At 45.2% G+C, this 141,821-nt stretch overlaps 3 protein-coding genes across 10 annotated transcripts; 2 read left to right on the forward strand and 1 right to left on the reverse strand.

The window, feature by feature from the left end:
- Positions 1–9,503: 9,503 nt before the first annotated feature.
- On the reverse strand, positions 9,504–29,718 carry oard1 (O-acyl-ADP-ribose deacylase 1). 5 transcript variants are annotated; one of them, XM_033020537.1, is made up of 7 exons: positions 29,606–29,709; positions 24,354–24,359; positions 22,695–22,760; positions 20,415–20,568; positions 14,710–14,768; positions 13,723–13,835; positions 9,504–10,021 (listed from the first exon to the last, which is right to left on the reverse strand). In XM_033020537.1, the coding sequence occupies exons 3-7, from the start codon at positions 22,728–22,730 to the stop codon at positions 9,919–9,921; spliced, it is 465 nt and encodes a 154-aa protein (XP_032876428.1). In that variant the 5' UTR covers positions 22,731–22,760; positions 24,354–24,359; positions 29,606–29,709; the 3' UTR covers positions 9,504–9,918. The 5 variants fall into 5 exon arrangements, with proteins under 5 accessions (XP_032876428.1, XP_032876429.1, XP_032876427.1 ...); XM_033020538.1 differs by lacking the exon at positions 24,354–24,359 and adding an exon at positions 27,551–27,557 and having other exon boundaries at positions 29,607–29,614; XM_033020536.1 differs by lacking the exon at positions 24,354–24,359 and having other exon boundaries at positions 29,607–29,718.
- Positions 29,719–29,856: 138 nt separating this feature from the next.
- zc3h6 (zinc finger CCCH-type containing 6) lies at positions 29,857–70,204 on the forward strand. 3 transcript variants are annotated; one of them, XM_033020534.1, is made up of 13 exons: positions 29,862–30,088; positions 30,217–30,372; positions 46,904–47,090; positions 48,343–48,459; positions 49,842–50,100; positions 52,347–52,474; positions 54,729–54,857; positions 55,557–55,668; positions 56,148–56,257; positions 56,986–57,326; positions 58,694–59,304; positions 59,992–60,234; positions 67,698–70,204. In XM_033020534.1, exons 2-13 carry the CDS (start codon positions 30,278–30,280, stop codon positions 69,191–69,193), a joined length of 3,828 nt encoding a protein of 1,275 aa, XP_032876425.1. In that variant the 5' UTR covers positions 29,862–30,088; positions 30,217–30,277; the 3' UTR covers positions 69,194–70,204. The 3 variants fall into 3 exon arrangements, with proteins under 3 accessions (XP_032876422.1, XP_032876425.1, XP_032876423.1); XM_033020532.1 differs by having other exon boundaries at positions 29,870–30,093; XM_033020531.1 differs by having other exon boundaries at positions 29,857–30,372; positions 67,698–70,203.
- A 21,888-nt stretch (positions 70,205–92,092) lies between these two features.
- Positions 92,093–132,652, forward strand: ttl (tubulin tyrosine ligase). 2 transcript variants are annotated; one of them, XM_033020541.1, is made up of 7 exons: positions 92,093–92,847; positions 100,957–101,035; positions 110,400–110,629; positions 117,431–117,566; positions 119,289–119,558; positions 126,792–126,935; positions 131,394–132,652. In XM_033020541.1, exons 1-7 carry the CDS (start codon positions 92,691–92,693, stop codon positions 131,512–131,514), a joined length of 1,137 nt encoding a protein of 378 aa, XP_032876432.1. In that variant the 5' UTR covers positions 92,093–92,690; the 3' UTR covers positions 131,515–132,652. The 2 variants fall into 2 exon arrangements, with proteins under 2 accessions (XP_032876432.1, XP_032876433.1); XM_033020542.1 differs by lacking the exon at positions 100,957–101,035.
- Positions 132,653–141,821: the final 9,169 nt, after the last annotated feature.

A 141,821-nucleotide genomic window follows, 5' to 3' on the forward strand; every position in this document is an offset into this window, starting at 1 on the left:
ATGCTCTGCTTTATCTTCTCTCCCGCAAATCCCTATCACCACCACACTCCACCCCAATCAACACATCATCGATGTTGCAGGGCAAGACAGTCGTGTGAGCCTTGCAACTCCTTGGAATAAGTGGGCGAAAAAAATAAAATGGCTTCCTAGGCAATGAACAAAAATAAACCCTTTGGTGTGGTTCAGTTGATGCAAGGATCAACAGGTTTATAAATGATAGAATAGAATACTAGGTGTTACGTTTAAGATGAAGCTTTACATTTCTGCTTTGTTCTCATTCTAGTAATTTAAAAACAAAGCAGAAAGGTTCCACACATGGATACAAAGAACTGTAGATGCTAGAATCTTGAGTAAAAAATATAAAGTGTTGGTTGAAAGTCAGGTACGTGGATGGGAAAGCTTTTGAGGGATATGGTCCAAACGCGGGCAGGTGGGACTAACATAGATGGGGTATCTTGGTTGGCGTGATCAAGCGGGGCTGAACGGGCTGTCTCCATGCTGTATGAATCTGTGGCACTAACCAGCATCATTAATGCAGCCTCACTGTCCCCAAGACAAAATAAAAAGCAAAAATCAACAAGTATACATTGCTGGTGCAACAAAAGATGGCACTTACGAGATTAGGAAATTCGAGATTCTATCTCTGAATAATGTACAATACTCTAGTTGCTTATTTTAATTCTGATTTAATTAGTTCTTTTTCTGGTTAGTAATTTCCACAACTATGAATACTTTCTAGATGTTTCTGCCAGATCATAACAACCAACTGCAGAAATCTCATCCTGGAAAAGATAACAGGTTGTGTAGGAAGGAACTGCGGATGCTGGTTTAAACCGAAAATAGACACAAAAAAGCTGGAGTAATTCTGGAGTCAGACTGCTTCTCTGGAGAAAAGGAATAGGTGACGTTTCGGGTTGAGACCCTTCTTCAGTCTGGAGAAGGAGGATTCAGCAATTCTAATCAGCTTATCTTTCTTCACAATTGCTACCTCACCAGCTGAGTATTTACAACATTCTCTTTTGTTTCAGATTTAGAGTATTGTTTACTTGCTTTTTGTTTCTCTTTTCCGTTCTCACACTTTCTACACCTTCTACACCACCACCGCCTCATCCTCCGCCCCAGAGTCCCGACATATTCCACCGTGGAAGATGTCTGTGACTGCAGGGAAGAAGGAGGATGTGGCAGTGGTGGAGCAGACATAGTGACGGGTGAAAGGGGAGGGAGCCCCACGGTGGCCGAGTGTGTCCTGTCGGTGGTGGCGGCCCTATGAAAGCGCTATGAAGCGGCAGGGCTACAATGTGAGCCACAACTATAATCGCTTCAACCCGTCAAGAAGGGCTCGCTGGTGCGGACCAGCGGCATCGGCGCCTAGTTTTAGGATGAAACGCCACAAAGCGTGTCGTGGTTTAGAGACTTAAAGTTGGATAAGATGACACAGACACGGAGAATTCTTCAAGAAGACGAAAGCATTTATTTGCAAACATCAGCTGGAACATTCAGAGATGACAGATCACCTGTCTGTTCTCGAACTGCTCTCCGATTCACAGAAACGAGTAGCTTTTATTTCAGTTCTTTAGCCCTATCTCTGCTTCTTTATCTTGCTTGCTGTACTCCTTTCACATCAATCTATCTTCAGTTCTAATATTTTCTGTCTCGCCACCATTAAATCCCGACCTTGGTTCAGTCTTATTAAATTTTACATTTCCCGTCCATATCTCGTCCCTCACTCGCCACCCTTAAATTAACTTCTAATGTCCCAGCTTGTCCTGCCACCATTATGTTTCAGTTAAAGCCAAGGCTACACAAGCCAAGGCTACACACACCATTTTACATTGTTACATATTGGTTTATATGTTTACACACAAAGATACAAATGTATTTATTAAGAATACAGATACACTACACAAAAGTAAAAATAAGTATTTAAGAAGGAACTGCAGATGCTGGAAAATCGAAGGTACACAAAAAAGCTGGAGAAACTCAGCGGGTGCAGCAGCATCTATGGAGCGAAGGAAATAGGCAACGTTTCGGGCCGAAACCCTTCTTGAGAATTAAAAATAAGTAACTTGTTTAGTACCTTGATTACTAGATAAATGTTGTGCTGCAAAACTAACAATCACGTGAGTCTGAGTACAATAAGCTGATTATGTAAAAATAACTAACATCTGCTGTGTATGATAGATGTCTTAATTAAGTCTTATATAACTTCCATAAGTGCTGGAGTAACTCAGCAGACTGAATCCATGTTCTCCAGATATGCTGCCTGGTCCGCTGAGTTTAAAACAAAATCAAAATAATATATGTACAACACAGGAACTGTGCAAAAATTTCTTCCAACATTCTCGGAGTCTGTGCATATATTCAATTAATCGTAACTAAGTGTTTACACAAAATACACAATTTTACCCCCAAACCCTTGCCACTCCCTGGCGTGAAATCCCTTCCCTTATTTGAGGGATGTCTCCACCACACCGTGCTCCTCAGTGTCCAGCAGTGGAAAGACCCTAGACAGTTGCCCTCCCCCACAGAGCTTTGGCGTTGGCTGCACCAAGCTTCAGTGCGTCCCCCAGCATGTACTCCTGCAGTCTACAGCGGGCCTGCTGAGTTACTCCAGCATTTTGTGTCCATTTGTATATTAACCATCATCTGCAGTTCTTTATTTCAACTGCATACATTGATAATACCGTACTCGGTTATGGCAGGCAATCGGCAATAACTGATACTATTTATTCCCCATCACTACCACCATAGTCTGCTATATCTGTATTTATCTGATTTGATTGGATAGCATGCAGAACATGTTAACTTTACCTCGATACACGTAACAACAATAAACTTAAACCCAACATAGCCACTCCCTTTGTTCTTTCCACCCCCCTGCTTTGCAATTTAGAACATAGTTGCTTTCTCAGTTTTCTGGTTCTGATGGAAAGGAATCATTCTAAAATGTGGAAGGATTGAAAAGACTACTGGAGTTTAAAAGGATGAGGGGGATCTTATAGAAACATATAAAATTACTAGACTAAGTGGGACCCGTTGGGTCCCGTGTTCACACGGGAGGGCTGGTCCCCCAACGCAATATTCCACCTCTCCATCAATTCCAATATTGGTGGCCGGTGAGTGTGTGTGTGGGGGGGACGGACTTTCTGGAGTGCTGGTATGGTGTTGTGGGCTGAAGGGACTGGTTTCCAGAGGGCTAGTATGGACATAAGTGTTGGCCAAATGGATTCTTGGGGTGGCAGCTCAGTTACTCAAGCCTGATGTGCTGGCAGCTCACTCACTAACGGCTGGTGGGCTGGCAGTTGACTCACGGCTATTCCTTGATTCCTATTTCAAGCAGGGTGCGAGGCCACCAAATTCAAGCGCAGTTTCCTACCATTTCAAGCAGGGTACAAGGCCGCCAAATGCAAGTGCAGTTTCATGCCATTTCAAGCAGGGAGCAAGACCACCAAATTCAAGTGCAGTTTCATACCATTTCAAGCAGGGTGCAAGGCCGCCAAATTCAAGTGCAGTTTCCGACTACTTCAAGCAGGGTGCAAGGCCACCAAATTCAAGTGCAGTTTCATGCCACTTCAAGCAGGGTGCAAAGCCACCAAATTCAAGTGCAGTTTCATACCACTTCAAGCAGGGTAAAAGGCCATCAAATTCAAGTGCCGTTTCATACCATTTCAAGCAGGGTGAAACCACCATAAAAACACACAAAACACCACACTCACAGTTCAGTAGACATTCAGTGTGTTCAGTTGATTCACAGCTCAGACAGTGTCGTGACCTCTCCCTCCCCCATCTTGCAGAGACTGAGCCATACCCACACTTCCGGGTTTTATGATACCTCCCCCCTCCCACCAGAAGCGGCATGGCCTTCATGGTGTGAACGACAGGAGAGAGATTCTCAAAAATGTTTAAACATTAATAACACTTTTATTTTTCATTGATGGGAAGAATCCTCTGCACCTGATAAGCGGAGTGGGACTGAGTAAGTTAGCCAAAAATCACAGTCGTAAGTGGTAGCGTTTTATCTAAAATCAATATACAGTGCAAATAAGAGGTTCTCAAGTTTAGACTTTTAATCATTTGCCATTTCAAACCAACCACCACCAACCATTTGCTGTGCTTTATTTCAAACCAACCACCACCAACCATTTGCTGTGCTTTATTTCAAACCAACCACATTTTCATTTTCAAAGCACATTAAGGGCACTCAAGGTCAGTAAAACCACACTCACCGTTTAGTAGACATGTGTTCAGTGTTATTCACACCTCCGGCTGAGAGACGTGGCCCACTCGCTCCCCCATCTTGCAGAGACTGACTGAGGGACTCAACACTTCTGGGTTTTATAGTCCCTCCGGAAGGGGCGTGGCCTTCAGGAGAGAGAATCTCAACATTTTTTAAACACTAATAACTCTTTTATTTTTCATCAATGGGAAAAATCCTCTTGTCCTGCACAGCGGAGGGGGACTCTGAGTGAGATGGCCAAAAATCACAGCCGTAAGTGGCAGCGTTTTTTCTAAAATCAATATACAGAACAGGAAGTAGTCAAGTTCATACTTTTAGTAATATACTAGACCAAGTGCAGACCAGTTGGGTCTGTTCCCCCAACGTGCGGTTGTGGGGGGGGGGGGGGGGAGGTGGCATGCAGCGTCACACACACTAACTATCCCCCCCCCCCCGCACACATGCTAATTACCCCCCTTGATATATTAATATTATTAATTTGCTCATTTTACCCCATAACCACCCTATCTACTGACGCATATCCCCCAACTTGCAGTCACATCTAGAGGGGGGGGGGGTAGAGAGTGAGGGCAGAGAGAGAAGGGGCAGAGACAGAGAGGCAGAGACAGAGGGGCAAGAGGGAGAGGGGTGTGGAGGGGAGGAGAAGAGGGAGGGTGGGTGAGGGAGGAGGGGAGAGAGGGAGGGGAGGCGAGAGAGAGGGGAGGGGAGAGAGAGGGGAGGGGAGAGGGGGTAAACGTGAGGAGGAGAGAGAGGGGGTGCTTAGAGGGGAGTGAGGGGAGGTGGGGAGCAGGGAGGGGGGAGGGTGGAGTGGAGGGGGTTTAGAGGAAGGAGGGTGGGGGAGTGGATGGAGGGGGAAAGAGGGGGGAGAGAGAGGGGGGGAGAGAGTGAGGGAAGGGGGGAGAGAGGGGGAGGGGAGGAGAGAGGGGGAGAGAGGGGGGGTGCTGAGAGGGGGTGAGGTGAGAGGGGAGAGGTGGGGAGCAGGGAGGATGGAGGGAAGGGGGTAGAGCGGTGTGGAGGGGAGGGGGGGTTTAGGGGATGGAGGGTGGGGGAAGGGATGGAGGGGAGGAGGGAGAGAGAGAGGGGGGGAAAGAGGGGGGAGGGGAGGAGAAGGGGGAGGGAGAGAGAGGGGGGGAGAGAGAGGGGGAGAGTGAGTGGGGGAGGGGGAGTAGGGAGAGAGAGGAGGGGAGAGAGAGAGAGTGCCTTTTTACTTCAACCCAAACCCCCCAAACAACCATTTGCAGGCAGTGCCTTTTTACTACAAACCAACCATATTTTCATTTTCAAACCACATTAAGGGCACTCACAGTTGAGTAGACAAGTGTTCAGTGTTATTCAGAGCTCAGAGAGACGTGACCTCCATCTTGCAGAGACTGAGTGAGGTACACCACTTCCTGGTTTTATAGTCCCACCCCCTCCCTCCAGCAGGGGCAGCAGAGAGAATGGTGAATTTTTAAAAAACATTAATATGTCTCTGATATTTCATCGATGGGAAAAATCCTCTGGTCCAGGAAGGCAGACGTGGGCTCTGAGCGAGGTGGCCAAAAATGACGGCCGTAGGTGGCGGCGTTCTCTCGGAAATCGCAGCACAGTGGGCCAAAAGCGGTCAAGATCGGACTTTTAGTAATATAGATAGATAAAAGGACTGGTCAAAGCGAGATGTAGGAAAAATTTTCCCAATGTTGGTCGAGTCCAGAACCAGGGGCCACAGTCTTAGAATAAAGGGGAAGCTATTGAAGACTGAGGTGAGAAAAAACCTTCTCACCCAGAGAGTTGTGAATTTGTGGAATTTCCTGCCACAGAGGGCAGTGGAGGCCAAGTCACTGGATGGATTTAAGAGAGAGTTAGATAGAGCTTTAGGGGCTGGTGGAATCAAGGAATATGGGGAGAAGGCAGGCACGGGTTATTGATTGGGGACGATCAGCCATGATCGCAATGAATGGCGGTGCTGGCTCAAAGGGCCGAATGGCCTCCTTCAGCACCTATTTTCTATGTTTCTATGTTAACCATTTCTTTCTTCACAGATATTGCTGGAAATGCTGAGAATTTTCAACGATTTGTCAGATTTCCAGCAGCTGTTGCTTTTTTGCTTTTAGATGTCTAATGCTTCTCTAATGTATTCTTGAAATACATGTGCTCAAATGCTTCGTTTCTAATCCATTAGCTAATCTTCCAAACATGCAGCTGCATTTTCACTTGCACCAAAAAACTCAAGGTATTTTTCCCCAACAAGTCTTGAGATATTTTATCCAACCCTTTAGAACATTTGTGAACACAATATCCTCAGTAATTTTTTTTTCATTAAGGCACTGCTAGTAGCGTCAGGAATTAGTGATGGCAAGATACCACTTTGAAGGGTCAACAGACTTTTAGAGATACATCTTGGAAACAGACCATGCAGCCCGTGCCAACCTGCAATCACCCTGTACATTAGCCTACACACTAGGGACAATTTACAGAAGCCAATTAACCTGTATAACTTCGGAATGTGGGAGGAAACCAGTTCACTCAGAGGAAACCCACGCGGTCACAGAGAGAATGTACAAATTCCATACAGACAGCACCCGTAATCAGAATCAAACCCGGGTGTCTGGTGCCGTAAAGCAGCAACTCAACTGCTCCGCCACCGTGTATTAGGCTTCTTGAACCAGTGTATTCATTCTGATGAATTTACTTTCAGTGCTGTTGAGAAGGACATTCCTACATTTAGGCAGTGATACATTTCCAAGTTAGAATGTTGTTCCCCAATATTTGGGTAAGCTGCAGGAGGTGGTTTCCATTTGCCAAAGTCACCGTGGTGGTGACAAATGTAACTGCACGGGTAATCATCATCATCATCATCATCATCACCGAAACGAGTGTGGCTGCAAGCTCCTCTCCATAGGGTCGTCTAAATGTGGGTCTGTAGATGCCGATCCGTGATCCACACACCTTGGTGCAACGTGTGCAGTGGAGACTGGCGGTGGTTGGTAGTCGTCGAGCCCCCTTCTCTCTCACTCCTTACGGTGCTGTTGCTTTGTCTCTGCAACATGGTGTAGCTCAGTTTCACAACGTGCAGCTCTTTCCTGCACAGATTTCCTCCAGGAGTGCCTGTCCAGTGCAAACTGCAGTGTATTTTGTGTGTGATAGAGAATGGGGCCATGGCGAAAGGTAACAAGCGCAGGGAACATTTCAGGCGAGACCCTTCTGAAGGATCTCGACCCAAAACGTCACCTATTCCTTCTCTCCAGAGATGCTGCCCGTCCCGCTGAGTTACTCCAGCATTTTGTGTCTACCTTTGATTTAAACCAGCATCTGCAGTTCTTCCCTACACACTCTCCAGATTGATGGTGGGAGCTAGTTCAAAATGGTGACGTTGTTGAATGCCAGGAGTAGGTAGATACAAGGAATTGCAGATGCTGGTTTACAAAGATACAAAGTGCTGGAGTAACTCAGTAAGTCAGGCAGCATCTCTGGAGAATGAATGAATGCTTTATTGTCACATGTGACAAGTCAGTGAAAGTCCTTGCCTGCATACGATGCAAATAGTCGTCACATAAATGATGCTGACAATGTTATAAAGCAATGTTCATCCCCCCTCACGGCGGTCCCCTCACGCCAGATTCTCCTTTGTTCCTCCCACCCGGCAGCATCGTCCTCACTCCCACGTGGTCCGTCCTTGTCCATCAGTCGGCGCCATCATCAACCTCTGCACCATCGCTGGTGGCTCCCGTCCTGACGCCTCCATGTTGCCGACCCAAGACACAGCCGCGGGCTCCTTCAACCCAGGGGCCTTAAGGCCGTAAGAACGTAGATAGGTGATGTTTTGGTCGAGATCCTATAAGGCGAGAGTAGGTATACATAGTCTGTCCTTTGGCGATGATCAGTTCCCAGCAATTGGGTAGAACAGATGCTATTCTTCAAATTATCAACCCAAGCTTGGATATTGTCTCAGTCTTGCTGCAAGCAGGAAAACTATATTCCCTTTCTGAGAAGCTGAACATCCTTAAATCATTGTCCCTTATGGTGTTAGGGAGCTCATTAATGAAACACATGAAGATGGCTATTTATCCAACCCTGTACAGGGAATGTGTAAGAAGGAACTGCAGATGCTGGTTTAACCCGAAGATAGACAGGGTCTCGACCCAAAACGTCACCCATTCCTTCTCTTCAGAGATGCAGCCTGTCCCACTGAGTTACTCCAGCTTTTTGTCTCTATCTCCTGTACAGGGAATGCCTATATAAACAATCCAAGGCTGATCACCACCAACCAGACATTTTTCTCTATGCAAGATGCAAGTTCAACAATTGAAATACTTGCCGCTTCATTAGTACTCACTCATTTTACAGTACTTCTACATGCATCCAGTCAAAATCACTAGGCAAGCTGTCTGCTTGAACTCATTGTTTGTCTTCACCCACTGTGTCTTTACAGCTACAGGCTGGACCTCAGAATCTGAAGAGGGAGGTATCATGATGTTAACAATCATTAAGTAGCAAACAGCATGTTCCTCTACTGGAAGAACAGAATTAAAGATGAAAGCTTATGTTAAATCTCCATAGAACCCTGCTTAGATTACAGCTGAGAATAGTGTGCGCATTTCCAATCTCCGTATTACAAAAAGGACGCAGAAAGTGCAGAAAAGGTTTGCATTGATGCTGCCAGAACCAGGGGGATACAATTATCAGACCAAGAGATCTTTATAATTATGGAGAAATATTATAGAATAGTTCCTAGAAGGCCTTGCCTTACCGTAACTTCAATGCCTTACCATGCCTTTCCTTGCCACAATGCCTTGCTTTGTCTTGCATCAATGCGTTGCCTTACTTTGCCTTCAATGTCTTAGATTGCCTTGCCTTCAATTCTTTCAATTGCCTTCCATGCCTTTCCTTGCCTTCAATGCTTGCCTTGCCTTACCTTGCCTTGTTTTGCATTGCCTTGCCTTGATGTTTCCATAGTGGAAGGAGCATAAAATATGAACAAATAAATACAAGACAGCTCCTAACAAGTCCAACAATACATTCAAGTGGAACTTCTTTATTCATTGTTGTGAATGTGGAACATGGTTGAGATGAAAAACTCCAATAATTGAACATGAAGAGAAACACAATGAAGAAAGGAACCAAAATCAATGTTGACAGGATGGAGTGAAAACATTCTTGTGTATAATGGTCTGTTTATGTCTAATAAAATTGAATGCAAATAACATTTTTTTTAAATGATTGAACATGACAATGATTCCATGACAACAGCATCGTGTCCATTTAAATGATTCCATGACAACAGCAGTTTCAACAAAAGGTTTTAATTTTTAACAATTCATACGGCAAGGACATGAGAACAGCATCATTCATGTTGTGTTTGACCCGTGCTAGATTGCTTGCCTCATTGATCGATCTCAGACTGAAATAATTCTGGAATTCTCAAAGATTTCAGACAAAATGATTCTAACAAAAATGAATTGCTTGTGTTTCTCCCAAACTGTGGGAGCATTATAGGAATTGTGGAATATGCAGCATTGAAATTAGTGATTGCAAATATGGTGATTTTGGTAGATGATTAAACACTAAGATATTCGGTCCTGCCAACAATAGGAATCAAACAGGTAACCAAAAAAAATACCTGCCAACATTTCATGCTTATCTGTACCCAGAAATATTCGTAAAGAATACTGATTAGTGTTACACATATAACAATGATATTCTCACAGAGAGTACACCGTGATTATAATATTTGTGCTTTTAAAGGCCTCTTGAATTATCGCAGAAACTTTGTCCCACTTCAGGTCGTCTAGTCCACATCCGATCCTGCAGAGAAAATAGCAATGTTTGTTGTAATTGACCCAGATACTGAGTTAGACTTCTAATGAAGTGAAAAGCAGTAAACATACAAAATAATATCTGCAGATTGACACAGAAAGGAATATCAAGCCAGATAACTGAGGAGCATTTCAAAGGATGTAATATGGGCAGCCAGGTGAAGGTGTAGGAAGAGAATTCCACCACTCAGGGCTAAGGTGACTACAATAATGACCAATAATAGAGCTACAGGTCCACCACCAATTTTCTGCCCACGTTGGTTCCAGAGCTTTGACATATTATCCATTTGGCTGAACCAACAGAGGTCACGGCTTTGGGGGAGCTGAAATCTGGCCGGCTCCAGTCGGGTTGGATTTCCAGAGCCACAGGTGCAAATTCGACCCACACATTGGCCACGTAATTCAGCTGTGGGAACGGATCTGCCGCCTCCGGCCGGTCTGGAATTCCAGAACCCTGGCCGCCGAAGTCCCAATGAGGTCGCGATCACCCGCCCCAGCCAGCTTGGGCGCCACATTTTTGGGGGACATCCGGGGGGAATTTCAAGTGCGCTTTCGTGTCCAGATTAAAGGTGGCGCCATGCGATCAGTTGCTGGAAATTCAATGGTGAACCTGCGTTAAAATCGGAACTGCACAATATCGAAGAGGGTGCAAGTAGTCTGCTTCAACCTTGGATAACTTCCTGAGTTTGGGAAGATTAAGTCTGAGGGCAGAGGTAACCTTCCCAGGTTTGATGCAGGAAATCACTAGAAAAACTGAAAGTAAATGCACAGAAAGAATAAGGACATGATATTTGGAGACACAATAACTTGCAGCTAGATGCTGGAATCTTGAAGTGCTGAAGAAACTCAGCAAGATAAGCAGCAGTTGTGGAAAGAATGGATGGGCAACATTTCAGGTCAGGATCCTTTTTCAGAGGATATAAAATGTGTTGTACAGACCACTATGAAGATTGAAAGAAGACTTAATTGAAGTATGTAGTTTATACACGATGAACTAGGACATAATGGTCAATAACTTGGAGGCGTAGATTTGTTAATTGATGGAAGAAATGGGAGGTGTTGCCATCTTCACCCAAATGGCTGAGATAGCACTGGCTGGAGAGTGGTGGAGGCAGAAATCCTCAACACTACAATACTTGAGGAATTGTAGTTTACAGGCAACAGAGTGACAGCTGGGAAGCAGAGTAACGCTATTGGCTTCATTTCTGGTAGGCATGACACCTCAAATAATGTTGCCATCAATTTTTGTGATTCTATGATGCACTTTGGAACGTTGCGTCTCAATGGAATGGAACCAGGAAGGATTTCCACAGAATCAGGCTTAAGGAGTGGGAGTCAGTGAACAGGAAGAAAAAACACCTGAAAGATTTCTTTAGCTTTCCAGCCATACAAAGGCTAAAAAAAGATAAATTATGCAAACTCAATTATGCCGGAACTCAAACATCACTCCCTTGTTGAGTTGTATGATGTTGGGATTCCGGAATGCCCACCACAACCCAAGCACTGCATAAGGATGGACAGGCAATGACTCAGATGCTAGCATATTTGCACCATCTTTCTTAGATCTGTCATTGTCCTTCAAATACGTTATTCATCATTCTCCTCTTAAAGCAGGGGTCGGCAACTTAAGGCCCCCGGGCCGAATGCAGCTCGTAACCCGAAATCATCCGGACTGCAGGCGTATTTTTTTCCCTGTAATCATCCGGCCCGCAGACTTCCATCATCTCCGGTACTTACCGGGCCCGAGGCCGCAGCGCCCAGGCCCGGTGCCGAAAGGAGGCTTGATGGCCGCAATGGCGGAGCCGCCGAGCACCGAGCAGCGCTGAACGGCAAGCGGCGAGCTCTGGCCGTACCGCATCCTGCGCCAAGCCGCCGGCACGGCCACGCACCTTCTGTGTCTAGGCTTCACTGTCGGGATCGGATTGTCAATAGGCCGGGGACGAGTGATTAACTAGGGGCCAGTGCTCCGGGTGGCGTCCTCGAAGGGGCGGGACCCATGTGTACACGAGATTTGATGCCTGCCATCCGGGGCAGGATCCATGTGTACACGTGATAGATGTGACCCGCAATCCGCTCACAGACATGTGTCCATGCCCCTATGCAGAGCAAGGTTGCTGACCCCTGTCTTAAAGCCCTCTAGTGAATGATATTATTCATGTGCTCGGCTGATATTGGAAAAGTACTGTGCTGCAGTAATAATGATAAGAATAAATTTATACAAAAATGCCAACAAATTCCTGACAATTCCCTCAGAACACAAGTCTGATTTGACAAACAACTTCATGTTGGCTTCTACTTCAAGGTGTGTCACTGCATACAATGAGGCTATCAATATATCTATAAACAGAGCTATATCTTCAGTGAAAAGAAGAAATAAGAGAACCAAAACAACTCCTGGTAATTTCATCTACTCATTTTAACATTTATTTAATCTGACTTCCTTTGAAACTACAAAACTCCCAACTAGCTGTCTAAACAACGTGCCAGCTAAAGTTCCAAAATCAGACTGAGCAGATTTCAGAGATCACTCATATCAATTGTGCTCAATCTTGATGAAAAGAGCACCTGTCAGCTCTCAACAAGCTGTGTTGTTTCAACAGTGTTATTTCAAAGCAATATAATGTCCTTGCATTCTACATTATCAACTTCCTGTGACTGGGACAACATTGCTGCTTCTGAAGACTTTTCATGCAGTCAACACTTGGTTTGTAGTGAGGGTGGTCTTTCTTCGCCATATTTGTGCTTATGCATCAATTCAGGGGCTCTCCTGTGAAATACATTTAGTTTTATTTTTAGTTTACAGGTACAGCATTGGAAACCGGCACTTGGGCCCACAGAATCCACACCAACCCCACGCAAGGTCAGGATCGAATCTGGGTCTGTGGCGCTGTGAAGCAACAGCTCTACAAGCTGCACCAGTGTGGCGCCCTCTAAACCTAATGAACATTTGTATCACTGATGCCTCTAATTTGATATGCTCAACTGTTGCAGTTCTTTCTCTACTTCTCTTACTATCTCCAGAACTATGACCAGTTCATAGAGTCAGAGTTTGGAAACAGGCCCTTCGGCCCAACTTGTCCACACCGGCCAACATGCCCCAGCTACACTAGTCCCACCTGCCTGTGTTTGGCCCATATCCCTCCAGACCTGTACTATCCATGTACCTGTCTAACTGTTCCTGAAATGTTTGGATAGTCCCTGCCTCAACTACCTCCTCTGACACCTCGTTCCATATACCCACCACCCTTGATATGAAAAGGTTACCCCTCAGATTCCTATTAAATATTTTCCCCTTCACCTTAAAACTGTCCTCTGGTCCTTGATTCCCCTACTCTGGGCAAGATATACCCGATCTATTCCTCTCATGATTTTATACACATCCCTCAACCTCCTGCACTCTAAGGAATAGAGTCCCAGCCTGCTCAACGTCTCTCTATAGCTCAGCCTCTTCTCCCCCTCCCCTTCCTCCCCCCTCCCGCCCACCCACCCACCGAGTCCTGGCAGTTCTACAACCTTGTGTTCCGCACACTGGCCTTCAAGACATCCCACTCTCCCAACGCTGTGGACGGTAGAGAACAACAAGCTGGGACAGCAGAGAACAACAAGCTGGGAGGAAGGACAGTTACCAAGGATATCTACAAATATATAAACAGTGTATTATCAATAAATAAATGCATCTATTATTTTTACTTGGGCATTGAGATCCTCAGAATTCCATTATCCACGCAGTGGTCCTTCATGGCCTTGAGGCTGTTCTGCAGATCATCATACGTAGGCTTATCTGATGCCAGCTTTTTGGTGATCTATAGAGAAATATATCATTTAATTTTGGGCATGTTCTGTTAACTGTCTAGGCTGGTAATTATGATCAAGAAGCATAACAAATAAAGATTTTCTAAGATTTATGTCCAAATGCAATGGATCATCTAGGTTCAGAACATTATCAATCAAGTACCCCCTTGCAAAATTGAAGTCGTCAAGTAAACTCTAATTGAATCATACAGAATTACTGCAGTGGTTGGTTGCTTTGTTGCTTCCCCCGCCCCAGTTAACTCCAACTAGAGGTCAGTTTCAGAATAAAAACCTGGCCATTATGCACTGCAATGAGAAGAAAATCTTCACAAAATCACCAAGTGATATTTTTTTTTGAATTCTTAACCAAGGTCTTGAAAGCTACAGACAATTAATATATTCAAGAAATAGATTTATAGATATTAAAGGAATCAAAAGATATACAGTCGATATAGGCAAGTGCCACTTAGGTAAAAGGGTTAGTCAAAATCGTATTGAATAGCAGGGCAGGCAAGAGGGTTGTGAATCACCTATTCCTTTCTATTTTTTATATAGCCTTTGAATGTCATATCCATAACTTGGTAGTTTTGCCTTTGAGGATATAAATTGAAATGTGGAATTGAATCAAGGTTAGCTTAACAGCAAGACAGTGATTTTTATGAGGCATTGTGGAGATTTCCATCTGATTAACAAATATAGTGAAAAACCATTGAAACCTGCAGGTATATTACAATCTACAAAGCAAATTGATTATCAAAAGGAACACATTACAAAAGTATTTAGATTTACAAATAACGGTATCTTTTTCCAAAATGTTTAAATAAATTAAATAAGCAAATTATGATCTAATTTCATAATTAATTATTAAAATGTCGGCTCAATTACCAAATAATAGATGTGTCTCTGATCTTTCTGAAGCACTGCAAAACTCCCAACTTCTTTTTCTGTAAAAACAAAATACCAATTAAAAATCCTTTTAGCTAACATGAAAATACAATGCCCCGATGACAAATGAATGTGAATAAGACAAAAAGCAGGAGTAACTCAGCGAGTCACGCAGCATCACTGGAGTAAAGCAATCGGTGATGTTTCGGGTCGAGACCCTTCTTCAGACTCAGCAGGAATCAGAGGGGGAGCAGCGAGAGAGGAAGCAGGATAAGAACAGCATCTGCAGTTCCGTTCTACACATTTGGTCAGCAAGCATCTGCTGTTCCTTCGTACACTTTTCGTCTGCTGGCATCTGCAGTTCCTTCCTACACATTTCATCTGCCCAACTGTGAAATCTCAAGGTAAGCCTACTTTGAAGAAGTTCTCCTCTCGCCGACGAGAGTTCTGCATCATCCTCTCTCGCTGCTCCCCCTCTGTGATTCCTCCTGCTTGAGTCGACTCAAAACATCACCTATTCCTTTTCTCCTGAGATGCTGTCTGACCCATTGAGTTACTCCAGCTTATTGTGTCTATCTTCAATGTGAATAAGTTTGTTAATAATATCAGATAATATTAAGAGATTAGTATACAAACTTAAAGCACATGGTATTGGGGGTTCAGTATTGATGTGGATAGAGAACTGGCTGGCAGACAGGAAGCAAAGAGTAGGAGTAAACGGGTCCTTTTCACAATGGCAGGTAGTGACTAGTGGGGTACCGCAAGGCTCAGTGCTGGGATCCCAGCTATTTACGATATATATTAATGATTTGGACGAGGGAATTGAATGCAACATCTCCAAGTTTGCGGATGACACGAAGCTGGGGAGGCAGTGTTAGCTGTGTGGAGGATGCTAGGAGGCTGCAAGGTGACTTGGATAGGCTGGGTGAGTGGGCAAATGCATGGCAGATGCAGTATAATGTGGATACATGTGAGGTTATCCACTTTGGTGGCAAAAACAGGAAAGTAGACTATTATCTGAATGGCTGCCGATTAGGGGGAGATGCAACAAGACCTGGGTGTCATGGTACACCAGTCATTAAAAGTAGGCATGCAGGTGCAGCAGGCAGTGAAGAAGGCGAATGGTATGTTAGCATTCATAGCAAAAGGATTTGAGTATAGGAGCAGGGAGGTTCTACTGCAGTTGTACAGGGTCTTTGTGAGACCACACCTGGAGTATTGCGTACAGTTTTGGTCTCCTAATCTGAGGAAAGACATTCTTGTCATAGAGGGAGTACAGAGAAGGTTCACCAGACTGATTCCTGGGATGGCAGGACTTACATATGAAGAAAGACTGGATAGACTCGGTTTGTACTCGCTAGAATTTAGAAGATTGAGGGGGGATCTTATAGAAACTTACAAAATTCTTAAGGGGTTGGACAGGCTAGATGCAGGAAGATTGTTCCCGATATTGAGGAAGTCCAGAGCAAGGGGTCACAGTTTAAGGATAAGGGGGAAATCTTTTAAAAAGTAAAGTAAAGTAGCCTTTATTGTCATTCAGACCTTTCGGTCTGAACGAAATTTCGTTGCCTTGCAGTCATACATATAATAAAAATAACAAAAACACACAATAAACACAAATTTAACATCCACCACAGTGAGTTCACCAGGCACCTCCTCACTGTGATGGAAGGCAAAAATCTTAAAGTCCCTGTCTCTTCCCTCTTTGTTCTCCCTCTGCTCCGAGGCGACCTGTGAGCTCCCGACGCTGTCGTCCACCGTGGCCGATCCTCCGAGGTCAGGTCGCCGCTGCCGCCGGAACGCCACAGCTCCGATGTCGGGTCGCCGCTGCCGCTGCAACGCCACAGCTCCGTTGTCAGGTCGCCGCTGCCGCTGCCACAGCTCCGTTGTCGGGTCGCCGCTGCCGCCGGAACGCCACAGCTCCGATGTTGCCGCTGGAACGCTGCCCCAGCTCCGAGGCTGCCAGCTCCGCCATTAGGCCTCGGCGCAGACGGACCGAGATGAGGAAAACATTTTTCACACAGAGAGTGGTGAATCTCTGGAATTCTCTGCCACAGAAGGTAGTTGAGGCCAGTTCATTGGCTATATTTAAGAGGGAGTTAGATGTGTTGTACTTCCGGTGGCGCTGGTGTCAGCAGCCTCCACCTACAGCCCGGTATCTTTTTGTTTTTTTGTTTATTTAGTTATGTAAAAGTGTGTTTTTTTGTGTTTTTTTTGTGTTTTTATGTGGGGGAAGAGGGTACGGTGCGGGGGATACCGTCCTTCAATCGCTTCCTGGTGAAGACGCGACTATTATTCGAGTCGCGTCCTCCCCCCCCCCAGCGGCCTACCTACTGGATTAGCGCGGCCTTTCCTGCCGGGATCGACCAGAGCTCCAGCAGCGGCGGGACAGCGCTGATACATCGCGGGGCTGGCAATGCCTTACTGGGGATCGCCGTCTGGAGCCCGGAGTGCTGGACCTGTGGCACCGACATCATGGAGCTGCGGTTTGCGGAGCTCCCAATGCGGGCGGCGCTGATGGACAGCGCGGGGTCCTGCGACTCTGCCCGGCTCGGCCTGCGGACTCGGGAGCCGCGGACTCCGGCTGCGGACTCGGGAGCTGCGGACTCCAGCTGCAGACTCGGGAGCTGCGGACTCGGGAGCTGCGGACTCGGGAGCTGCGGACTCGGGAGCTGCGGACTCGGGAGCTGCGGACTCCGGCTGCGGGAGGCGGCTGATCAGGAGGTCCGGGCCGCTGAGGAGGATGTTCACCGTCGGGGTTCGGCGTCGGCGTTCCATCAGCCCGGCGTGAGGGCCTGAACATCGGGCCACCCGGGGCGGCGACTGCGGGTGCTAGGAAGGCCTCGACCACGAGTGAACATCTGGGAAGAACGGAGGGGAGGCTGGCTGGACTATGGTGCCTTCCTCACCTTGGTGCCACTGTGTTATGTTGTGTCGTGGACTTTAAGTGTTTGTGCTTTTTTTAAAATTCTATTTTATTTTTAATATGTTTTATTATTTATTATTATTTATTTATTTTTATTTTTATGATACTGCCTGTAAGGGAAATTCATTTCGTTGTCTCTAACTGAGACAATGACAATAAATTTGAATACAATACAATGTGGCCCTTGTGGCTAAAGGGATCAGGGGGTATGGAGAGAAGGCAGGTACAGGATACCGAGTTGGATGATCAGCCATGATCATATTGAATGGCGGTGCAGGCTCGAAGGGCCGAATGGCCGAATGGCCTACTCCTGCACCTATTTTCTATGTTTCTATGTTTCTATCACATAAGCAGGTATGTTTGACTCCCATACATAATAATAATGAGGTCCATTTACAATAAGATCAGGATCTAACCCATTGGTTTACAATGATATCTAAACACGGCCACAAAGCAAATCGACATAGCATTGCACTAAAAGTTTCAAAGGTGTATTTAATGTGCAGATTAGAAATATGATTAAAGTAAACTGTGAATGCTGGAAATTTGTATTGAAATAAAAATGTTGAAACTGCTCAGATCAGGTTGTACAGCTGAATGCAGATTTAATGATTTTATCAATAATATATCATCAGAATATATGAGAAGATTTTTTCCACTAAAATGTTAATCATTGATAGTGATTGATAGGCGGTGCAGGCTCGAAGGGCCGAATGGCCTACTCCTGCACCTATTTTCTATGTTTTCTATATCCGTGTACTATATTGAAACCCCATGAGCAACCAGGGGCCTTTATAAACAAACTCACTACAGGCTTCTCACTGATGCGCTCTCACTGGCTCTCCACTCAGCTCTGGACCACTTGGACAACAAAAACTCATATGTCAGGCTGTTATTCATTGACTACAGCTCGGCATTTAATACAATCATCCCCTCCAAGCTGGTCAGAACTGGATCTCTGCACATCCCTCTGTAATTGTATCCTCAACTTCCTCATCCACAGACCACAGTCTGTCCGTATTGGTGGAAATGTATCATCCTCGATAACAATCAGCACGGGAGCACCCTAAGGCTGTGTGCTCTGCCCCCTGCTATACTCACTCTATACTCATGACTGCGTAGCCAGACATAGTGCGAACTCCATCATCAAGTTCGCCGACGACACCACTGTTGTAGGACGAATCACTGATGGGGACGTGAGATCGACCGATTGATCAAATGGTGCCAGCACAATAACCTGGCTCTCAACACCAGCAAAACTTCTACAGGTGCACAGTAGAGAGCATGCTGACTGGTTGCATCGTGGCTTGGTTCGAGCGTCCAGGAGCAGAAAAGATTGCAGAAAGCCGTGACCACTGCCCAGTCCATCATCGGCTCTGACCTCCCTACCAAGCGCCTTGAGTATTAGAAAGGCGCTATATAAATCCCATCCATTATTATTATTATTATTATTATTATCACCATCGAGGGGATCTATCGCAGTCGCTGCCTCAAAAAGGCTGCCAGCAACATCAACGACCCACACCATCCTGGCCACAGACTCATCTCTCCGCTGCCATCAGGTAGAAGGTACAGGAGCCTGAAATCTGGTACATCCAGGTTCATGAACAGCTTCTTCCCCACAGCCATCAGGCTATTAAACTCGCCATCAAACAAACTCTGGACTATAACAGCCTAATGCACTTTATCTGTTTATTTATGTGTATATATATGGTCTTTGATATATAGACACACTGATCTGTTCTATATTTATTCCTACTATATTCTGTTGTGCTGCAGCAAGCACGAATTTCATTGTCCTATCTGGGACACATGACAATAAACTCTCTTGACTTGATTTGACTATTAAATCAATCAGAGTTACATATTTAATTCATATTCAGGCAAATTCAAACAAAAATAAGTGACATTGCAATGAGAAGTGTAATTACAATGTATCTGAATTAGTCAAAGTCAAATAAAGATTTATCAATAAAATAAAAACCTATTTCTATAAACTTCATAAATGTAATCTCATGTATATGTTTGTATGGCTATGTGTTCATCCTCCTTTGTGCCAAGAGTGTTTTATTGTCGTATGTCCCAGATAAAACAATACAATTCTTCCTAGCAGCAGCACAACAGAATATATGTAAACATAGTACTCTGTAAACAATAAACGAGAAAAAAAGTTCACACACACACAGACACAGACACAGACACACACACACGCACACACACAATAATAGTGTTTGTTTGAACAAAGGATTAACTTTGAGACAATAAAAGTTAGTTTCCAAAATTCCATATATAATAGGCAAAAAGGAGATTCAGGTAAAGAAAGATTTTATGCAAATAACATTATCAATTAACGACAAGTAAAAACCATGCCAACATTTGATATACTAAAATGTTGTTTTAAAGAAAACAGGGAATAAAATAAATAATGAAACAGGAGATTAGGTTTCAAGTGGCGCACCTGAAAGAAATAACTGCTTTTGAAAGACTAAAGAATTAATTTGATTTAAGAAAATGGCAAACGCGCATCCATTCCTATAGTGGATACAAGGACCTACAGATGCTGATTTACAACCTAAAAGACACAAAGTGTAGGAGTAACTCAGTGGATCAGGCAGAATCTCTGGAGAACATGGTCTTCAGAGATGTTCTTCAGAGATGTTGCCAAACCCGCTGAGTTACTCCAGCACTATTTTTCTTTCCTATAGTGAAAGATTCATGTGGATCTAAGAAAAACATTCTTCTGGTGAAAGGTTATTTTTAATAATACCAATTTTCTTACTCTGATTCTGTAGTTCCTCGACACATCCATATTTTCTTTTGAACAAGACTGCTATTCCAGCCTCCATGTTACAATCTTCGCCGATGCAATGTGCCAGCGCATCCTTTTCTGGGCATGAAAACAGATCACCTTGCACATAACAGATCTTGAAGCTCTGTATATACCAATGATAAGACATTTTAGATGATTAGAATAATGGAAAACTTGCTGTTCGGCCTTACTTTCAGATTACTTTTTTTAAATTTTTTGACAACTCTAGTTTACAAAGCCTTTAAAATAAATAAAACCAGCAAAAGAATAGAAATAGAAAAAGGCTGTTCCGATTAATTTTAGTCTATACTAGACTAAGTGGGACCCGTTGGGTGCCAGTCACACGGGAGGCCTGGTCCCCCAACGCACCCCATTCCCCTATGCAATATTCCACCACTCACCCGTTCTTCCAACGCAACCCATCCCCAATACAATATTCCACCACTCATCCATTGCCCCTAACTGCGCAGGAGCGGCTGACGGATTCCCGTTGTGACACCCCTGATCCTCCCTCCTCCCCCCCTCACTACGCCCCTTGCCCTTCCCCCCCCCCCCTCCCCCGTCGCACTCACTCCATCCCCCCTCAACCCCCATCCACTCCTAGCGGCTCTCCGGCGGCACAGTCATACCCACCCATTGGGTTCCCATTGTGATGTAGAACAAGAAGGTATTACTGCGCAGGCGCAGCTGACGGGCACGGCAAGTGGAAAAGGATTTATTACAGCTTAAAATGTGAATAACTTAAAATATAACAACAATTTAAACGTTAAGGATGAGATTTATTCAGTCCATTCTTTCTTGTTGCGTTCTGCAGCGGGGGAGGGGGCTTCAGGCGGGGGCTGTCGAGGGCTGTCGGGGGCTGATGGGTGGCAGTGCCTACAGCTGGGAGAGGGCTACGGTTTCAGACGGGGGCTGTCGGGGGTCGGTAGGGAGGGGGGAGCGTCCTGCAGCCGGGGGACGGTGGGGAGCGCTGCCCTGGCCTACAGCGGCCTCCCCCCCCGGCCACCCGCCTAAAGCCGTCCCCAGCTCAGGGACCTGCAGCTGGGGACGGCTTCAACTAGGGAGGGGGGAGCATCCTGCAGCTGGGGACGGGGCTGCTTCAGGCGGGGGCCGGTGGGGGGGGGGGGGGGAGCGTCCTGCAGCGGAGGAGGGGGCTATCGGGGGCTGGTGGGGTTGTGTCCTACAGCTGGGGGAGGGGGATGGCTTCAGGCGGGGACTATCGGGGGCCGGTGGTGGGGGGGGGGGGAGAGGGTCCTGCAGCCGAGGGAGGGGGACGGCTTCAGGCGGGAGCTGTCGGGTGCCGGTGGGTTGGGGAGCGTCCTGCAGCCGGGGAAGGGGAGCGGCTTCAGGCAGGGGCTATCACTGCCGCTGCCTAGCGCTGCCGTGGCAGATCGCTGTCGTGGCCTACCACTGCCGTGTCCATGGCCTGTCACTGCTGTGGCCTAGCGCTACCGCTCCCCACCAGCTAGCGAGGGAGACCAGAGGGGAAGGGGCTGGAGCTGACGGTGCGATGGGAACTCACAGCGGACGCTGGTTGCTGGACGTTCTCCTCCGCCAGGATCAAAATCTCCGCTTTCCATTTGGCGACATCTCCTGCGCCGCTTACGGTCCCTCCGAAAATTGTGTGCTGTTGGAAACCTCCGCCGGCCATCCTCAGCTCCAGTGAAGACGCAATGGCGCAGGAAGAGGCGGACCGTCCACGCGGCGCTGACTGGCAGGAGAGCAGATCGATCTGCGCACGCACGATTTTTAATCCTCGCTACCTTTTACATTAGACCACCGATCTGAACTAAACTTGGTGCACTCGTAACACAGGAGAACGGTGAGTAAGCTGGCGAAAAATCGTAGCGCTATCGCGTACCGTTTTTGCGTAAATTGAAAGACAGCGCAAACCAGAAGATAACAAGATCAGAGCTTTAGTTATGTATAGATATTCTCTTCTGGGTAACTCTTACTAATTATGAGACCATTATTATTGGGCACATAGTCAAAGTATCTCAAGCAGTTGCAAAAACTTATGAGAACTTTCACAATAAAATACTTCAAAGTTCTCTTCAAATGCTCTGATAAATCAATTTTAGAATAGGAAGTTATTTCATGGCTGTGTTTTCATGTATTTCAATTCCAAGGCGCAGTATTTCTTTAGCTCAAAATAATTTTGAATGCCCAAGAGGAGATAGTTCCCGGCATTTGCAGAGACACGGCAGAAGATATTGTGAAATGCACTTGGTCACTGGGATCCATACTTACATTGCCCTCCAGTGGAGTGTCTGCAGAATTGGCCATGTTGTTTCCTTTTCTTTCCGTTAGTCCTCCCTTTATTAAACAGCAAAATAAATATTTTATTAACTCGATTATCCATTATAATTTTCTGGCACCTAGGAATAGACTGGGTGACAACCAAGAATAGTTTGGTGACTACTGGAGAGACAGTTGACGGCACGGAAAGACGGCACCCGGGACAGGCTGGGTTAGTACCCCAGTCTGTGTCTTTCGTGAGAAAGACACCCAACAAAGCTACGGATAGGCCTAATGAACCACCGTGGCCTAAAAATCCAGCTGGGTCGCCTGGGCGAGGGTGTCTGATGTTATGAGACCCGAAACACCCGATGACACCGAGTCACATCACTGAGGATGCGCCCAGCGCATCTAGAAGATGTATATTTTTCACATTCTACTGATAGTTGCAACTCTGACTGAAATAATCACAGCTGAGTATTTCAGTCAGAAGTCAAAATGATATCTGAGGGTTAAGCAATTGTGCTTAAATCTGGACTGTTATTTCAGTGTTGTACTGAGCCAACTCTGCACTTGTTGAGAAATGTTCTATCAGTTGAAATGTAGGGTCTCAGACTCTGCAACACTAATGAATTCATAGTAATTCATACAAAAACATGAATAAATTCCACAAACTTTGATGAAGAAATATACCAACTGAGAGAATTGGTGGGCCCTTGCTAAGGCAAAGGCTTCCATGGAGTAGCTATTCCATTGGGTTTCTGGAATCAACATCATCTCTTCTTTTAAGACGGCTGATAAGGTTTCAACCAACCTCTCATGTTGTGTCTTGGCCTGTTCATGGTATCCGTGGTCGCTTTTGCTTGTTGCATGAACGGCAACAAAACGAGTACGATACAGGTAAGTAATTTTTGGGAAACGATGGAGAAAAATGGATGGACGGGTGGATGAAAAGAGAAATCTTCTGATAATTCACCCAAAAGCACCTACCTCTTTGATCATCTCCCACTGACTTGCCTGTCTAGACACCCTCAGCCACAGTTTTGCTGGAGCCTGCAGTGGGGATGGCAATGGTCTGCTTCCTCTGGCTGTGCTGCTGACTGAGGAAGGCTGACTGACTGACTGTGCCTGCTGTTCTTATCGTACAGCTTAGGGTTGGCCTGATATCAATCTACCAGATCCCCCTCTTGTTCCCTGCTGAAATCATATGGCTTGGTGATCATTCTCCTCTTCTTCATCCTCTCAACTGAGGCATCAGTGTCCTCAGCAATAACAGAACCCCAATCTGCACCAGCAGCAGCATAAGAAAATGTGACCCTGAGGAGTGGGGTGGTGCTGTGGTCACGAACCACCTCCATGTTCACCTCCATGGTCTCCTCCTCCTAGATCTCAATCTGTTGGACCTGGGTCTCCTCCTGCATGTTTGGTGGGGGTGGGGGTTGTGCCTTGCTCTTTTGATGAGCCTTGCTTCTCTTTGGTGCCATTTTCTGATGGTCTCCGTTGCAAGCAAAAAAAAGTTTTGAATGTCGGCGCTTTATATACACATGTGATCACGTGGAGCAGTGCTTTTTTTTCAAATGACACACCTTGACGTATCTCGACGCAGGCACTGCCGCCGGTTGACGTATGATGATGCATGTTGTCACAAAAAGAATTTGCCAAGGTTATGACCTTGCGACATCGTACGTCACCGGGCGTCATCCTGGCGGCAACCTACGACAGCACCTACGACATGAGAAGACACGCAATGTCAAGCCCCGTGCCACGGTGAGATTTTGAACATTTCAAAATCCAGTGGCAGCAAGAAAAATGTTGTGACACTTGAGGAGACACGGCTCGTCACCAAGCGACCATGTGGCGACAGCCTTTTTTCAGGTTGTCGCCGAAAATCTCACCCAAGTGGGACAGGCCCTTTAGGGTTCATACTCTTAGGTGGTCATGCTATTTTTAAGTTAATTAAGGAGATTCTGCCTGGTCTGCTGAGTTACTCCAACCCGCAGTATATTGCTCAAGATTTAAGCATTTGCAGTTCCTTGTAACTCTGAGGTTCTATTCTATACATTGGTTACTATGGTTTACATGTTCTTTCTGACATCCTGAAATTTGTTATACAACGTGTGTAGGAAGAACTGCAGATGCTGGGTTACACCGAAGATAGACACAAATGCTGAAGTAACTCAGTGGGACAGGCAGCATTTCTGGATAGAACGAATAGGCAACATTTTGGGTCGAGACCCTTCTTCAGACCCTTCTCGACTCGAAACATCACCCATTTATTCTATCCAGAGATGTTGCCTGTCCCGCTGAGTTACTCCAGCATTTGTGTCTATCTTCGGCGTAAACCAGCATCTGCAGTTAGTTCCTTTCTACACAAGCTTGTAAATGGTTAAAAATGTTGAAGGAAAATGATCCAATGTTACAGGCAGGCATAAATAATGTTGCAATGACAAAATTACATGTTGTCATTGTTCTAATGTAATCCCCATAGGGTAGACATGACATAGTATGAATTAAAAAAAAATATCTGAATATATATGAATTTTAATAACTCCTCAACTAGTTACAATGTCAAATTTATTTCCTTCCCAATTCATTCTTTCAAAATGTGCTTAAATTGCTTAATTTATTTACCTTGCTATGCAGTCTCTGAACAGCAAGCAGCACTGTTGCTTCCATCACTTTCAACTCCCAGCCCAGTCACTGTCATCACCAGCATTTTTGTACAACTAAGCATTCACGGCTGAAGAAGGGTCTCGACCCGAAACATCACCCATTCCTTCTATCTAGAGATGCTGCCTGTCCCACTGAGTTACTCCAGCATTCGGAGCCTTTCTTCAGCATTTTTCAAATGGCACCTTACTGCCATCTATCCCTACCCTGTCCTTATTCCTACCAACAGACTCTCAGTTTACAATTTCTTCTCAATCACAACTGCAGTCCTTCTTCCTCACTATCGAACACAAAACACTCTCACCCTTTTCTGCTCTGATTTACTACCCCTGCACTTTATTTAAACTCCCTTTTACAGCAAGAATTCTTGCAGATGAGGACATTACAACACATTATCCGAACATTTACACAAGATGAAAGGGAGCTGGGTATTGGATCAGGTTTATTTTATTTATTCATCTGCCAGATGTGGATGCTGCTAGCAAAGCTGGCATTTATTGAACATCTCTAATTACCCCTAAACAGAGGAACCTGCTAAGATGGGTTTGGAATCACATTCCGCTCAGACTAGACAAATACAGCAGAATTGAATGAACCGGATAGGTTTTAATTACAATCCATGAGTTTGTGCTGAGAATAGTTATTTTATTTAGTTTTAGTATTTTTGTTCTAGAGATACAGCGTGGAAACAGGCCCTTCGGCCCACCAAGCGTGCAAACTATGATTACCCATTTACACTAGTGCTATGTGACCCCACTTTCTCATTCACTCCATTTCTACCAGGGGCAATTTAAAGAGGCTAATTATCCAACAAACTCTCACATCTTTTGGGATGTGGGAGAAAACCGGAAGAAGCCGACACAATCACATACAAACTCTACACAGACTGTACCTGAGGTCAGTGGAGCTAACCCAGGTCAATGGAGCTGTGAGGTTACAGCTCTACTAGCTGTGCCACTGTGTAATTATTTAATTATAACTTATTAATTTAAATTATCCAACTGACATGATGGGATTCAAACTTGTCACTGGATCAATAGCCCAGAATTATGGCTTCTAATCTATCAACTACTAATCTATTATTCCACATATAAGTATGGAACTGTAAACAGAAAGGAAAGCTAAACACAAGAATAAATAATTGATTTTACAGAGGAATATTAACAATCTAGAAAAGAGTTTTAAGAAAAGCAGTAACACAAAATCTTTCTTCATTCATACTACAAGCAATGATTAGGGAAATTCACTAAATATATCCTGTACTAGGGTGAAATTAAAAAATTGTAAAGATAAGGGTGAAAATAACAAAATCTTAGTATTTATGTTTATGCAAATACCTGTCCACAGCAATTGAATTGCCAAGAAGATCCCAAGCACAAGATACCTGTCAGAAAATCTTTACAAACAGCAGCTTTGCAGCTAGCTTAGCTTTCAGTATGCATATTTTATCATAATTTATAATCAACCATGCAAATTCTTTGTTTTTGCTGCTGGTTGTTACTGAAGCATTCATTCCCACAACTGGGGAGAAAAATGCAGAATGCCTTGAATCACATTGGTTGTCAGGGAGTTGCTGGGAAGTCCGAATGACACCGGGCAACATTGCACAAAGAACGTGGAGTATTTGAAGCTTGGTGGACAGCGACAACAATCATAAAGGTTTAAACCACTCTTTAATGAGTAGAAACCAGCAGAGACTGGATGGCTTTTGAATAAATACCCCTTGCTGCTATAAAAAGAGAGAAGCGACAAGAAGGATAACACAAATACCAGTGTATTTTAAAAAAAAGCACAATGAACTCTTCACTAAGAGTGTGGGAACAATTTCACATTCCCTTCAGAAGAAAAAGCAAAACTGTAGCCATGGAAATAAGTGGTATTAGCTAGATATTACGAAGATAGACACAAAAAGCTGGATATTAGTATGGTGGCACTGTATAGAGAATGCATAGAGAATAGAGGCTGCATAGAGAATGCTAAGAGATGTTTAATGTAATATACAACAGTGACTATGCTGCAAAATATTTTAGTGGATGTGAAGTCCCTTAGTACTGTACTTATTGTTTTGAGATACTACGTAAATGCAAGTTTGTCCTTTCTATCAAAGTATGACTTAAACAAATATGGTAATCCTCTCAAGACTTGTTACAAAATGTTTAATCTGTAGCTGGGTAATATTATTAGGAAAAACGTTTTACCTTTGGCCTGTTTGTGCCAGTGCAAGAAGCAATCAGGTACCAGTTTCTGAACCACCAGAGACCCGGTTTGTTTCCATCCTGACATTGGGTACTGTCTATGTGGAGTTTGCACTCTGCGACCATGTGGGTTTCCTCCCACATCCCAAAGCAAGATGGTTTGTGAGTTAATTAGCTTCTGTAAATTTCCCCTAGTGCGAACGGGTGATTGATGGTTGGCTTGGATTTGGTGGGCTGAAGTTTCCAATGTTATATCTCTAAACTAAACCACTTTTGGTTATTTTGCCAATATCTTCATTCTACACACTTTCTCCAGTTTTTACTTCCAAGTGTTCTTTATTTGTTACGCTATTCTAAATCCTAATGTTTTTGTTATGATTTCTAACATGGACTTGGTAACTGAGAAATTGTCAGATGCACATTTTAACATGCATTCTTTTTAAAGAAAACCGTTTAATAATACAATACTCATATCTATGATTGAGTTCTACCAATTAATTTGGCATTTGAAACATAATAGAATCAAAGCAGCTAAAAAGGATTTTTTCTGAGAGAACTGCAGATGCTGGAAAAATCAAAGTTAGACAAAAATGCCGGAGAAACTCAGCAGGTGAGGCAGCATCTTTGGAGCGAAGGAATAGGTGACGTTTCGGGTCGAGACCCTTCTTCAGACTGATTGGGGGGGGGGGGTGGGGGGCGGGTAAGAGACGAAGACCGTAAGCTGTGGGAGAGCTGGGAAGGGGAAGGGGAAGGAGGGAGAAAGCAAGGACTACCTGAAATTGGAGAAGTCAGTGTTCATACCGCTGGGGCGTAAACTACCCAAGCAAAATATGAGGCGCTGCTCCTCCAATTTGTGGTGGGACTCACTCTGGTAATGGTGGAGGCCCAAAACAGAAAGGTCGGATTCGGAATGGGGAGTGTAAAGAATACCGAGTACTGAGAAAATAAAGAGTATATTTTGTGTGTAGTATTATGTAATCTTACAACTGGCATTCATAAAATAAACGGGTTTTCCACAGCCAGGAATAACACAAAGAGCTACAAGACTTTTTTTCTGCTTATTGGATTAGAACAGAATGATAGCTATAAAATTAACTCAGCTAATTTTTAAATACTAATACATCGACACAAAAAGGCACCTTGGTACTCAAACAAGAATTGCATCATCAAAGGTAAATATGGTTGATGGCAGGCGGCGTCAAAAAGGTAATGCAAGAAAAAATTAAGTGATAAGCAACTGTTTATGATTTTGAGGTTTCTTGAAAGAGCCGAAAGGACTTCATGAGGCAAAGAAAGTTATAAGATAGGGGAGAAGTGAAAGAAAGTGTGTCTGACATCTTAAGGGGGGGGGGGGGGGGGAGAGGGGGGAATTAAAGTAACTGAGCAATATTTGACTTGGTTAAATTTTAACTTGGAGAAAACAAGTCATGGTTTGGCTATTTGCTCAATAGGTATAATGACAATTTGTGTAACAACGGCGAACAGTGTGCCAATTTGCTGCCCCTTCACCCTCCAAATTGTGGCCATTTGTTTCAGGGGACCGTCAAACAAGTCAATTGACGATTTTCAACCAGAAGTGACCATTGCATTTTTAAACGGAGGCAATATTCCCACTGCTTTTTCTCTGAGGAATGGGTGCCCTTTGACGTTGAGCATTGATTGAAGTGACTTTTGCGCGTTTATTTTGTCATTTTTTGCAGAAACACGACGTGAAACATGAAAATTTGTTCTGTGTCTCGAATCGAGAGATATGTAGAGACTGCTTGCATTTGGTCAAACAATTTTACACCAGTTGTTCAGAGCAAAGGCTGCAAATTAAGTCGTCGACTTCCATCTGCCTGTAGGCCGCTTCCTGCCGGCGCCATTTTGTCAGCACGACGGATGGTTTTTCGGTCAAATCTGCGTCGCAGGATTTTTAACCCTCATTCAAACCTTTAGAACTGATAACTAACGCACAACCCGGCGGTCGCCGAGAAAATACGGCGTGTAAAAAGAGAAAAGCAGAAACACCAAAGTATTAACAAGCCTTCTGAGCTTCACTAACCCCACCCACACATACCTATAATCACTCCGATCAATATCAGTCCGCGCCCGGGGGCTCTATTTTCTTTTCCAGAAGAGTCCTCCGAATCGCGCCGTCAACCGAACCTGCTAGCGGAACTGCACGTCACGGGGGGGCGGGACCGGGTGGATTGATGGCGGCTGTGGCCAATCAGACGCCGAGGTTGTGTGCGGGCAGCCAGTGGGAGCGGGCCGGAGGCGGGAGCTAGCGGCCAGCAGGTTAGGTTGCGGCTGGGCGCGGGGGGCTCATTCGTGTCCTCCGTGTAAAGTCGGTAGAGAACCCTGTCACCGTCGCTGCGCTAGACAGCATCGAGCGCCATGTTTGTGAGGAGTTAACCACAGCGTTTGAAAATTTTCCTTTTCTTTTTTTGTTGTTGCTCTCGCCAACCAATATCACCAAGAACAAAACCGACGGAAAAAGAGGGGTATCAAACTCTATAGAACCAATACGCAAACAGTTTTAACCAAATAAGAACTCGCGTAAGGTTGAACGCTCTTGTGTTTTTTTCTTTTTTGTAAAAAAGAAAAAATACTGTACTCTTCATCAAATTTGCCGTGAGATTTTTTAATTTGGTTTTATTTATTTATTTATTTTTTTAAACCAACAGTCACACCAGCAACGTCTCTTGTTGAGACCCTCTCCAGTCTTGTACTGCTTGTGTGGGGGAAATGGCTTTTGAAAGCCTTTTCTCCAACCCCCCAAACCCAGTTGACAAAAATGATGTTCTAAATATGACAGAGTCTGAGCTTGCAGGGAACGAAAGGTCGAGTAACATTCTTATATCTCAACCATTCTGAAATTATTCTTAAAAATTAAGTTTTAACATTGCCATTCTCTTTCTCTTCTCTCTCTTTTCTCTCTACCTGCTTTAATTTTTAACTTTTGTTTCCGGGGGAAAAATCAGCTCCTGGGATGTGAATACTATACAGTTTGTATTTCTCTTTCTCTTTTTACAGTTAAAAAGAAAAAATGTATGCTGGGTAGGGCTATTATTCCTGTCCTTTTTATGGAGAAAAAAATATAAACAGTTGTGCATGCTTGGCTTTAAAAAAATATCTAAAACAATATTCATTCGTCCATTTAAAAAACACCTCATTGTGGTAAGTTTTCAAAAATAAGTGAGTTTTTTCCTTAAATAAGGAGGGGAGGGGGGGAGGTGGGGAGAGATCATTTTTAATTTATTATGTAGTAACGAGATTGAATTGTTTTGTCTATTCTGGGTCGACGAAACCTCTTCTCGAAGTCGGGGTGATCCGGTTTCATGTCGTCTTCATGGGATTAGAGCCTCCATTTTGGCAGTGAAACCTTTATGTGAATCAATGGTGTGACCGACATGTTAACTTACAGCATGTTGCCACACTGATATACCCATGAGCACAGAGAAAAGAAGTCCTTCCCCTCCCCTCCCCCCTCCAAAAAAAAAACTGCCTTTCTAAAAGAAAACAAGCACTTATCTATCACATGGAATAATTTGGAAAACGATTCGAGTGTTCTCCTTTTAACCTTGAATTATTTTTAAATTGTTTACTCCCAGACTTGTTACATCAATTTGCCACAGGTCTATTTATAGCATGCCCGAAAACATTTGGTATTGTTCGTTTCTTCTTTTCCTTTGCGTATTGTAGAAGGGAAACTCTTAACAAACAAACATACCCGAGAAACAAAATCTATAACTTTTTAAAGAATCGATCTCGCGTTAAATAACGCGTGCCGCTTTGGTATATGCAGATCATTTTGCTGTTGCACCCCCTCCCCCCGTACTGTCGATAATTGACAGTTTGATACAGGTACTTGTGTTGACTCTTGTTTTTGTACTACACATTGTGGACTTCTGGGACCCCCGTAGCGTAGTCAATTAACGTGGGTTCTCAACTCACCCTTCTCACTCCCTCCCTTGTAAAAAAACAAATGAGGTTCCGTGACAACTTCTCAATTCAGACAGCGGTTTCAAATGTGAACTGTTTTCCCAATGGACTAGTGTAGTAGATAGCTTAATTTTAGTCTTGGCAAAAAGTAAATTGACTTAAACTTGAGATTCATGCAGCTTTTTTGATTATAGGCATTTATTCTGCGGAAGGATAGTTGATCTTAATGTTTGTTTTCAATTTCAAAACTACAACAAAATGCTATCATTCATCATCAACAAGTAGTCTCAGTAAACATCAGTTATTAAAATAAAAAACACAAACGGTGAGCTCAACCAGGTTGTGAGCTTGGAGATGATACTGTTGCGAGGGGCAGAATAGAATAGTAAATGTGCTTTAAATTTGATTACCCTCTGATTCAGTTCCCTCAAAAGTTGCACTCAGTAATTCAGTTCCACGATTTGCCATGGTGGGATTTAAACCTTTAACCTAAAGTCAGTTTCCTATCCTGTCAGAATGTGTTTCAGAAAATCTGATAATTGTCCAGCCGTAGAGCACAAACTGCCAGATCATTATTAAACATGCAAATGATTTACACCCAAAAGGAGAGATAATCTGTTTGGCTTTCACATGGTTCCCGTGTCACACATTAAAGATTTGAATCTTTAGATGAGCTTAGCTGAGATGACTTAACCAGCTAGTTGTTAAATGGGAAATGTAATTTGATGAAACATCCCAAAAGACATTCCCCTATTGTTCACTTTGTACTTTTTTATTTACTAAATATAACAGTTGTTCTACCAACATTTCTCTTAATGGTGGGGAAGACATGCCCATCAAATTTAATGTAATTGGTATAATTCTAGTCCCTTCTGCAAAGTTAGGTGGGAGTAATACTAATTTAGGAAATAATTTTTCCCTCAAACTTTCCTCACTTGTGGCCAAATTATTGTTGGATCTGCATAAAGTCCTTGGTTATTAGCTCATAATATTTTTAGATTAGAGATGGGGCATATTATGGAACAGAAGTTGGCCATTTCAATTAAGTCCAGAATCCCTTGCAGAAATTCCCATTTTATTTATGGTCATATCCATAGAGTTCATTTTTTAAAGATGCAAGAATTTTTAAAATATGTTTATGCTTACATTTTCAAAACATTAATATTACAATGGAATCCTGTTATTGGCAATTAGTGATGGAGTGGACATAAGACTGGTTATCACTTATACATTATAGTTACCTTTACATAATTCTCTTTGGATATCAACGAGTGCAGAGTAGTTTATTGAGAGATGAAGAGCCATGTCAGTGTGTCCATGTTGTTCAGGTCATTTAAGATGTACAAAAAATATAGGTTCCCAAAAATTTGCTGCCCTACTGAAGACTTTTTTTCTTTTCCTGGGTACTTCTCCATCTACCTCTTTGTTCATAAAGATTGCATTTTCTATGATGGTGTCCTTCATTCCAAATTGTGCCATGTTCTCCACCTTAGGTTTAAGACTTGACTGTTGATGATCTTTGTACAGAATTGTTTTTAAGTGCAACACTCTAATTATCTGAGGCAGCCTTGCATGAATGCGTGCCTCCTTAAAAAAAAAACAATTACAAAAACCAATAGGGAACAGATTTTTAACCTATTTTCTGTAATAGAATATTACCAACAGTGAGATCATCATGGCTTGGAGCAATTAGGAAATTAAAGACATTTACTTTTGCAGTTAGCACTTCAAGTAAATTTTTAATATTAAACATTATTATTATTAAACCAAGCTAGTAATGATATTATACCATCATGTGGTATACTTGAGGCCAGAAACATTTGCTTAATTCTAACCAAAAATGTGGATGTTCAGAATGATCTGGTGGATGTAGAATGTAGCAAAACACTAAAATAGGATACTTCCTTTCAGACACCATTTATAAATTTACAAATGTCCCCAATGCTTTGGTAGGAGTAGAATTTATGGGGGGGGGGGGGGTTCTAATGCTTAATGTAAAATTAAATGGCCGTGGTCGTCAGTGTGTTCATTTTTGATATTTGCAGATACGAGGCCCCTACCACTTTTCATTATAGTAAACCTTAACAATTCTGTGAAATTTAGATGTAGGTTTTAGTGCGTGACATTACACCAAATTATTTGTGTATTGTCAAAACATGCCAATGAAGTGCAGGTCCACTGATACTGAGATATTTTGTTTGTTAGTTTCCCTTCTTAATAATGTCACTCATTCCAATTTGGGCTTTTCCACTCATGTCCAAGTTACACACAAGTGAGAAATGTGTAATCTAGCAGTATTGACATTGTCTTGATTAAACTTAATACTTTACCTACCAGCCCAAAACCTGTTGCTTCTATACTCAAAGTATAACAATGAAGTAATAAGGTGGCTCCACCTGCTTTTGTATAATTTGCTGCTGGCAGTGGAATTGGCGCTAATTCCCAGGAGCACTTGCCTCCATTGCCTTGACTGCCCATGTGGAAAATAGCTGATCACAGATGTGCTTCTGTGTTTTAATTGTTGAGCAATATAGAAAGGTAATAATAGTCTTGATTTGCAAGTAAACTTTATTCAGCTTAATTCAATGCAAAATGCAAGCACAATTCAGTTGCATTCCATGTTTCCATTTGTTTTCATTAATAAATCACTTAACTAAACTGCTGAATTCAATTTCAGTGATTGTTGATTGAACTCTTTGCATGTCTTGAGCAAGTACGGTTATTCTCAGCATGGAGCAGAGTTTCTGCTTCTGATTACTGTAACCGTTATCCTCGGTAATTAGAATATTTGCACCTTCTGAGGGCAGAACTGGATTTGGTGGACTTGATAGCTGTATTGACTGATCTGTCAGTTGTTTTATGGGCAACCAGTTGAATAGATACTGGTAAGTGGCCAGTTTGGAAGTAACATGAATCTGCTTTCATGAGTGGTGGAATTTGAAATGCATGATTAAATCTGGGGAGATTTATGGGAATATAGATAGATTAGATCAGGATAAGTGTAAAAATAGATACGTGGTGGTTGATGTTGGCTCAATGGGTTGAAGGGTTAGTTCCTTGCTATATTTCAGTGAGATAAGTATATCTTACAGTGGAAAATTATGATGGGATTGCAAGAACAAAATATGCTGATTCAGATTGGCACTTCTCTTAACTCAAGTAGTTGAACTTCACGAAGACCCACTATGGTTTAAACTAATACTGCTATAAATGTTAGACTACCAAAAATGTTAAGTGAATTTTATTCATAATTTGATTTCTATAATAACAGTTACAAATTATAACGAATTTGTTGACTGGTTGAATAGAAAGGTTGACTGAACTGAGATGCAACTGATCTAGTAGCTTGTGCAATCTCCTTGTTCCCTTGATTCTTGAATTGAGTGCAAGTGAGTAATGGTATCTGGGCTATTAATAATCATTGTTTATTTTTAACCTTTCCCATTATGATTTAGCCTTCATGTGCCGCAAACATTTTTGGTCGGGGTGCACCTTTTTGTAAAAATGTAGGAATGTTGTTAGCTTGTATAGTTTTGCGGGTGTTCATTTTCCTGTGATTTGCAGCAAAATTGAAGATTTAAACTCCAAAGTAAAATTGAAAATGTTTTAGTCATTTGAATTAATAGCCTCCAGAATAGCTTATTTTTGCTGGGGTATAAAGCCATAAGTATTATTTAACATCACACCCATTTTCAGACAAAGCCTACAATGCAAAGTTCAAAGTTATTAAATGTCCTGTGTATGAATAGATTGGTACACACATTTGCATAGTCTACATTAAGCATTACAACCTATCAGTTGAAACTGAAACTTACGTGTTTCATCAATCATCTGAATCATTTGAATGTACTGTGTACACAGCGTTATAACAGTTATAAAATGCTTGGAGCTTCTTCATTGTTTTCCACTTTTTTTTGTCCACGTTGTACACTGTGTTAAATAAATAAAGTTAGTTTCCAATTATAAGTAACCAATCAAGTCACCTTATAAGAACATCTTTTTTGGATATTTGCTTCTTGAAATACTATTAGCATGAAAACTTTGGGGAAATGCTAGTTTTTTACATTTTGCAATCTTGAATTTTGAAATAAATTTGAAGAATATTTGAATAACACTAGACTTTTTTGCCCATTTATAAGTAATTTCACTTTTTTGAGAATTATCGCAGACATGAAATTGGGCTGATGTATTTTTTTAAAGATTAAGACGGTTCAATGATTTTCCATCTGACCTCATCAGTCCTTTTTACTCTAGTCAATTATTTCTTATACTTCAAATTCTCATTTTATTTATTTCATGTTTTTACTGTACGAGTATATTTCTTGAAATTTAGAAAAGTGAGGAAACCCTTTTTCAAACATGCAAGATAATGAGAAGGTTTGACAGACAGGTGTTGATATGTTTTCTCTAGTAGCAAAGTTACCAATACAGGGACATATTTATAAAATAAGGCACCTATCATTTAAAATTGATGTGAGGTGAAATTTCCTCTGATGATTGTGAATAACAGGAATTCGTTATTTCTAAGGCTGACGAAAGCCAAATCATTAAATATATTTAAGGTGGAAATTAAGGATTGAGGATTATGGGGAATAGACATAGAAAAGGAATTTAGGTCCGCATGGATCAGTCATGATTTTCTATTGAATCAGCGCAAACTTGAGCGGCACGATGGCCTACTTATGTACTGCTTTTTTGTGCTTTTCTTTTGTTATCAGGACAAATAAAATTTCTTTCCATTTTAGTTCATTTGTCTCTGCAGCCAAATAACGACATTGTTAATTTGCCCCTCAAATTTGCTTTCATATAGTTGGTAAATTGATATATTTTGGGTCATGGGCGACATCACCTATACCCAACCTACATCAAACCCAATTCGTACAATATGTTTGATCTTATTGTTCTAAACAAACATTTAAAATTCTCATTCCTCAGATTCTATGCCTACAGTTCTCTCTTCCATGCGGTTGAAGTTTTCAGTCACTTTTACAATTGGTGGTTATTTCTATTGCCACGAGCACCATTCTTTACTCTTCCATTTGACCCTCCTCAAAATCCAAGATATTGGCATTTTACATTTTTATGCTTCCATTTATTTTTATAGTTTTATATTGAACATTTTTTTACACTGCTGGTGCTAAATTCTTGATCAATCTATGTTCTATATTTATATTGACCACTCTCTTGGGTGACTGCTTAGGTTGCATTTATCAAACTTGATCATCAAATTCTGGGTCAGGATAGTGAATTTACCTCTAAATGCCCCAGATGAATGATTGATGAACAAATGTACAGAGAACTGGAAGGAAATTGAGTAGTGTGGAGGAACATTGGATGTGTTTCCATCGATACTTAAAAGTAGCAGAGGAGGTCAGTAAGATAAAGAGCTTTGGTTAATGAAATAATGCTTTCACTAGCCAAAACAGAATATAAGAGCTGGGAAAATATGCTATGACTGCACAGTCATACCACAGCTTGCATACCACTTAAAAGGAGGTAACTTAAAAACATTGAAAATAGGGCAGTAGGTGTTCATTTGAACATCGGTAAGGCATTTGACAAGGTCCAACAAAGTAGTCTGGTCCAGAAGATTAAGGTGCAAGGAATCTTTGAGGCATGTTGACAAACTGGATCCAAAATCGGTAGGAGATAGGGCTGTGCTGGAAGGATAGTTTTTTTTACTGGAGTTTGTGAATGACACAAGTTGCTGGTGTGTATAACGAGAGAGATTATCTAAGGCGACAGCAGGATATAGATCGGGAAAATTTGGTGGAATGGTGCCAAATGGGATTTTATCCCAACAAGTGAGAGACGATGGAGTTTGTAAACTTAAATATAGGTAGGACGTACATATACAATAAAATGTGCAGCGCTCGGGAATGTTGATGAATATGTGTACTTTGGGGTTCAAGACTGTAATTCCTTAAGTGGCAATACAAGAAGATAGGCTGGTGAAGAAGGCATGTGGCATCCTTGCCTTCATGAGTCAGGGCAGAGAAAACAAACTGACATCTTATAGTCATACAGCACAAAACAGGCCCTCTGGCTCAACTTCCCTGTGCTGACCAAGATGTCCCATCGGCACTAGTCCCACCTGCCTGCGTTTAACCCATATTCTTCTAAACCTTTCCTATCCATGCACCTGTCTAAATGTCTTTTAAATGTTGTTATATTACCTGTCTCAACTATCACCTGGCAGCTCATTCCAAATGCCCACTCTGTATGGAAAATGTTGTCCCTCGGGTTCATAAAAGTGACGGCATAGATTGGTGGAAGAGTTAGTGGCAACATTAGTAAAATGGTTTTATCTGGGAGTTGCCACACAAAAATGTACTTACTATTGAAATTATACATATTCAGAATACATTTTGCAATTAAATTTCTGTTGCATAATTGAATTAGTTACAAAAGGTTGCACTTTAGCAAAAGAATAACAATAACAAAAGAATAAACTTTTAGACATTTAGTTTTATTGTTATACATGATGGGAGAAAAAGTGAGAGGGCTGGACAAGTGTGCATGTTTATTAATGTAAAGTATGTGATGAGACTTGTTTTTGAGCCAGTGTAGCTTTGCTGTGTAGATTATAGTGGTCACCATAAAGTGTTCCAGTTCCTGGTGTTATGGGATCCATTTAACTCATTCAGTTTCAAAAGCAGTAAAGTAGATCTTGTAGTATGAGGTTTTTAATAATTTTGTTTAACATTAATAATTTTGTTTAATGTTTTAGATGCGAGCGTCATAGGCAAGGCTGGCATTTATTGCCTAACTCTAATTATCCTTGAAAATGATTGAGCTATTTTTGAACAGCTGAGGTCATGCTTGTGACAGTCAATACAATTGGGGATGTTATGCTAGCGATTAATACAATAATTTACGAAGGGTGATAGATTTCTCAGTAAGAATGGTGTGCCATGCACACAGTTAGCAAGTGGTGATGTTCCCTTGTTTAGGTGATACTGCTTTTGGGACAGCCTAGACTAGTAACTGCAGAACATTTGTGAATGATACATATTCTGCTGTCACGTGGAAGAATGAATATTTGCAATGGTGAGTAGGGTTCCAAGCAAGAGAAGTGCTTTGTCCTGGATGATGTTGATCTCATTGCTATACTTGATCAAGTAATTGAAGAGCATTGCATCACATAGTTGCATAAGGTGGAGTAGGAATAAGCTTTTCAAATCCTAAAGCCAATTTTGCCATTGACCTTCTACAGCCATGTTCGTTAGAGAATTTTTAAAGTTGCACTTCTCGGTGATGACACTTCTTCTCATCTGTCCTGAATGGCTGATGTTTGTTTTGAAGCTATGGCACCTAGTCCTGGATTCCTTAACCAAGGAAACAACATCCCTCCATGTTCCCTGTTGAACAATATTTCAATCATACAATTTATATTATTTTAAGCTCTAAAGCAGGGGTCTCCAAACTATGGCCCACGGGCCACATCCGGCCCACCCCGAGACTTTATCCAGCCCACAGCAAGCTCTTAACATGTTCCGTGCGGCGGGCTATTTAGCGGGTTTTGTGGTAGCACAGCTTTGGAGATACAGCGCGGAAACGGGCTCCGGCCCATTGAAGCGATGCCCTATGCACTAGCGATATCCTACACACACTTGGGACAGATTCAATTAACCTGCAAACATGAAGTGTGGGAGGAAACAGAGCACCCGGAGCAAACCCATGCAGGTACAAACTCCGTACAGTCAGAACCCGTAGTCAGGATGGAACCCGGGTCTCTGGCGCTGTGAGGCAGAGACTACCACTGTGCCGCTGCGTGTTGGTAGCGTGGGGAGTGAAGCGAGGAGGAGGAGGGGAGCTAGTTGGCGGCAGTGCTAGTTGCCCCCCCCGTGAGGGTGACCCGTGAACAGCTCCCGCTGAACAGGGTGCCACACTGACCTGGACCCTTTGACAGGGTCTCCGTTGGCGCGGCTAGGAGAATCCTCCCCTGCCCTTCCCTACCCTTCTCCCCTGCCCCCCCCCCCCCCTCTCTCTCTCTTCCTCCCTCTCTCTCACCCCATTCCCTCTCTCTCTCTCCCTCTCCCCCTCCCCTCTCTCTCCCCCTTCCCTCTCTCTCCCCCCCTTCCCTCTCTCCCTCCCTTCTCCCCCTTCCCTCTCCCTCCCCCTTCCCTCTCTCTCCCCCTTCCCTCTCTCTCCCCCCCCCTCCCTCTATCCCCCCCTCCCCTCTCTCTCCCCCTCCCCTCTCTCTCCCCCGCCCCTCTCCCTCTCCTTCTCCCCCTCCCCTCTCTCACCCCTCCACTCCTCTCTCCCCCTCCCCTCTCTCTCCCTCCCCTCCCCTCCTCCTCCCCTCCCTCTCCCCCCCCCTCCCTCTCCCCCCCGCCTCCCTCTCCCCCCCCCTCCCTCATCCTCTCCCCCCCCCTCCCTCTCCCCCTCCCCTCTCTCTCCCCCTCCCCTCTCTCTCCCTCCCTCCCCTCTCTCTCCCCCTCCCCTCCCCTCTCTCTCCCCCTCCCCTCCCCTCTCTCTCCCCCTCCCCTCCCCTCTCTCTCCCCCTCCCCTCCCCTGTCTCTCCCCCTCCCCTGTCTCTCCCCCTCCCCTTCTCTCCCCCTCCCCTTCTCTCTCCCCCCTCTCTCTCTCTCCCCCTCCCCTCTCTCTCCCCCTCCCCTCTCTCTCCCTCCCCCCCCCCCCTCCCCCCCCCCCCCTCCCCCCCCTCTCCCTCCCCTCCCCTCTCTCTCCCTTGCCCCTCCCCTCTCTCCTCCCTCCCCCACCCCTCCCTCTCTCCTCCCTCCCCCCTCTCTCCCTCCCCTCCCCCTCTCTCTCCTCCCCTCCCCTCTCTCTCCCTCCCCCCCCCCTCTCTCTCCCTCTTCCTCCCTCTCTCTCTCCCCTTCCTCTCTCCTCTCTCTCTCTCTCCCTCTCCCCCTCCCCCTCTCTCCTCTCTCCCCTCCTCCTCCTCTCTTCTCTCTCCCCCTCTCCTCTCTCTCTCTCTCCCTCCCCCTCTCTCCTTCCCCCTCTCTCTCCCCCTCCCTCCCCCTCTCTCTGTCCCTCCCTCTCTATCTCCCTCTCTCTCTCTCCCTCCTCTCCCCCCCCCCCCTCCCTTCCCTCCCCCTCTCTCTCTCTCCCCTCCCTCTCCCCCCCTCCCCCCCCTCCCCCTCTCTCCTTCTCTCTCTCTCCCCTTTCTCCCCGTGTCTCCACCTCTCCCCCTCTCTCTCCCCCCTCTCCCTCTCCCCCCCTCTCTCTCCTCTCCCTCTCCCTCTCCTCTCTCCTCTCCTCCCTCTCCTCCCCCCCCCCCTCCCCTTCTCTCCTCCCCTCTCCTCTCCTCCCCTCTCTCCTCTCTCGCTCTCCCCCTCTTTCCTCCTCTCTCCCCCTCCCTCCCCCTCTCTCTCCCCTCTCTCTCCCCCTCTCTCTCCCCCCTCTCTCTCCCTCCCCCTCTCCCCTCTCTCTCCCTCCCCCTCTCTCTCCTCCCTCCCCCCTTCTCTCTCCCTCCCCCCCCTCTCCCCCTCTCTCTCTCCCCCCCCCTCTCTCTCCCTCCCCCTCTCTCTCTCCCTCCCCCCCCTCTCTCTCCCTCCCCCCCTCTCTCCCCCTTCCCCCTCCCCTTCTCCCCCCTCCCCCCCCTCTCTCCCCCCCCCTCTCCCCCTTCGTCCCCTCTCTCACCTCTCTCTCCCTTCTCTCCCTCTCTCTCCCTTCCTCTCCTCCCCCCTCCCCCCTCTCTCCCCCCTCCCCCTCTCTACTCCCCCCCTCCTCTCTCTGACTCCTCGCTCTCCCCCTCTCTCTCTCTCCCCCTCTCTCTCTCTTCCTCTCCCCCTCCTCTCTCTCTCTCCCCGTGCTCTCTCTCCTCTCCCCCCTCTCTGCTCTCTTCCCCCTCCTCTCCTTCCTCCTCTCAGTCTCTCTCCCCCCTCCTCTCCTCTTCCCCCTCTCTCTCCCACCCCTGTCCCCCTCTCCCTCCCCTCTCTCTCCCCCCTCCCCCTCTCTCCTCCCTCCCCCTCTCTCACTCTCCCTCCCCCTCTCTCGTGTGCGTTTCTTTGTGTGTGTGTGTATCAGTGTGTGTATGTCTGTGTGTATATGTGTGTGACATTTCTTTATTTTTTCCGACGGCCCGTTAAAATGTGCCAAATATATAATGTTGCCCTCATGCTGAAAAGTTTGGAGGCCCCTCCTCTAAAATAGAGGTCAGTCTGCCAATACAGCAAATCTGCCATCAGAGGAATCAATCTAGTGAATCTTCACTACATTGTCTATATTGCGTGTATCATTTAGCTGGCTAGACATGCACAATATTTCAGATGTGCTCTCACTAAGGCTAAATATAACTGTATCAACACAGTCTACTTTTGTACTCAAATCCTCATGCAATAAAGACCAATATTCTAACTATGTACATTTTTTGACTAATACTAATTTCTGTGATCAGAAAGGGTCCAGAAAAGATTTCTGTCCCACCCACTCCTCTGACATCAGTCTGAAGAAGGGTCTTGACCCGAAATGTCACCCATTCCTTCTCTCCAGAGATGATGCCTGTCCCGCTGAGTTACTCCAGCATTTTGTGTCTACCTAATTTTGTTCACTTTACACCACTATTTTCAGGCAATTTTTTGTGTTGTGGAAACTTTATTTCCCTATTCTTAAATATTTCTCCAGCCCTGGTTTGTAATATTTCCCTTCTTACATGGTTTAGAAACTAGTTCGCTATTTGTGGTTTTTATTTGTACCTTGTAGATAGCAGAGGCTTTAGGGTGTCAGGAGATGAACTGCTCAGCATTAGATACCCACTCAACCGATAGTCACAGTATTTTTCTCATTGCGTTTTTGGTGAAAGGTGACACTTGAAGATGGTGGTGAATGATTTAACAATGGTAATTTTATTGATTTACCAAGAGTAGGAGATTTAACTCTTCGAGATGATCATGGCTAGCGCTTCTGTGGTACAAGTATCCATTGCCACTTCTCAACCACACCTACATATTGTCAAGGCACTGCTTCATTTGTAGAAGAGTTTTGAATAAGAAAAACATCCTAATTTCTGACTTTGTGTTGGAAGAAAGTTCACTAATGTGGCAGCTGAAAAGGTTTGAGCCTAGGACAACACTGAGGAGCTATTGTAGCAATCATCCAGCAGTTGGAAGTTTAACCTTCAAATGAATATCTAGCTCTCTGTGCAGACTGTAACACCAAAAATTGGAATCTGAAGAAAGGTACCGAACCAAAATGTCCCTCCGCTCCCTCCAGAGATGCTACCTGACTCATTGAGTTACTGTAGGACTTTGCATTTTACTCAAGATTGTACCATCCTGCAGTCACTTGTTTCTCCAAAGATTGTTAAACTAACATCAAGGAGAATGCCTTACTTGGACAAATAATCTTTTGGTGTTATGGGCATACGTGGAACATTCAGTTCTTTGGCCAATGTTTGGACCAAGTCTGTGATGAGGACTGAAGCTGAATATCTATACTCAATCTTAAATTGGACATTTATAAGGAGGTTCTTGATGAATAAGCGCTGCTTGGTTACACTGTCGACAAAACCTTCCAGTATAGAAGATCCCCATGTTATGCTAGTTCAGGGGTTATGGAAATTCACTCACAAAATTAGTGAGAACAAGTAAATATTTATTTTACAACTTTCATATCTTGTCGCATGTGCAGATGATAGGATTTCATGTTGCTAAAATCAGGGTATAAACAGTTTTTCCAGAATGAACTACACACCCCTGCCCCCTTCCACCACCCCATAATGCAGGGATCAACTACTTTGAAAGTAGGCTGGCTTTGTCATGATTGGCTGGAGTGTATTTGTCCTACTTTTTGGGAATGGATGTACCAGGACAATTTTCTATGTTCTTGGGTTGACGCATTGTGCAGCTGCACTGGAACAGATGAGCTGGAGGTGGGTCTAGTTTTGGAGCATAATTCGATATATTACACCTGGGATGTTATTGTCTTTGCAATATCTATCACTGCCAGCTGATTCATGACTTCATACAACATGAAGTGAATAGAATTGGCTGAAGACTGACTTTTGTCAGGAGGAATCTTGAGATGGGTTATCCCTTGGGCACCTCTGACCGAAGGTGGTTATGAGTGTTTTAGTTGTATCATTAGTATTCATGTACCAGGTTATTATTGATTTTGAGTATTTTCTTGGAGCTTGCTTCTTCCATTAGGTACTTAATCCGTGGATCATAATCAGCTGAACTTCAATTAAACCTAATTGTGGGATTTCTTAGCTCTGTCTATGGCACATTACTTTCAAGTTTAGCAGGCATGGAGTTGTGTGTGGTACATTAGATTGGCATCTCATATTAAGTATACCTAATGATATTTGTAAATGATGAAAATGTAGTGTTTAAGGGTAAAACAGGGGTACCTTTGGAACTTTGGTCATGGGTTACGGCAAGGTGACAGTGATGCTTTTGTATAAATTACTGCTTTGTTTTGGATATTAGTACTTGGGCAAGTTCATGAAAAACGAAGGAGAGGAACAGGGCTTTCTGTTGGATACTGGAGATAATAGCATTGACCGAAGAAAACCTGGCTGTTACAAGGTAGAAAGAAAATTAGAAGGTTATGCAGAAGTCTGTAACTAGGTATTCGTGTCATCAAAAATCCAGAACTAGTGTAGGGAGATTGATGATCGTCATGGACTTGATGGGCTGAAGGGTCTGTTTCCATGCTGTATCTCTAAACTAAACCAGATCATGGGTATTTATCAAAATAAATTGAATTAAATGTGTTCATTTTGTGTTTAGACCTTGGCAAATTGGCACCAACCTATCCAGCAAATCATTGAGTCAAATGCTATGGTACTATGGAACTTTATAGTGGTAGAGAAATGCTACTGTTATTTCTAAATCAGTGGGTAATTTGGGTAATAATAGTTCTAGCTCTGGGTTTCAATGATCCCTGGCAACTGGCCTATTCCCACCCCTCTCCCTGTTCTTGTGTTCATTTTGGTTAGCATTTGCTGTTAGAACTTAAGGTTTGTTTCACTGGCAAGGAAACAGATGGCAAGAGGCAGTTGAGTCTAAGACCAACATTGACATCTATGGGGGAAACACATTTTGTGGTTGAGCGAGGGAAATGGTGCTCTAAAATCAGTGTAAATCATTGACAGCAACAAGGTTGATGTTCATTTAACCTTTGTGAACTCCTTACGACACAGAACATTAATAGAAAGTGTGCTACAATTTGAGTAACAAAACAGTTAAAAGTAAGTGTATTATTCATTTGCATGCTGGCATAGCTGGCATTATTTATTGTGCATCCTTGTCCCTTGAGGTTGGCAGTAAGCAATCATTGCTCCGGCCTTTATATTAAAAAACTTCAGCAATTGCTGCAAGGCCTCCAATTATGTCCCAATGACAGTAAAGGAATAATTATATGGTTAAATTAACAAGATAGTTCCCAATTTGTGTTTGTATTCTCCGCTCTGTATAGCTGTTCTGGCTATGACACACGCAAGAGCATGTAGAGTAGTGGTAGCGATACTGTTGCATCTTCTATTTTCAAAAAGTACACATATCCCCATTATCTGCTCATTTGCCATCTATGTACTCGTATGGCCACGAACAGGGTAGGTTTATAGACAAGCTGAAACGTAAAATAAGTTATATCTGTGGATGTAACAGGTGCATTCTTAGTATCTTTATCACAATTTTTTTATTTTTGGTTATATCCATGCCCATAATCCCTTGAGAATAGCGAGGACACAATGTACTTGGGCTAGTTTACCTGAATTATCTCTTTAATCGGAAGAGTGTTCTGACTTTTTCATTTTGAGTCTTTTTGCTACTCAACATCCATATAGTAAGTTTCAGAGATGTATCCATATATCTTGACTGGTTGTTAAAAGATGCAAATAAACTTTGTTCCTGATACATTGGTAGAGTTATGATCTTTGACAACTGGCTGATATTTTGTAAGATAGACACAAAATGTTGGAGTATCTCAGCGGGTGAGGCAGCATCTCTGGAGAGAAGGAACGGGCAACATTTCGGGTCGAGACCCTTCTTCAGACTACTTGTAATGTCTTGTAAGGTTTTGTATGCATCTTTTACTGAAGCATGCTTTCATAATCAACTCCTAAATGATGAATGGAATTCCATGCTATCCCAAATTGGCTTTATGTTTTCAACACCACCACATAAATCCTAAATTAACCTAAATCCATCTCTGCTCATTTTTTTGAACGTGTTACTATGATTGCTTCAAGTATAATCAGCAGGTTCTGTTTCCAGTTGAACTTTGGTCACTGCAAATATTGTCTTAACAAATATGATGTCTAACTCCTTGACAGAACAAAATAGACTGTCTGGTTCTGTCTTCTGCTGTCAAGTGTTTCTACCAATGAGCTGCTCTGCACGTATGATGGAATTGTACTGCTTTTAATAGACCTTGGTCCATGGGTAAATAGAAAGTTACTGGGTTGCCAAAAGTGCCTCCAGTTCCGGATTGTAGAGCTGGATACATTAATTATGTGATACTTTCACGAATGCAGTTCAAATGAGGTTCACCTGGTTAATTCCAGATATGAGAGGGTTATCTGGTTGAACAAGAGAGACAGAGCAGTTTGGGTCTATATTCCTTTGTGTGTATAAGAATGAGATATAACCCTATTCAAACATTATAAAGTCTCAAGAGCCTGGCAAGGTAGATATTGAAATAACAAGGAACTGCAGATGCTGATTTACTAAAGAAAGACACAAAATGCTGGAGAAACTCAGCATTCCAGGCAGCATCTCTGGACAACATGGATAGATGACACCCACCTCCCTTCCAGCTTTCTTAAACTCCCCCCCCCCATTCAGTCTGTCTGAAGATGGACATTGAGATGTTTCACAAGTGGGAGAGTTGAATAAAGGGACATAACTACAAGTGAGAGGCTGGTGATTAAAACTGAGTTGCATAGCAATGTTTTATCAGAAGAGTGACGAATGCTGTTGCAGAAAGTGGTGGAGGCTAAGATTATTGGAAATATTTACAGTGATGGGTAAATAGTTGAAGGGACAATGAATTGGGGGTTATGGGAAACTGACACAAGAGAAATTGATGCTTGCATATATGAGCATAAACTTATGGAATAGCAGGGTGAGCTTGATGGGTCTACTAGCTTACTCTTTGCTTGTCGTCTTGTGCTGGCTATGGGCATTCTCATTAGGTAATTTGTGGATCTGGTACGGTTTGCTCTTTTTATTTTATTATATTTCTTTCATTGTAACAATTTTGTCTTGAGGCATGGTTTTGCACAATTTCTGATTGTTGTAAGACATCATTAGTCAGCATTAAACACATGTCTAGTTTAGAATTTTGTACAATGGACCATTTTCTGTGGGATTTTTTGGAAGAAAGTTCGACAGATATTTTTTTTAAAGCCAACCTTAAAACAACAAAAATAAACTACCCAGCTAAAACTTCAATGATGAATGTGTAAACTTTGAGTATGACGTGACTTTTCTATGCTGCTGATAATTGTTTCTACAGGGAGGATGGGGAACTTGAAGATGGGGAAATCGATGATGATGGAGCTGAAGGAAATGAAGTAAAGAAGGAGACAAAAGAAAATGAGAAAGAGGACAAATCGTCCCATAGAAGATCCAAGAAGAAGAGAAAACGTGAGAAAGAAAGAGAAAAGAAAAAGACAAAAAAGAGAAAGAAAGAGAAGCACAAGGTACAGTAATTGTATTACTAGTGTCTTTATTGACTGGTTTACCCAAGTAACTTGGTTACTATAAGGAATAGGAGTAGAATTAGGCCATTTGGCCCATCGTCTGCTCTGCCATTCAATCATGGCTGATCTATCTCTCCCTCCTAACCCCATTCTCCTGCCTTCTCCCCATAACCTCCGACAACCGAACCAATTAAGAATCTATTTATCTCTGCCTTAAAAAATATCCACTGACTTGGCCTCCACAGCCTTCTGTGGCAAAGAATTCCACAGATTCGCCACCCTCTGACTCAAGACATTTCTCCTCATCTCCTTCCTCAAATAACGTCCTTTAATTCTGAGGCTATGACCTCTGGTCCTAGACTCTCCCACTGGAGGAAACATCCTCTCCAAATCCACAATAACCAAGCCTTTCACTATTCTGTAAGTTTCAATGAGGTCCCCCCTCATTCTTCTAAACTCCAGCGAGTACAGGCCCAGTGCCGACAAACGCTCATCATAGGTTAACCTATTAATTCCTGGGATCATTCTTGTAAACCTCCTCTGGACCCTCTCCAGAGCAAGCACATTTTCCCTCAGATATGGTGCCCAAAATTGCTCACAATATTCCAAATGCGGCCTGACCAGCGCCTTATAGAGCCTCAGCATTACATCCCTGTTTTTGTATACAAGTCCTCTTGAAATAAATGCTAGCATTGAGTTTGCTTTCTTTGCTACCGATTCGACTTGCAGATTAACTTTTTGGGAATCCTGCACCAGCACTCCCAAGTCCCATTGCACCTCCGATTTCAGGATTCTCACCCCATTTAGAAAATAGTCTACGCCTTTATTCCTCCTATCAAAATGCATGAGTCCACACTTTGCCACACTATATTCCATTTGCCACTTCACTGCCCACTCTCCCAACCTGTCCAAGTCCTTCTGCAGAGTCCTGCTTTCTCTACACTACCTGCCCCTCCTCCAATTTTTGTATCATCCGCACACTTTTCCACAAAGCCTTCAATCCCCTCATCCAAATCATTAATATGCAATGTGAAGAGTAGCGGGCCCAGCACCGACCCTTGTGGAACTCCACTGGTCACTGGCAGCCAACCCACTTTAGAACCGAATAAGCATTCACATTTTTTATATATAGGGCCATATTGTACTGAATAAACTTTTAATTGGTCATGTGTACCATGATACAATAATAAGCAGTTTTAAGCACTTTCTTCTGCCCACACTACTTTCTTTTCAACTTTTAATTCCTTTACAGCGGCATTCTCCTTCCAGTGGTGATTCAGACTTCAGCTATGATTCTGATATTGATACTGAAAGATCATACAAGAAAGCTCCTGCACCCTACAGGGAATATGATGCTCCGTTCCCTGCGGTAGGTAACCAAAAATAGCTAAGATATTTTCAAAGCGCTCTTTTTGGTCAGTTAATATATATATATATATATATATATATATATATATATATATATATATATATATATATATATATATATATATATATATATATATATTAATGCAATACTTGATTTTTTACAACATAGTTACTTCAACTATGCTGCTGTAAGTAATTTCTGTGTAGTAGATAAAACATGCTTTGAAACTAAAGCATGAATGTGGATCTTTTTAATTTGCTGACCGGGAACTCGAATACGATGAATATTAGAGGCGTTTTTTTATTTCAAAGTACAATTTTATTTTAAAAACATAAATTATGGGAAACTGATTTGCTTTGCATGCAATTGCATAATAGCAGTTTTAAGCACTTTCTTCTGCCCACACTACTTTCTTTTCAACTACTCCCATGCCCAATGTCCTGATTGGTGATATTTACTCTGTTCCAGCACACTTGCTTGTTGTGCATAAATGACATTGTGCATGGTGTGTCCATGCAGACATACCTATAACGATGAGGATCCAACCCTATGTAAAACAGTCTGAAGAAGGGTCTCCACCCATTCCTTCTATCCAGAGATGTTGCCTGTGCTGATGAGTTACTCCAGCATCCTATGTAAAATAACATTTTTACCCACTTTCTCTTAGTGATATAATTGGGTGTATTTGTTGTTGTGCAGTACGTAGCTCCCAACTAAATAGCTTTAATAAATTGGTCAGCAATATATTCAGAAAACTATATTGTCTTTTGTGTATTCCATTTTTTGCATTCTGCCACATTTAAAGGTGAAGTTGGCAAATATAGAATTAAATGATCATGTGTACCATGATACAATAATATGTATGAGTTTATCTGCTGTGGCTTGAATGATAAAATGTGGAACACATTTAGGGCGTGGCTCAATAGCGCTGCTGGTAGAGCTGCTGCCTCACAGCATGAGGGACTTGGGATCGGTCCTGACCTTGGGCGCTGTCTGTTTGGAGTTTGCACATTATCCCTGTGATCGTATGGGTTTCCTCCAGGTGCTCTGGTTTCCTCTGACATCCCACAATGTGTGGGCCTGTAGGTTAATTGGCCTCTGTAAATTGCCCCTCATGTGAAAGGAGTGGATGAGAAAATGGGATAAAAGTAGAACTGATGTGAACGGGTGATCAGCAGCCAGCATTGACTTGGTGGGTTAAAGGACCATTTTCCATGCTGTATCTCTAAACTAAACTAAACATTTGAAGAAAGCTCCTGATGTTAAACAATCCTGGTTTGATATGTTTCTTTATAATACGTATTGATAATGTTTAAAATGTGAATCTGAAATTGATATGAAACTGTGTGTTTGGACTTAACTTAGCCTCATTTTGGTTTTAGCATGCACAAGGACCTGCAAATTACATGAAATCCCCTGCACAGAAACCGTACAATAACAACAATGCTGATAACCGTGACTATGCTGATTATAGCGACTATAGTGAGGAGAAATATGATACATATGAAGAGGAAGAGTGTGATGACTTTGCGAATGAACTGAAACAATACAAGCAGGCAAAGGAAGCCTCAAATGTTATGTCTCCAAAAGGGCCATCAATGGGACAGATGCGTAAACCTGGTATGAAGGATATCCAGATGGGTGAGTTGTGTTTGTTTCTTTAAAACTTTGTATTCCGGAAGTTTAATGGTGTATATGGCCGAACACTTACTCTCGCCTAGTCCCATCTACCTGCACTCAGACCATAACCCTCCATTCCTTTCCCATCCATATACCTATCCAATTTATTTTTAAATGCTAAAATTGAACCTGCCACCACCACTTCCACTGGAAGCTCATTCCACACAGCTACCACTCTTTGAGTAAAGAAGTTCCCCCTCATGTTACCCCTAAACTTCAGTCCCTTAATTCTCAAGTCATGTCCCCTTGTTTGAATCTTCCCCACTCTCAATGGAAAAAGCTTATCCACGTCAACTCTGTCTATCCCTCTCATAATTTTAATGACCTCTATCAAGTCCCCCCTTAACCTTCTGCGCTCCAAAGAATAAAGACCTATCTTGTTTAACCTTTCTCTGTAACTTAGGTGCTGAAACCCAGGCAACATTCTAGTAAATCTCCTCTGTACTCTCTCTATTTTGTTGACATCTTTCCTATAATTTGGCGACCAAAATTGTACACCATATTCCAGAATTGGGCTCACCAATGCCTTGTACAATTTTAACATTACATCCCAACTTCTATACTCAATGCTCTGATTTATAAAGGCCAGCACACCAAAAGCTTTCTTTACCACCCTATCTACATGAGATTCCACTTTCAGGGAACTATGCACAGTTATTCCTAGATCCCTCTGTTCAACTGCATTCCTCAATTTGCTACCAATTACGATGTACGTCCTATTTTGATTTGTCCTGCCAAGATGTAGCACCTCACACTTATCAGCATTAAACTCCATCTGCCATCTTTCAGCCCACTCTTCCAAATGGCCTAAATCTCTCTGTAGACTTTGAAAATCTACTTCATTATCCACAACACCACCTATCTTAGTATCATCTGCATACTTACTAATCCAATCATCCAGATCATTGATGTATATGACAAACAACAGTGGACCCAACACAGATCCCTGAGGCACCCCACTAGTCCCCAGCCTCCAACCTGACAAACAGCCATCCACCATTGCTCTCTATCATCTCCCATACAGCCACTGTCGAATCCATCTTGCTATTTCAGTTACATTTAAATTTAGGTGGCCATTTGTGAATGGGCTGTAAGAACTTGTATTCTATGACAGCTACAAAGTTTAAGTCCTTTTCCCCCTCAAACACATTTTAGGCTTTTTGGCCCACCGGGTCCACGCCGACCTGGGGCCCCGCACATATCCTACACACACTAGGGATAATTTACATTTATACCAAGCCAATTAACCTACAAACCTGTACGTCTTTGGACTGGGAGGAAACCGAAGATCCCATGCAAGTCACGGGGAGAACGTACAAACTCCGTACAGACCGCACCCCTAAGTCGGGATGTGACCCGGGTAACCGGCGATGTAAGGCAGCACCTCTACCGCTGTGCCCTAAATCTCTAGTGATTATATAATTTGCTCCAAGTAAGTCAACTGTTGATATGCAAGCTCCTCAATTCTTCATGACTTATTTGAAACCTCACTAAATCTCTGGATATTTTTAATAGTCTAGAAGCATAGAGTAGAACTAATTCTTAATTGAATTTGCAAATGATTCAATCAGGCATGAAACAAGACAGTCTGAGGAAGGGTCCTGACACGAAACGTCCCCTATCCATATTCTCCAGAGATATTTCCTGGTCCGCTGAGTTACTCAACCTGCATCTGCAATTCCTAGTTTTCTACAGACTTCTCTGTAGTTACGTCCATTGAATTTGTTTTTTCTCCTTCATAATCCCGATTGTATCATCTGAAGGTAGACACAAAATGTTGGAGTAACTCAGCGGGACAGGCAGCATCATCTGAAGTCCATTAGCATGCTGATTAGGCTAATTTTTTTGAAACTTTTTAATGACGCAGCAGACAGAAGAGACTTTTTCTTGGATGAATTTTAACCCAAATAAAAACACTGAACTAAGTAACTCCATAAATTAAGACTTTTTATTTGATTACTGAACTGAAACACTGTCAGGCTTGTTATTTCTCATTTCTTCCGTTACGTAAATAAGAATCTACCCAGACGTCCCCCATAAAAAGGGACACTCGAGTCTTATTTAGTTATTTAGAAGAAAACTTATTTAGTTTGACTAAATGAAAAGATTTACTATGTAAAGATTTAATGCGGGACTTTGTCTGGCAGATGCTTTTGTGATTTGAGTTTTTTTAACTGAGTAATGTAATAAGTTGTGGATTTTTCTAGGTGTCATGCAAAAGGGTAGAGGTCGAGGAATTGGCCGTGGCCGTGCTATACGAGGTCAACCAAAACAGAAACGCAAAACCTGGGGACCTGGAAGAGGATCTGATGGTATGATGGATGGCTGTGATGAGGTAAAATTTTAAGTGATTTAATACAGTTAAACCCTTGTTACAACGAACAATGGGGAGAGAATGGTTTCTTTTATTGCCGATTGTCCTCTATAACCGAGTAAGGGTTTGCCAAGTAATAGTATAATTGTATAAGCAGTAGAAACAAAGAACTGCAGACGCTTGTTAATATACAAAAGGACACAAAGTGCTGGAGAAAACTAGCAGATCAGGCAGCATCTCTGGAGAACATTGGCATATATTTGCATAAATCTTCTGCAGCCACTGCAACTCGAACATTAAACTTCTTTGTATTCAAAGGTAGACAAAAGTGCTGGAGAAACTCAGCGGGTGCAGCAGCATCTATGGAGCGAAGGGAATAGGCAACGTTTCGGGCCGAAACGTTGCCTTCTTCGGGCTGATGAAGAAGGGTTTTGGCCCGAAACGTTGCCTATTTCCTTCGCTCCTTAGATGCTGCTGCACCGGCTGAGTTTCTCCAGCACTTTTGTCTACCTTCCAATTTCCAGCATCTGCAGTTCCTTCTTAATTTCTTTGTATTCAAGTTTGGTTGTATTGGCTCTATTGCTTAATCTAAAACTGGTGCACAAATACACTGCAACCAACCAATGCCTTAAAATGCTTGGTGTTTGATGATCAATAGACAATAGACAGAAGGTGCAGGAGTAGGCCCTTCGAGCCAGCACCGCCATTCACTGTGATGGCTGATTATCCACAATCAGTACCCCTTTCCTGCCTTCTCCCCATATCCCTTGACTCGGCTATCTTTAAGAGCTCTATCTAACTCTCATGGAAGCATCCAGAGAATTGGCCTCCACTGCCTTCTGATGCAGAGAATTCCACATTTACAACTCTCTAGATGAAAAGGTTTTTTCTCATCTCTGTTCTAAATGGCCTACCCCTTATTCTTAAACTGTGGCCCCTGGTTCTGGACTCCCCCAACATCGGGAACATGTTTCCTGCCTCTAGCATGTCCAATCCAATAATCTTATACGATTCAATACGATACCCTCTCATCCTTCTAAACTCCAGTGTATACAAACCCAGTTGCTCCATTCTTTCAACATATGACAGTCCAGCCATCCTGGGAATTAACCTTGTAAACCTTTGCTGCACTCCCTCAATAGCAAGAATGTCCTTTCTCAAATTTGGAGACCATGATTGCACACAATACCCCAGGTGTGGTCTCACTAGGGCTCTGTACAACTGACCTCTTTGCTCCTATGCTCCACTTTTGTTATGAAGGCCAACATGCCATTAGCTTTCTTCACTGCCTGCTGTACCTGCTTGCTTACTTTAATTGACTGATGAACAAGGACACCTAGATCTCGTTGTACTTATCCTTTTCCTAATTTGACGCCATTCAGACAATAATCTGCGTTCCTGTTTTTGCCACCAAAGTGGATAACCTCACATTTATCCACATTAAACTGCATCTGCCATACATCTGCCCACTCACCCAACCTGTCCAAGTCACCCTGCATCCTCATAGCATCCTCCTCACAGTTCACGCTGCCACCCACCTTTGTATCATCTGTTAATTTGCTAATGTTGCTCTTAATCCCTTCATCTAGATCATTAATGTATATTGTAAATAGCTGCGGTCCCAGCACCGAGCCTTGCGACACCCCACTTTGCTACTTTTAAAAAACAATCTTAAAATTAAATTAAATTCCATCTGCTCTTTCTGATATTTTGAAATCTTGTTATTTTCATTACCAACCAAATGACACAAACTGATTCAATTTGTAAATCGTCACTACGAAGGACTAAACAGTAGTCCTTGGAACAAAGTCTCAGAATCCAAATTGTATATCATCCTTTGGTCTGATTAAACCACTGTTCTCGTCCTTTTATTTCTTCGTTTTTTTCTTTATCCACGTAACACTCCCTTTAATATATGCTTTAATTTTACTAGCAAATGCTTTGTGTGATCAAACACCTTTTGGAAATCAATTATGCTACCCTTCTAAATGTTTGAGGCGTTCAATGTACTTTTTGTTGCTGTTGGTTTTTCTGCCTATTCTTCAAGTGTTAATAAAATTATCCTAGATTGCATAGATATTTCATTGGTTTTAAGGCAAGACATTAATATCGATAATTTTTTTACTATGGTGCATATTTTCAATAGTAACAACTTTGATTCTTTGATTTTTGTAAATAGTGATTCTAATTGCCTATGAATTTGATTCCTTTGATTTGCAAGTAATAAAACAGTGTGGGGGAGAAATTGTTTTAAGCAGTTTTGTTGATATTCCAGGATGGTTATGGAGGTCCAAATTTTCCCCGAAAAAAGAAGAAAATTCAAGATTATCCATACCATGGCCCAGTTGAAAAGAATAGGAAAGGAGGCATATGCAAGTATTTTCTGGAGGGTCGCTGTACAAGGGTATGTTTCTCATAGTTTATGATATTTTTAATTGGAGATGGCTATGGTTAAAATAAATTAAAAGTATTGAGGAGCTTATTTCTCTTGACAATGTAAATGTTACTGTGGTTAGCCTTGTGTCATTACATTTTGTTTTTTCCCCCAACTCTTTGCTCGTGACAGAATTCCCACATCGTTATTAATGGGGAGCATGATTTAAAATATTCAATGGAAACACATGGCTTGCTGTACAATTAACAATATGCTGAACTGGTTAGTTAGTTTAGTTAATAGTATAAATTGCAATCTCCACTAAATGTTGCTGAAAATTCAAAACTCAACTTTATAATTCAAACTAAAATGAGGAGTTTTATACCATATAGCCTGGGCAATAATGTCCTTAGCATTTTTTTGAACTATAACTTCATGTTGGATAAGTTCATTAGTTTATATCTTAGCAGCAGTCGCAAGTCATTCAGAGCATCTTTCACTAATGGCACCACGGGCTGTAGATGTTGACTCTTACACACAATTGGGAAGGTCTGCCATAGATGATGCACAAGATACACAATAATGATTTTATCCTGCTGGAACGGATGTCTCAAATTTGCACTTTGTGCACACTTCAAGCCTATCATTTTTCTGACAGCAAAAAGACTGAAAACTTGACGCAATGATTTCCAACCATGATGTATGTTTTTATTTGATTTTGTTAAACAGGGGGACCAATGCAGATACAGTCATGACGTAGTCATACAAAAGAAGAAGGATATCTGCAAATTCTACCTTAATGGATATTGTACCAAAGGAGACAACTGCATTTTCATGCATGATATCCTTTTATCTCTTTACTGTTTGAATAACATGTAAACATTATTTTTATTTGTTCTTAAGTTCCTACTCTAATTTAAATAGCTGCTTTAAATAACCCTATAAATAAAATAAATATAGCTGATTGTCTGTTGAAACTGAATAAAGCAGATTATCATTCATCGTACAACATGTACTCACATTTTATTTGTGCACTTTTTTGCCATTTTCCAATCCATTTTGGGAATCTAAAGTTCTTTGGCTCTGAAATCCTGCTTCTCAGCAAATGTAATTACATTCAGAATGATCTCCACATCTAAAGTTGGTTACAGACTTTTTGAATACATTAAACATAAAAAAATAATTTGTATAAACTGGTTCCATAACATGAATTTCTTAGTTAGGTTTTAAATAATAAGCAAATTTATTCTTCAAGGCAAAAACCTCTAAGATGTCCTTGATCTTGTTTTTTTTTAATGTTCCTTAACGATTTTAATGTACGTGAATACCCGTGTAAATTCTATCATACAGGAGCAATGTGCTATCAAGGTGATAATTGCAAGTTCTCGCATGCTCCACTCACTGACGAAACGAGGGAATTGTTAGACAAGGTTTGTATGTCAATTAATGTGTGATTTTTTTTTTTTAAACAAAAAAATATTATTTCAGAAGTTGCTCTTTCAATGGCTATAGTGCGTAAATGCACCATCTGATATGCCATTGTGGTATAGATCACAAATTACAGTTATGTGATCTTAATCAAAATGGTAATAACAGCATTGCTAGTTTCAGCACCCTTTTTATTTCTCCGGCTGGGCATTTTCTTGAATATGAGTGATTATCTGGAATGATCAAGTATTTAAAATCACTATATTGCTTCTGTGTTTAAGTTATTAAACAAAACACATATGTACCAGTAAATTCAAATTTAATCTAATTGAAACATTTTGTTCCATTGGCAACAGTTGAATGGAACAAATCAACAATTTGCCAATGGAACAAAATGTTTCAAATAGATTTAAGATTAAATTTGAATTACTGGCACATATACGTTACCTTTAGCTGGATCTTGGAAAACTGAAAACAAATTCAATGATTCTTACTAGACAAGTGGCCATTTTTATGTTTTCATGATTGTTGATTATGTACCCAGCAAGGAATTATTATAGTACTTGAATTTTCCATTGTTGGTAGAATAATACATTTGGTTAGAAGGACATTTTTGTTAAATGTAGTTACAAGCTTTAGCTAGGTTAACTGAATGCCTGCTTTTGTAAATCTTGCAAAATTGTTTATTAAACCTATGTTTGCATGGCTAATATTAATTTCATTTCGTCAGGTGCTGAATAATGAAAATGTAAATTATGATGACAACAAAGACTACGGCAATTTCAATGACTTTGATAATTATGAATATGATTATGACTACGTGTATCATGAAGATGATGATAAACTCGAAATAGAAGATCTGAGGAGACAAGGCATAAATCCTCTCCCAAAACCGCCACCTGGGATTGGGTTATTAGCAACTCCTCCGCAACCCCCAAACTTTTCTGGTCCACCAATGGGTCCACCGAACGACCAGCCACAGTGTCCCTCTTCCCCAGGGAGGAAGATTCCTTCCATCTTTGATATTGTTGTACAACCGACAGATGTCTTTGCTCACAAGATGGGACTACGGTACGTAGATTTTATGTCTACGGTTGACTTAAAAGTCAGTGATTGGATACACGAGTTGCATCATTCAATGCAAGCTGAGTTTAGAATAGACTAAAATGTGCTCAGCAAATGATACTCAAATGTTCCATTGTTGGAACGATGCTGTATTCAATTTAAAGAACTTTCTTTAGACAGCGGGTGGTGAACCGTGGAGTCCAAGTTGATGGAGATTTTTCAGGCAGAGATTTTTGATTAGTAAATGTTTCGGGTTATGGGGAGAAGGCAGGAGAATGGGGTTGAGAGGGAAATATAGATCAGCCATGATTGCATGGTGGAGTAGACTTATAACCATATAACAATTACAGCATGGAAACAGGCCATCTCGACCCTTCTAGTCCGTGCCGAACACGTATTCTCCCCTAGTCCCATATACCTGCGCTCAGACCATAACCCTCCATTCCTTGCCCGTCCATATAACTATCCAATTTATTTTTAAATGATAAAAACGAACCTGCCTCCACCACCTTCACTGGAAGCTCATTCCACACAGCCACCACTCTCTGAGTAAAGAAGTTCCCCCTCATGTTACCCCTAAACTTCTGTCCATTAATTCTCAAGTCATGTCCCCTTGTTTGAATCTTCCCTACTCTCAGTGGTAAAAGCTTATCCACGTCAACTCTGTCTATCCCTCATCATTTTAAAGACCTCTATCAAGTCCCCCCTTAACCTTCTGCGCTCCAAAGAATAAAGCCCTAACTTGTTCAACCTTTCTCTGTAACTTAGTTGCTGAAACCCAGGCAACATTCTAGTAAATCTCCTCTGTACTCTCTATTTTGTTCACCCCATCACTTGATGGGGTGAATGGCCTAATTCTGCTCCTATAACATGAACATTAAATATACATCCTATATACATCATTGGATAGATAATGATGTGTATAAAACTGCATATTTTTCATTTACGGATGTTTATTTACTTAAAAGTATCCTAATTCTAGTAGTTCATCATACACAAGAAAACAAGTCATTTGGCACAACGTATCCATGCCAACCAAGTTGACCTGTCAAAGCTATTCCTATTTAACATAAGCATGTTATCCAGTTTATTGCCAAGATTTGATGCATTCGTGTTGAAACTGGAATTGAGTTCTAGCCAAACTTTGGAACAAAGTGGCAGGGAACCCTGTAATAATGTGCATCACTCTGTTACTTGGGAGTATATTGAGGATGATTTAATTGGCATCCATATTCAAGAATAAAAAATAGTAAAAGAAAATTAGCCTGTGTTGCTAAAAATGGTTGGCAATAATGATATTCAGCAGTAATTTGAATTGTTATTATTTGCTTCTGAGAAAAAATCGTTCCAATTGTTCAATTATTTTCTTCTAGGCCCCAGTTTTATAACAGCACATCACCCCAACATCCTCCATTTGAAGAAGACCAACCACCTCCCCCTCAGATGTTTGGATCAGGTCCTGGTCCTGATCAAAACATGATGCCTCCAGGATCCAACGGGCCTCCAGGTTCTCCTGGTGGTTTTGGTCCTCCAGGTCCTGGGGCTCCACATAATATGTCAGTTCCACAAGGCATGTCTGGGCCCATCATGCCACCAGGCTTACCGGGACAGGACCAAGCTGAAGCACCAGTTCCCCCTGGACATCTAGGTCCACCTCCCCCACCCGGATTTCCAGGTCCAATGATAAATCAAAGACCAAATGGAGCTCCAGGTCAGATGGGATTTCAAGGACCTATGATGAACATGCCCATGGATCATCAGGTACCACCGCCATCACAAAATCAAACTCGCCCACAGTTTCCACCTGATGGACCTCAAACAATGCAACAAGACGTTGCATACCAGCAAGACATGGCATACCAACAAGATATGGCATACCAACAAGACATCCCATACCAGCAGATCCAAAACCCGGTGGACTTCTACAGCTCTTACTATTCGCAGCAAGCCGTGCATAATTTGGAGCCAGAAAATCATCTGGGAGGTACGGCATGATCGTTTCTTAATTGAAGATTGGAAAATTGTATGAAATGTTTTTTTTTCCAGATGGAATTGGGAGAGCAAAATTCACCTTCGACTCTACTACAGTTGGAACAGAATTTACCACTGGAATAGCTGCTTAAGCAAGAGTTTCAAATGAGAATCGAAATATTTTTTGTTTGAAAATGCTGTCATGAAGGAGAAAAAGGAATGAAAGGTTGTGCTTAGAGGTCTAACAGTAAGAGCAAGTTCCGGTGGAGCATGAACAACTTAGATGTGTTAAGTAGCCTAGATTTTGTACTTTGTCATCTGCAGTTTGATACAGCTGTTTCAGTGGGAAGATAATACAGATTTAATTGCTTTCTAATTTGGCATTGTGGTGGTGTGCTGCACCACCATAATAGAAAAAACCCTGCTTGTAATTGTCTCGGTACCTTCACTGCCTTGCGACCCAGTATGTAGGCAAGCAATTTAACGTTTTAATGTTGCATCATATGAAGGCATGGTTAATGATTCCTCGCTGATTAACTGGGACAGGAAGATGTAGAGTAGAGATAAATCTGAACTACTTAAAGGTGCAACACAATTTAACTGGAAAAGATGAAAAATATAAATGCAGCTAGTCAGTGATCTACGGGCAATGTTTTACTGACTTATGAAGAAAGCTTTGTTTTGTTTTTTAAATATGCAGATGGAGTATCAAATTCAGCATCTGAGCAGAGAGATCATCAGTCTTTCTTGGGCACAGATGATTCAAGAGAAAGTGACACTGAATCAGATGCCAGCAGTTCAACAGGTCGTAAGCCTACTGTTAATGTTCCAGACTTCCTCCCAGCCAAACAAAAAGCCCTGTTTCTCAGAATTAAGCAGAAGCAGCAGGAAGAGGGAGGCTCTGACAGTAAACAGTCACATTTGCAACAGAGCAGAGATGAAGGTTAGTCTTAAAATATGCTGTTAATTTAAGGCTTTATGGTCACATGTCTTCATTCTGATTTACTGATGTACATAAGGGAAGAAATCCACTGCTACCCTGTCCGGCCTATGTGCGTCCAGACCGATCGAAGAGCTATTATAACCATATAACAATTACAGCACGGAAACAGGCCATCTCGGCCCTACAAGTCCGTGCCGAACAACTTTTTTCCCTTAGTCCCACCTGCCTGCACTCATACCATAACCCTCCATTCCCTTCTCATCCATATGCCTATCCAATTTATTTTTAAATGATACCAACGAACCTACCTCCACCACTTCCACTGTAAGCTCATTCCACACCGCTACCACTCTCTGAGTAAAGAAGTTCCCCCTCATGTTACCCCTAAACTTCTGTCCCTTAATTCTGAAGTCATGTCCTCTTGTTTGAATCTTCCCTATTCTCAAAGGGAAAAGCTGATCCACATCAACTCTGTCTATCCCTCTCATCATTTTAAAGACCTCTATCAAGTCCCCCCTTAACCTTCTGCGCTCCAGAGAATAAAGATCTAACTTATTCAACCTTTCTCTGTAACTTAGTTGTTGAAACCCAGGCAACATTCTAGTAAATCTCCTCTGTACTCTCTCTATTTTGTTGACATCCTTCCCATAATTGGGCGACCAAAATTGTACACCATACTCCAGATTTGGTCTCACCAATGCCTTGTACAATTTTAACATTACATCCCAGCTTCTATACTCAATGCTCTGATTTATAAAGGCTAGCATACCAAAAGCTTTCTTTACCACCCTATCTATATGAGATTCCACCTTCAAGGAACTATGCACGGTTATTCCTCAGATCCCTCTGTTCAACTGTATTCTTCAATTCCCTACCATTTACCATGTACGTCCTATTTTGATTTGTCCTGCCAATGTGTAGCACCTCACATTTATCAGCATTAAACTCCATCTGCCATCTTTCAGCCCATTATTCCAAATGGCCTAAATCACTCTGTAGACTTTGGAAATCCTCTTCATTATCCACAACACCCCCTATCTTGGTATCATCGGCATACTTACTAATCCAATTTACCACACCTTCATCCAGATCATTGATGTACATGACAAACAACAAAGGACCCAACACCGATCCCTGAGGCACCCCACTAGTCACTGCCTCCAACCCGACAAACAACCATCCACCATTACCCTCTGGCTCCTCCCATTCAGCCACTGTTGAATCCATCTTGCTACTCCTGCATTTATACCCAACAGTTGAACCTTCTTAACCAACCTTCCATGAGGAACCTTGTCAAAGGCCTTACTAAAGTACATATAGACAACATCCACTGCTTTACCCTCGTCAATTTCCCTAGTAACCTCTTCAAAAAATTCAAGAAGATTAGTCAAACATGACCTTCCAGGCACAAATCCATGCTGACTGTTCCTAATCAGACCCTGTTTATCCAGATGCTTATATATATTATCTCTAAGTATCTTTTCCATTAATTTGCCCACCACTGAAGTCAAACTAACAGGCCTATAATTGCTAGGTTTACTCTTAGAACCCTTTTTAAACAATGGTACAACATGCGCAGTACGCCAATCCTCGGGGACTATTCCCGTTTCTAATTACATTTGAAATATTTCTGTCATAGCCCCGGCTATTTCTACACTAACTTCCCTCAATGTCCTAGGGAATATCCTGTCAGGACCTGGAGACTTATCCACTTTTATATTTTTCAAAAGTGTCAGTACTTCTTTTACTTTGAAGCTCATAGTATCCATAGCTACTCTACTAGTTTCCCTTACCTCACATAATTCAATATCCTTCTCCTTGGTGAATACCGAAGAAAAGAAATTGTTCAATATCTCCCCCATCTCTTTTGGCTCTGCAGATAGCTGTCCACTCTGTCTCTCCAATAGACCAATTTTATCCCTCGTTATCCTTTTGCTATTAATATAGCTATAGAAACCCTTTGGATTTACTTTCACCTTACTTGCCAAAGCAACCTCATGATTCTTTTAGCTTTTCTAATTTCTTTCTTAAGATTCTTTTTACATTCCTTATACTCCTCAAGCACCTCATTTACTTCATGCTGCCTATAATTATTGTAGATCTCCCTCTTTTTCCGAACAAGATGTCCAATCTCCCTTGAAAACCAGGGCTCTTTCCAATTTTTACTGTTTCCTTTCAACCGAACAGGAACATAAAGATTCTGTACTCTTAAAATTTCCCCTTTAAATGTCCTCCATTTCTCTTCTACATCCTTCCCATAAAACAAAATGTCCCAGTTCACTCCTTTTAAATCATTTCGCATCTCATCAAAGTTAGCCTTTCTCCAATCAAAAATCTCAACCCTAGGTCCAGTTCTGATCCTCTCCATAATTATATTGAAACTAATGGTATTGTGATCACTGGACCCGAAGTGCTCCCCAACGCATACCTCCGCCACCTGTCCCGTCTCATTTCCTAACAGGAGGTCCAACACTGCCCCTCCTCTAGTAGGTACCTCTATGTATTGCTGCAAACAACTATCCTGCACACATTTTACAAACTCCAAACCATCCAGCCCATTTACCGAATGTGTTTCCCAGTCTATGTGTGGAAAGTTGAAATCTCCCACAATCACTACTTTGTGCTTACTACTAATATCTGCTATCTCCTTACATATTTGCTCTTCCAATTCCCAATCCTCATTTGGCGGTCTATAATACACCCCTATAAGTGTTGCTACCCCTTTCCCACTTCTCAGTTCCACCCAAATAGCCTCCCTAGATGAGCCCTCCAATCTATCTTGCCAAAGCACTGCTGTAATATCTTCCCTGACTAGCAATGCAACACCTCCACCTCTTGCCCCTCCAATTCTATCACACCTGAAGCAACGAAATCCTGGAATATTTAGTTTCCAATCACAGCCCTCCTGCAACCATGTTTCGCTGATCGCCACAACATCATACTTCCAGGTGTCTATCCAGACTCTAAGCTCATCCACCTTTCTTACAATGCTCCTAGCATTAAAATATGCACATTTAAGAAACCCCCCTCCTCTTATTCTCTGTTTATTTCCTTTTTTTTCTTTCTCCTCTTGTGCCCGAGTGCTTCCCTTTTCTGCTTCCTGCCTCCCATTCTGTCTACTAGCTTTCTCTATTTGAGTCCCTCGCCCCAACCATTCTAGTTTAAATTCTCCCCAGTAGCCTTTGCAAATTTCCCCACCAGGATATTGGTCCCCCTCGGGTTCAAGTGCAACCCATCCTTTCTGTACAGGTCCCACCTTCCCCAAAAGAAGTCCCAATGATCCAGAAACTTGAATCCCTGCCCTCTGCACCAGTCTTTCAGCCACACATTTATCCTCCACCTCGCTCCATTCCTACTCTCACTGTCGCGTGGCACAGGCAGTAATCCTGAGATTGTTACCTTTTTGGTCCTTTTCCTTAATTCTCCTCCCAACTCCCTAAATCCTCCCTTCAGGACCTCTTCCCTTTTTTTACCTATGTCATTGGTACCTATATGTACCACGACCTCAAGCTCCTCTCCCTCTGATTTCAGGATATCTTGGATGCGTTGAGACACGTCCGAGACCTTGGCACCAGGGAGGCAGACCACCATCCTGGTCTCCCGACTGCGTCCACAGAATCGCCTATCCGACCCCCTAACAATAGAGTCCCCAATTACTATTGCCCTCTTCTTTTTGTCCCTACCTTTCAGAGCAACAGGGCCGGTCTCTGTGCTGGAGGCCCGTTCGCTCTCGCTACCCCCGGGCAGGCTGTCACCCCCATCCGTACTCAAACAGGAGTACTTATTTCCAAGGTGTACCGACATTGGAGTACTCACTCGTCCCTGCCTCTGCCCCTTGCCCTTCCTTAGCGTGACCCACATGTCTCTCTCCCGTGGTTTTGGAGTGACCACCTCCCTATAACTCCCCTCTATGACCTCCTCACTCTCCCTGACCAGACAGAGGTCATCGAGCTGCTGCTCCAGGATCCTAATACGGTCCCTTAGCCCCATCTCGCTGCACCTGGTGCAGATGTTGACGTCTGGAGGGCCATCCGACACCATGACCTCCCACATCTGACATCCCGAACAGTACACTGCTCTGGCTGTCATTCTCTCGCCTTACCCTGGATCCGATACAAGTATAATACAATAGAAACTGCTGGGAGAAATCAGCAGGTATCTGACTCACAACAGCTGCTCCCTCTTGACCTTTAAACTGCACCTTTATTATATAAACAAAAAGCACTGTACCCTTAGCCCACTGTACGCTTAGCCCACTGTACCTTTACTAAAGCACTGTACCCTTAGCCCACTGTATCCTTAGCCCACTGTACCTTTACTAAAGCACTGTACCCTTAGCCCACTGTACCCTTAGCCCACTGTACCTTTACTAAAGCACTGTACCCTTAGCCCACTGTACCTTAGCCCACTGTACCCTTAGCCCACTGTACCTTTACTAAAGCACTGTACCTTTAACCAGAAAGCAGAAATGCTAACCTGAGGTTGCACCCAATCAGCTGCTTCCTCTAGTCTGCTTCCACCAATCAGCGGCTTCCACCAGAACCCTCCCTATGGAGTGTGGAACGTTACAGATTTCTGTAAAAGCCCTGACCCTCCTCCACTCGCTCCAACTGTCCCGGGCCTCTGTAAAAGCAAGCCCCGCGCTCGATTTATATACTCACAGCCCTGACCCTCCTCCACTCGCTCCAACGGTCCCGGGCCTCTGTAAAAGCAAGCCCCGCGCTCGATTTATATACTCACAGCCCTGACCCTCCTCCACTCGCTCCAACGGTCCCGGGCCTCTGTAAAAGCAAGCCCCGCGCTCGATTTATATACTCACAGCCCTGACCCTCCTCCACTCGCTCCAACGGTCCCGGGCCTCTGTAAAAGCAAGCCCCGCGCTCGATTTATATACTCACAGCCCTGACCCTCCTCCACTCGCTCCAACGGTCCCGGGCCTCTATTGACTCTTACCCCTTGAAATGACCCAGCAAGAGACTCCGCTCCATACCCATTTATGGGTGGACAATAAATGTTGGCCTTGCAAGCAACATTTACATCCTATGAATTAAATAACCATTTTATCCAAGGAATTTGTTTCATTAACTTGTATCTCCGCCTTGAACAAGGTGGAACTCTCCAGCCCTATCACAGTTTCCAAGATTCACAGCTCTGATGAAATGTCTCATTTTTCTGATATAGTGTAATTTCTAATAGCCACCTTTTCTTGCAAGTTTTATAGCCCTTGTTCTGGAATCTCAAACCAGGGGAAATTACCTCTTAGCATTTAGTCGACTGTCATTTGATTCATTGAGCGTCATATTTTGCTGTGTAGTAGAGCATATAGGTACGTCCTTAGTCTCTTCTTGTGAATCAATCCAATGTTTCTGTGAATTTATCTGTATCAGTGTTGCCTACCTTGGTTATGGAGATCATAAAGAACTGTACAATTAAACAAGAGTTCCCTCTGTTATTAGCTGTCATATTATGGGTAGTATTCTCGCTCCTGAATGGATAGTCGTCATTTTGAGGCTGGAACCCTTTGCGCAATAATCTGGGTAGACATTTGAGTGCAGTATTGTAAATGCTTTGCACTGTCAAAAGTGTTGATTTCTGGATGCTCCGTGATACCAAGATCCCAACGTGCTATTGCACAAGACAAAGACAGCTCTTTCATTTGTCCCGGCAATAATCAACTAACTACTTGCAGGCTTAACAGTTTCCTGCATTGCAACCATATCATAATTCCATGTACATTGTTGACTAGGGCATGTCAGAACATCTTGTGGCAATGGAAGATGCTGTTTAAGAGCTAGTCTTTATTTATATAGATGTAAAAACAGGATCTTGCAATGAGTGTTGGTGTATTAGTTGATTTGATTCCTTCTCCACTTGAATTTCAACTGTTTCCTGTACCAACGCACCTAAATCACTCTGCACATGGATTCATAATATCCCGCCATTTAATGTTTACCCCCATATACTTAATCTGCCTTTTTACAACTTGCTTAAAGCCTCCTACTTTCCATCTTTGTGTCATGAAGATACTTGGTTCTTAACAATATTGTTATGCTCTATACCTACCCAGGACTAAAAGTTTGCCAACCTAAAAAAATAATCTATGTATTCCATGAAGTTCAGTCTTTCAGTAAATCGTTTGTACCTTCTAATATCTTATCCCACCCCATGGAGTCTTGATTTGTGAAACAATATTCCATAGGGCACATTATTAATACTGCCAGTTATCTCTTCATCTGCTCTGCTAATTACAACATGCCAATAGAAAACTGAAACATTGCATTGTGAAGGAAAATGCTACATATTTTAACATAAAGGCCATAAAATGCAAAGAACCTTCACTACATTATTTGGTGCACTGGGTATGGTTATGATCCAGTATGACAGAAATGTGTAGAGGCATGATGGAAGGTGAATACATTTCCATCTATGTTCGTTTTCTACCAGACCAAGAGGCAAAACAACTTCAAAAAGTGACTTTGATTTTACATGAAACAGTTGAAATGTGGAAGCCGCTATCATAGAAAGTAGTTGAGGCAAGTCGCATGCTTCATGTATACAAAGGAGAGAGGAATAGAAAACTTTGGCGGTTGAATCAGATGCAAAACCTAGTTGACGGTGTGATTTGGTGTCATTTAGATTTTAAGCAAGATGGTGCGTAGGTTTGCACGCAACTTCAAAACCTGTTTTATAATGCCCCCCAGTGGCCACTGCTCACAACCACCAATTAAGTTGCTAAATTGAATCCAAAATTTAAAGACATAAATAAAAATGATCAACTGGAAGTATGATTTTGTATCATAACTATATACAGTGCTCCAAATAATGTAATTAATATTCTATGCATTTTATGGACAGATCTTGTGCATTTAATGAATACGATATAAACAGAATGCTAACAAACTCTTTATATTTTAATTATTTTGGACCTTTTTTTAAGGATGAATTTGACCTTGTGTAGAATCATTTGGATAATAGTGTGTGTACTCAGTTTAGCATCTTTTTGAAAACCAGGGGCAATCCTAATGGTAACTTCAGTGATCGGTAACACTGTCTTACATCAGCACATCATATCTGATGTGCATCTTTTGGCTCTACAGGCAGAAAAAAAAGTTCAAACATTTGGGTTAAGCTCTCAGTCACAATCAGCTTTGTGGTGTCTAATAAAATAGCTTCAGCAATAAGTTGTATTTATGTTCTGAAGTCTTGTTCAGCTGCAATTGGTTTAAGGCCATCTGAACTTGCTGTACTGGAATCTTTCATTCATTTTGATTCCATTGACATGGCGAGCATTTCTGTCCGTTCAACTGTTGCCCATTTCATGATCCCCGTGGCTATATCTAGAGCAGCATTCTCTAACGTACGGTATGTCTAGAAGTGGCAGGATTATTCCAGTTGCTACATGCTTGTATTTTACTTGGCGTGTTAATGAAAATACGTATGTTTCTTTTCCTAAATCATTTCAGATGAGACTGTTAATTGGTATTCAAGTGACGAGGAGGAAGATGGTAGCAGTGTAAAATCGATACTGAAAACACTCAAGAAACAAAGTGAGACCATGAAGAACCAGAAACTTCCTACAACAGAACAAGCATCGACCTACAACACATACACCGACCCCAGACTTGTGAAAGAGAAGTCCACTGAAAATAAGCATTCTGATCTTCGAACGAGATCTGACCTGCGTCAGGGTACAGCCGGAGAAGTCAAGAAATCTTCAGAAGTCGTCTCTGCTGATCCAAGATTAGCAAGAGATCCCAGAAAGATGAAAGCACATGAGAATCCCCCTGCAGCTCCCTCTGTCAGCGAGAGCCCTAAACTTGATACTCATCCTATATCAAATAAGCAGCAAGGACTGGATGACGATGAAGATACTGAACGAGAATTGAGGGAGAAAGCAGCCATAATACCTTTGGAGACTGTACCTGGTGCAGCTTTGCGGGATCCACGCAGTCAGTTAAAGCAGTTTAGCCACATCAAGATGGACATAACTCTTTCTAAACCCAACTTTGCAAAACTTATTGTTTGGACACCGGAAGACCTCCTTCCCTTGCCTCTGCCAAAACCAGATCCGGTGTCTTCAATAAATTTGCCTCTCCCTCCCCTAATAGCCAACCAGCGCCTGAACAGAGCTCTGAGTGTTACAAATGACATCCGTCAGATCGCTGACCCACGGCTGTCTGTGCGCTTGAAGGAGAGCAGCGCAATAAAAAGTGCAGAAAAGAACGTAGACCCAAGGGCTCCTTCTGAAAGACCTTTAGACCCACGATTGCAGAAGTCGTCGAATCCCAGGTTGCAGAAAAACAGCACTGATACTTCTACAAGGGAGTCCCATGTCACACGAGTGGATCCTCGCTTATCAAAAGCAAGTGGTGGTTCGACGCAAGTTACCGTTAAGGCAGATCAGACCGCACTTCCTCCATACGCTCCCAAACTATCTGCAAGTGGCATGGGAATTGGATCCCCGAGCACGCTGCTCAGTGGCATTAGTCTCTATGATCCACGGACCCAGACTTCTCAAAGTTTAGTGACTTCGGTTTTAACCACACAAGCCGATTCCTCCAAGGAAGGGGAGCAACTAAAAAAGCTTAGTGTACCAAAAGATCCCATCAAATTAGAAAACACACAGTGTGATTCATCAACAATGTACAAGTCTTCAGTGGCGCAGGAAAGTACAAGTGCGGAAGAGGTGAGTGATCTTGGTCCAGAGAAATCAGACGTGTACAAAGCACAGTCAAAGCCTGTTGTCCAAGCAGCTACAACGTCTGTTCCTGCTGTGCATAACCTACCAATCCAGGCTTTAGCCAGCCTAATCAGACCACAGTACAATGACCCAAGACAAACTAAACATTCTGCACCTTCCAACCAGGTGGAGGAAGACGACTTAAACAGTAAAAAGGGTAAAAAACCACTGAAAGAAATGTTCAAGACTTTTGATCCAACAGCATCACCTTTCTGTTAGCACCCATTTTGAAAGACTGATGTTCAGTGTGTATATTGTAGCTTGTCCTGGTTCTTTAACTTATTTGGCTTGTTGATAGTGTTTTATTTATTTTTTTACCATGTACAGTCTGTTTAACTGTTCAAAGAAATGCATGCAATGGCACATGCCAGACTGTGCTAATTTTCTTTTGGTCTGAGTACGTAAGAACTACATTTTGAATGAATTATTTTTTATGATATATATATGTATAGAGAGAATATACCTGTGACCACATTTAAACTTCTTCCCGGTGAAGTAACTGTTTTTCCGTGTACTGAAATTGCTTAAAACCTATTGTACAGTTCTGGCGTTCTAAGTTATTTCCTGCTTGGGTATTGTGTGATTATGTATTATAGAAGTAGTACACTGAAAAAGAACGTGTATTGTTTTTAGTACCTTAAGTAATTACTTTTTTGTTAATCTTAAAAGAGAAAAATGACTGCCACTTTTATATTGTACAGTTTCAATAGTACCACTCTGGTGATGGTATATTTAGTCAAGATCCTAACCGATTTGTGTTTCATTGTTTATTGACGCTGTAATGCACGTACTGCAGTTTTGTTTTAAATTGCTTTGAAGTTTTGTCACAATCAAGTGTGGAACCATTAAGTTACACTGTTCAGATATTGCACTGTACATCTTAAGTATTTCAATTTATTTTTGTTTAGCAAATGTAAGAGCTGATCATCTGTTTTTAAATTGGAAAATCAACCTGGATCATGTCATGATTTCCTAAAGATCAATGTAAACAATCTATAAGGCATTTATTGTGAGAACTCTTTTATTTGACCTAAAATAAGTCTGAAATTTGGTGAACAACTACTCATCCGTGCAAGGAGCTAGTGGTGGATTATTGTGTATTAATAAGTTTCTGAACTTGTTGTTTGTTATGTATGACACCGTATTTTCATATTGAGCTACTGAGAGCTTTATAAACAAAGCCTAATGTAAAAGATTTTTGTACAAATGTATTAAAACCTTTTAACGTATCGTTTGTTTGCATCAGATTTAATTAGGCAATGTCACACATTTTAAATTGCCCTGGTCATTTTAACTTGTCTGTATCCAAATACTAAGGTGTAAGAAAAATGCACAATGTACTGAAAATTATAGGAGTAGTCTCGAATGGAGAGGCTAGTCGATAAGTTTATTCTGGTTACATGCGCTGAGATGGTGAAATAGCTTAGATTTGTGTGGTGCCCCGTGAAATCTCATACCATGTGAGTACAACCAAACCATGTAGCACAAGAGAAAAAAAGATAATATCGAATGTGTTACAGATACAGAAAGTACGGATAAGCTAAGAGGTAGTTGAGAAGGCAAGCCTAGCCTTTAACTTATGTGAGACCTATTCAACAGTCTGATGTCTTTGGTGAAGGAACTTTCTGAATCTGGTGATACGTGCTTTCCAGCCTTTGTATCTTCTGCCCGATGGGCCAGCAGAGAAGTGAAAATGGTCCTTGATTATGTTGGCTGCTTTCCTGAGGCACTGTGAAGTTAATGGGGAGGGGAGGCTGGTTTTTATGATATCTGGGTTGCATTCACAATTCTCTGCTTTTTCTTGGTCTTGGTTAAAGAAGTTGCCAACTAAGTTGTGATACATCCCAATGTGATACTTTCTACAGTGCAATGTAGAAATGGGTAAGAATCACGAGAGACATGCTGAATTTCCTTTATCCACTGGGAAATGATAGGCCTTGGTGTGTTTTCTTGGGCATTGCATCAATGTAATTTGAACAGGACACAGTGATATTTATGCCTAGGAACCTGAAGCTCACTGAAATTTAGGATGATGAGAGGGGGATCTTATAGAAACATGTAAAATTCTTAAGGGATTGGGCAGGCTAGATGCAGGAAACATGTTCCCCATGTTGGGGGAGTCCAGAACCAGGGGTCATAGTTTAAGAATAAGGGGTAGACCATTTAGGACTGGGATGAGGAAAACCTTTTTCACCCAGGGACTTGTGAATCTGTGGAATTCTCTGCTACATAAGGCAGTGGAGGCTAATTCACTGGATTTTTTCAAGAGAGAGTTTGATTTGGCTCTTAGGGCTAATGGAATTAAGGGATATGGGGAAAAAGCAGGAATGGGGTACTGATTTTGGATGAACAACCATGATCATATTGAATGGCTCTAAGGGCCAGATGGCCTGCTCCACCTATTTTCTATGTTTGTAAGACATTGATTCTGACTGGCGTATGTATACCATCCCACTTCCTGAAGTCGATGACTAGCTCCTTAACTTTGCTGGCTTTGACGGAGAGGTTGTTGCTTGACACCATGTTACTAAATGTCTCCTACATGTACACTATCTCATCATTATTTGGAATTCGGCTCTCCATGGTCGTGCAAATTCAGAGCAGAGTTTGAGTGCAGTCATGAGTGTATAGAGAGCACAGGAAGGTGCCAAGAATGCATCGTCACCATACAGAGTGTGTATGGGTCAGGAGGTCCAAATCCTTGGGATCACTATTTTCAGCGTTGGTGTAAGACTTTTTAATTTATAATAAGTTTTAACTCCCAATTAGCTATTGTGCTTTTCCAATAGAATTCTTATCGAGAGAATGTATATTTGACTATTCAATTTACTTGTGCTTGAGAACAAAATATAAAATATAGTCCTACTCTGTTTAAAATCAGGTAATTCCAGATTTGATTTTACATAATTTCAAATTAATCCAGAAATCCTTAAATGTGTGGCAGTATTCCCTATTGAATCAGTTCTTTTGGGATTTAAGCTTTGTCAACAAAAGTTATTGTTTAATGTTGCTGTGGGCAATTGATCTGCACATTAAGTTTCTACTTGTAACAGCAAACTCTTTGGCAACCAACATTTTTGTCAAAAAATGTGCTATTCAGTGTTGCACTGATTCTTTGAATCTGATGTTTAATACTTAGTAACTGGGAAATAGTCAAAAGGATATATACCGGTAGTTTGTTTAGGTCATGGGCAGTCATGGTGGCACAGCGGTAGAGTTGCTGCCTTACTTGTTTTACTCCGATTATATGTTTTTATTCCGATTACTATGTAAGGTGTCCTTGAGATTTTGTATGAAAGGCGCCCATTAAATATAAAATTTATTATTATTACATCGAATACATCGCTGGAGACCCGGGTTCGATCCTGACCACGGTGCTGTCTGTATGGAGTTTGTACGTTCTCCACGTGACCTGCATGGGTTTTCTCCGAGATCTTCGGTTTCCTCCCACACTCCAAAGACATACAGGTTTGTAGGTTAATTGGCTTGGTAAATGTGTAAATTGTCTCTAGTGGGTGTAGGATAGTGTTAATGTGCGGGGATTGCTGGTCAGCGCGGACCCGGTGGGCCGAAGGGCCTATTTCCGCTCTGTATCTCTAAACTAAACTAAGGTATGTAGTTTCAGAACCAGTGTTCAAACTAATTGATTTACTGATCCAAACAGTGTGACTTTGAAATCTCTATGTAACTGCATAAACAAAGAGATGTGTAGGAAGGAACTGCAGATGCTGATTTAAACTGAAGATTGACACAAAAAGCTGGAGTAACAGCTGGACAGGCAGCACCTCTGGGGAAAAGGAACAGGTGACATTTCGGGTCGAGACTCAGTCTGAAGAAGGGTCTCGACCTGAAATGTCACCTATTCCTTTTCTCCAGAGCTGTCGAACCTGCTGAGTTACTCCAGCTTTTTGTGTCTATCTTCTGCATAAGCAACAACTCTGTCTTTGAGAACAGCAGCTGTGAAATTACATGGCAGGTACTTGCTTGACATTAGTGATCTGGAAAGGTTACCTTATTCAGAAATGAATGGTTCCTGGATTTATATGCATGCATATAGGTAATCAATACTGCAGCAGCAACTGACATTACCATGGGACATTCTGGAATGGTTGGAATACGGGCTGTGCCTATAGCTGACACATAAGGCTATGTTAATTGGATTTCAATCAATCTCGAGGAACCTATTGATCTGATCATGTGCGGTGGCTTGGTGTTTCATTCCATTATCGTTACATAATAATCATAATTGTAATCTATTAGCCAAGTATGTTTTACAACATACGAAGAATTTTGGTTTGCCACACAGTCATACCAAAAACGCGTGACACTGAAAATCAGAGGTGAAGAGATGGGTCTTGAGGCGGGACTGGAAGATGGTGAGGGACTCAGAAATGCGGATCAGTTGGGGGAGGGAGTTCCAGAGCCTGGGAGCTGCCCTGGAGAAGGCTCTGTCCCCAAAACTGCGGAGGTTGGATTTGTGGATGGAGAGGAGACCAGCTGATGTGGACCTGAGGGACCGTGAGGGTTGGTAGGGGGAGAGGAGGTCAGTGAGATATGGGGGGGCCAGATGGTGGAAGGCTTTGTAGGTGAGGACTAGGATTTTGTAGGTGATCCGGTGGGAGATGGGAAGCCAGTGAAGTTGTTTGAGGACTGGAGTGATGTGATGCCAGGATTTGGTGTGGGTGATGAGTTGGGCGGCTGCGTTCTGGACCAGTTGGAGTTGGTTGATGTAGGTGGAGCTGATGCCAAGGAGAAGTGAGTTGCAGTAGTCCAGTCGGGAGGAGATGAAGGCATGGATGAGTCTTTCAGCAGCAGTGTGAGAGGGTCTGATTTTGGCGATGTTGCGGAGGTGAAAGAAAGGTTTTAATGACATGGCGGATGTGAGGCTCAAGGGAGAGGGTGGAATAAAAGATCACGCCAAGGTTGCGGGCATGGGGAGATGGGGAGACAATGGTGCCGTCGATGGTGAGAGTGGGATTATTGATTTTGCTGAGTGTGGATTTGGAGCCTATGAGGAAGAATTCTGTTTTATCGCTGTTGAGTTTATAGCTGACATGCCTTGAGTGACTGTTGCTGTAGCAGAGGTGTGGTTATGGAGAGAGATGAAGTGGGATCTGTTGGAAAGGTAGGAATGGAGCCAGCTGAGTGCAGTACCTTCGATACCGAGGTCTTTGAGTCTGGTGAGAAGAATGTTATGGCTCACAGCATCGAAGGCTGCACTCAGGTCGAGGAGGATGAGGATGTTGAGGGAACCGGTGTCAGCAGGGGTGAGGAGGTCATTGAGGACTTTGAGGAGAGTGGTTTCTGTGCTGTGGAGGGGGCGAAAACCAGATTGGAGGGGTTCGAATAGGTTATTGGCATGGAGATGGGAATGAAGTTGCGACGCAACGATACACTCCATGGTTTTAGAAAGAAAGGGGAGGTTTGAGATTGGGCGGTAGTTAATGAGAGGAGGGATTCAGACCAGGTTTCTTTAAAATTGGGGTGACAGCAGCAGTTTTGAAAGCGATGGGGACAGTGAGGAGTTGAAGAGGTTAGTGAGGTAGGGGCAGAGGACGGGGAGGCAGGACTTCAGCAGGGATGTGGGGAGGGGGTCAAGGGAGCAGGTAGTGGGTTTGGAAGAGCTGATGAGTTTGGAGATTTCAGGAGGGGTGACCGGGTCAAACTGGGAGGGGAGGCAGTGTGGAGGAGGGGTAAGGAGGTCAGTAGAGATGGGGAGAAGAGGGGCCTTGGCAGGTGCTGGAGTAGATGCTGGGGGGGTCAGATACAGGGGATAAAGATTGATAAATTATGTTAATTTTATCAGCTAAAAAGTGGAGGAATGAGTTGCAGAGATCCGGAGTAGAGGTAGGGAGAGTGCTTGAGGAGGTTGCCCACTGTGGAGAAGAGGGTTCTGGGGTTTTGGCAGGGGTCGGTGAAGATGGTGGAGAGGTAGGCAGACTTGGCAGCAATGAGGGCGTCTTTGTAGGCAGTGAGGTGGAGTTTGTAGGCTTCATGGTGGACTGTGAGAGATGATTTCTTTGTGAGTCGTTCAAGTTGGCGGCCAGTCTGTTTCAACTTACGGAGTGCAGGTGTGTACCAGGGTGAAGAGGTGTTAAAAGTTACAGTTTTTGTTTTGAGGGGGGCCAGAGTGTTGAGGGAGGTAAACAAGGTGGAGTTGAGATGGTTTGTGAGATCATCAGGTGAGATGGGGGTTGAGTCCAGGGGGAGAGTGGTGGAGAGCAGGTCAGAGAGATGGTGGGGATCGATGGATTTTAGATTACGGAAGGTGATTTCTCTGAGGAGGCGGGGGTGGGAGAAGGGATGGTGAACTGTATGAGTTTATGATCAGAGAGGGGAAAGAGGCATGGATGGAGGTCGAGCACCGGTTGATTTGTGGAACAGACCAGGTCGAGGATGTGTCCTTTATCATGGGTGGGGAAGGTGACATGTTGGGTGAGAGTGAAGTTGTCCAGTAAAATGGTGAATTCAGATGAGAGCTTGCAGGTGGGGGAGTCCATGTGGATATTTAAGTCACCGAGTAGCAGCAGACGTGGAGAGAGAGATGAGGCTAGTGTGAGGAGTTCAGTAAAATCGGAGAGGAAGGAGGGGTTTGGTTTAGGTGGCCGGTAAATGAGGATATCTGTCATGGAGGAAAGAGCTTTGAAGGCGAGGAATTCAAATGATGATACTGAGGGGAGGGTGAATTCTGTGATCCGGACGTTCTGATTGAAAATAACGGCGAGGCCACCTCCACGGCGGGAGGGGCGGTGTTTGGAGATGTCGTTAAAACCAGGGGGGGGGATGCTTGGTTGAGGGAGAAGAAGTCATTGGGTTGTTGCCCGGTTTCAGTGAGCAGAAGGAAGTCCAGAGTGTTGTCAAGGATTAGTTCATGGAGGGCAAGGGCTTTGTTGTTGAGCGACCGGGTGTTGAGGAGGGCAAAGTTGGCATGGTGAGAGGATGGTGGGATGAGGGCAGGCTGGAGAGATCTGAGGTTGTCCCGGTTAACAGTGCGTGTGGTCAGTGGGGAGGGGGGGTGTTGCAGTTGAGGGGGGGGGGCAGTGAGTGGATTTGCAAATGATTGGACAGTGGATAGTTCAGTTTTGTTCAGAGGTGCGACAGAGCGTGCAGGTGACCAGATGGATGGAATGGATTGTCCATGGTGGAAGTAAACAAACTTGTGGCGAGAGCCTCTGTGGATGTAACGGGGTCGACGTAGAAGTCCGAGCTGTTTGATGACTGGGATACAAGATGGGATGGAGTAGTTGAAGAGTTCAATCAGCTGCAAAGTTGAATATTTAAACATGATGCCGAGCGGAGGGACTGAGAGCTCCGTGATAGCGGTTAGCCGTGGGCTAGGTGCACAGAGGTGGATGACTGTTGTGAGTGCCAAAATTATCCACGGCATGACAGGAGGAGATGAACATCCAGTCTTGGTCATGGCTCGCATCTGGTGGGGATTGCCTGTAAGAGGGACGGAGGCGATCAGGTTAGCCGCTGTAGCAGCTAGCATTAGCCGCCACTCGTTGGCTAGATGCAGGAAGATTGTTCCCGATATTGGGGAAGTCCAGAACAAGGGGTCACAGCTTAAGGATAAGGGGGAAATCCGTTAAAACCGAGATGAGAAAAACATTTTTCACAGAGTGGTGAATCTCTGGAACTCTCTGCCACAGAGAGTAGTTGAGGCCAGTTGAGAGTAGTTGAGGTAGTTGAGGCCAGTTCATTGGCTATATTTAAGAGGGAGTTAGATGTGGCCCTCGTGGCTAAAGGGATCAGGGGGTATGGAGAGAAAGCAGGTACAGGATACTGATTTGAATGATCAGCCATGATCATATTGAATGGCGGTGCAGGCTCGAAGGGCCGAATAGCCTACTGACTGGCAGACAGGCTGGCAGACAGGAAGCAAAGAGGAATAGTAAACGGGTCCTTTTCAGAATGGCAGGCAGTGACTAGTGGGGTACCGCAAGGCTCAGTGCTGGGACCCCAGCTATTTACAATATATATTAATGATTTGGACGAGGGAATTGATTGCAGCATCTCCAAGTTTGTGGATGACACAAAGCTGGGGGGCAGTGTTAGCTGTGAGGAGGATGCTAGGAGGCTGCAAGGTGACTTGGATAGGTTGGGTGAGTGGGCAAATGCATGGCAGATGCAGTATAAAGTGTATAAATGGGAGGTTATCCACTTTGGTGGCAAAAACAGGAAAGGGGAGATGCAACGAGACCTGGGTGTCATGGTACACCAGTCATTGAAAGTAGGCATGCAGGTGCAGCAGGCAGTGAAGAATGCGAATGGTATGTTAGCATTCATAGCAAAAGGATTTAAGTCTCGGAGCAGGGAGGTTGTACTGCAGATGTACAGGGCCTTGGTGAGACCACACCTGGAGTATTGTGTACAGTTTTGGTCTCCTAATCTGAGGAAAGACATTCTTGCCATAGAGGGAGTACAGAGAAGGTTCAGCAGACTGATTCCTGGGATGGCAGGACTTTCATATGAAGATTGGTAGACTTGGCTTGTACTCGCTAGCATTTAGAAGATTGAGGGGGGATCTTATAGAAACGTACAACATTTTTAAGGGGTTGGACAGGCTAGATGCAGGAAGATTGTTCCCGATGTTGGGGAAGTCCAGAACAAGGGGTCACAGTTTAAGGATAAGGGGGAAGTCTTTTAGGACCGAGATGTGAAAAACATTTTTCACACTGAGTGTTGAATCTCTGGAATGTTCTGCCACAGAAGGTAGTTGAGGCCAGTACATTGGCTATATTTAAGAGGGAGTTAGATATGGCCCTTGTGGCTAAAGAGATCAGGGGGTATGGAGAGAAGGCAGGTACGGGATACTGAGTTGGATGATCAGCCATGATCATATTGAATGGCGGTGCAGGCTTGAAGGGCCGAATGGCCCACTCCTGCACCTATTTTCAATGTTTCTCGGTTTCTACAATACTTAAGATAAACACAAAGTGCTGGAGTAATTCAGCGGGTCAGGCAGCATCTCTGGAAAACAAGCACAGCTGATGTTTCAGGTTGGTGCCCTTCTTCAGACTCCTATTCTTTTTCTCCAGAGATGCTGCCTGCCCCGCTGAGTTAGTCCAGCACTTTGTGTCTACCTGTGGCATAAACCAGCATCTGCAATTCTGTTTCTTCAATAGGTTGGTCTTGCCAATGACGGTAGGTGCTTAGAGCCTCGGTTTTCTCTTCCTAAAGTCAATAATCATCTCCTTCAACTCGCCAACATTGAGAGCAAGATTGTTGTTCTGACAATGCAGATCGACACAAGGAATTCCAGATGCTGATGCTTGAGCAAAACACAAAGTGCAATAGTAGGTAGACAAAAAAGCTGGAGAAACTCAGCGGGTGCAGCAGCATCTATGGAGCGAAGGAAATAGGCAACGTTTCGGGCCGAAATCCTTCCTCGCTTAGTCTGCCTGCACCTACCTGGGTGGAAGATTGCAACCTTCACGTGGTCCGCCCTGTTTCGACGAATGCAATCAACCCGGCGTGCACAATCAAATAAAACAAGTTGTCCTACAACTTTAGGGTGTGCACGCCATACACAAGAAGAAGAAGAAGCTCTCCTGGTTCCCAAACACTTTAATTCCCCGTCCCATACCCACACTTTCTGTCCTGGACCTCCTCCATTGTCAGAGTGAGGCCAAATGCAACAGCATCTCATATTTCACTTGGGCAGTTTACAACCCAGTGGTATGAATATTGATTTATTTAAATTCAAATAATCCCTACATCTTCCCCCCCCCCCCCCCCCCTCTCCATCCCACCCTCACCCAAGTCGTACCAGCTTCAGTCCTCTTGTTGAGTCTCATTGTAACTCATTTTCATTTAGGCGAACAATGGCCTGTTTCCTTTATCATCGTGGCTTTTTTGCACATCTTTCATTCATTTGTTCTATTTCTCTCTACATCACATTCTATATTTCTCATTTCCCTTTCCCCTGACTCTCAGTCTGAAGAAGGTTCTAAACCTTTTCTCCAGAGATATTATCTGACCCGGTGAGTTACTCCAGCTTTTTGTGTCTATCTTAGGTGACATTTCTGGTCAGACCCTTTCTTCAAACTGAAACGTCGTCTGTCCAATTCCTCCATAGATGTTTCCTGACCCGCTGAGTTACTCCTGCACTTAGTGTTTCACTCAAAATCCCAGCATCTGGAATTCTTTGTGTCGATCTCCATCCTGTACTCCGACTCGTCACTACCTATTATTCGTCCAACGGTGGTGTTATCGGCGAATGTAAAGATGGCGTTGGAGTTGTACATGGTTATGAGTATCAACGTGGCACTGTCCTTAACTCTGCGATGCGGGTCATCACAGGGACACTTAATGCCCGTCTCCCTTAGGAAACCTGAACTGAAATCTCTGGAGACTTTGCGCCCCACCCAAGGTTTCCGTGCGGTTCCCGGAGGTCTTTGTCAGTCTCCCTACCTGCAACCTCCGGCAGCCACCTGCAACCTCCGGGAACCGCACGGAAACCTTGGGTGGGGTGCAAAGTCTCCAGAGGTTTCTGTTCAGGTTTCCTAAGTGGGACAGGGGCATGTCAACACCTTTGCAGTAGCTCCCTGTCCTCTCTCATATCGCCCCTCCCAGCATACGCAGAAAGGAGAGGATGTTGAAAGATTGGTGCACCATCGAGGCTAACCCTGACCTTCCCATCCATTCTAACTTGAACAATCTGCCCAACATGCGCCTGAAGTCCCGCAAACCCTTCTGGTCTTCCGTTAAATTCCTGGAAGACTTTGACTCCAAGACTGAGTGGTGCAGAGCCTGGAAAGATGCCAACACCAACAATGGAGAGGTGATCACAGACCCCACAGTGAAACCACCGGGTTTTGACCTCCATCGCAAGCAATGACTAACCCTGAACAGAATCCGCACCCTCCATGCAAGAACAGCCCATCACCTGCATAAGTGGGGGATGACAGACAGCCCTACTTGCAACTGCGGACATCCAGACCAGACCATCCAACACATCGTGAATGACTGCCCACTGAGGCTTTTCCCTGGTGGCATCAAAGCCATCTACACTGTTACTGATGCTGTCCTGGCCTGGATGTCTACCCTTGACCTACAACTTTAGGCTGTGCACGCCATATGCAAGACGTAGATGAGTATAGACAGTCGTTCAGGGTAGAGAGTAACGCATGACCTAATAATAAAAACTCCTCCATTCCTTCCTCCCCTTCTCCGCCCTCTCCCACCTTAGTCATCCTACTAGTTGCACTGTTCGCATCCTGCATCTAGCTTGTCCAGTCCTTGTATCCCTATTGTTAGCACACCTCACCTATCCATATAGTCCAGCGATTCTGTTGGAAGGAACTGCAGATGCTGGTTTAATCAGGAGATCGTACAAAACGCTGGAGTATTTGGCGGGCCAGTCAGCATCTCTTGAGAAAAATAATAGGTACATTTCGGGTTGAGACCCTTCTTCAATCTGACTAGAAACGTCACCTCTTCCTTTTCTTCAGAGCGGAGATCTTATAGAGTTATACAAAATCATATAAACGTAGAAAATAGGTGCAGGAGGAGGCCATTCGGCCCTTCGAGCCAGCGCCGCCATTCATTGTGATCATGGCTGATCGTCCCAAATCAATAACCCATGCCTGCCTTCTCCCCATATCCCTTGATTCCACTAGCCCCTAGAGCTCTATCTAACTCTCTCTTAAATCCATCCAGTGATTTGGCCTCCACTGCCCTCTGTGGCAGATAATTCCACAAATTCACAACTCTCTGGGTGAACATTTTCTTCTCACCTCAGTCTTAAAATGGCCTCCCCTTTATTCTAAGACTATGGCCCCTTGTTCTGGACTCGCCCGACATTGGGAACATTTTTCCTGCATCGAGCTTGTCCAGTCCTTTTATAATTTTATGTTTCTATAAGATAACCCCTCATCCTTCTAAACTCCAGTGAATACAAGCCTAGTCTTTTCAATTTTTCCTCATATGACAGTCCCGCCATACCAAGGATCAATCTCGTGAACCTACGCTGCACTGCCTCAATCACAAGGATGTCCTTCCTCAAATTAGGAGACCAAAACTGTACACAATACTCCAGATGTAGTCTCATCAGAGCCCAATACAACTGCAATAGAGGAATAGATCGGGTAGATGCAGTCTTTTGCCCAGAGTAGGGGAATCGAGTACCAGAGGACATGGGTTTAAGGTGAAGGTGGAAAGATTGAATTGGAATCTGAGGGGTGACTTTTTCACACAAAGGGCGGTGGGTGCATGGAACAAGCTGCGCGGTGGGAGTTTGCAACCTTCACGTGGTCCGCCCTGTTTAGATAAATGCAATCAACCTGGCATGCACAATCAAATAAGATCAAATAGAACAACGTACCACAACTGTAGGCTGTGTACGCCATACACAAGAAGCAGGAACAAGCTGCCAGAGGAGGTAGTTGAGGCTGGAACTATCCTATCGTTTAAGAAACAGTTGGACAGGTACATGGATAGGACAGGTTTGGAGGGATATGTACCAAGCGCAGGCAAGTGGGACTAGTGTAGCTGAGACATTGTTGGCTGGTGTGGAGGAGTTGGGCCGGAGGGCCTATTTCCACACTGTATCAATCTATGACTCTACACTGTCTGACCCGCCAGCTTATTGTGTCTATCTTTTGTCCAGAGATGCTGTCTTTTTTGTGTTCCTCAGTTGCAGCCCAGATCAGAAACATGTACGTTAGAACATAGAACATCAACAAATAGAAAGGTTCTCAATACTTTGCTGACGAATGATGAGAGGTCACCATTGCAGAGTTGACAACTTTGGGCAGAGGTGCCAGAACCAATTTGTGCAATATGTTCATCAAGAACAATGTGCATTTACATTGTGTCAGATGGAAATCCTTATGCACAAGCCCGCACAATTTCTCATGCAACTGCATGAAATCTGCAAATGCCACAACGGCAACATCTCTACAAGTGGAGCTGCCTGTCCGAGCATAAAACCCCCAGTCCGCCTGAACCTACCTGATCTCCCGGTTGCTAAACCCTTTAATTCTCCTACCCATTCCCACACTGACCTCTCTGTCCTAGGTCTCCTCCATTGTTTGACTGAGGCTAAACGCAAATTGGAGGAACAGCATCTCATATTTTGCTTGGGCAGCTTACAGCCCAGTGGTATGAATATTGATTTGTCTAACTTCGTAACCCTGGCATTCCCTCTCTGTCCATTCCTCCCCCACCCAAGTTGCACCAGCTTCTCATTTTCACCAAACAGCTAACAATGGCCTGTTTCCTTTATCGTTACTTTTTTGCATATATTTCAATCATTGGTCTTTATCTCTCCACATCACTGTCTATCTCTCTCGTTTCCCTTATCCCATCTTCTTATCGAGTCCACATACAAGATTAGAAGTTGTTCAGCCAGAGCTGAACACACTTCTCGGCATCTGTATACAATGGTGTCTGTCTTGCACTTCTTGTGCGTGGTGGTGGAAACATTGGTGAAAACAGGGTAGCGAAGTGAACGCTCTTTCCTTGACCCCTCCCTTATCCCTGACTACTCTGAAGAAGGGTCTCGACCTGAAACGTCACCCATTCCTTCTATCCAGAGATGACCCGCTGAGTTACTCCAGCTTTTTGAAAATTTTGTTTTTGCATTTTTTAAAATTTAAACAGATTTTAGATTTAGATTTTAGATTATTTAATGACCACACAGTCAAGCTGGTGGAATTCAGGTTCAGTACAGGATGTTACAAGGTAGGCTGATTCCCGTCAAACATAACATAAAACACAACATCATACAATATACAGTACATGCATGGGGAGGATATGTGCTGTTATCATAGTGTGTTCAGAATTCGGATTGCGTGTGGGTAAAAACTGTTTTTAAATCGAGATGTCTTGGCGGACAGTGAGCTGTAGCGCCTTCCTGATGGCAGCAGGTGGAAGATGTGGTGAGCTGGGTGGGAGGGATCAGAGATGATTTTCTTCACCCTTGACACAGACCGTTTGTGATGGAGTGATTCTATTGATGGAAGGGGAGTGCTGATGATTTTGGATGCTTTGTTAATTATGCGTTGTAATTTATTACGGGAGTGAGTGTCTAAACTGCTGAACCAGACTGTAATTGATGAAGTGAGCATGCTTTGGATGATGGCTGTGTACAATTTGATTAGGAGGTGTTTCCTTACTCTAAACTTCTTGAGCTGGCGGAGGAAGAAGAGTCTCTGGTTGGCTTTTTTGTAGATGTGATTTGAATTGATTTTCCATTTGAGGTTATTGCTTATGTGAGTGCCTAGAAATTTGTATGAGTCAGTGGTGGATATGGGTTCGCCTGAGATGAGTAGGGGGGTCTTGGGTTGTGCCTTACGTCTGAAATCAATGATGAGTTCGTGTGTTTTTGATGTGTTGAGTGAGAGGTTATTATCTGTGCACCAAGTGACTGCTTTGTGTGTTTGAGTGCGGTATTCTGTTTCATTATTGTTCGAGATGAGACCTATGATGGTTGTGTCATCTGCATATTTATAAATTTTAACTGAACTATGCTGGGATGTGAATTGGTTTGTGTAGAGTGAGAATAACCAGGGGGACAAGACGCAGCCCTGAGGGGCTCCTGTGCTAAGGTGCAGGGGGTGAGATATTGTGTTATGTATCTTCACCCTCTGTTGTCTGTTCCAAAGGAAGCTGTAGATCCAGTGACAGATGCAGGGGTCGATGTTCATGTCCGTTAATTTATGGAAGAGTTTAACCGGGTTGATGGAGTTAAATGCCGAACTGAAGTCCATGAAAAGGATGCGGGCGTACGTGTTGGCGGTTTCCAGGTGTTGCAGAGTGTGATGAATGGCCAGATTGACTGTGTCTTCCACTGACCTATTGGCTCTGTATGCGAATTGGTGTGGGTCCAAATTGCAAGAAGTGATGGTTTTGAGGTGAGCAAGAATAATGCGCTCGAATGACTTCATGGCCACAGATGTAAGGGCAATCGGTCTATAGTCATTGAGGCAGGATGATGTGTTGGACTTGGGCACAGGGATGATGGTGGATTGTTTGAAGCACTGGGGCACTGTACATTGGCAGAGGGATGAGTTGAAGTTGCCGGTGAATACAGGGGCCAGTTCTGCTGCACAGTGATGAAGCACTGCTGGGCTGATGTTGTCTGGGCCTGCAGATTTATTTTTCTTCTGTCTCCTGAAGGTAGTCCTCACCTCGGCCTCCTGGATGTGGAATGGAGGTGGAGGAAGAGGAGAGGGGGACAATGGTGGAGGGACTGGAGACTGTTCAAACCTGCCATAGAAAGTGTTCAATCTATCTGGGAGTTGATGATCATTATCTGCGATGGGGGTTGATGTCTTTTTGTAGTTGGTCATTTCCTGGAGTTTTTTCCAGACAGTTCTAGTGTTGTTTGTTGATATTTCTTGTTCTAATTTGGTGGCATAATTGTGTTTGGCTTTCCTTATTGTGGACCTTAGTTTATATTTTGCAGCCATGTAGTCCTGCTTGTTTCCAGATTTATATGCAGCATTTTTATCAGTTCTTAATTGTTGAATTTCTTTTGTGAACCAGGGCTTATTGTTATATTGTTTAACAGTTTTTGAAGGGATACAGAGTTGCTCGCAGAATTGGACATATGACGTTACTGTGTCCGTGTAGTCGTGGAGGTCTCCAGCTGCGCGGAAAACTTCCCAATCAGTGCATGCGAAGCAGCCTTGCAGCTTTTTGATGGCGTCTGTAGACCACGACCTAACAGATTTGGGCGAAGTTTTTGAGGATTTTATTTTTTGCCTATACTTTGGGATAAGCAGCAGCATCGCGTGGTCTGACTTGCCCAACGGAGCTCCTACAAAGGCACGGTAAGCCTCCTTAAACGGAGTATAGCAGTGGTCGAGCGTGTTGCACCCTCTGCTGGGGCAGGTCACGTGCTGGTGGTAGTTTGGAAGCTCAGTGGACAGGTTGGTATGGTTGAAGTCGCCTAACACAATTGTCAATGCATATTGATAAACATTTACATGCAAGATTATAGCCAGTAGCTAATTTCCATCTTTAGTCCCTTTGGCAGCAAAAAGAAACAATTATACAAGACACACAACCAACTCAATTCACACAGACATCCATCACAGTGAGTCTCCTCCTCACTGTGATGGAAGGCAAAGTCTTGTCTCTCCCCTGCTCATCTTGGTATTGTATTGTATTGTATTGATCTTTCCTGGTCCGAGAACACTAACGCAATTATCAAAAAAGCTCATCAGCGCCTCTACTCCTGAGAAGATTACGGAGAGTCGGTTTGTCAAGGAAGACTCTCTCAAACTTCTACAGGTGCACAGTAGAGAGCATGCTGACCGGTTGCATCGTGGCTTGGTTCGGTAATTTGAGCGGAAAAGACTACAAAAAGTAGTAAACACTGCCCAGTCCATCATCGGCTCTGACCTTCCTTCCATCGAGGGGATTTATCGCAGTCGCTGCCTCAAAAAGGCTGGCAGTATCATCAAAGACCCACACCATCCTGGCCACACACTCATCTCCCTGCTACCTTCAGGTAGAAGGTACAGGAGCCTGAAGACTGCAACAACCAGGTTCAGGAATAGCTACTTCCCCACAGTCATCAGGCTATTAAACCTGGCTCGGACAAAACTCTGGTTATTAATAACCACTTTCTGCTATTTGCACTTTATCAGTTTATTTATTCATGTGTGTATATATTTATATCATGGTATATGGACACATTTATCTGTTTTGTAGTAAATGCCTACTATTTTCTGTGTGCTTAAGCAAAGCACTAATCTCTTCAACTCCTCATTGTCCCAAGGAATTGTCCCCTCCGCTTTCAAAACTGCTGCTGTTACACCAATCTTAAAGAAACCTGGTCTTGATCCCTCATCTCTCATTAACTACCGCCCAATCTTAAACCTCCCCTTTCTTTCAAAAACCCTGGAGCGTATCGTTGCGTCGCAACTTCATTCCCACCTCCTTGCGTATAACCTACTTGAACCCCTCCAATCTGGCTTTCGCCCCCTCCATAGAACAGAAACTGCTCTCCTCAAAGTCCTCAACGACCTCCTCACCTCTGCTGACACTGGTTCCCTCAACATCCTCATCCTCCTCGACCTGAGCGCAGCCTTCGATACAGTGAACCATAACATCCTGCTCACCAGACTCAAAGACCTCGGCATTGAAGGCTCTGCACTCAGCTGGCTCCGTTCCTACCTTTCCAACAGATCCCACTTCATCTCTCTCCACAACCACACCTCTGCTACAGCCACAGTCACTCAAGGCGTTCCCCAAGGCTCCGTACTCGGCCCCCTCCTCTTCATCATCTACATCCTCCCCCTTGGTCAGATACTCCGCCACTTCAACCTGGACTTCCACTGTTACGCTGATGACACCCAGATCTACCTTGGCACCAAATCCCCCCAAATCTCTCCCATATCAACTCGTTTGTCAGCTATAAAAACCTGGATGCAACATAATTTCCTCAAACTCAACAGCGATAAGACAGAATTCCTCCTCATAGGCTCCAAAGCCACTCAGCAAAATCAATAACCCCACTCTCACCATCAACGGCATCACTGTCTCCCCATCTCCCCAGGCCCGCAACCTAGGCGTGATCTTTGATTCCACCCTTTCCCTTGAGCCTCACATCCGCCATGTCATTAAAACCTCCTTCTTTCATCTCCGTAACATCGCCAAACTCAGACCCTCTCTCACACCGCCCGCTGCTGAAAGACTCATCCATGCCTTCATCTCCTCCCGACTGGACTATTGCAACTCACTTCTCCTTGGCATCAGCTCCACCTACATCAACCGACTCCAACTGGTCCAGAACGCAGCCGCCCGACTCATCACCCACACCAAATCCTGGCATCACATCACTCGAGTCCTCAAACAACTTCACTGGCTTCCCATCTCCCACAGGATCACCTACAAAATCCTGATCCTCACCTACAAAGCCTGCACCATCTGGCCCCCCCATATCTCACTGACCTCCTCTCCCCCTACCAACCCTCAAGGTCCCTCAGATCCACATCAGCTGGTCTCCTCTCCATCCACAAGTCCAACCTCCGCAGTTTAGGGGACAGAGCCTTCTCCAGGGCAGCTCTCAGGCTCTGGAACTCCCTCCCCCAACTGATCCGCAATTCCGTGTCCCTCACCATCTTCCAGTCCCGCCTCAAGACCCATCTCTAAACCTCTGCCTATCCTTAGCCCCACGTCCCCCTCCCTTTTCATCTGTGCATTAATTGCCTTATTATTGTGTTTTGTATTGAATTCTGTCTTTACTTTGTGTAATAGTCATGTCTCTACTATTTATTTCATTCCCCTTACATGTTTTTCCTCTACCTGCAAAATTTTTGTATGGTGTCCTTGAGACTTGAAAGGCGCCCATAAATAAAATGTATTATTATTATTATTAAAGCAAGAATTTCATTGTCCTATACAGGGACACATGACAATAAACTCACTTGAACTTCTATTGTATTGTGCCCATGTTTGGTTTAAACCAGCATCTGCAGTTCCTTCCTACACTTTAAAACCTTCCACACTCCTACTTGGGAATCCAGACCCTTGTTTGCACTACAAAACCAGTAGCCTTTGTGTGGAAGCCAGGCCCACGCGTGCACACTGTGTCCTTGACCCCGACAGACAGTCCTTTCAGGTGAGGCAGCGTCTCCCTTGTACCTCAAACCTCCTCCAACCTCATCAGGCGCACGCGTGCGCACTGCGCGCAATCACCCCGCCGGTGAAACTACAATGACCAGAAGGCTTTGGGGGTGGGACTACACGCATGCGCACTTCGCCCCCTTGTGGGCCGTATCGATGGGTGAAACTACAATGACCAGAATCCCCCGGGGCGATGGCTGCCCCACGCGTGCGCACTGCGCCTCCCCCCCCCCCCCCCCCTTGCCTGCCGGGTTGTCAATGTGGGGTCAATGTGGTGAAGCCGCGGCCTAGTGTGGGCTGGAGGCAGCAGCGGCCTAGTGTGGGGCGGGAGGCAGTAGGGGCCTAGTGTGGGGCGGGAGGCAGCAGCGGCCTAGTGTGGGCGGGAGGCAGTAGGGGCCTAGTGTGGGCGGGAGGCAGTAGGGGCCTAGTGTGGGGCGGGAGGCAGTAGGGGCCTAGTGTGGGCGGGAGGCAGTAGGGGCCTAGTGTGGGGCGGGAGGCAGTAGGGGCCTAGTGTGGGCGGGAGGCAGTAGGGGCCTAGTGTGGGCGGGAGGCAGCAGCGGCCTAGTGTGGGCGGGAGGCAGTAGGGGCCTAGTGTGGGGCGGGAGGCAGTAGGGGCCTAGTGTGGGGCGGGAGGCAGTAGGGGCCTAGTGTGGGCGGGAGGCAGCAGCGGCCTAGTGTGGGCGGGAGGCAGTAGGGGCCTAGTGTGGGCGGGAGGCAGTAGGGGCCTAGTGTGGGCGGGAGGCAGTAGGGGCCTAGTGTGGGGCGGGAGGCAGCAGCGGCCTAGTGTGGGCGGGAGGCAGTAGGGGCCTAGTGTGGGGCGGGAGGCAGCAGCGGCCTAGTGTGGGCGGGAGGCAGTAGGGGCCTAGTGTGGGCGGGAGGCAGTAGGGGCCTAGTGTGGGGCGGGAGGCAGCAGCGGCCTAGTGTGGGCGGGAGGCAGTAGGGGCCTAGTGTGGGCTGGAGGCAGCAGCGGCCTAGTGTGGGCGGGAGGCAGCAGCGGCCTAGTGTGGGGCGGGAGGCAGCAGCGGCCTAGTGTGGGCTGGAGGCAGTAGGGGCCTAGTGTGGGCTGGAGGCAGCAGCGGCCTAGTGTGGGGCGGGAGGCAGTAGGGGCCTAGTGAGGGCGGGAGGCAGTAGGGGCCTAGTGTGGGCGGGAGGCAGTAGCGGCCTAGTGTGGGGCGGGAGGCAGTAGCGGCCTAGTGTGTGTGTGGGTGGCAGCAGCGGCCTAGTGTGGGGCGGGAGGCAGCAGCGGCCTAGTGTGGGGCGGGAGGCAGTAGCGGCCTAGTGTGGGGCGGGAGGCAGCAGCGGCCTAGTGTGGGCGGGAGGCAGCAGCGGCCTAGTGTGGGCTGGAGGCAGCAGCGGCCTAGTGTGGGCGGGAGGCAGCAGCGGCCTAGTGTGGGCGGGAGGCAGCAGCGGCCTAGTGTGTGTGTGGGAGGCAGCAGCGGCCTAGTGTGGGCGGGAGGCAGTAGCGGCCTAGTGTGGGCGGGAGGCAGCAGCGGCCTAGTGAGGGCGGGAGGCAGTAGCGGCCTAGTGTGGGCGGGAGGCAGCAGCGGCCTAGTGGGGGCGGGAGGCAGCAGCGGCCTAGTGTGGGCGGGAGGCAGCAGCGGCCTAGTGTGTGTGTGGGTGGCAGCAGCGGCCTAGTGTGGGCGGGAGGCAGCAGCGGCCTAGTGTGGGGCGGGAGGCAGCAGCGGCCTAGTGTGGGCGGGAGGCAGCAGCGGCCTAGTGTGGGCGGGAGGCAGCAGCGGCCTAGTGTGTGTGTGGGAGGCAGCAGCGGCCTAGTGTGGGCTGGAGGCAGCAGCGGCCTAGTGTGGGCTGGAGGCAGCAGCGGCCTAGTGTGGGGCGGGAGGCAGTAGGGGCCTAGTGTGGGGCGGGAGGCAGCAGCGGCCTAGTGTGGGGCGGGAGGCAGCAGCGGCCTAGTGTGGGCGGGAGGCAGTAGGGGCCTAGTGTGGGCGGGAGGCAGCAGCGGCCTAGTGTGGGGCGGGAGGCAGTAGGGGCCTAGTGTGGGCGGGAGGCAGTAGGGGCCTAGTGTGGGGCGGGAGGCAGTAGGGGCCTAGTGTGGGCGGGAGGCAGCAGCGGCCTAGTGTGGGCGGGAGGCAGTAGGGGCCTAGTGTGGGGCGGGAGGCAGTAGGGGCCTAGTGTGGGGCGGGAGGCAGTAGGGGCCTAGTGTGGGCGGGAGGCAGCAGCGGCCTAGTGTGGGCGGGAGGCAGTAGGGGCCTAGTGTGGGCGGGAGGCAGTAGGGGCCTAGTGTGGGCGGGAGGCAGTAGGGGCCTAGTGTGGGGCGGGAGGCAGCAGCGGCCTAGTGTGGGCGGGAGGCAGTAGGGGCCTAGTGTGGGGCGGGAGGCAGCAGCGGCCTAGTGTGGGCGGGAGGCAGTAGGGGCCTAGTGTGGGCGGGAGGCAGTAGGGGCCTAGTGTGGGGCGGGAGGCAGCAGCGGCCTAGTGTGGGCGGGAGGCAGTAGGGGCCTAGTGTGGGCGGGAGGCAGCAGCGGCCTAGTGTGGGCGGGAGGCAGCAGCGGCCTAGTGTGGGGCGGGAGGCAGCAGCGGCCTAGTGTGGGCTGGAGGCAGTAGGGGCCTAGTGTGGGCTGGAGGCAGCAGCGGCCTAGTGTGGGGCGGGAGGCAGTAGGGGCCTAGTGAGGGCGGGAGGCAGTAGGGGCCTAGTGTGGGCGGGAGGCAGTAGTGGCCTAGTGTGGGGCGGGAGGCAGTAGCGGCCTAGTGTGTGTGTGGGTGGCAGCAGCGGCCTAGTGTGGGGCGGGAGGCAGCAGCGGCCTAGTGTGGGGCGGGAGGCAGTAGCGGCCTAGTGTGGGGCGGGAGGCAGCAGCGGCCTAGTGAGGGCGGGAGGCAGCAGCGGCCTAGTGTGGGCTGGAGGCAGCAGCGGCCTAGTGTGGGGCGGGAGGCAGCAGCGGCCTAGTGTGGGGCGGGAGGCAGTAGCGGCCTAGTGTGTGTGTGGGTGGCAGCAGCGGCCTAGTGTGGGGCGGGAGGCAGCAGCGGCCTAGTGTGGGCGGGAGGCAGCAGCGGCCTAGTGTGGGCGGGAGGCAGCAGCGGCCTAGTGTGTGTGTGGGAGGCAGCAGCGGCCTAGTGTGGGCGGGAGGCAGTAGCGGCCTAGTGTGGGCGGGAGGCAGCAGCGGCCTAGTGAGGGCGGGAGGCAGTAGCGGCCTAGTGTGGGCGGGAGGCAGCAGCGGCCTAGTGGGGGCGGGAGGCAGCAGCGGCCTAGTGTGGGCGGGAGGCAGCAGCGGCCTAGTGTGTGTGTGGGTGGCAGCAGCGGCCTAGTGTGGGCGGGAGGCAGCAGCGGCCTAGTGTGGGCAGGAGGCAGCAGCGGCCTAGTGTGGGCGGGAGGCAGCAGCGGCCTAGTGTGGGCGGGAGGCAGTAGCGGCCTAGTGGGGCCGGGAGGCAGCAGCGGCCTAGTGTGGGGCGGGAGGCAGCAGCGGCCTAGTGTGGGGCGGGAGGCAGCAGCGGCCTAGTGTGGGCGGGAGGCAGCAGCGGCCTAGTGTGTGTGAGGATGGGAGCGGCCGCCGGGCCGACGTCGCGCCATTGCCGTCGTTAGGCCCGAGGAGGGAGAGGCCGGTGGACAAAGGCGGGAAGAGGAGACCAACCGGCGCCGGCACCGCACTGGTCCTCCTGCTCCCCGGCCCCAGCTCCGCCCTGTGGACACACACACACACCCGGCCCCAGCTCCGCCCTGTGGACACACTCACACACACCCAGCCCCAGCTCCGCCCTGTGGACACACACACACACCCGGCCCCAGCTCCGCCCTGTGGACACACACACCCGGCCCCAGCTCCGCCCTGTGGACACACTCACACACACCCAGCCCCAGCTCCGCCCTGTGGACACACACACACCCAGCCCCAGCTCCGCCCTGTGGACACAACACACACACCCGGCCCCAGCTCCGCCCTGTGGACACACACCCGGCCCCAGCTCCGCCCTGTGGACACAACACACACACCCGGCCCCAGCTCCGCCCTGTGGACACACACACACACACACACACACCCGGCCCCAGCTCCGCCCTGTGGACACACACACACACCCGGCCCCAGCTCCGCCCTGTGGACACACACACACACCCGGCCCCAGCTCCGCCCTGTGGACACACACACACACCCACCCGTCTCTAACTCCGCCCTGTGGACACAACACACACACACACCCGGCCCCAGCTCCGCCCTGTGGACACACACACACACCCGGCCCCAGCTCCGCCCTGTGGACACACACACACACCCGGCCCCAGCTCCGCCCTGTGGACACACACACACACCCACCCGTCTCTAACTCCGCCCTGTGGACACAACACACACACACACCCGGCCCCAGCTCCGCCCTGTGGACACACACACACACCCGGCCCCAGCTCCGCCCTGTGGACACACACACACACCCGCCCGTCTCTAACTCCGCCCTGCGGCCCCGGCTTGCAGCTCATCCCAGGGCCAGGCTCCCGTCTCCTGCCAGCGGACACACCCGGCCCAGCCCCGGACTGGCTGCAGCTCCAGTCTCCCACTCCTCACGATCAGCCGCGGCGGGCGGGCGGGCAGCGAGGGGGCGGCTCGCCGGGCAGTGCCTGTGGGCGAGGGGATAGTGATCAGCGCATCACCCTCCATCACCCTCTAGTTGTTGCCCGTGTTCCCTGGTTGGTGTCTGAGGGATGTTGCATCTGTACTTGGATCTTGCAGCGCAGTGCCCATGATGAGGGAATGCTTATTGCTGACACCCAGGAAGGTCGCTAGTTACTGTTGGTTAGCGTGTGGTTAGTGTGTGTGGTGTTGGTTATTGTGTGGTTAGGATGTGTGGTTTGTGTGTGGGGCGTTAGTTAGTGTGTGGGGTGTAGATATTGCCTGGGCGTTAGTTTGTGTCTGGAGCATTAATATCTGGGGTGTAGTTAGTGTGTGGTTAATGTGTGGGGTGTGTGGTTAGTGCCTGGGACGTTAGTTTGTGTTGGAGCATTAATATTTGGGGTGTAGTTAGTGTGTGGGGTGTTGTTAATGTGTGGGATGTGGTATGGAGATGCTCGCTGACACCCACATGGTGTGTTAGTCACCGTGCAAGTGCCTCTATTGTGTGGGTCGGTTGCAGCGCCCAGAGTGTATCAGGTGGGCTGGGTTGCCAGCTGCTGCAGCTCCCTCCCGTCACTACCATGTACACGTTCGTGCTCCGGGATCGGAACAGCTCGGTCTACGCTGAAGTGGGCAAGATGCTGATCTCCACGGGGCAATGGCGGAGACTCAGGAGGGACAATCCCAGGTTCAACCTGATGCTGGGGGAGAGGAACAAGCTGCCTTTCGGGACCCTGGGTAAGACCATCTCACGGGGGAGAGAGTGCATGCATCTCCCTGCTTGCTATTTCTTCTGTGATTGGAGATAATACTTTTTCTTTGTGAAGAGTAAAAGAATTATCCGTTGGGAAGGAATTGTCATTTGTCACCTCAGGGTCAGTGCGGATCGGCAATGCAGTTCTGGGCGGTGTCCTCTCTGGACTATCTCATTGCGGTGGCTTTAGTGTTGTATATTACATTATCCAAAACCAGAGCAACCTACACTGCACCAAATCTACTGGATCATGTGCACCTAGATTTATAATCCCACCCTTTCCCCTTAAAAATAGTTAATAACATATCTCAATTCATGTAACTACTGTGGACTGGGAAAGAGAGAAATTATTTTAAATTATTAGGACTGGAATAATCTAAAGCAACCTTAGCCTTTAAAACCTTTCAATTCATGGAACTACTGTGGAGAGAGGAATTGTTTTTATTATTAAGACTGGAATTTAAACCAACCCTGGCCATTAAAACATTTCAATTCATGGAACTACTGTGGAGGAGAAAGAGGAATTCTGTAATATTTGGACTGGAATAACTGAAAGCATCCTTCTCCATTTTTTAATGATTTTCTTAACTCTGTCTCTGTTGTACTTTGCACTAAAATAAGTGAAGATAAACTCAACTTTCCACTGCTGTGGGTATTATTGGGGACAAATCTCATTTCGAGCAATGTTTTTCTGAGAAGAACTTGATTCATGTTGTTATTTATATTCTATTTGTACGGAGGTGTTCGGTCGTCAGTCTTTTGTTTTTAACTCCGTCCCTCCCCCTTTCCTTCCGCAGCCCCACAGTTGCCCCTGAAGGATTTAATGTCTCCTTGGGGTGTGTTATAGACCCAGTGCCAGTCTGGTGCCCTGCCTGAGTGGCATAGACAGGGTTGTGACACTATCTTCCCCCACTGAACATTGACCACACTTCTCCCTTTAAATAGAGCTACATTGTGTCTGTAGAAAGGTCCCGACCTGAAACGTCACCTACTCCTTTTCTCTAACGATGCTGCTTAACCTGCTGAGATTCCCCAGCATTTTGTGTCTATCTTCGAGGTAAACCAGCATCTGCAGTTCCTCCTTACACATTTTGTCTGCATTCAGGTCATTTTAGCATTGTCACTGCCTGTAATTTGTCTGAGCTATAAGGAGAGGTTGAGTAGGCTGGGACTTTATTCCCTGGAGCGCAGGAGGATGAGGGGTGATCTTATTGAGGTGTATAAAATCATGAGAGGAATAGATTGGGTAGATGCACACAGTCTCTTACCCAGAGTAGGTGAATCGAGGACCAGAGGACATAGATTTAAGGTGAAGGGGCAAAGATTTAATAGGAATCTGAGGGGTAACTTTTTCACACAAAGGGTGGTGGGTGTATGGAACAAGCTGCCAGAGGAGGTAGTTGAGTTGAGGCTGGGACTATCACAACATTTTAAGAAGCAGTTAGACAGGTACATGGATAGGACAGTTTGGAGATTATGGACCAAATGCAGGCAGGTAGGACTAGTGTAGCTGGGAAATGTTGGCCAGTGTGGGCAGGTTGGGCCGAAGGGCATGTTTCCACACTGTATCACTCTATGACTCTGTAATTGTGGACACAGTCTACGGAGCTTTCTTTCCTCCCACCCCTGCTATCAGTCTGACCTGAAACAACCCCTCTCCACATTCTCAATGGATGCTGGCACATTGCGTCGTTCCTGGGCAAACCAGCCTCTGCAGTTCCCTGTTTCCACTGGACCACGGGGGCAGCTGCCTTGTGGCACACACCAGCTCTGCGGGGAGTTTGAGACGTCTTGACCATCTTGTCTCCACAGTAGGCGAGAATGAGGCTGCGGGTGGTAAAAGATGTGGCGCTGGGGAGGGAAGGAGTTAAAAAAACGACACACGGGACTGAACACCTCCGCAAAAAAGGCTGTAGAGGCCAAGTCAATGGATATTTTTAAAGCAGAGATTGATCGATTCTTGATTAGTGTGTGTGTCAGGGGTCAAGGGGAGAAGGCAGGAGAATGTGGTTAGGAGGGGAAGATAGATCACCCACGATTGAATGGCGTAGACTCAATGGGCCGAATGGCCTAATTCTGCTCCTTGAACTTATGAACAAAAGGCAGAACTGTGAAATTGCCGCTGATCCGCTAATGCGTGAAAGGGAAGGGATCGCCTGTTACTTCAGGCACAATACTTCCTTCTCGCACACGTGTGAAAACCCATGCTTGTCAAGTCAATGCAAAGGACCTTAAACCCTGCAGGGATTGAAGGGGGAAGAATGCTGGGATAATCTCCTGTCACCTCATGGGTGGGGCAGAGTGGAGATGCTGCATTGCACAGGGGCTGGAACCAGGACACAGCCTTTATGCTGCCAAGTACTCCGACAGCTCAAATCTCCAGGGGGAGGGCGAGAGGAAGAGAGGCGGTGTCCACATCAGTGATTACAAAGAAGAGAAGAGTGAGTTGCACTCATTGAACATTAGCAGTCAACTTAAGTAGGGGAGCGGCAGGTGCCTGGACTATTACTGTGTTTCATGCAGTTTAAGAAAGGTCAAGCTTATATCTTAAAGTGTAGTGCAGTGGTAGAGTTGTTGCCGCACAGCACCAGAGACTCAGGTTCGATCCTGACAACGGGTTCTGTCGGTACAGAGTTTGTACGTTTTCCCTGTGACCTGCGTGGGTTTTCTCCAGGTGCTCCGGTTTCCTCCCACACCACAAGGACATGCAGGTTAATTGGCTTCTGTAAAATTGTAAATTGTCCCTAGTGTGTAGGATAGTGAGCGAAGGTCTTGTTTTCACGCTGTTTCTCTAAGGTCTAAAGTCTAAAATGATCAGAATTGTTTCAGAACAGGATAGCACCCATAGGATCGAACCTGGGTCTGTTTAAAATTCAATGCCAAGAGCTCATCACTAAATTAAGAGAGTACGGGTTCCGGCCCGAAACGTTGCCTATTTACTTCGCTCCATAGATGCTGCTGCACCCGCTGAGTTTCTCCAGCATTTTTGTCTACCTTGCGTGTAAAACATGTTCAATTTCTCAATTCTATATACATTTATTCAGTGGGAGGACGATTCTTGATAGTTATTTTGTCCGTGGGAGGAAATTAGTGTTAAACTGAGGCCCCTTCTGGCTCCACTGCTGGATTTAAATAATCCACTTGCAATGTCTGAAAGAGAAGCAGATTTGCTCTTCCTAGTGGTGTAATGAACAGCATGTATCTTGGTGCCATCCATCTGTCAGACCAGCATCACAATGGAGGTTTAAAGCACCAAAATATATTTTTACAGCACCTTCTAAACCTGCGCTCTCCACCAACAAGAGGCTTGAGGGCAGCAGGCGTAAATGGGCGCCATTCTGTGCAAGCCCCTCTCCAAGTCATACACCTCATTGACCTGCTAATGTATTGGCCAACATTGTCACTCGGTTAAAATTCTGGTTTCCGCTACTTAACTTGGGAGCGGCACGGTGGCGCAGCGGTAGAGTTGCTGCCTCACGGACCCGCGTTCCATCCTCACCTCGGGTGCTGTCCATAGGGAGTTTGCACGCTCTCCCCATGACCGCGTGGGTTTCGTTGCTCCGGTTTCCTCCCACATTCCAAAGACATGCGGATTTGTAGGTGAATTGGCCTCTGTAAATTGTCCCTACTGTGTAGGTGCAGATGAAAAAGTGGGATAACATAGAACTAGTGTTCAGGGGATCGATCGTCGGCATGGGCCTGTATCCATGCTGTATCTTTAGTTCGGAACTACAGTGTGGAAACAAGCCCCTGGGCCATACACTGGTTCTATCCTACACATAAGAGACATTTACATGGGGCCAATTAACATACGACTACTAGTCTTTGGGATGTAGGAGGAATCTGGAGCACCGGGAGGAAACCCACGCAGTCACAGGGACAAAAGTGCAAGCTCCACATGGACAGCGCCCGTAGTCAGGATGGCACCTGGGTCTCTGGCGCTGTGAGGCAGCAACTCTACCACTGTGTTGTCCCTCCGGACTGAATTAAACAACGCTGTCTGTGTTTCTTCACAGTGACTGGAGTAGGCAAAAATAGTCTGACCTTCTCCAGGGAAATGAGGGTTGTGCATCAACAATAGCATTGAAAGCAAAGCACATTTCCTTCTGTATCTGAAGGGAGGAGAAAAGGTCTCTCGCCGACATTTATCCCATAATTGATATCAAAAATAGCAGATGTGAAAATAGTCTCGCAGGCAGTGACTGTGGAAAGAGAAAAGCAGAATTGATGAATAAGATCAACGAGCTTTCATCACAACTCACAAAAGAGCTTGTTCCCTCTGGAATCCTCCATTTAGTTACATTGCCACATTTCCTATATCGCAGGGGTGACAAAGAATATAGTGTTTTAGAACTAAAATGCTTTGGAATATTGTGAGGCAAGAGAGGCTTTATTGAAATGCAGCTTCTTCCACTTTGCGAATAATTTTTTATTTCAGTGAATCCACTAATTGCCTTCCAAGAGTCCCCCCCCATTTCCATTTTCTCTCTCTCCCCCGCTCCCTATTTACCTCCTCCATGTCCCCTTCCACCCATATCCTCCCTCCGGCTTTACATTTAATACTTCCTCTCTTTCCGTCTGTCACCTTTTTCACCTCCAGCCTTTGCCATGTACTCCACCCATCTGCTAATCACCTCCTCACACCCTATCCTGTATCCACCCATCATTTGCCAGGCTTTGTCCTGACCCCCACCTCTTTTTTTCAGTTTACTCCCCCCCCCCCCCCTTTCCCACTCAGTCTGAGAAGTCCCGAGCTGAAACGTCGTCTATCCATTCCATTCACGGATGCTTACCCGTTGAGTTCCTCCAGCAATTCTGTTTTTCGCTATTACTGCACGGATACAGAGTGGAAGCTGGCCCCTCGGCCCACCGAGTCCACGCCGACCAGCGATCACCCGTGCACTAGTTCTATCCTTCACGATAGGGACAAATTACAGTTTTATCAAAGCCAATTAACCTGCAAACCTGCACCTGTTTGGAGTGTGGGAGGAAACTGGAGCACCCGGAGAAAACCCACGTTGTCACAGGGAGAACACACAAACTCCGTAGAGACAGCACCCATAGTCAGGATCGAACCTGGGTCTCTGACGCTGTAATAATAATAATAATGGATGGGATTTTTATAGCGCCTTTCTAATACTCAAGGCGCTTTACATCGCATTATTCATTCACTCCTCAGTCACGCTCAGTGGTGGTAAGCTACTTCTGTTGCCACAGCTGCCCTGGGGCAGACTGACGGAAGCGTGGCTGCCAATCTGCGCCTACGGCCCCTCCGACCACCACCAATCACTCACACACATTCACACACAGGCAAAGGTGGGTGAAGTGTCTTGCCCAAGGACACAACGACAGTATGCACTCCAAGCGGGATTCGAACCGGCTACCTTCCGGTTGCCAGCCGAACACTTAGCCCATTGTGCCATCTGTCGTCCCAAGGCTGTAAGGCAGCAACTCTACTGTGCCACCCATCATTGTCTTTTTGTTTGCAATGCTGACAATGGATTACAATTGAGAGATTAAGATAAATGACTATGAATTAAACTTTTTTTAATTGTGCAGTGGGTCTTGCTTTTGGCTTCCAACCATTAAGGGCTACAGGGAGAATGCTGGGAACTATAGGCTGGTGAGCTTAACCTCTAGTTGGAAAGTTGCTGGAGAGTATTCTGAGGGATAGGTTATACAGGCATTTGGATGGGCAAGGGCTGATGAGGGATAGTCAGCATTGGTTTATACGTGGGAGGTCGGGTCTCACAAATTTGATCTTGATATATACATCTCCAGTGCTGTAGATGTATATATGGACCAGCAAAGCTTTCAACAAGATTCCATATGGTAAGCTGCTCTGGAAGGTTAGATCGCATGGGATCCAAGGAGAGATAGCTGAATGGATAGCAAATTAGCTCCATGGAAGGAAGCAGAGGGTGATGATGGAAGGTTGCTTCTTGGACTGGAGGCCTGTGACTAGTGGTGTGCCTCAGGGTACGGTGCTGGGCCCGTTACTGTTTGTCATCTACATCAATGATTTGGATGAGAACATATAGGGTAAGATTAGCAAGTTAGCTGATGATACAAAAGTGAGTGGTTTTGCAGATAGTGATGATGGTTGTGAACGATTGCAGCAGGATGTGGATCGATTGGCCAGGTGGGCGGAGGAATGGTTGATGGAATTTAATACAGAGAAGTGTGAGGTGTTGCATTTTGGGAAGTCTAACATGGGCAGGACCTACACAGTAAATGGTAGGCCTCTGGGTAGTGTTGTAGAGCAGAGGGATCTAGGAGTACAGGTGCATGGTTCCTTGTAGGTCGAGTTGCAGGTCGATAGGGTGGACAAAAAGGCTTTTGGCACATTGGCCTTCATCAATCAGAGTATTGAGTATAGAAGTTGGGAGGTCATGTTGCAGTTGTACAAGACCATGGTGAGACGGCATTTAGAGTATTGTGTTCAGTTCTGGGCAACATGTTACAGGAAAGATGTCGTCAAGCTGGAAAGGGTGCAGAGAAGATTTACAAGGATGTTGCCAGGACTAGAGGGTGTGAGCTATATGTAGAGGTTGAGTAGGCTGGGACTATTCCTTGGAGCTCAGGAGAATGAGGGGTGATCTTATGGAGGTGTATAATATCATGAGAGGAATACACAGAGTCTCTCTTGCCCAGAGTAGGTGAATCGAGGACCAGAGGACATAAGGTTAAGATGAAGGGGAAAAGATTTAATAGGAATCTGAGGAGTAACTTTTTCACACAAAGCGTGGTGGGTGTATGGAACAATCTGCCAGAGGAGGTAGTTGAGACAGGGACTATCCCAATGTTTAAGAAACAGTTAGACAAGTACATTGATCGGACAGGTTTGAAGGGATATGGGCCAAACGTGGGTAGGTGGCACTAGTGTAGATGGGACATGTTGGTCGGTGTGGGCAAGTTGTCCAAAGGGCCTGTTTCCACATTGTATCACTCTATGACTAACAACAATCCTGTGGCCAGTCACTGTTCATTGCAGTTTCCTTTGAGGCCCTTGACCCAGATGAGGCAGGCAGTCGCCTGTGAAAGGGAATTGGTATTCCGAGCTTATACAGCTTCCTGTCTGTGCATCGTATGTGGCACCTTGAGTCACCTCACAGGGACGACACACTGGCACAGCAGTAGAGTTGCTGCCCCACCGCGCCAGGCATCCAGGTTCAATCCTGACCTCGGGTGCTGTCTGTGTGGAGTTTGTACTTTCTTCCTGTGGCCGCGTGGGTTTCCTCTGGTTTCTTCCCACATTCCAAAGACGTGCAAGTTTGTAGGTTAATTGGTCCTCTGTAAATTGTCCCCCTTGTATTCACTGGAGTGTAGAAGGATGAGGGGGAATCTTATAGAAACATCTAAAATTATCAAAGGACTGGACAAGCTAGATGCTAGAACCAGGGGCCACAGTCTTAGAATAAAGGGGAGGTCACTTAAGACTGAGGTGAGAAAAACTGTTTCACCCAGAGAGTTGTGAATTTGTGGAATTCAAATTTGTGGAGGCCAAAAATCACTGGATGGATTTAAGAGAGAGTTAGATAGAGCTCTAGGGGCTAGTGGAATCAAGGGATATGGGGAGAAGGCAGGCACGGTTATTGATTGGTGACGATCAGCCATGATCACAATGAATAGCGATGCTGGCTCGAAGGGCCGAATGGCCTCCTCCTGCACCTATTTTCTATGTTTCTATCTATGTTTCTATGTGTGTAGGATAGAACTAGTGTGTGGCTGGTTGTTGGTGGGCGCGGACTCAGTGGGCTTCAGAGAGAGGGTCCAGAGGAGGTTTATGAGAATGATCCCGGGGATGATTGTCTTACGTACGAGGAGTGTTTGACGGCTCTGGGCCTGCACTCGCTGGAGTTTAGAAAGCCGAGGGGGTATCTCTGAAACCTACCGAATAATGAAAGGCCTGGATAGAGTGGAGAGTATGTTTCCAGTAGTGGGAGAGTCTAGCACCAGAGGGCACAGCCTCAAGTTGAAGGACGTACCTAAAACTAAACCTACAGAAGCAAATTGGCCGCCTACATATGTGTTCTGCATTGTGCTGTCCATCAGCGAATGGTCTAATAATTGTCCTTCTGGTCACTTTACAGGTCATGAACCAGGGGTCGCACAGCTTGTGAACTATTACCGGGGTGCTGACAAACTCTGCCGCAAAGCATCACTAGTCAAGTACGCAAAACATCTGCTCATTTTGACTCTTGTACTGGGGGTCAAATCTCCCGGTTAGTTTAAGGTCATAAGTGATAGCAGCAGAATCAGGCCATTCGGCCCATCAAGTCTGCCATTCAATCACGGCTGGTCTATCGCTCCCTCCTAACCCTCCTAATCTGAGGAAAGACATTCTTGCCATAGAGGGAGTACAGAAAAGGTTCACCAGACTGATTCCTGGGATGTCAGGACTTTCATATGAAGAAAGACTGGATAGACTCAGCTTGTACTCGCTAGAATTTAGAAGATTGAGGGGGGATCTTATAGAAACTTACAAAATTCTTAAGGGGTTGGACAGGCTAGATGCAGGAAGATTGTTCCCGATGTTGGGGAAGTCCAGAACAAGGGGTCACAGTTTAAGGATAAGGGGGAAGTCTTTTAGGAGCGAGATGAGAAAAACATTTTTCACACAGAGAGTGGTGAATCTCTGGAACTCTCTGCCACAGAAGGTAGTTGAGGCCAGTTCATTGGCTATATTTAAGAGGGAGTTAGATGTGGCTCTTGTGGCTAAAGGGATCGGGGTATGGAGAGAAGGCAGGTACAGGATACTGAGTTGGATGATTAGCGTGATCATATTGAATGGCGGTGCAGGCTTGAAGGGCCGAATGGCCTACTCCTGTACCTATTTTCTATGTATCTAGCCCCATTCTCCTGCCTGCTCCCCATAACCCCTGACACCCGTACTAATCTAGAATCTATCTATCCGCTTTAAAAAATATCCAACGACCTGGTCACCACAAGCATGGTTGTTGGTGTCCTCCACCACTCTGTGCCTCTGCAGGCCGCGCCTGGTCCACGGTCCCGGCCTCTTAGAGCAGCGCCCGGCAACAGACTACACCGAACATTATCACTCCATATCATGGTCAACCCAAAAGCTTCTGATTAAATCCCCTGAAGGTGGCATCTCAGGTGGACAGGGTGATGAAGAAGCCGTTTTGTCTGCTGGCATTCATCAGTAAGAGGTCATAAGGAATAGGAGCAGAATTAGGCCATTCGGCCCATCAAGTCTACTCCGCCATTCAATCATGGCTGATCTATCTCTCCCTGCTAACCCCATTCTCCTGCCTTCTCCATATTACCCCTGACACCCGTACTAATCAAGAATCTATCTACCCGCTTTAAAAATATCCAATGACTTGGTCTCCACCGCCATCTGACTAAAGAAATTCCTCCTCGTCCTTTTATTTTGAGGCTGTGCCCTCTGGTCCTAGACTCTCCCACGTGGAAACATCCATCGACGTGGTCTCCACAGCCCGTCTGTTTGCAGTCAAGGCTTCTCATTGATGAAAACCAGATTCTGTCGACGTTGTTTGTGGGAGCTATTGGCCTAATTACAGCAACATCCACACCACAAGGCGATCTCTGTGGGGCCCAAATGCACTTTGGGAAGTTCTGCGGTTGCATTGCAGAAATGAGGAACTGCAGGTGATAGTTAAAAAAAAATTTTTTTTAAAAGACACAGTGTTGGAGTAACTCAGCAGGTCATGTAGCATCTCTGCAGAGCATGGATAGGTGTTGTTTCAGTTCGGGGCCCTTCAGACTGATTGGGGGAGGAGCATGGGTGGAAGAAAGGTCGGAGAGAGGTGGGGGCAGGACCAAGCATGGCAGGTAATGGGCGATCACAGGGAAGGGAGGGGGGTGTTGGACATCGTCCAGAGATGGAAAAAAACAAATGTGGGGGGGGGGGGGGGGGGGGGGGGGGGGGAGATTGAAGAGGAATGGGGGTGTTGGGGAGGAAGAGGTGGGGACTTTGCTAAAGATTACTTAAAATTGGCCAACTCAATGTTCATGGCGTTGGGTTGTAAGCTACCCGAGTGGAGTATGAGGTATGTGGGAAGGAACTGCAGATGCTGGTTTACACCGAAGATAGATGCAAAATGCTGGAGTAACTCAGCATGGACAGGCAGCATCTCAGGGTAGAAGCGGAATGGGTGACGTTTCGGGTCGAGACCGAGATCAGGTTCTTCAGACTGAATCAGAGGTGCTGTTCCTGCAGGTAGACACAAAAAGCTGGAGAAACTCAGCGGATGAAGCAGCATCTATGGAGAGAAGCAATTGGTGACGTTTCAGGTCGAGACCCTCTGAAGAAGAGTCTCGACCCGAAACCACAGAGGGCAGTGGAGGCCTAGTCACTGGATGGATTTAAGGGAGAGTTAGATAGAGCTCTAGGGGCTAGTGGAATCAAGGGATATGGGGAGAATAGCTCCATGCATGCAGTTTAAATGCAAAGAAGTGCAGCATATTTCATGGGACGGTTGTCTCAACCACTCGGCTGGATTTTAATGTGTAGGAAGGAACTGCAGATGCAGGTTTAAACACAAAAAGCTGGAGTAACTCAGCGGGACAGGCAGCATCTCTAGAGAGAAGGAATGGGTGATGTTTGAGTCGACCCTTCTTCAGAAGGACTACATTTTGAAGAAGGGTCTCGATCCGAAACATCGCCCATTCCATCTCTCCAGTGATGCTGCCTGTCCCGCTGAGTTACTCCAGCATTTTGTGTTGATATTAGCTGGACTTTAAGTTTGCTTTTTTTTTAAATTTATTAGAATTAAGTACAATACAGTGGTAGCTTTTCACAGGTTCCCAAAATTATGTTAACATAATACATTCTCTGTACAACTTCCTTTTTTTTTTTAAGAGAGAAATAAGAAAGAAAGAGATAGTAAAGAATAGAGGAAAGTCTGGTGTGTGTGAATAAAAAGAGAGAAAAGGAGATAGTAAAGAAAAGAAATAAGCAAGAAATGAAAACAGGAGGGAGGTTATCCAATCGCCACAAGGAGATGAGTTTTTATATTCTAGATCATCTTTCACCCATACCTGAAACTTAATTTTCACGATACTGTAGCACCAGATGACTCCAATAAATCAATAAATGGAGGCCAACTCGTTAAGAATTGGTCTTGTTTGTCTATTAGGAGGAGTCTCATTTCTTCCAAGTGTGCTGTATCCAACATATTACTGATCCACATTTTAAACGTTGGTACAGTAGCATTTTTCCAAAATTTAAGTATGAGTTTTTTTGCTGTTATTAACCCATAATTAAAGAATGAATTTTGGGGTATGTTTAATTTGTTCCCGTCTTACTCCAAATATAATCATTTCAGTATTAGGTTCCATTTTTATCTTAAATAGATTTGTGAATATATCAAATATAGCACACCAACATTTATGAAGTTTTGTGCAAGTAACAAAAGAATGTGTGATATTGGCATTTTGAGAAAGACATTTATCACAGATGGGAGAAATATTTGGATAAAATTTATTCAACCTAGTTTTTGAATAATATAATCTATGTAATATTTTAAATTGAATTTAATTGTGTCTAGCATTAATCGAGCATTTATGTATATATATCAAATACTTTTCCCATGTTTCTTTTGAAATTTTTATTGTTAATTCTCTTTCCCAGTCTTCTCTAATTGCCTCTGTTGATGGTAATTCTCTGTTTAGAATACAATACAATACCGTTTATTTGTCATTTGAACCTCACATGAAGTTCAAACGAAGTTTGGTTTCTGCAGCCATACAAGAAAAGAACCAAGACACACACCAACACAATTTACACAAACATCCATCACAGTGAATCTCCACCTCACTGTGATGGAAGGCAAAGTCTTGTCTCTCCCCTGCTCTCCATTCCTCTCCCGAAGTCAGTCAAAACCCCCGGCGGGCGCTAGCAAGTCCCACGGCCACTCAAAGCAGCGCCGGGCGATGTAAGGCCCTGCTCCGGGTCCCGATGTCGGAGCCCCCGGCGGGCGCTAGCAAGTCCGCGGCCATTTAAATCCGCGCCGGGCGATGTAAGGCCCCGCTCCAGGTCACTCTCAACCCCGCAATTCGAGCGGGAGAAGTCGCTGTTGCCGGTGCCCTGCAAAGCGGTCTCCCACCGGGGACCCACGAGCTCCCGGTGTCACCATCCACCGGAGACGGGTCGCAGCAGCGCGCCACCGCAGCCCTCCACGCTCCGAAGCCGGCCAGCTCCACGATGGTAGGTCCGCAGCTCCGTGACTTGAGCCCCCAGGTCGTTCCGTTTGGAGGCCGCTCCACGGTGCTAGGCCCCAACGGCAACGGAGACCCGACAGGGAAAAGGTCGGGTCCCCGTACAGGGAAGAGATCTAAAAGTTTCCCCCACCCACCCCCCGCCCCCCACACATACACAGTCAAAAACCCACCACAAACTGTACACTCAACAGGACAATAAAATTAAAAAAAGACAGACGGACTGCAGAGGCCGCTGCGACGTCGGTCGCGCCGACAACCCAAACTATTATATAGATATGATATTAATTTTTGTGAGTCCACCTTAATATTCATTGCTTCTTCCAGTGGATCTAACATTATACTCTGAAATCTTGGTATATATTTCTTCATAAAGTCACATATCAATAGATATTTAAAATATTGGTTGTTATTCAGTTTAAATTTTAATTTTAATTGTTGAAATGATAATAAATGTCCCATTTCATACATGTCACCTACCTTTTTAATTCCCAATCTTTCCCATTGTCTATATGTTTTATCCATAAGAGATGGTTTAAATACCGGATTATTCACTATTGGTGTTAGCACTGATAGGTTTCTTGATTTTAAAGTTAATTTTATTTGTTTCCAGATTCGTATTATATTATGTATAATTGGATTCTTCGTATACAATGTGTTGTTCAATTTTATCGGGGAGAAGAGGATCGCTCCTAAATCATAAGGAGAACAATCCTCTTTCTCCATTCTTATCCATTCCATCTGTTGAGAAGAATTATCCAACCAGAGAAAACTTTAAGTTTGCTTTCATTTGAAATGAAGAAACAGCACATCCTTAATGTTACGAGATGTGTGCCCAAAACCTTTTTATTTGTATTTTTTTTTAATTTTATTTTTTTTGGCTAGTTGTTTCTCTGGCAGATTTGGTGGTGGTGGCTCTAGTGTTGGGGCAGCACGGTGGCGCAGCGGTAGAGTTGCTGCCTTACAGCGGCTTGATCCTGTACGGAGTTTGTCCGTTTTCCCTTTGACCGCATGGGTTTTCCCCGAGTGCTCCAGATTCCTCCCACACTCCAAAAGCATTTGGGTTTGCAGGTTGATTGGCTTTGGTAAATTGTAAATTGTCTCTGGTGTATAGGATTGTACTGGTTGATTGCTGGTCGGCACAGTCTCGGTGGGCCGAAGGGCCTGCTTCCGCGCTGCATCTCTAAAGTCTACTGCTGCGTTGCTTGCAGAGCACCCAGTGGAAGCCCGCTCGGTCACGGGGAGAACGTGCAAACTCCACACAGACAGCACCCGAGGTTCGGATCGAACCCGGGCCTCTGGAGCTGTGAGGCAGCTGCGCCACTTTGCCGCCCACTTTGTGTTTTGTTTCAAAGCGTGGGTGTGATTTCTGGCCTCTGTAGTGTCAGCCTTAGTGATAGTAAAAATGCTGCCGTTGCCTTGTATGTGTCAGAGTCGGGGGAAACTATATTCCTGCTTCTAACTGTCAATAAACATTAGTAACGAAGCTTGGGCATTTCTTGGAAGAAACGGCTGAATTTTTCGGTACCTAATTGGGAAATAAATCCCAATTAGGGTAAAAGCCTTTAAACAATCCAGCATGCATTGTCAGTTGCCATTGTGAGGAAGAAACTTAGTTTAGTTTAGAGATACAGCGTGGAAACAGGCCCTTCGGCCCTCTGATCCCATGCTAGTGATCTAGTGATTACCCCGTACATTAACACTACCTTAAACACTAGGGGCAATTTACACATTACAGAAGCAAATGAACCTACAAACCTACGGTTTTTGGAGTGTGGGAGGAAACCGGAGCACCCAGAGAAAACCCACGCAGGTCACAGGGAGAACGTACTAACCCCGTACAGACAGCACCCGTAGTTAGGATTGAACCCTGGTCTCTGGCTCTAAGAGGCAGCAACTCCACTGCTGTGCCGCCCTGAATCAGCAATCGATGAATTGGTCAATTGGTACCTGTCAAGCCCAGGACCTCCTGGACAACCGTCTGTTCATTTTAAAACCAACTTCCTTGCCATTGGCAAAGATCTCCTCTGGGCATTGCCAGAAACGCTACATAAACAATTTTAACAAAGACACAAGAAAACGCAAGTGCTTTAGGTTTATTGTCAGGCGTACCAAGGTACAGCGCAAAGATTTTGTTTGTGTGTGATCAAATCAAATGCGTAATACCGTACATGAATACAATCAAGCCGAGCTCGTACAAAAACAAGAGCGGAGAGAAAGATCCCAGAGTGCAGAATATCGTTCAAACATTCATTAGCTCCAGGGAGAGGTTGGACAGACTTCTCTGGAACGTCACAGCTTGAGGGGAGAACTTCAGACTTTAGTGGTACAGCGTGGAAACAGACCATTCAGCCCACCGAGTCGATGCCGACCAGCGATCACCCCGTACACTAGCACTATCCTACACACTAGGGACAATTTACAAACTACAGAGGCCAATTAACCTACAATCCTGCACGTCTTTGGAGTGTGGGAGGAAACCGGAGCAAACCCACAGGGAGAACGTACAAACTCCGTGCAGACAGCACCTGTAGTCAGGATGGAACCCGTGTCTCTGATGCTGTAAGACAGCAACTCGACAGCTGCGCCACACCGCCCCAACTGATAGTATATAAAATTATGAGATGTATAGATGGGGTAGACATTCAGAACCTTTTGGATGGAAATATCAAATACTAGGGGGTATAGCTTTATGGTGAGAGGGGCAAAGTCTAAAGGAGATATTCTGGGCAAGTGTTATACACAGAGGGTGGTGAGTGCCTGGAACACGCTGATATTTCTCCATGGGCTGGGGTGATAATAGATTGCAGAAGTCATTTTACCACTTGACTGGGGCCAAGGAAAGAGTGTTCACATCGCGGCAACCAATGTTTCCACCAATCTTTCCGCCACCAAGCATAAGAAGCGCAAGACGCCGTTGTATGCAGACGCCGAGAAGTGTGTTCAGCTCTGGGTGAACAATTTCTAATCTTGTGATGTGGACTCGATCAGAAGACCACTTGACTGGGAGAGTCAGGGCAGTTATTACAGAAACTAATTGAACAGTGGTGGTGGAGGCGAATAGGATATTGGCATTGAAGAGACTTGGTAGGCACTGTCCGGGAGACCCTTTTCCCTGTCGGGTCTCCGTTGTCGTTGGGGCCTAGCACCGTGGAGCGGCCTCCAACCTGAACGGCTCGGGGGCTCGGGAGACTGCGGAGCTGCGGACTACTCACCATCGTGGGGCTGGCCGGCCTCGGAGTGTGGGGAGTGGTGGTGACTCGCTGCTGCGACTCGACTCCTGGGGCTCGGAGGCTCCAGCAACGCAGCCGCAGGTCCGGTGGACTGGGACATCGGGAGCTCGCGGGTCCTGGTGGAGAGACCGCTTCCCGGAGCTCCCGCAACGCGACTTCTCCAGCCCGTGTCGCGGGGGTTGGAACGACCCGGAGCGGGGACGTACATCGCCCGGCGCGGCTTCATGGCCGTGGGACATTACAGCGCCCGCCGGGGGCTCCAACATTGTGACTTTTAGACCGGGAGCGGGGCCGTAAATCGCCCGGCACGGTTTAAAATGGCCGTGGGACTTAGCATCGCCCGCCTGGGGCTTGGACATCGGGAGAGAAATGGAGAACAGGGGAGAGAAAAGACTTTGCCTTCCATCACAGTGGGTTCACTGTGATGGATGTTTGTGTGAATTAAATTGTGTGTATGTCTGTAGGAAATTGTCTTTGTTTGTATGGCTGTGGAAACGGAATTTCGTTTGAGCCTCACTGAGGCTCAAATGACAATAAATTGTATTGTATTGTATTGTATTGTACATGGGTGTGCAGTGGATGGAGGGTTGTGCATTATGTGCAGGCAGATGAGTTTGCATCTTGTTGGGAACAGACATTTGGGGCTGAAGGGCCTGTTCCTGTGCTGTACTGTTCTATACTCTTATGTTCTCAACAACACAAAGTGCTGGAGCAACTCAGTGGTCAGGCAGGATCTGCGGAAGGAGTGTGTGTGCAGATGATGTTTCTGCTTGTGACCCTTCCTCAGACCAACAGAAGGGTTTTCAGTCTGCAGAAGGGTTCCACCCAAAACGTCATCTGCCCATTACTTCTGCCTGACCCACTGTGTCCCTCCAGCACTTTGTGTTTTGGTAATCAATTTTAACTGCTAAGGTCGGAGAAAAAATGTCATATTGTAAAATTCCTGTGGAAAAGACTAATTGAATTGTTGGGTGTGAGAAAGAACTGCAGATGCTGGTTTAAATCGAAGGTAAACACAAAATGCTGGAGTAACTCAGTGGGTGAGGCAGCATCTCTGGAGAGAAGGAATGGGCGACTTTTCCTGTCTGAAGAAGGGTCTCGACCCGAAACGTCGCCCATTCCTTCTCTCCAGAGATGCTGCCTGTCCCGCTGATTTGTTGGGTGATCGTTTGTGAATGACCATTTGAAGATTAATATGTCGCCAAACCACATCATGAAAGTTTTCTCTCCGGAGTCAAATACTAGAGCTTAGCTGTGAGGCGGTAGGGGCAACATTTAAAGGAGATGTGCAGGATAAGAGGGGGGTGAGTGCCTGGAACGTGCTGCCGAGGGTGGTTGTTGAAGCAGATGTCCGTGGCATTTTGAAAACCTTTGGGTATGCGTGTGGATACGCAGGGAATGGAGGGATATGGGCTATGTGTGGGTAGGGGCTGGTGCCATCACAACATTGTGTAGAATGAACTGCAGCTACTGGTGAACACTGAAGATAGACTGAAGAAGGTTTTGATCTGTTCCTTTCCTCCAGAGATGCTGCTTGGGGTTGGGTACTTTTTGGCACCGCTGTTTTGGATTGTCCCCCCGTTTAATATAAATGTACGTTTCTGTTGTCCCCTATAAATTGTGTTATGAATTTTCCTATACCCAAAATAAAAATAACCAACTAATCTTAATTCATCTAAACTTTCATCTTACTTCATCTAACTTGCTTACTTCATCTAACTTACTTCACCTGAAGCTAAACCAGTAGAATGCATTTCTAGACTTGGTAACAATTTACTGTCTACTTTGTTAATGATTGCACTTTTAAAATGATTTGTTTTTACCCTCAATTTTGGGTTTTGGGTGTGTTTAATGAGACGTTCTCATGAATAAGCAAAAGATAGTACCATTCCGGCTGCTTGAAGTGCTGAGTTACACCAGCAACATTTGGACAGATACATGGATAGGAAATGTTTGGAGGGATATGGGCTAAATGCAGGCGGGTGGGACTGATGTGGATGTGGGCGGTGGTCATGTTGGTCGGTGTGGGCGAGTTGGGCCAAAGGGCTCTCTCTGACTTCCTATAACTCTCTGATATGATTTTATTTCAAATCTAGGCTCATCAAGTCGATCCCGGAGCTGGAATCATGCACCTGGTTCCCTGAATCCTACGTCATCTACCCCACGGGGCTACAAGCCACGGCCATCCCCTTGCAGAATGGATTAACAGTGCAAAGAAATAACGTGCGGACGGATGACCGGGAAGTGTTCCTGGCATCGTACCACAAGAGGCAAGGGAATGCAGAGCGGAACGTGTGGGTAGCCAAATCTTCAGCCGGTGCCAAAGGTAAATCACAGTATAGTGAAAGATTTTTATATCGTTCAAGGAATCTTTCCTTTAGTCCCTATGATTCAAGACAGGGGTTCAGGAGATAATCGAAACGCACTCACCAGCTCTCCACGAGACATTCAATGCCGTCGAAAGATAAATCTTCCAAACACAGTCTCTTAATTAATAGTTTCTTTATTGTAGTAGTAAAAACAGTAAAGGGCCTGTCCCACGAGCATGCGGCAAACGCGACCTAAGCGACTCCATGCGGCAAGCACGACCTAACGTGGTCGCTTGAGCCGTATTCGGCCTCGTGGGGCCGGTCCCACGTCGATCGCCGGAGCCGTATGGAGTTGTGCGGAGCTGGTCCCGACATTGCGCGGGGCTCCGAAAAACTGACCGTGTTCAAAGATTCTGCGCGGCAACGACCTGCCAGCCCGCAGCCTCCTCGACGCCGTACGTCACGCACGAACTTCCTGCGGACTTCGCTCGAACTTCATGTCACTCACTCGACCTCCGCGCGGCCCACGCTTCTGGTTAGGTCGCGCTTGCCGCATGCAGTCGCATGCTTGTGGGACCGGCCCTTTAGGTCGCACTTGCCGCATGCAGTCGCATGCTTGTGGGACCGGCCCTTTAGGTCGCACTTGCCGCATGCAGTCGCATGCTAGTGGGACAGGCCCTTAAGATATTCATCCAAACTTCTTCTTGTATACGTACATTTTTTATTTTTTTAAAATTATTTTTATCATAACCAAAACATGATTTGCATATTATGCATCAATTACATATAAACAAAGCTATTTTTTATTGAAACATTTTTTGAAAGATAGACCTATAGAAAGAAAAGAAATAAGAGAAAAAAAAAAGGAAACTATAAACTAATAGAGAAGGGAGGGGAAAAAAACAAAGAAGATTACCGATAACACAATTTTGGAGATAGGTTTGTAGATTATAGAGTGTAATTGTTCATCCAGTCCTGGATTCAAGTTTCAGTCCAGCTTCCGTGTTGAACCAATTTACCCTTTTCGAAAACCAATCAATAATTTTAGAAAATCAATAATCAATTATTCTATCAATAATATCAAAAATCGATGATATTCTAGCAAATAGTTCTTTATCGTGCGTGACGTACGGCGTCGAGGAGGCTGCGGGCTGGCAGGTCGTTGCCGCGCAGAATCTTTGAACACGGTCAGTTTATATTAATAAATCACTAAACTTAATCTCCTAGATAAGACCTTAGTTAATATTTTTTGGTCTGTATTTAAAAGGGCAATCGCTCTATATGATCCAGGATCTTCCAAATCCTTATCTACTTTAGGGATGAGTGTAATTGTGGATTCATTTAAAGATTCTGGTAATTTTCCTTGGTCATATGCATATCTATACATTATTTGTAATCTTGGGGAAATCAGATCTTGAAATTTTTTATAAAATTCTGCACTCAGGCCATCTGGGCCCGCTGCTTTTCCGTTCTTTAGCGAACTAATTGATTCTATAATGTCTTTTACTGTTATTTCAGCATTTAACAATTCTCTACCTTCCTGATCTAAGCTATTGATTTGACATTCTTGTAAAAATATTTCCATACTATCTGTTTGTCCTGTTAGTTTTGACGAATAAAGATTTTTATAATATTGTAAAAATCTATCATTAATATCTTTTGGAGTAATTAATATATTTCCATACTCAGATCTAATTCCGTGTATCATCTTCTCATCTTCTAATTTTCTAAGCTGTCGTGCTAGTAATTTTTGTGGCTTATCTCCAAATTCAAAATACACTTGCTTAGTTTGTTGAAAAAGTTTAATCACTTGATTAGAATATATTTTATTTAATCTATATTTTACTGATGCAATTTTATTACTTAACTCTTTGGAAGGCTGTTTTATATTTTCATTATCTAGACGTTTTATCTCATTTTCTAAATTTTGTTCTATTTTTCGATTTTCTTTATTGAGATGTGCTTGTGCGGATATTATTGCGCCACGCATGAATGCCTTAAATGTGTCCCAAAATAGTGATGGAGAAGTTTCAGGATTATCATTAGTTTCAAAAAATAATTTAATCTGATCCATCACATATTTACAACAGTCATTGTCCTTTAATATCTGAGGGTTAAATCTCCAGGTAGTAGTTTTATTAGATATATCTTTTAATTTTATCTTAAATGTTAATGGCGCATGATCCGAGATGATAATATTATGATATTTTGCATCATACGTAAAAGGAAGTAATTTAGAATCTATTAAAAAATAATCTATCCTCGAATAGGTTCCATGTACGGGCGAGAAAAAAGAATATTCTCGTCCGGATGGATTATCTAACCTCCAGATGTCTTTAATATTAGATGTATTGATAAAAGCATTTATGAATTTACTTGATTTCGAGGCAGCTTTCCTTTTTGCAGATGATCTATCTAAATAGTTATCTAAAGTACAATTTAAATCACCTCCAATTATTAAATTGTGTTGAGTGGATATAGGAATATTATTAAATATTTTCTTAAAAAATAATGGATTATCAAAATTAGGGGCATATATATTCATTAAAATTACCTTTTTTGAATATAATTCCCCTGTAATTATTACATATCTGCCTTCTTTATCCTCTATAATAGAACTTTGTATGAAAGGTATACCTTTGCGAATAATTATTGCAACTCCTCTAGATTTATGAATAAATGTAGAATGATACACCTTAGAAATCCATTTAGCTGTTAATCTATGTTGAGCATCTTTTTTAAGATGAGTCTCTTGAAGGAAAATGACATCTGTCTTCAATCTGTTCAACTGAGCTAACACCTTTCCCCTTTTAATTGGTTCATTAATTCCTTTTACATTCCAACTGCAGAAGGTTACTCCATCACCCCCAGTCTTCACCTTTATATCATGCATTTTACTATTAGGGCGGCTTTTTTTGGAGTAGCCTTCTTGACTCCCCCAGCTCCCCGTTGCACCCGGACATCAATCCAAAGAGAATTTCTATCCACCTTAATCCGCATCTATGTCTTCTTAAACTAAATACACAATATCCTTCACATCTACATTCAAATAATATATAATATAAGATCAATAAAAAACAAAAACAATAAGAAATATCAATAATAAAAAAAAAGTAAAGGGTGTTAATAGGGTGCTCAGAAAAAAAAGAAACTACACTTGTATAGTGTGTAGTATGTGAAGGTGAAAGCCACACTAACGTGGCCATTAATCTAAAGACTTCCGTTTTTTTAATAATAAAAAAAAGATGTTAATTATACCAGCTCCTATCTCAAATGCTATATATATTGGGGTGGGGTACTAACTTTATATACTTAGTACTTAGTAATTATTTCTATTATTCATATTACTATTTGCTAATTACTAATATCAATTATATTTAATACTATAATATGTAATACTATTATCATGGAATAATTAAATATTTTCTAATAATTAATACAGAACTACTACTAAATGCCCATTATTCCACTTCCTTCTAAGTGAGTATTTCATAACCACAGGTCGATGATAAAAGTTCAGTCCTCTCCTTCTCCCTCGGGTTCTTCCTCCGCATCTTCTCTCTCTTCATCTTCTGGCTTCTGCTGTATGCCTCGGGCGAATTTCAATGCTTCAGTATGCTTAACGAAACGATATTCCTTGTCATCATAAGTTACTCTCAGTATTGCTGGGTACATCAAGCCATATCTCAGATTCTTAGTATTCTGTAAATTCCTCAGGATACCTTTTGTTTCTTTAAATAGTGCTCTTTTCTTGGCCACTTCTGCTGGGAAGTCTCTAAAAATACTGATGTTGTCTCCCTCGTATTTCAGGTTTCTCTTTTTTATTATTATCTTCATCATTTCTTCGAAGACATGGTCAAAGGCCACTTTTACAATAATTTGTCTGGGCGATGAACCTATCCCAGGGGCCCGTCTTAGAGCCCTATGTGCACGGCTCAACAGGGGTTCATGATCCAAATTCAGAATATCCATTAAAAGTTTTGCAACAAATTTTCGAGGATCTTGACTCCCCTCACGACCTTCGCTCAGACCAACTATACGCAAATTTTTACGGCGTTGGCGTCCCTCCAGATCAATACATTTCTCGTTTGTTTTACGTAATAATTCTAAGAGGCGTTTGTTCTCGGCACGGAGTTTTTCGGTCTCCTTAGTATTCACTTCAGCAATTTTAGTTAGCTCTTTAATTGCTTCGCCTTGTTGGTCTAGCGAAATTATAGTAGGATCTATCTTGTCATCCAGCTTTCTTTCCATCCCAGCAGCTAACTCCTTTACATCCTCAAATTGAGTTTGTAACTAGGCATTAGCCTTTTCCTTCCACTCATCCATCATACTTTTTACCGTCGTTATAACTTGTTTTATTAAGTCTTCTTTATCTTCTTTATTTTTCTCGTGAGACACCAGCATATCCGCTTTTAAACTTTTTATCTCCTCCATATACTCCTTCCTCTGCTTCTTTATCTCCTCCATATACTCCAGTCGCATGCTAGTGGGACAGGCCCTTAAGATATTCATCCAAACTTCTTCTTGTATACGTACATTTTTTATTTTTTTTAAATTATTTTTATCATAACCAAAACATGATTTGCATATTATGCATCAATTACATATAAACAAAGCTATTTTTTATTGAAACATTTTTTGAAAGATAGACCTATAGAAAGAAAAGAAATAAGAGAAAAAAAAAAGGAAACTATAAACTAATAGAGAAGGGAGGGGAAAAAAACAAAGAAGATTACCGATAACACAATTTTGGAGATAGGTTTGTAGATTATAGAGTGTAATTGTTCATCCAGTCCTGGATTCAAGTTTCAGTCCAGCTTCCGTGTTGAACCAATTTACCCTTTTCGAAAACCAATCAATAATTTTAGAAAATCAATAATCAATTATTCTATCAATAATATCAAAAATCGATGATATTCTAGCAAATAGTTCTGATTTGTCAAAAGACAAGTCTAATTTTTTCCAAGTGTAAGGTCGCAGACATTTCCGTAATCCACATTTTAATTGTGGGGGTTGTTGGATTTTCCGGTATACATACATTTTGATCTTACTCATGGTCCAACTCGTGTATGGTTCAAAGTTGTGACCTCTCCCCCATGCTTCTTCAAACTAAACTACCTACCAGGGCGTCTGCGCGAGAACCCCAGACGCAAACACGCCTCAGACTACGTATAAATCCCACCCACATAATTACAGGCAGATAAAATTTAAAGGTAACTGATTATAGTTATAACATACTGAGTTAAGCTAAATGGCCACCACCCACCGGACAGATGACTAATACCCACGTCTAATGGAGATTTTATTCACCTGTGTCGTGACATGGACACACCTAAGATGGGGGGAAAAAAAGGTTAGATACAAGGATGCTGGTTTACAGCAAAACAAAAAGACACGGAGTGGGTGGGCGAGATTTTGGGTCGGGATCCTTCTTCAGACCGATTGTAGTAGTTCTTCAAAATTTACACGTTAAGAGTCTGGGGAAGGGTCCTGACCCGAAACGTCACCTATTCCTTTTCTTCAGTGATGCTGTCTGACCCGCTGAGTTACTCCAGCTTTTTGTGTCAATCCAAAGGTAAGACTTGTATTAGCTGGCTGTTGAAGATAAAAGGACTTTGGCTGTGTCTGTGTTGTATTACTGTGGGATCACTTTGCAGCATGAGGTGGTACGACTAAATAAGAGCACAGAACACAGGGGCAGAGTAGGGCCATTTGGCCCATTGAGTCTGCTCCTCCATTCAATCATGGCTGATCTATCTTTCCCCCTCAATCCCATTCTCCTGCCTTCTCCCCATAACCTTTGGCGCCTGTACTAATCAAGAACCAGTCAATCTCTGCATTAAAAATACCCAATGACTTTGCCTTTCCTGCCATCTGTGGCAATGAATTCCACTTATTTGCCACTCCCTGGCTAAAGGTTTGTTTGGAATGTTTTGGAGAGTGCTCAAATTATAATCCATGATCTTAATAGAGGCATTGTCCCTTAGACAGGCACAAAATGCTGGAGTAACTCAGCGGGTCAGGCAGCATGTGTGGAAAAAAGGAATAGATGACGTTTTGGGTCGAGACCCTTCTTCAGACTGGAGTACTGTGTACAGTTGTGCAGGCCCTGCTGCTGTAGGAAGGATGTCATTAAACTGGAAAAGGTGAAGATTTACGAGACCCTTCCTCAACCTGAGAGTCAGGGGAGAGGGCAACTAGAGGTATGAAAAGGTTCTGAACAAATTGTAGCCAGCACCGATGACCAAGGGGAGGTGGAGCCCACAACGGTCCATTGTGGGTTGTTAAGGAGGTGAGAAATCAATGTTCATACCGCTGGGGTGTAAGCTGCCCAAGCGGAATATGAGGTGCGTGTGGCTTCACTCTGACAGGTTTGTGCGTGTGTGTTTGATTATATATTGCTTATTCTAGTGTCTATGCTTACTACTATAGTGTTTACATACTACTGTGTTTACATCGAGGATGGACACAAGAAACTGGAGAGCTGGAGTAACTCAGCGGGTCAAACAGCATCTCTGGAGAAAAGGAATAGATGCGTTTCATATATTCCTTCTCTCCTGAGATGCTGCCTGTCCTGCAGAGTTGCTCCAGCTTTTAGTATCTATCTTTGATGTAAACCAGCATCTGCAGTTCCTTCCTACACAGTATGTTTACATATTGTGTTGTGCTGCTGCAAATAACAATGTCATTGTTCTATCTGGGACACATGACAATAAAACACTCTTGACGTCACCTGGTTACAAACACGGGCTTTCTGATTCCACATGCCGTGTCATTTCCGTTTCAACCGATGCATTGGCGTCTCTCTCCCTCTCCAGGTGCTGGGATTTTTATTTCTTCTGACGCCAATGAACTGTTGGACTATATCGATACTCAAGGTCAAGTTCACGTGATTCAAAAATACCTCGAGAGACCATTACTGTTAGAACCAGGACACCGAAAATTTGACATCAGGTCAGTTTAATTTAATTACTTTTTCTGGACAGCCGTCCTTTCCATTGCAGCGAACCTGAGCAGTAGGAGGTGAGGAGCTGGATTGGAAGTAGGTTCCCACCAATCCCATTATTTTCTGATGGCCCTGTCTTCAAATTAATTTTTTTGTAATAATCTTTTACAATGTTCATCCTTGTGGACAGCGAGCTGCGGATTCAGTTCTTCAGCTACAGCTGCAGATTCAACTATAGTTCCTTCCCAGCTGTTATCAGGCAACTGAATCATCCTACCACAACTAGAGAGCAGTGCTGAACTACTATCTACCTCTTTGGTGACCCTCTGACTATCCTTGATCGGACTTTGCTGGCTTTACCTTGCACTAAATGTTATACAATACAATACAATACAAAACCGTCTATTGTCATATGAACCTCAAATGAAGTTCAAACAAAATTTGGTTTCTGCAGTCATACAACAAGAAAAGAACCAAGACACACACCAACACAATTTACACAAACATCCATCACAGTGAATCTCCTCCTCACTGTGATGGAAGGCAAAGTCTTGTCTCTCCCCTGCTCTCCATTCTTCTCCCGATGTCAGACTCAAAGCCCCCAGCGGGCGATGGTAAATAAGTCCCGCGGCCATTTAAGACCGCGCCGGGTGATGCAAGGCCGCGCTCCGGGCCTTGATGTTGGAGCCCCTGGAGCCATGGCTGTAAATGGCTAGATTGTAATCATGTATTGTCTTTCTGCTGACTGGATAGCACACAACAAAAGCTCTTCACTGTACCACGGTACACGTGACAATAAACTAAAATAGATCATAACCATGCCCTTCTTCTAAAACAGTTGTTCTTCACATTAACGCCTACTACCATACCTCCACCTCAAATCTGCCCATCAGTTTGCATGTATGTCCTCAGGTAATGTGAGAAAATAATAGATTGGAATGACATAGCTTTAATTATCGAAAGGTGATTTCTTCATAAATGTGTCGGAAGGAATTGCAGATGCTGGTTTAAACCGAAGATAGACACAAAATGCTGGAGTAACTCAGCGGAACAGGCAGCATCTCTGGAGAGACCTGAAACGTCACCCATTCCTTCTCTCCAAAGATGCTGCCTGTCTCGCTGAGTTACTCCAGCTTTTTGTGTATACCTTCATAAATGCAGCCTGATTTACTTGGGCAAAACGCAAAGTACTTGAGTAGCTCAGCGTGTCAGGCGGCATCTGGGGAGGAAAAGGATAGATGACGTTTCAAATTGAGACCGGGAGGAATCCACTCTGAAGAAGGATCCTGACCCAAAAAGCCACCTGTCCATTTCCCTGCACAGATGCTGCCTGACCCGTTGTGTTCCTCCAGCACTTTGTGTTTTGCAGTAGATTCCAGCATCTTGCAGTTCCTTGTGTTATACTTCATAGGTTATAGGAGCAGAATTAGACCATTTGGCCCATCACGTCTACTCTGCCATTCAATCATGGTTGATCTATCTTTCCCTCAACCCTATTCTCCTGCCTTCTCCCCATAACCTTTGCCGCACTTACTAATCAAGAACTAATACATCTCTGCTTTAAAAATACCCAATGTCTTGGCCTCCACAGCCGTATGGGGCATGAATTCTGTCTGATGTACTTATTCTTTCTGGCAATTTTAAAGAATATAGTTTCTGTTTTCTGCCACTGCCCTGATGCCCCGTCCTGCTGTGAATAACAAGTTTTTCTCTCTCTCTTGTGTTTCCAGAAGCTGGGTGCTTCTTGATCATCAATATAACATATACCTCTACAAGGAAGGAGTGTTACGAACTTCCTCTGATCCATATAATAGCACGGATTTTCTGGATAAAACTAGTCACCTGACAAATCACTGTATTCAGAAGGAATTCTCCAAGAATTATGGAAAATATGAAGAAGGGAATGAAATGTTCTTTGAAGAATTCAACCAGTACCTGATGAACACCCACAATGTCAGCTTGGAAAACAGTATTTTGCCCCAAATCAAGCAAATTATAAGGTGCGTTTCGTTTTAACTTCTGAACCTCAGCGTTTACTGTTGATCAGAATTCTGTGGGCTTTCGTTTATTTTTTGTGGAGTTCAGTGGAGTTAGAAAACCATACGCAGCTGAATTTCTGCTACCTGTTCATGGAGGCTTGCGGCCAAGAGTGTCTCGATGTAAAATGATCTTGGGGCAGCACAGTGGCGCAGCTGGTAGAGCTACTGCATCTCAGCAACAGGGACCAGGATTTGACCCTGACCTTGGGTGCTGTCTGTGTGGAGTTTGCACATTTTCCTCGTGACCGCGTGGCTTTTTTTAAAAGTTCAGACATACGGCATGGAAACAGACCCGCACACTGAGTCCATGTTGATCACAGTTCCATGTTATTCTACTTTCTCATCCACTCCCTACACACTAGGGACAATTAACCTACAAACCCGCACGTCTTTGGGATGTGGGAGAAAACCCGGAGCACCTTGGGGAAATCCACAGGGAGAACGTGCAAACGCCACATAAACAGCACCTGAGGTCAGGATCGAAGCCAGGTCTCTGGCGCTGTGCGGCAGCTGCACCACTGTTTTCTCCGAGCTCCGATTTCAATAGACAATAGGTGCAGGAGTAGGCCATTCGGCCCTTCGAGCCAGCACCACTATTCAATGTGATCATGGCTGATCATTCCCAATCAGTACCCCGTTCCTGCCTTCTCCCCATATCCCCTGACTCTGCTATTTTTCAGAGCCCTATCTAGCTCTCTCTTGAAAGTATCCAGAGAACTGGCCTCCACCGCCCTCTGAGGCAGAGAATTCCACAGACTCACAACTCTCTGTGAGAAATGGTGTTTCCTCATCTCCGTTCTAAATGGCTTACTCCTTATTCTTAAACTGTGTACTCTGGTTCTGGACTCCCCCAACATCGGGAACATGTTTTTTTGCCTCTAGCGTGTCCAAACCCTTAATAATCTTTTATGTTTCAATAAGATTCTTAAGGGTTTGGACACGCTAGAGGCAGGAGCCCAGAACCAGGGGCCACAGTTTTCCTCCCACATCCCAAAGATGTGCAGCTTTGTAGGCTAATTGGCCTCTGTAAATTGCCCCTGGCGTGTTGGGAGTGGATGAGAAGGTGGGTAAGATGGAACTAGTGTGAACGGGTGATCGATGGTTGGCATGGTCTCAGAGGGTCAAAAGGCCGGTTTCCATGTTATATCTCTTTTCTAAAAATGAATAGCCTTGTCCCACAGTACGAGTTCATTCCAAGAGTTCTCCCGAGTTTAAAAAAAATCAAACTCGTGGTAAGCACGGAGAATGAAGATTTTTCAACATGTTGAAAAATGTCCACGAGAGCCCCGAGTACCGACGAGTGGCCATTACCGTAAATCTCCGAGTTCGAATCAGGGCAAACTCGGGAGAGCTCTTGGAATGAACTTGTACCGTGGGACAGGGGTTTAAGTCTTAACCCATGCCCCTTTATTTTTAGTGGTGAAAGAAAGGGTACATGTTTCCACAAAAGTGTTTTACAAGGCACGCAGTTCATGTCACTGAGGCTGGTGTTCGGGTTGATCAGTCTAGACTTATTGACAGGTGAAGGTTTGATAATGTGTCGACCTGCATCAAACCGCTCAGCTCCTGCCATTGAACCAATTCAATTCAATTCAACTTTATTGTCATTGCACAAATACAAGTATATGTACAACGAAATGCAGTTTAGCGTCTGGTCATTGTCATAGTGCAAGATAGTAGAAGTGAAAATAAAAATACAAAGTTGGCATACAATAAAAGTAAAAAAAAATACTGGTTAACAATGTGTGGATTGTGGATGAATTAAAACTGGTACATAGGCAGATAACTGTATACAAGTGGGAGAGTCTAAGGATGGCTAGCGTCGGACTCCGAGTTCAGCAGTGTAATGGTGTTGTTGAAAAAGCTGTTCCTCATCCTGCTTGTGCGAGACCTGAGGCTCCTGTACCGCCTCCCTGATGGGAGGAGGGCAAACAGCCCATGGTTGGGGTGGGAGGGGTCCTTGATGATTTTCCCGGCCCGTCTCAGGGGCACCGATGATGTACTGAGCGGTTTTCACCACCCGTTGTAGTGCCTTCCTGTCAGCTGCGGTGCAGCTGCTGTACCATACCGTGAAGCAGGTGGTCAGGATGCTTTCGATGGTACAGCGGTAAAAGTTGGACAGGATCTGGGGGGACAGGTGAGCTTTCTTAAGCCTCCTCAGAAAGTAAAGGCGCTGCTGCGCCTTTTTGATCAATTTGGTGGTATTGAGGGACCAGGACAGATCCTCTGAGATGTGTACCCCGAGGAATTTGTAGTTGGAGACGCGCTCCGCCTCAGTCCCGTTTATGTGGATGCCCTCTCTGTTCTTCCTGAAGTCAACAATTATTTCTTTCATCTTCTTAGAGTTGAGGACGAGGTTATTATTGGCACACCAGGCTGCCAGGTTCTGGACCTCCTCCCTATAGGTTGATTCGTTGTTGCCGCTGATCAGTCCTACCACCGTGGTGTCATCGGCAAATTTTATGATGGCGTTGGAGCCTCAGAAAGTCCCCGGGCCCATTGAATTTAATTGAATTGAATACATTTTATTAGCCAAGCATGTATACATACAAGGAGTTTGCATTGGTGCTTTGCTCGCAAGTAACAACACGATATACAGTCGACAATTAAAAATAAAACATAATTTAAACATGTGAAGAATGAAATAAAATACCAGAGCAAAAAGAGGCTACAGACTTTTGGCCGTTGAGTAGAGCTACTACTCGTGGAGAAAAGCTGTTTTTATGTCTGGCTGTGGCAGCTTTGACAGTCCGGAGTCGCCTTCCAGAGGGAAGTGATTCAAAGAGTTTGTGGCCAGGGTGAGAGGGGTCAGAGATGATCTTGCCCGCTCGTTTCCTGGCCCTTGCAGTGTACAGTTCGTCAATGGAGGGAAGGTTGCAGCCAACAACTTTCTTTTTTTTTTTTTTTTAGATAGATAGCCTTTTATTGTCATTCAGACCGAAGTCTGAACGAAATTGAAGCAGTCATACATACAATACAATACAATAAAAAACAACAATAACCACATATTAACATCCACCACAGTGAGTCCACCCAACATCTCCTCACTGTGATGGAGGCAAAAGTCTTAGGTCTCCAGTCTCTTCCCTCCTCTTCTCCTTCTGCGCTGAGGCGATACCCCACCGGGCGATGTTAAAACCTGTCCCGCGGCTCAAACACCGCGGCCCGGGGTGGTCGAAGCTGCCGCTCACCAGTCCTGCTGACGCAGCCGCTGGCCCGCGGCCGAAACCCGGACTCAGGCCACCGCCGCCAGACCACCGTGCAAGCCACCGGAGCATCGTTCCAGCCCCGAGCCGGATCGCCCTCACGTGAGTGCCGTTACCGTCTCAGCCTCGGGCTGGGCCGCCCCGACTGGGCGCCGCTCCTCCCTCGGGCTGGGCCGCCCCGACCGGCACCGCTCCTCCCTCGGGCTGGGCCGCCCCGACCGGCGCCGCTCCTCCCTCGGGCTGGGCCGCCCCGACCGGGCGCCGGCTCCTCCCTCGGGCTGGGCCGCCCCGGACCGGGCACCGCTCCTCCCTCGGCTGGGCCTCCCCGACCGGGCGCCGCTCCTCCTCGGGCTGGGAACGCCGTACCTCCCGAGCTCGGCCACTCCGACGGGAGCACCGTTCCTTCCTCGGGCCGCCGTCCTCCGGGTAGCGTCACAGACCCTCACGGAAGCCCTGTTCCAGCCCCGAGCCGGGCCGTCCTCACGGGAGCGAGCTCAGTGCGAGTCCTGGCGGGCTCTGCCTCCTGAGCCTCGAGGTCGCCAGCTCCGCCATTAGGCCTCAGCGCAGACGGAGGCAGAGAAGGGGAATACGACATAAAAGTTGCATTCCCCCGCAGGGAGAGACAGCAAGCCCCGTTTCAACCCCCCCCCCCCCCAAACAGAAACTAAAAACCAAAACTAGACTAACCAAAACGAAAATAAACAACCCAAAAAACACAAAACAAACAGGACTGCCGGAGAGCCGCTGCAGCCAGAGCCGCGCCGCCACTAGGAGGGAAGTACTTCTCAGCTGATCGGACGATTCGCTGCAGCCTCCAGCTGTCGTGCTTGGTGGCTGAGCCAAACCAGACCATGATGGAGAAGGTGAGGACAGACTCTACGATGGCCGTGTAGAATTGGACCATCATTGCCTGTGGCACATTGCGCTTCCTCAGCTGCCACAGGAAGTACATCCTCTGTTGGGCCTTTTTGACTGTGGAGTCGATGGTAGCCCCCCATTTAAGGTCCCTGGAGATGATGGTTCCAAGGAACTTAAATGACTCCACAGATGTGACTGTGGTATTGTTGATGGTGAGTGGGGTGAGGGGAGGGGGAGCTCTCCTAAAGTCTACAATCAATTCCACTGTCTTAAGAGCATTGAGCTCCAGGTTGTTGCAATGGCACCAGGACGCCAGCTGTGTCACTTCCTGTCTGTAGGCAGATTCCGCCCCATCCTAGATTTGTCCAATCAGGGTTGTGTCGTCCGCAAACTTGAGAAGCTTGACAGAGGAGTCAGTGGAGGTGCAGTCGTTGGTGTAGAGAGAGTAGAGGAGAGGGGAGATTGCTCAGCCTTGCGGTGCTCCTATGCTGAGGGTATGCGGGTCCGACACGTGCTGCTTCCTGTCAGTCAGGAAGTTGGTGATCCATTAGAGAAAGAACAGTCCATAAGATCAGGTGCGGAACCGGAAGCCAGGTGACGGAGGAACCGGTGGGTCCGCGGAACCGGCAGGGAGCCGCTGGGGAGGTGGACGCGAGGGGCAGGGGCCAGTAGGTGGGTGAGCTGCGGTAATACCTCCAGTGCCTTCAAGGTTGGCTGCACGAGGCAACCCTGGGACACAATAATGATCCCAGGAATCAGTGGATTGACATATGATGAGCGTTTGACAGCACTGGGCCTGTATGCGCTAGAGTTTAGAAGAATGAGGGGGGACCTCATTGAAATGTACCGAATAGTGAAAGGCTTGGACAGAGTGGATGTGGAGAGGATGTTTCCACTAGTGGGAGAGTCTAGGACCAGAAGTCAGCCTCAGAATAAAAGATGTTATTTTAGGAAGGAGATGAGGAGAAATTTCTTTAGTCAGAGGGTGGTGAATCTGTGGAATTCATTGCCACAGAAGGCTGTGGAGGTCGTCAGTGGATATTTTTAAGGTGGAGATAGATAGATTCTTGATTAGTGCGGGTGTCAGAGGTTATGGGGAGAAGGCAGGAGAATGAGATTAGGAGGGAGAGATAGATCAGCCATGATTGAATGGCAGAGTTGACTTGATGGGCTGAATGGCCTAATTCTACTCCTATCACTTATGACATTATGACATAAAGAGGTCCAGAGGAGGAGAGAGACATTGGTTCACGGCCGATGTGGTCCAAAGGTGATTGAGGAAGGCCATGCAAGAGCCTGGGGCTTTCCTGGATCAGGAACTGCTCCAATGGACCGAGCACGCGGGCAGACCGTTCTTTGGAAATAGCGGCAAAACATGGCAGAGCCTGCTTGAGTGAATATGCACGAGGAATCCCACTGTGCAGTTGCACGTGTGACTTATAAAAGCACCATCTTAAAACAGAGGAGCAAAGTTATGTCATTCGGCCCATTGAGTCTGCTCCACATTCTACCGCCAAAATAGATTACTCTTGAATACCTTTAACCTCCCATATTTTTAAAATTGACAAATGGAATGGTCAAGTAGTTTTTTAAAATATTTATTTTCTGATGTTTCTCCTTGGTTGTTTGCACACCCAGGAAATTAATCTTGTAAATCTGGTGATTATTGATTAATGTTTTCGGATTGGCATCTCTAGGCCTGGAGGAGAACTTGCTAAATGTCACTCCACAGTAGCATTAGACATAATACGGTGGCGCAGCGGTAGAGTTGCTGCCTTGCAGCGCCGGAGACCAGGGTACGATCCTGACCTCGGGTGCTGCCTGTGTGTGGAGTTTGTACATAAATAGTATTGTGCACAAATTACACACAAAGTTTACAAGTGAAAAGAGGTGGCGCAGCGGTAGAGTTGCTGCCTTACAGCGCCAGATACCCGGGATCCATCCCGACCTCGGGTGCTGTCTGTGAGGAGTTTGCACGCTCTCCCCGTGATCGCGTGAGCTTTTACGGGTAATCCGGTTTCCACCCACATTCCAAAGACGTGCAGATTAACTGCCGTTTGTAAGTTGACCCTTATTCGTGTAGGGTCGAATTAGTGTACGGGGCATTGTTGGTCAGCAGAGATTCGGTGGGTCGAAGGGCCTGTTTCTGTGCTGTATCTCTAAATTAAACTAAAGATAAGGGTGTCAATATAACATCTGAACTAAAACATAAGGCATAAAGGGATTAATTGATAGACACTGCAAGTAAACAAGCCCATCTGTCCACTGAGTCTGCGTAAACAATCGATTACCATTTTGTACTAGTTCCACCTTATCTCACTTTCTTCATCCACTTCCTACACACATTTTGGGCTAATTAACCTACAAGCCAGCATGTCTTTGAGATTTGAGAGGGAACCGGAGCACCTGGAGGAGGGGAGAACGTGCAAACTCTACCCAAACAACTCCCGTGGTCAGGATTAGGGTTGCCAACTGTCCCACATTAGCCGGGACATCCCGTATATTGGGCTAAATTGGTTTGTCCCGTACGGGACTGCCCTTGTCCCATATTTGACTGCTACTACTCGGGTCGAGGGGACTGTCGGGTCGGAGCGCCGCGTCCAGCCCCGCCTCACCCGTCCCGACATAGTGCAGCCCATGGAGTGCAGCAGCAGCAGCGCCTCGCCCGTAGCCCCGACCTTCTCAGCTGCCCGACCTTCGGACCTTCGCTTACCCCCGACACCACCACCACCCCTCCTTCTCATGACAGATCATCGGTTCATGAGTTGGACGTGGCGCTGGACTTTGCGCGTGACGTCGCGCGGCCCGGGCCAAAACTCCTCAGCTGGCCCACCGGCTGGGCTTTGTGTACAGTCCAGCACCCGGGCCAACTCATCATTCACCCAGCCACAGCCGAGACGGTCAACGGATTGCCGTCGGGAATTTGTCCCGTATTTTGACCTTTTGTCCCTTATTTGGGAGTGAGGAAGTTGGCAAACCCTAGTCAGGATAGAACCCCGGTCTCTGGCACTGTGAAGCTGCAGCTCTACTGGGGTGGGGATTCAATAGAACGTGTGTTTTTCCTTTTTTATGGTGTATCTTGTGAGTGCTAAAATCGCTATGTTTTATTTTATTTCATTTTAATTTTTAGGAGCTGTCTAATAAGCATCGAATGTGCAATTGGCACAAAGCTGCTCCCATACCACAGCTTTCAACTGTTTGGATTTGACTTCATGGTTGATGAAGATCTCAAAGTCTGGCTGATTGAAGTGAATGGAGCCCCAGCATGTGCCCAGTAAGTTAGCAATTCCTTCCTGAAACATGGTTCCCTGCAGTCACTCTACTGATCAAAATATGGCTTGGCTCAGTTAATGTGGACCGCAATGATCCAATACTGAGCTTTGAACAACGGAATCTGTCCTCTACATCATTATGAAAGCCCCTCAGTAACTTTGGATTCACCATAGAATATATCAAATGACGATGACACGTTGCCATTTAAAAAAAAATAGATTTGTTTAGAGGTACGGTGTAGAAACAGGCCCTTCAGTCCACTGAGTCCATGCCGACCAGCAATCACCTGCATCCGAGTTCTATCCTACACACTAGGGACAATCTCAACCTCGAAGCCAATTGACCTGCAAACCTGCACGTCTTTGGAATGTGGGAGGAAGCCAGAACACCGTGGAGAAACCTCCCATTTAGAACGTACAAACTCCGTACAGAAAGCACCCGTAGTCAGGATCAAACTCTGGTCTCCGATGCTGTGAGGCAGCAAGTCGATCACTGTGCCACCTCCAGTGGCAGCCTTTCCAGCTCATTGACATCTTTACTTGAGCTGGGCGGCCAGAACTGTGTATTATACAGGGCCCACCATAATGTTTGGGCCAAAGACCCATCATTGTGATTTTTTCTATTACAAATCTCAAATTGTGGAGTACAGAGGCAAATAAATAAATGATGGGGCTTTGGCCCAACATTATGGAGGGCACTGTACTTTAAGAGTGCAGCTTAGAAGTAGAGATACAGCGTGGAGACGAGACCTTCAGCCCACCGAATCCACCACGTCCACTCTGGCCATCAACCTCCCGCACACCGCTCGATACTGTCCCACTGTCCCATCCAACACACCAGGGCAACCTACAGAGGCCAATTAACCCACAAACCTGCATGGGCCCCAGAAGATGACTGACTGTTTAATTATAGATGAGTAGGTGGAGACTTGGATGGACCTCAACACCCAAATCATTTGAGCTCGATGGCCATTTTCCATGCTGTTCATAATTTTTGAAAGGTGACTTCTTAATATCCTCTAAATTATTCAACGCGATAGGCTTTTAATTCCAGTGACTTTCCACAGTTGTGCTTCTTTTTTTGCCTCTGTAATCATTCCTCATGCCTGTTATTCAAAAATAGAATTGTTCAGTGTATCTGTGCATGTTATTTATAAATTGGATCGTTCCAGAGTTGTAGAGTCATACTGTGGGGAAACAGGCCCTTTGGCCCAACTTCCAAGATGGCGTCCAACCCAGGCTTCTATGACTATTTGTGGGCTAGCCACAGAAGCTACAAACTCATTACAATCACTCCACACTCATAAATCTCTATTCCTGCAGTAACACTTCTTACTTTAACTATGCACTCAGTGTTATTCCCTTATCTGAATAATGGTCTGAAGAAGGGTCTGAAGAAGAGTCTCGACCCGAAATGTCACCCATTCCTTCTCTCCAGAGATGCTGCCTGTTCCGCTGAGTTACTCCAGCATTTTGTGTCTACCTTCTTATTCCCTTATCATGCATCTGTACACTGTAACTGGATCGATTGTAATCATATATTGTCTTTCTGCTGACTGGGTTAGCGTGTCACAAAAGCTTTTCAATGTACCTCAGTACACGTGACTATAAATTAAACTAAACTGAACTTGTCGTTGCCGACCATCGTGCCCCATCTACACCAGTCTCACCTGGCTGCATATGGCCCATAATCCTCTAAACCTTTCTTATCCATGTACTTGTCCAAATGTCTTTTAAATGTTGGTATAGTACCCACTTCAACTGCCTCCTCTGGCACCTCGTTTCATATACACACTACCCTCTGTGTGGAAAAAGTTGTCCCTCAGACTCCTATTAAATCTTTCTCCCTCCCCCCTCCCTCCTCTCCATAAACCTATGCTTATGTTCTTGATTCCATCAGTGCTTGTTTTTCTGTATGTGTCTGTTGTTCATAAATAGTATTGTTCACAGTGTATTTGTGGCCTGTTATTCATAAAAAGGCCATAGGAAGTCTAAAGGAGTGTTCAGTGTATCTGTGCCTGTCATTCACGCATACGACTGTTCAGTGTACTTGTGCCTGTTATTTATTAATAGAATCATTTGGTGTATTTGTGCCTGTCATTCATAAATAGAATTGTTCAGTGCACTATCAAGTCAAAACTAAGTTGCCAGGTATTCACACCAGTTTAGTTCAGTTGGTCTCTACTGACACCAAAGTGGGTGGATTTGCAGATAGTGGTGAAAGATTGCAGCAGGATCTTGATCGATTGGCCAGGTGGGCGGAGGAATGGTTGATGGAATTTAACACAGAGAAGTGTGAGGTGTTGCATTTTGGGGGAGTCTAACATGGCCAGAGCTGACACAGTAAATGGTAGGTCTCTGGGTAGTGTTGTAGAACAGAGGGATCTAGGAGTACAGGCGCATGGTTCCTTGAAGGTGGCTTTACAGGCCGATCAGGTGGTCAAGAAGGCTTTTGGCTGATTGGCTTTCATCAGTCAAAATATTTGCTGAGTGTGCATGGGCTTTGTGCTAAGTGCAGTGGCGACAATCAAGTCATACTGGACCACAGTCTGATTGCCTTTTGGCAAGTCAGCCTCTAATGCCTTGGTTTTAGGAGCATTTGTAACTGTACTAAACAGTTCATTCTTTTACTTTATCCTATAGGAAAGCAGCTAAAATAGACAATAGGTGCAGGAGTAGGCCTTCTCCCCATATCCCAACACTCCGCTATCTTTAAGAGCTCTATCAAACTCTCTCTTGAAAGTATCCAGAGAATTGGCCTCCACTGCCTTCCAGAGAATTCCACAATCACAACTCTCTGTGTGAAAAAGTTTTTCCTCATCTCCGTTCTAAATGGCTTACAATACAATTACAATGCAATACAATACAATTTATTTGTTGTCATTTCAACCTCTTTGAGGTTCAAACGAAATTTGGTTTCTGCAGTCATACACACAAGGAAAAGAACCAAGACACAACACAATTTACACAAACACCCATCACAGCGCATCTCCTCCTCGCTGTGATGGAAGGCAAAGTCTTATCTCTCCCCTGCACTCCCCATTCTCCTCCCGATGTCAGATTCAAAGCCCCCGGCGGGCGATGGTAAGTGTCCGCGGTCATTAAAGCCGTGCCGGGCGATGATGTAAGGCCCCGCTCCAGGTATTCTTCAACTCCGCAACTCGGGCGGGAGAAGTCGCCGTTGCGGAAGCCCAGAAAAGCGGTCTCCCAGCAGGGACCCGCGGGTTCCCGGTGTCACCGTCTACCAGACCTGCGGTGAGCCTCCGAATCGCCGGGGTCGGGTCGCAGCAGCGTGCCACCACAGCTCCTCCCGCTCCGAACTCCGAACCGCTCATCCTAATCTGAGGAAATACATTCTTGCCATAGAGGGAGTACAGAGAAGGTTCACCAGACTGAATCCTGGGATGGCAGGACTTTCATATGAAGGAAGGCTGGATAGACTCGGCTTGTACTCGCTAGAATTTAGAAGATTGAGGGGGGATCTTATAGAAACTTACAAAATTCTTAAGGGGTTGGACAGGCTAGATGCAGGAAGATTTTTTCCGATGTTGGGGAAGTCCAGAACAAGGGGTCACAGTTTAAGGATAAGGGGAAATCTTTTAGGACCGAGATGAGAAAAACATTTTTCACACAGAGAGTGGTGAATCTCTGGAATTCTCTGCCACAGAAGGTAGTTGAGGCCAGTTCATTGGCTATATTTAAGAGGGAGTTAGATGTGGCCCTTGTGGCTAAAGGGATCAGGGGGTATGGAGAGAAGGCAGGTACGGGATACTGAGTTGGATGATCAGCCATGATCATATTGAATGGCGGTGCAGGCTCGAAGGGCCTACTCCTGCAACTATTTTCTATGTTTCTATTCTATCAACATATGATTATTCATCTTTATTTTACATCGAGAGATCAAAGCCTTTCATGAGTTGAGGAAATCCTAACAACGTTCAAAGTGAAAAGAAATGAAGAAAGGAGCAAAAATGCAGTTTCTAAAATCGGAAAAATCATTTGCAAACTCCTAGTCTTTCCTGTCTCTTCGCCCCAATCCTAAAAAAAAGTACTTGATCTTGTGTAGGAACTGCAGATGCGGGTTTAAACCAAAGATAGACACAAATGCTGGAGTAACTCAGCGGGACAGGCAGCATCTCTGGAGAGAAGGAATAGGTGACGTTTCGGGTCGAGACCCTTCTTCGGACTTCCCCAGAGTCTGAAGAAGGGTCTCGACCCGAAACTTTTGCCAATTCCTTTTCTCCAGAGATGCCACCTAACCCGCTGAGTTACTCCAGCATTTGTGTCTAAAATATTTTATCTTTCTATTTTCAGTGAACTTGGTGGGTTTGACTAGTAGTACTCCAAGTTCAAGTTCAAGTTACATTTATTGCACCAATTGGTACAGTGAGATTTGAGTTGCCTCCATACTCAACTGTGATTTAAAAAATAAATAAATTGTCGTTCTTTTCCTTTTTCAGGAAACTCTACGCCGAACTTTGTCAAGGAATCGTGGATGTAGCCATTTCCTGCGTCTTTCCATTGAGTGAAACGACACAGAAGCCAAGCGCGCAGTCTGTCTTCATCAAGTTAGGAAGTTAACAGAATGTTGTCCTAGTCGCCTTTCATTTCACACTCCAATAATATATGTAGTGGTATCAAGGCTGCATTGCGAATCATGTAGCGAGATTCTATCCAGCCTGGTGCAGGCATGATGGAAGAGCAATTATGAAACTAAGAAATTTTTATCTATGGTTAATGACTTGTATAAATCAACATCTTATTACGGCTTTAAGACTTTTGTTGGACAAATTCCAAACAAGCCCCTGTCAATGGAAGTTGTGTACCTGGTACATAATGCTTCAAACGCTGTGAGAATGTTACTAGCTCTTGCGCTCTTTACTTTAGATGATTAGCAGGCGTTGCACAGTAGTTATCTTGACATAATCTGCTTCTGGGTTACATGATTAGAATGACTGTCCTGGACCTTGAGGGGTTGGTTCCCTTGAAGTGCTATTACGGTACTCCAGCATCAAGGATGCAGATTTAGCCGAGTGTCTGCGTCCCTCATAACGTGCCGAATTCTTCCGTGATCATTGATAAAGTGATTGTTGGAAATGGAAATCACTGTGACCACGAATGGCCTAAAGCAACTCCTGATTGCACATCACCCATGTGCGTGGTACTGTTTCTGCCCTGTGTGAATGCTTGAGAGCCCGCCAGGAGGCTATGCGCTGCTGCCTTTCAAATGATCTACACTGGTGCTTTTTGAAACGCAGCTCACGTTGAAGGCGAGGAGTTCTGCTTGTGTTGTTGTTTATTTTAACTATCTTCGTAAATACTTGATCCTTTGAGAGGAGTTGGGATAGAAGAATCTCAAACGTACCTCAGGGGTGATGGGGAGAAGGCAGGAGGATGGGGTTAGGAGGGAGAGATTGATCAGCCATGATTGAATGGCGAAGTAGACATGATGGGCCAAATGGCCTAATTCTGCTCCTATCACTTATGACCTATCATGAGTGGAATTCTAAGTCAACTTTATGAAGGGAAAGGACATTTTTTGTTGTTGTCTTTGTTTCCAGGTTATTGTCGTTGCTCTTAGCGTTTGGAGCTCTGCAGGATGAAATGCACTACTACAAACTCCAAATCATTCCACCTCTGCCTTCTGAAAGCCGATACAAAGCTGATGAACAGTAGTCGAATATAAGCTGGTAGCATGCACTAAATGCATTTGTCCTGATTATATTGTGAGATATTTTTGTGAGATATTTTATGAACTTTTTTTCATGTATAGTTTTCTAGTTTATTTACCTGCCATTTTGATTACCTGTTGAGTAAGACACAAAGTGCTGGAGTAACGCAACGGGTCAGGCAGCATCTTATACTACCACCTGTTGGTCCAGGTGATCACTATCATTTCATGTGTCATGCCAATTGCTCCACTGTGTTTATAGGTCAACTCTTTTGTTTCTTCAGTATTTATTGTTCCACTTCCTATCTGAGAATAAATAAGATTCTGTTCAATAGTGCAGATGGAGACATGTTCCTGTCTAAAGCGTTAACCACGTGAGCGGAAGTACTGAATGGGCTGATTATCATGCGATTGCTATTATGGAGGGTGCAGTTCGATTCTAGTTTCTCCCCTATCATTTCTCTACAGTACAATGGGCATCCACTGTTGCATACAGTGGACAGATTATTATAATGACATGTTGCTATAAGTGCATGTTTCTTGGTATCTAATTTAAAACACAATCATGAGGAATAAACAGAATTGCCAACCATCTCTTGTTTGCATTTGTGCCTTTATTTTGAGTTCTCGTCCATGACTCTTTCCCGCGAGCTCGGCAACTTATTTACCCTGTAGTGTTTATCCAACTTCCCCCCTGGATTTCCAATGGACCCCACCACCCTGACGGAGAGTTTAGTTTAGAGATGGAGCACGGAAACAGGCCCTTCGGCCCACTGAGTCCGCGCCGACCAGCGATCACCAGGTGCACTAACACCATCCTACACACAGTAGGGACAATTTACAATTTTATCCAGCCAATTAGCCTACAAACCTGCACGTTTTTGGAATGTGGGAGAAAACCGGCGATCCGCTAGAAAACCCACCCAGGTCACGGGGAGAGCGTGCAAACTCCGTACCAACAGTACCCGTCGTCAGGATCGAACCCGGGTCTCTGGCGCTGTAAGGCAGCAACTCTATCACTGCACCTCCGTGCCAGCTGAGAACCATAATTAAATGTTGTTCCTTAGAATCTGTCTCTTTTCTCCTCTGCTTCTTGCGTATGGCGTGCACAGCCTAAAGTTGTAGGACAACTTGTCCTATTTGATTGTGCACGCCAGGTTGATAGCATTTGTCGAAACAGGGCGGACCACGTGAAGGTTGCTATCTCCCACTTTTCTCTGTCTGGCCAGGTCCTTGCACCTTCTGTTTCACTGCGGCGTTTTGGACCAGTTGCAGGCGGGACAGGGAAGATTGGCTGATGCCAGTGTAAAGGGAGTTGCAGTAATCGAGGCGGGAGGAGATAAATGTACGGAGGCGGCCGTTCCAGGGTTCCCAAGCCGCTGTGAGGACTCTCCCGACGCCGGAGCACCACCACCAGGCGAGAACGGCCAGGAACATCGGGCCTCCGTAGAGACGACTGTGGAGGCCTCAATAGGCCCGACTATGGGTGAACTGGGGTTGGGGACTGGACTTTGTGCCTTCCCTCATGGTGGGAGCCATTGTGGGGGGATGTTCTTTGTGTTTAAGACTCTCATTGGTGTTATGTCTATTCTTATTTTGTGTGCTGCAAAATGGCAAAAAGCATTTCACTTCATTACACCTCGGTGTATGTGAATGTGACTAATAAAAACCTTTGAATACTTTGAATGTGTGGATGATCTTTTCGAGGTCATCAAACTGGAGGAATTGTTTTATTTTAGCTATCGTCCGAAGCTGAAAGAAGCTAGCTTTTACCACGGCATTGACTTGTTTGTCAAATTTCAGTGCCGAGTCAAATATCACGCCAAGGTTTTTGACGTGAGGTTTGAGTAGTGGGGTAAGGCTTCCAAGGCTGCCTGCTATCATTTTGATTGAGTCCGAGGGGCCGAGAAGGATGACCTCAGGCTTACTCTTGTTTAGTTGGTGAAAGTTCTGGGCCATCCAACACTTTATATCCTCGAGGCAGCGGGTAAGGTTAAACAGATTAGATTGGGTTTTGGGCTTCAGGGGGAGATAGAGTTGTGTATCGTCTGCGTAGCAATGGAAGGAAATGCCGTGCCTTTCAATGACTTGGCCTAAGGGGAGCATATACAGGGAGAAGAGAATGGGGCCAAGGATGGAACCTTGTGGAACCCCACAGCAGAGGCTAGCTGGGGAGGAGAAAGAGTTGCCTATATTAGTAGAGAAACTCCTACCTTTGAGGTAAGAGATGAACCATCTCAGGGCAGTGCCATCAATACCAACCCCGTACCGGAGACGGTCAATTAGGATGGTGTGGTAAACAGTATCAAATGCTGCGCTGAGGTTGAGAAGGAGCAGGATTGCACAGTCACCGGAGTCATTATGTACCGTCAACAAGGCAGACTCTGTGCTGTAGTGGGCCCTGATAGACAAAGAGTCAGTAGGTTGTTTACTTGGATTTCCAGAAGGCTTTTGATAAGGTGCCACACGTGAGGCCGCTAAATAAGATAGGAGCCCATGGTATTAGAGGCAAGGAGAGAAGGTTGGTTGACAGGCAGAAGGCAAAGAGTGGGAAGAGAGGGGCTTTTTCTGGTTGGCTGCCAGTGACTAGTGGTGTTCCACAGGGATTGGTGTTGGGTCCGTTACTTTTCACGTTATATGTTCATGATCTGGATGATGGAATTGATGACTTTGTGGCCAGGTTTGCGGATGATACGTAGGTAGGTGGAGGGGCAGGTAGTGTTGACAAAGGTGGGAGTCTGCAGAAGGACTTGGACAGATTGGGAGAGAGCAAATCAATGGAACACAGCATAGCAAAGTATACTTTGGTAGTTGGAATAAAGGTGTAGACTAAAGGTGGGCAGTTGTTGCCTTACAGCGAATGCGGCGCTGGAGACCCAGTTTCGATCCCGACTACGGGTGCTGTCTGTACGGAGTTTGTACGTTCTCCCCGTGATCTGCGTGGGTTTTCTCCGAGATCTTCGGTTTCCTCCCACATTCCAAAGACGTACAAGTTTGTAGGTTAATTGGCTTGGTAAATGTAAAAATTGTCCTTAGTGAGTGTAGGATAGTGTTAATGTGTGGGGATCACTGGTTGGCACAGACCCGGTGGGCCGAAGGGCCTGTTTCTGTGCTGTATCTCTAAACTAAACTAAACTATGTTTACTAAATAGGGAGGGGGTTCAGGAATGAAAGGTGCGAAGGGACTTGGGGAGTGCATGTGCAGGATTCCCAAAAGGATTATTTGCCGGTTGAATCAGTATTAGGGAAGACAAATGTAATGCTAGCATATATTTCGGGAGGACTAGAATACAAAAGGCTCTATGAGGCGCTGGTCAGTCCGCATTTGGAATATTTTGGGCTCCGTACCTCAGGAAGGATGTGCTGGCATTGGAGAGGGTCCAGAGGAGGTTTACGAGAATGATCCCAGGGATGATTTTGGTTGACGTATGATGAGCATTTGACGGCACTGGGCCTAGACTCACTGGTGTTTAGGGGAATGAGGGAGGAGTCTGATTGGAACTTACCGAAGGCTTGAATAGAGCGGAGGGTAATGGGAGAGACTAGACCGGAGGGAGTAGCCTCAGAAGAATAGGACATCTTTCGAATGGAGATGAGGAGTTATGGAATTCATTGCCACAGACGGCCTAGACATTGGGTATTTTTAAAGCGGAGATTGACAGCTTCTTGATGAGCACGTCAAAGTTTATGGGGAGAATGGTGTTGAGAGGGAGATATAGATCAGCCAAGGCTAACTGGCAGAGCAGAGTTGCTTCCTTACACCGCCAGAGACCATGTTCGATCAGCAGTGTGTGTGGTGCATGCAGTGTGTGGTGTATGCAGTGTGTGTGTGGTGCATGCAGTGTGTGTGGTGTATGCAGTGTGTGTGTGGTGTATGCAGTGTGTGTGTGGTGCATGCAGTGTGTGGTGTATGCAGTGTGTGTGTGGTGCATGCAGTGTGTGGTGTATGCAGTGTGTGTGTGGTGTATGCAGTGTGTGTGTGGTGCATGCAGTGTGTGGTGTATGCAGTGTGTGTGTGGTGCATGCAGTGTGTGGTGTATGCAGTGTGTGTGTGGTGTATGCAGTGTGTGTGTGGTGTATGCAGTGTGTGTGTGTGGTGCATGCAGTGTGTGGTGTATGTGTGTGTGTGTGTGTGTGGTGTATGCAGTGTGTGTGTGTGTGTGGTGTATGCAGTGTGTGTGTGTGTGGTGTATGCAGTGTGTGTGTGTGTGTGTGTGTGTGGTGTATGCAGTGTGTGTGGTGTATGCAGTATGTGTGTGTGTGGTGCATGCAGTGTGTGTGTGTGTGGTGCATGCAGTATGTGGTGTATGCAGTGTGTGTGTGGTGTATGCAGTGTGTGTGTGTGTGTGTGTGTGTGTGTGGTGTATGCAGTGTGTGTGTGTGTGTGGTGTATGCAGTGTGTGTGTGGTGTATGCAGTGTGTGTGTGTGTGGTGTATGCAGTGTGTGTGTGTGTGTGTGTGTGTGGTGTATGCAGTGTGTGTGTGCGTGTGTGTGTGTGGTGTATGCAGTGTGTGTGTGTGTGTGGTGTATGCAGTGTGTGTGTGGTGTATGCAGTGTGTGTGTGGTGTATGCAGTGTGTGTGCGGTGTATGCAGTGTGTGTGTGGTGCATGCAGTGTGTGGTGTATGCAGTGTGTGTGTGTGTGGTGTATGCAGTGTGTGTGTGTGTGTGGTGTATGCAGTGTGTGTGGTGTATGCAGTGTGTGTGTGGTGTATGCAGTGTGTGTGTGTGTGTGTGTGGTGTATGCAGTGTGTGTGTGTGTGTGTGGTGTATGCAGTGTGGTGTATGCAGTGTGTGTGCGGTGTATGCAGTGTGTGTGTGGTGCATGCAGTGTGTGGTGTATGCAGTGTGTGTGTGTGTGTGGTGTATGCAGTGTGTGTGTGTGTGGTGTATGCAGTGTGTGTGTGTGCGGTGTATGCAGTGTGGTGCATGCAGTGTGTGCGGTGTATGCAGTGCGTGTGTGTGTGTGCGGTGTATGCAGCGTATGTGGTGTATGCAGTGTGTGTGTGTGGTGTATGCAGTGTGTGTGTGGTGTATGCAGTGTGTGTGGTGTATGCAGTGTGTGTGTGGTGTATGCAGTGTGTGTGTGGTGCATGCAGTGTGTGGTGTATGCAGTGTGTGTGTGGTGTATGCAGTGTGTGTGTGGTGCATGCAGTGTGTGGTGTATGCAGTGTGTGTGTGGTGTATGCAGTGTGTGTGTGGTGCATGCAGTGTGTGGTGATGCAGTGTGTGTGTGTGTGTGTGTGGTGTATGCAGTGTGTGTGTGTGGTGTATGCAGTGTGTGTGTGTGTGTGTGTGTGGTGTATGCAGTGTGTGTGTGGTGTATGCAGTGTGTGTGTGTGTGTGTGGTGCATGCAGTGTGTGTGTGGTGCATGCAGTGTGTGGTGTATGCAGTGTGTGTGTGGTGTATGCAGTGTGTGTGTGTGGTGTATGCAGTGTGTGTGTGTGTGTGGTGCATGCAGTGTGTGGTGTATGCAGTGTGTGTGTGTGTGGTGTATGCAGTGTGTGTGTGTGTGTGGTGTATGCAGTGTGTGTGTGGTGTATGCAGTGTGTGTGTGTGTGTGGTGTATGCAGTGTGTGTGTGTGTGTGTGGTGTATGCAGTGTGTGTGTGTGGTGTATGCAGTGTGTGTGTGTGTATGTGGTGTATGCAGTGTGTGTGTGGTGTATGCAGTGTGTGTGGTGTATGCAGTGTGTGTGCGGTGTATGCAGTGTGTGTGTGGTGCATGCAGTGTGTGGTGTATGCAGTGTGTGTGGTGTATGCAGTGTGTGTGTGGTGTATGCAGTGTGTGTGTGGTGTATGCAGTGTGTGTGTGTGTGGTGTATGCAGTGTGTGTGTGTGTGTGTGTGTGTGGTGTATGCAGTGTGTGTGCGGTGTATGCAGTGTGTGTGTGGTGCATGCAGTGTGTGGTGTATGCAGTGTGTGTGTGTGGTGTATGCAGTGTGTGTGTGTGTGGTGTATGCAGTGTGTGTGTGTGCGGTGTATGCAGTGTGGTGCATGCAGTGTGTGCGGTGTATGCAGTGCGTGTGTGTGTGTGCGGTGTATGCAGCGTATGTGGTGTATGCAGTGTGTGTGTGTGGTGTATGCAGTGTGTGTGGTGTATGCAGTGTGTGTGTGGTGTATGCAGTGTGTGTGGTGTATGCAGTGTGTGTGTGTGTGTGGTGTGGTGTATGCAGTGTGTGTGTGGATAGAGAACTGGCTGGCAAACAGGAAGCAAAGAGTAGGAGTAAACGGGTCCTTTTCACAATGGCAGGCAGTGACTAGTGGGGTACCGCAAGGCTCTGTGCTGGGACCCCAGCTATTTACAATATATATTAATGATCTGGATGAGGGAATTGAAGGCAACATCTCCAAGTTTGCGGATGACACTAAGCTGGGGGGCAGTGTTAGCTGTGAGGAGGATGCTAGGAGACTGCAAGGTGACTTGGATAGGCTGGGTGAGTGGGCAAATGTTTGGCAGATGCAGTATAATGTGGATAAATGTGAGGTTATCCATTTTGGTGGCAAAAACAGGAAAGCAGACTATTATCTAAATGGTGGCCGACTAGGAAAAGGGGAGATGCAGCGAGACCTGGGTGTCATGGTACACCAGTCATTGAAAGTAGGCATGCAGGTGCAGCAGGCAGTGAAGAAAGCGAATGGTATGTTAGCTTTCATAGCAAAAGGATTTGAGTATAGGAGCAGGGAGGTTCTACTGCAGTTGTACAGGGTCTTGGTGAGACCACACCTGGAGTATTGCGTACAGTTTTGGTCTCCAAATCTGAGGAAGGACATTATTGCCATAGAGGGAGTGCAGAGAAGGTTCACCAGACTGATTCCTGGGATGTCAGGACTGTCTTATGAAGAAAGACTGGATAGACTTGGTTTATACTCTCTAGAATTTAGGAGATTGAGAGGGGATCTTATAGAAACTTATAAAATTCTTAAGGGGTTGGACAGGCTAGATGCAGGAAGATTGCTCCCGATGTTGGGGAAGTCCAGGACAAGGGGTCACAGCTTAAGGATAAGGGGGAAATCCTTTAAAACCGAGATGAGAAGAACTTTTTTCACACAGAGAGTGGTGAATCTCTGGAACTCTCTGCCACAGAGGGTAGTCGAGGCCAGTTCATTGGCTATATTTAAGAGGGAGTTAGATGTGGCCCTTGTGGCTAAGGGGATCAGAGGGTATGGAGAGAAGGCAGGTACGGGATACTGAGTTGAATGATCAGCCATGATCATATTGAATGGCGGTGCAGGCTCGAAGGGCCGAATGGCCTACTCCTGCATAATTTCTATGTTTCTATGTGTGTGCGGTGCATGCAGTGTGTGTGTGTGTGTGTGGTGTATGGTGCATGCAGTGTGTGTGTGGTGCATGCAGTGTGTGTGTGTGGTGTATGGTGCATGCAGTGTGTGTGTGGTGCATGCAGTGTGTGTGCGGTGTATGCAGTGTGTGTGTGCGGTGCATGCAGTGTGTGTGGTGTATGCAGTGTGTGTGGTGTATGGTGCATGCAGTGTGTGTGTGTGGTGCATGCTGTGTGTGTGTGCAGTGTGTGTGTGTGGTGCATGCTGTGTGTGTGTGCAGTGTGTGTGTGCGGTGCATGCAGTGTGTGGTGTATGCAGTGTGTGTGGTGTATGGTGCATGCAGTGTGTGTGTGTGTGGTGCATGCTGTGTGTGTGTGCGGTGTATGCCGTGTGTGTGCATGCAGTGTGTGCGGTGCATGCAGTGTGTGTGTGCATGCAGTGTGTGTGTGTGTGTGGTGTATGCAGTGTGTGTGTGTGTGTGTGTATGCAGTGTGTGTATGCAGTGTGTGTGTGTGTATGCAGTGTGTGTGTATGCAGTGTGTGTATGCAGTGTGTGTGTATGCCGTGTGTGTGTGTATGCAGTGTGTGTGTATGCAGTGTGTGTATGCAGTGTGTGTGCGGTGCATGCAGTGTGTGTGCGCGCGGTGTATGCAGTGTGTGTGGTGTATACAGTGTGTGTGCGATGCATGCTGTGTGTGTGTGCGGTGTATGCAGTGTGTGTGTGTGTGTGGTGTATGCAGTGTGTGTGTGGTGTATGCTGTATGTGTGTGGTGTATGCAGTGTGTGTGTGTGTGGTGTATGCAGTGTGTGTGTGTGTGTGGTGTATGCAGTGTGTGTGTGGTGTATGCAGTGTGTGTGTGTGTGGTGTATGTTGTGTGTGTGTGGGGTGTATGCAGTGTGTGTGGTGTATGCAGTGTGTGTGTGTGTGGTGTATGCTGTGTGTGTGTGTGTGGTGTATGCAGTGTGTGTGTGTGTGTGGTGTATGCAGTGTGTGTGTGTGGTGTATGCAGTGTGTGTGTGTGGTATGCAGTATGTGTGTGGTGTATGCAGTGTGTGTGTGTGTGGGGTATGCAGTGTGTGTGTGTGGTGTATGCAGTGTGTGTGTGTGGTGTATGCAGTGTGTGTGTGTGTATGCAGTGTGTGTGTGTGGTGTATGCAGTGTGTGTGTGTGTGTGTGGTGTATGCAGTGTGTATGTGGTGTATGCAGTGTGTGTGTGTGTGGGGTATGCAGTGTGTGTGTGTGTGTGGTGTATGCAGTGTGTGTGTGTGGGGGGGTTATGCAGTGTGTGTGTGTGGTGTATGCAGTGTGTGTGTGGGGGGGGGGGGTATGCAGTGTGTGTGTGTGGAATATGCAGTGTGTGTGTGGTGTATGCAGTGTGTGTGTGTGTGTGGGGTATGCAGTGTGTGTGTGTATGCAGTGTGTGTGTGTGCAGTGTGTGTGTGTGTGTGTGTGGGGTATGCAGTGTGTGTGTGTGTGGTGTATGCAGTGTGTGTGTGTGTGGTGTATGCAGTGTGTGTGTGTGTGTGTTTGGTGTATGCAGTGTGTGTGTGTGGTGTATGCAGTGTGTGTGTGTGGTGTATGCAGTGTGTGTGTGTGTGGGGGGTATGCAGTGTGTGTGTGGTGTATGCAGTGTGTGTGTGGTGTATGCAGTGTGTGTGTGTGGTGTGTGCAGTGTGTGTGTGTGTGGGGTATGCAGTGTGTGTGTGTGTGGGGGGTATGCAGTGTGTGTGTGTGTGGTGTATGCAGTGTGTGTGTGTGGTGTATGCAGTGTGTGTGTGTGTGTGTGGGGGGGGGTATGCAGTGTGTGTGTGGGGTATGCAGTGTGTGTGTGGTGTATGCAGTGTGTGTGTGTGGTGTATGCAGTGTGTGCAGTGTGTGTGTGTGTGTGGTATGCAGTGTGTGTGTGTGTGTGTGGTGTATGCAGTGTGTGTGTGGT

This window comes from Amblyraja radiata, chromosome 5 (assembly GCF_010909765.2).
Source record: "Amblyraja radiata isolate CabotCenter1 chromosome 5, sAmbRad1.1.pri, whole genome shotgun sequence".
Lineage (NCBI taxonomy): Eukaryota > Metazoa > Chordata > Chondrichthyes > Rajiformes > Rajidae > Amblyraja > Amblyraja radiata.

Coding starts and splice junctions, on each gene's coding strand:
- oard1 (XM_033020535.1), bottom strand. CDS start 25,358: ATGGAAGCAACAGTGCTGCTTGCTGTTCAGAGACTGCATAGCAAG. Junction 22,761..25,313: donor TTCAGAGACTGCATAGCAAG/GTAAATAAATTA, acceptor TGTTTAATAAAG/GGAGGACTAACGGAAAGAAA. Junction 14,769..20,414: donor CGAGGAACTACAGAATCAGA/GTAAGAAAATTG, acceptor TTGTTTTTACAG/AAAAAGAAGTTGGGAGTTTT.
- zc3h6 (XM_033020531.1), top strand. CDS start 30,278: ATGGCTTTTGAAAGCCTTTTCTCCAACCCCCCAAACCCAGTTGACAAA. Junction 30,373..46,903: donor GAGCTTGCAGGGAACGAAAG/GTCGAGTAACAT, acceptor TTGTTTCTACAG/GGAGGATGGGGAACTTGAAG. Junction 50,101..52,346: donor TATGAAGGATATCCAGATGG/GTGAGTTGTGTT, acceptor GGATTTTTCTAG/GTGTCATGCAAAAGGGTAGA.
- ttl (XM_033020541.1), top strand. CDS start 92,691: ATGTACACGTTCGTGCTCCGGGATCGGAACAGCTCGGTCTACGCTGAA. Junction 92,848..100,956: donor GCTGCCTTTCGGGACCCTGG/GTAAGACCATCT, acceptor GTCACTTTACAG/GTCATGAACCAGGGGTCGCA. Junction 119,559..126,791: donor CAAATCAAGCAAATTATAAG/GTGCGTTTCGTT, acceptor TTTAATTTTTAG/GAGCTGTCTAATAAGCATCG.